Source organism: Hemibagrus wyckioides, linkage group LG17 (genome assembly GCF_019097595.1).
Source record: "Hemibagrus wyckioides isolate EC202008001 linkage group LG17, SWU_Hwy_1.0, whole genome shotgun sequence".
Lineage (NCBI taxonomy): Eukaryota > Metazoa > Chordata > Actinopteri > Siluriformes > Bagridae > Hemibagrus > Hemibagrus wyckioides.
In genome coordinates this window covers 18201230-18345408 of record NC_080726.1, presented here as the reverse complement: position 1 = coordinate 18345408, position 144179 = coordinate 18201230, and the positions used below count along the sequence as shown (strand labels likewise).

The window sequence follows — 144179 nt, the reverse complement described above, 5'->3', positions numbered from 1 at the left end:
TACACTAATACTACACAAAACTAGTGATATTACACTAATACTACACAGAACTAGTGATATTACACTAATACTACACAAAACTAGTGATATTACACTAATACTACACAGAACTAGTGATATTACACTAATACTACACAAAACTAGTGATATTACACTAATACTACACAGAACTAGTGATATTACACTAATACTACACAGAACTAGTGATATTACACTAATACTACACAGAACTAGTGATATTACACTAATACTACACAAAACTAGTGATATTACACTAATACTACACAAAATGCTAGTTACGCATGTAACTGTGGTTCTGTGAATTTCGGATGACCGCCAGAGGCAGTATGAATACTTTGGATTATCGCAGCGCCAGCCAGATAGGTCGAGAGACTATACCAACAAAGTCACGTGGTGATGTATGCTGAGCTTATAAGCCACAGTAGCTTAGCATTCCGCCTCGGTACGCCTTTATCGTGCATTCCGAGTGAAAAAGAATTCTGGCGGTCATCCGGAATTCACAGAACCACAGTTACATGCGTAACTAGCGTTCTGTTTCATTCCTACTGACCGCCAGAGGCAGTATGAATACTTTGGATGACACATACCAACATAGTCATGAGGAATTCCACCCACCTGACAAAAACTTAAGGCTGCTCCTGAAGAACTGCAGAACACACGGCATGATGAGCAGCAACGTTAACCTTATAAAACCTGGCAAATGTGCAAGGAGAAACCCAGGTAGCGGCAGTGAAGATGTCTGCCAAGGAAACTCCTCTAAAGGCAGCCCAAGATGATGAGACGGCCCTAGCTGAATGGCAAGTTAAACCTGAGGACAATGGTTTCCCTGCTGCCTTGTAAGTCAGTATAATAGTCTCCACTATCCAGTTCAATAATCTCTGCTTCAACACTGGAGCAGCTTTCTTCACACCACCATAACAGACAAACAACTGGTCCGAACGTCTAAACTGAGCAGCAGCGTCTACGTAACACTTCAAGGCATGAACGGGACACAAAAGATGAGCTCTCGAACCACACCCTGAAGAAGTCTGAAAAGAGGCCAGTTCAATGTTCTGATTTATGAACTGAGGAAGGAGAACTTTTGGTAGAAAGGAAGGATTGGGTCGTAGGACCACCCCGGAGTCATCTGGCAACCAACGCAAGCATAGCTCACTGACAGACAGTGCATGCAACTCGCCCACTCGTTTCGTAGAGGCAACAGCCAACAGAAAAAAGGTTTTCAGGGATATCCATTTGATGTCATTGCCTTGCAAGGGCTCAAATTGGGATGAACAAATGAACGAAAGCACGAGTGGTAGATCCCATACCCAAAATTGAGGACTTCAAACAGGCTTCAGATGGCGTGCACCTTTTAGAAAACTGCAGACAAGTCTGTGAGATCCAAGAGAAGATCCCTCAACTGGGACATTATGCGCAGAAATCGCAGCAACATAGATCTTCAATGTGGAAGCGGCTTTGCCCTCTTCCAGTAAACGTTGAAGAAATCTCAAGACATTCGTTATGTCACGTTCCAGGGATGAGCGCATGCTCCTCACACCATGCAGAGAAAAATTTCCAGCGTGAAGCATAAATCTGATGAGTGGAAGAAGCCCTAGCATTGGAGATGGTGTGAATAACTGCAGGATCACAATGCTCCAGAGAAGGATTTATCCCAACGGCCATACCCAAAGCTGCAAACGAGCTGGGTCTGGGTGCAGATGCTGGCCTCCAGCTGGGAGAGGAGGTCCTTTCTGGGGGGAAGCTGCCACGGATTGTCTGTCAGAAGCCTCAGCAACAAAGGAAACCATGGTCTGGCTGACCACCGTGGTGCCACAAGTAGCACTCTGTGCTTGCGCAGAAGGATCCTGTGTAACATCTCCCACAACAGAGGAACTGGAGGGAACGCATATAGTAGGCAGCTCGGCCATTTGTGAGACAATGCATCCTGACTCAAGGGGCTGGACACCTCGGTCTTTGCAAACCATAATCGACAGTGAGTGGTCTTCTCTGAGGCAAAAAGATCCACCTCTGCCCTTCCGAACCGTAGCCAGATCTCCTGCACCACATCCGGATGAAGCCTCCATTCCCCTGGATGCAATCGATCCCTGGAAAGGGCATCCGCTGTCTGGTTGCATGCTCCTGAAATATGAGCTGCCCTCAGTGAAGTGAGTTGCGGCTGACACCATGTCAGGATCTCGTGAGTAAGTTGTAGAGACCTGCGGGATTTCGTGCCACCCTGGTGGTTTAGATGGAACACTGTTGAGGTATTGTCGAACCGAACAAGAACATGGCAGCCTGCCAGGACCATAGAGCCATGAACACCGCACGTAGTTCCAGCAGATTGATATGTTCTTTTGCCCAAGTAGCTGTCCATCGTCCACAGATTCCCCTCCGATTCCATGTTGCCCCCCAGCCTGTGAGGGAGGCGTCGGTTGTGACCATCTCTCGCCGAGAGGGAACAACACCCAGGGGCACTCCTGCCTTTAGAAAATCTACCTGTCCCCATCACCTCAACACACATATGCAACTGTGAAAAATCACAACCAGTCGATGGAGATGTCGGGAGGGATTGAGTCATAAGCTGTTGTTCCATAACTGTAGTGGTCTGAGGTGGAGCAAACCGAGGGGACTCACCATTATAGCAGCCGTTAACATCCCTAACAGTTGTAGAACAATCCGGTAACGCAAAGACACACCTGGCCGAAAACGAGCCAAGAGTTGCAGAATGTTTGTCACGCGTCCCTGCGACAGGGAGGCAGACATCAGGCAGGAGTTCAGGGTCATTCCTATGAACGTAGTGGTCTGTGCTGGAATCAGACAGCTCTTTTTCTCGTTCACAGAGAAACCCAACTTCTGCACGTGCCTTAAAAGCAGCTTGGAGTCTTGCACGGCCTGTTGTCTTGTGGGTGCACAAAGCAGCCAGTCGTCCAGATATGGTAGAACACGCATGCCTCTCATCCAGAGAGGAGACACCTTGTGAAGACGCGGGGAGCAACTGGTAGGCTTGATTTTGGAAACTGAAACGCAGAAACCTTCTGTGATGAACAGCAATTGGAACGTGAAAATATGCATCTTTCAGGTCGACACTCACAAACCAATCACCCGCTGCCACAGCCCGAGGAACGTCGGCCGTGTGTAGCATTCGAAAAGGAAGGACCTTCAGGAACAAATTCAGATGCCTCAAATCGAGAATTGGGCGGAACCCACCGTCCTTTTTCGGAACAAGAAAATATGTCGCATAAAACCCATCTTCCTGAACAAGGGGATGAACTTTTTCTATGGCTTCCTTCTCTAACAGAGAACGAATTTCCAGAGAGAGAGCCACTGAACGAATTGTGTCTCTGACAACCGTCGGAACAATTTTTGAAAATCTGGGAGGCCGGCGTCGAAACTGTAGAGTATATCCTCTGTTTAGAGTTGACAAGACCCAGGGGTCTGCTGTGTTGGTCTTCCGGTACTCTAGCTGTTCTATTGAAAAACGATCGACCACCGGCGCGGATATCTCAGGCTTTACGTATGCGGCCGTGGGGGGACGCTGACGGGGTCCTCCTGGCAACTGTCGTTGAGGTGGTCGAGAAGCCCGTACGTCATCAGTAACACGAGGCCTTTGATGGAGCTGTGACTGAGGTGCACCATGCTGGTGGAAATGGGTGTCTATTGTGGCATAGTGATGACGATTTTGAACTGCTGGCATCTTAAAGGTAGAGTTGCGCTGCACCTGCGTCAGTTGGCGAGTGGCTTCAGACAATTTTACCCTCTTTTCCAACAGTTCTGAAACATTAGGTCCAAAAAGGGCAAAATAAATAACACTGGTTACATTTGTTTGTTCCCGTAACTTAGACAACAGAAGAAAGCTTTTAATTTTATTGAAGGCACATCGCAGTACCGTATTTAAGGACCAGTGTGTCCACATTCACGTCACTGTACCTTACAGAACCTCTCGTATCATTAGTTAGAGGACAGGACGTGCAGGATGTTGTGTACCTGTGTGGTTCCCCGAGGGCAGATTTGAGTCACATGGTTACTGAACACAGGACTGGATTCAAACATCCCTGAGCCTCATTTTCATTACAAAAAAAAATTCATTAGAAAAAGCAGATATAGTGAACAACATTGTGGAACGTTTCTAATGCAATAGAATATGTTCTCCAAGAATTCTGGGATTTAGTGTTTTTAGCAGCAGGAAGTGTCAAGCGGACAAGGTTCAGAGCTCGATATAGCCTAATGACGCATAAGGGCAGAAGACAGGGTGGTGATTTGATGGGTGTGTGGGGGGGTGGGGTTTAAAGACAGCAGGGACGATTTACTGGAGCAGTGAGGCAGTTAGATCACACTCACACACACACACACACACACACACACAACAAAGCAAGTGAGTCATTAATATATAAAGGCAGTACAGGTTTGTGTGTGTGTGTGTGTGTGTGCAGTTTATTTGAGCCAACATAAAGATGATGATGGGAGTGATAATGAATCTCATGGCAGTGGAGAAGATGTTGCTCATAGTGATGGTCACGGTGATGGTGATGATATGGAACGCTATCAGAACATATACGATGGAGTTAACGGCGACGAGTCATGTCCGAAACGAAGGTGACTTTTGTAGTTATGGCACATTGGTAACCTAGCAACATGGTGAAGTGTTGGTGCTGCCTTTGTCTCAACCTGTTTTCTTACACACACATTTGTAGTCTTATGAGACCACATAGGCACCAAGTCCTTCAGTTTTGTACACAACGATGATTATTGAGGATTTATACTGATGATGATGAAGATGATGATGAAGATGATGATGATGAGGCTTCTCAGTCTCAGACCTGCCAACGAGCATGAACTCCCCAGCGAGGTTCTGACGTCTCATGGCCATGAGGATTCCGCGGACGGTCATGCCCTCGCAGAAACACACCACCACCCGCGCCTTGGGCAGACGACTGCGCAGCTTCGCAAGCAGACGGTCAAAGCTCTGTTCGCCTGCATTACTCCAGATCTTATCAGAGTGTGCGATGCAGATCCCTTCCTTTAGAGCCATCTCTTTAAACGCTGCCATTCCACTTTCACCATAGTTTCCTGGACACACACAGAGAGAGACAGAGAGAGAGAGGGAGAGAGAGAGAGAGAACGAGAGAGAGAATTCAGAGTGATTATACAGTACACAAGTGAGAGAGAGGCGGCTGAGCGTAACGAAGAATCGAGGATGTGTGAAAAAGAGAATAAGGAAGAAAAAATGTTTAAGAGAGTGATCATGAAAAAGACAGAAAGAGAACCAGAGGGATTCTAGGGAGGAAAAATGATAAAAGAATGCAAAATAATGAAGGGACAAAGAAAAAGGCTGTAAGAGACACAGAAAGTCTGGTATAACAATGGTTTATAATAATGAAGCAAAATAAAAGGAGAGACTGAGAAAAGAAAGAGAGTGAGACTGATGGAGAAAAACGATTTGATTCCCAAGGACATTTAATGGAGTGAAATAATGTGAATGTGGAGAAGAGGAGGCAAAAGAGAAAACAAGACAGATACGATGATGGAGAAAGAGAAATAATGAGAGAGGGGGAGAAAAAAAGAAGACAGAATGTTTGTAGAAGGAGAGAAAGAGAAGATGGATGGCTGCTGTGTTAGAAAAGAAAGAGAGACACAAAGCAAGTAAATAGAGTAAGACAAAAAACTAGGTGTTAAAAGTATGTGGATGTGTGTGAGGAATGAGTCTATTTATAACGAGGGGGTGGAGCCATGGCTGTGATTGACAGGTGTTATTACCTCCCCCACTCAAGGAGAAGAATTCTATATTGATGGATATGATGGATAAAAATGAATGTTAATGTAACATGGTAGTGGTGTGCAACATGTTTGTGTATGCTTGTATAAGTGTGTGTGTGTGTATGTGTGTGTAAGGTGGCTACTGGTCTCTATGGAGGCATGTAAAGTCCTGTAATTAGTCTCACAGTGAGAGCATTAGAGGGCACACACACATGCAGATGGTACACACGTACACACACACACACGCACACATTCACACAATGAAGCATATCATTAGTTGGAATAAGCCATTGTTTTTCTTCTCAGTGCTGGTTGCTAATGCCATCAGGAAGCAGACAAGCTCAGCTGCTACGTCACTTATTACCACATGACGTATGACATCAACACAACACAGCATAACCTGACATGACATAGCGCAATATAACAACATTAAGATAATGTTTTGTAATGTAGTGTATCATAGTGCAACATGACATGTAGCATGACATGGCATTATAACATAACATTATAACATCCGTCCATCCATTGTCTATACCCGCTTTATTCCTAATTAGGGTCACGGGGATCTGCTGGAGCCTATCCCAGCACACATTGGGCGAAAGGCAGGGGTACACCCTGGACAGGTCACCAGTCCATCACATATAGACAGACAACCAGACACACACACACACTCACTCACTCCTATGGGCAATTTAGAATTACCAATCAACCTAATGTACATGTTTTTGGACTGTGGGAGGAAACCGGAGTACCCGGAGTAAACCCATGCAGGCACAGGGAGAATATGCAAACTCCACACAGAAACGCCCCTGCCTGTTTGAACCCAGGACCTTCTTGCTGCGAGGCAACAGTGCTAACCACTAAGCCACCGTGCTGCCCCAACGTTATAACATATAACATAAAATTAACAAACATGACAACATACTGTAATATAACACCACTTAACCTAACATAACATAGTGTAACATAACACAATGTAATTGAACAAACTATCACATTACATCACAACGTATCATGACAACAAAACATGGTGCAACATAACACGTCTTAATGTAACACAAAATAACCTACAGTAGCATGATATGCATATAGCATGATGCTACATAACATGATGTTCCATGATGCTGTGGTACGCTAGCTTATAACAATGTAACACAACATAATGTAACCCAAAGTAGTGTAACATAATGTAGCGTAACACATCATGCCGCATCATGTTATATTAGGTTGTTACGTTATATTGTGTTAAATGGATGTTACACTAGGTTGTAACACCATGTAACAATGTAACGTAACATAACACAACCGCGACACAATGTCATGTAGCATTACGTCACATGACATGAAATAACAAAAAAGGAACTTTCTCGTTTGGTTCTAGAATCTTAGATGTTGGTTCTGGAATTACTCATGTGGTTCTAGTATCTCTGACGGGAATCTAAATTCACAGCCATGAATCTGATGTGGTTCTAGAGCGTCTGATAGAGTACAGGATGTGCTGGTGTTGCATCTGAGAACCTGTAGCTTTAGAGTTCCTGATGTGGTTCTAGAGCATCTGATAGAATACAGGATGTGCTGGTGTTGCATCTGAGAACCTGTGGCTTTAGAGTTCCTGATGTGGTTCTAGAGCATCTGATAGAATACAGGATGTGCTGGTGTTGCATCTGAGAACCTGTGGCTTTAGAGTTCCTGATGTGGTTCTAGAGCGTCTGATAGAATACAGGATGTGCTGGTGTTGCATCTGAGAACCTGTGGCTTTAGAGTTCCTGATGTGGTTCTAGAGCGTCTGATAGACTACAGCATGTGAGAACCTGCACTGTGCTTCTAAAGTATATTATATGGTTCTAAAATCTCGTTTGTGGCTTTAGAGTTCCTGATGTGGTTCTAGATTCAGTAGAATATCAAATTTATCTTCTTTGGTTGTTGTTCCTAGAGCTCATGCTAATAGCAGTGCTTTATTCTGTCTGTTTGTTTATGTGAAATGGGCTTGGGGTAATAAATACACTCATTTTATTTAATGGTGAAGCTGCACGTTAAAGCTGCACACACACACACACACACACTGAGAGAACAGGAGGACAAGTTCACTGTTTCTATTCAGGCGCTGTGTGAAAGAGGACATCCAGACATGACCATATGGTACATACATGTCCTCATCTATGACGGATATACACACACACACACACACACAGAGCAGAGTGAGAAAGAGACAAAGAGAGGATTTGATAAAAAAGCTAAATGGCTAGCTTCACAACTGCCAACACATCTGCACATGAAATAAGAAAAGGACCAAGAGGCAGACAGACAGACAGAGAGACAGACAGGCTGGAGGAATGGATGGATGAATTCTGTGTTTTTTCAGTGCTCCAGAACATATCATGCAATCACACTCTGTTACAATGCAAAGTGGCTTAGCAAAATACTTCAGATAGAGAGAGACAGTCGGAGAGTGAGACAGATAAAGAGACAGACTGGCAGAGAGTGAGACAGACAAAAAGACAGACTGGCAGAAAGTGAGACAGACAAAGAGACAGACAGAGAGTGAGAGAGACAAAAAGACAGACAGTCAGAGAGTGAGACAGATGTAATTCTATACAGAGAGTAAAACAGAGACAAAAAGACAGACAGTCAGAGAGTGAGACAGATGTAGTTCTATACAGAGAGTAAAACAGAGACAAAAAGACAGACAGTCAGAGAGTGAGACAGATGTAGTTCTATACAGAGAGTAAAATAGAGACAAAAAGACAGATAGTCAGAGAGTGAGACAGATGTAGAGACAGACAGAGAGTGAGACAGAGACAAAAAGACAAACTGGCAGAGAGTGAGACAGATAAGGAGACAGACAGAGAGTGAGAGAGACAAAAAGACCAATGGTCAAAGAGTGAGACAGACATAAAGACAGACAGAGAATAAGACTGAGACAAAGAGACAGACGGTCTGAGAGTGAGACAACTTCAGTGTTATGGCTCTTTATCAGTTATTAAATCATTATATCTCACTCAGTCATACAGTGTGTTTACTCACTCACTTCTCCTTTATTATCCTGTGTGTGTGTGTGTGTGTGTGTGTGTGCATGTGTGTGTGATGGCATACATCCATATTTACTTCTCTCTCTCTCTCATGTGTGTATGTTTTTCTTTCTGTCCGTCTCTGCATTACTGTCTTTCTCAATCTCTCCATTTTTCCCCCTCTTTCTTTTGGAATAAAATGCTCTCTCTCTCTCTCTCTCTCTCTCTCTCTCTGTAAGGTTCCGGAACATTTCAGCATTCCGTTACCCAGAGTTCCAATCGGCACTGAAACAGCCTGAGAATATTCAATTCACACCAGCTCAAGTGCAGAGCACTCACACACACCTACACACACACACACACACACACACACACACACACACACACACACACACACACACACTCATGTCTCAGCTTCAGCAGACAGGTGCAGATGAGCTCTAGAGGATTCAGTGAAGAGTCTTCTGAACCACTCAAGACTAACACAAGACTCGTCTCTCCTCTCCTCTTCATCTCTCCTCTCTTTTCATCTCCGCTCCACTCCTCTCCTCACTCATTTCCTCTCCTCTTCATCTCTCATCTCCTCTCCTTTCCTCTTTTCATCTCCTCTCCTCTCTCCTCCTCTCCTCTCCTTTCTTCTTTTCATCTCCTCTCCTCTCCTTCTCATCTTCTCTCCTCTCTCCTCTTCTTATCATCTCCTCTTCTTTTTATCTTTTCTCCTCTCTCCTCTCCTCTCCTTTCATCTCTTCTCCTCTCCTCTACTCATAATCTCCTCTCCTTTCTCTTCTTTCGCTGTCTCTCTTCTTCTGCTTTTACTTCTCTGCATCTGCATCTGCCTCTACCTGTTTATCTCCACCCCTGCCCCTCAGCTACATCACCCCTCCTCCTTCACAGCTGGATTTAAATCTTCATCCAACACCTGCATTAATCACTAAATTATTAAATAAAGGAATAAATAAACCAAATACACACTGACTCAGGACACACACACACAGTCACATACAAGGAGGTGAAAGGGCTGGGAATCAATGCAGAGAGAGAGAGAGAGAGAGAGAGAGGAGAAGAAAGAAAGAAAGAAAGAAAGAAAGAAAGAAAGAAAGAAAGAAAGAAAGAAAGAAAGAAAGAAAGAGTGGTTTAGTCTATTAGTCTCTGTCTCTCTCTGTCTCGCCCTCCGGCTGTCTGTCTGCTTCTCATTTGTCTCACTGCTTGAGTTTGCAATTCAAACTAGAATGACAGAGAAAGTAGGAGGATGCAGTGAGAGAGAGAGAGAGAGAGAGAGAGAGAGAGCGTGAGATAGATAGATAGATAGATAGATAGATAGATAGATAGATAGATAGATAGATAGATAGATAGATAGACAGGTTGCTATGGAGAAAACACTTCATCCTTCATACTTCATTACCACAAAATTACCATGTGAATCAAAGATAAGCATCAGTGTGCATGCTAGTGTTTCCAGGTGTGTGTGTGTGTGTGCTGTCTCATTCTGTCTGAAAATCTTTCTTTTTGTGAGAGAGATGCAGAAAGAGAAAATGACTAAGAGAACACAGGGAGTGTGAGATGTACACTGGTAGCACAGTACGTCTTCACCTGGCACTGTTGCACACACACACACACACACACACACACACTTCTTTCTGGCGTTTCACACGGCAGCCCACGGGAAGCGGACACGAGGGGGGTAGAAAGTGGCCGCTTTTAAAGAGCATTGTTCCTCGTCGCAGCACTTCCAGGAGTTTTCCAGAAAACCATGGCGTGACATCACATGCTCTTCTTTATCACTCGACCAATCAGCTCGCAGCTCGAGGAGCAAGCATGGAAAAACGGAATGAAGGACAGAGTGATGGAGGGCATATGAACTTTATTAACCCTGTTAATGAGAGAATACGAGAACACCACTGATCCGAAATATTTCAAACTGAACACCAAAATATTGAGAAATAAAATATTAGGAATTCTTGAATTAAACATTTTTTTTTTAAGTTTTAAAATTAATAAGTAAATTCATTTTGACTAGAGTGAGCAGTTCAGCTGTTTCCATCCCTTTCTTTCTTTCTTTCTTTCTTTCTTTCTTTCCCTTTTCTCTTCTATTCTTCGTTGTCAGATTTCTTTCTTCCCTGATTTATTTATTTATTATTTATTTATCCTTCCTCAACTTCTTTCATTTTTTTTTCTTTCTTTTTTCTTTCATTTGTTCTTTCTTTTTTTAAACTTCCCTAATTGATTGATTGATCTTTCTTACCTTCCTTCCATCACTTCAATGACTTTCTTTCTTTCTTTCTTTCTTTCTTTCTTTCTTTCCCCTTTCTCTTCCTTTATTCGTTCTCTGATTTATTTATTTATTTAATTATTCACTTGTTTGATTATTTATTTATTTATTTATTTATTTATTTATTTATTTATCCTTCCTCAACTTCTTTCATTTTTCTTTTTCTTTCTTTCTTTCTTTTTCTTTCTTTCTTATTCCTTCATTTAACTATTTATTTCTCTTTCCTTCCATCTTTTCTGCCATCCTTCCTGTATTTCACTGCTTTCTTTTTTCTTTCTTCTTTCCTTTCTTCCATCTCCTGAAGTGTGACTTTTACAGACGTGTGCACCGGACAAGTTATTTCCTGTTCCAACACGTTACAGAGAAACCGGAAAGCTCATGGAGGAAGTGCTGAAACCGGAGACTCCTTCCATAAATCTAAACTCATAACTAAACATCTCCTTACTTAAAGTGTTTGTATTTCATTCCTCTTTAGCTGAAGAACATCATGTTTTTATCTGTTTATTATTAGCCATACAAGTGGAGCCATACAAGGTCCAGTGAATGAGCTGTTACTATGGAAACGATGTTGTATTAGAACCAGGGCATTAATATCACCTGCGGTTTCAATTACAGTCAGAACAACTGTCATTATTCACACGCTGCGTAATCTGAGCTTTAGGGTGTCCTGTCTATAAAGAACAATTAAGAACGTTTCCTGTGTGTGTGTATGAGAGAGAGAGAGAGAGAGAGAGAGACTGATTGCACAGAGATGCAGAGGAAAGGAAGACCGATAGACAGACAGAAGGATGGAGGGAGAGATTAATGAAGTGTTATTAATGTACCTGATGGACATTTTTAGATGTAGCCACTCCAACAGACACACACACACACACACACACAGATTCATAGGTGTATCAGGGAGCAAGGGACTGAGGATAAAGATGAGTTCACTGCAGCCTCATTGGAGTGTTTGTGTGTGTGTGTGTGTGTGTGTGTGTATGTGTGTGTAGACAGAGGTGTGATAGCAAAGCCACAGGGAACAGAAATTGAGTTCAATCACACACACACAGAGTATACAACAATTCTCTCAATAAATGTGCTGTTCTGCAGTGTGTGTGCCTCTGTGTGTGTGCCTCTGAGTGTGTGCCTCTGTGAGTGTGTGTGTGTACATATCACTAATTGATTTATCTTTCTTAACTAGCCCTGGAACACTAAGCGTGGTGCAGGAATACACCCTGAATGAGATTCAGGGGGCCAAGCACTTGTGTGTGTATGTGTGTGTGTGTGTGTGTGTGTGTGTGGTTGTGTAGTCAGATATATGGACGGAGAGATGTAGAGATACAGACTAGAGAATATTATACAGAAACAGAGAAAAGAATGAATGAAAACACTAAGATCTGCTTGGACCAGTAAACACCCAAATATGTAAATGTGGAAAACAAAAAGGGTCAGATGGTGTGACCAGTGTGTGGATAACGAAGGCAGTCAGAATCAGGATAAACCTGATGGAATGAGTGCAGGCTGTTATTTACTCACCCTCTGTATGAATGGTGGAGACGTAACTCCAGTTGTAGCGCTTGACGATGTCCACCATGGCTCTGGCCTGCTGCGCGTCAGATGGTACGACCCTCATGAAGTATTTATACAGCGATTTGTCACTCAGGTCCATGCTGGTGGCTGAGTAAGCAATCTGAGGGATGTTAAACAGCTGCAGCAGGTTCTGCACCTGAATGGCCACCGAACTTGAGCCAGGTCCAATCAAGCCCACGATTGGCTTCTTTCCCTTTGGAGGCAGGCCTTCGGTACACTTAGCCCCGCCCCCAGTTGGCGCGTCTTCGGAAATAGGATCGAGTGGCGCGGGCGTGGGGCTCTCGGCGGCTATGAGCGAGTCACGTATGAACTCGATGCTTTGCTCGAGCGCGACAGCAGAGTGCCAGCAGGAGTCACGTATCTCGCAGCCGAGCGTAACGTTGGGCAGGATGTCCGGGTCGGCGTTTATACGATCGAGTGTCAGCATCATGGCCTCGACACGCTGGATGCCATACTGCTCACGCACGGCACCGCACTTGCGCTCATGGGCACGGTCTGCCGCCGGCTGGTGGTGGACGGAGAACAGAGCACCGATGATCAAGTCGCCAGGTATGTAGGCTACCACACGACGTTCGTTTGACTGAAGGGATGACAGGAAGAGCGGGACAGACATCAGAACCAGGAAGAGGGGAAGGAGTGCAGCAGCCATTTTGAAACGTTCTTCTTTCTCTATTTGTATTTCCTCTTTAACAAGATCGCACTCTCCCAGCCACAACAGCAAGGACACTCACAGTGGTGTCCATTCTGAGAAAAAACTGTGCACCAAAATAGATGGGGAAAAATCTGGCCTTTGTTTTGTCTTAAAGTGAGACAGTTGATAAAAAATGCTCCGTTTTCACCTCTCTGGTGCAGGGGATTAGAGAGAGGCAGGAGGAAAAACGAGACACGGGGACTGACCGAAGCAAAAAAAAAAGTTATACTCCTGCTATACTCCTGTCTTTCTGCCTCTCAGCGAGGACGAACGTGACGAGGTCGACAACATGGGTTTCCATACGCTGCAGCGTGTGTGAGCCATGTGAATTAAGAGTGTGTGTGTTTGAGGCTGAGCAGAAGACGCCATTGTATAAAGACACAATAAGGCAGGTGGTTTTAAGCAGCAGATATGTGTGTGTGTGTGTGTCACTCAGGTGCGTCACCCTTCCGGCTTGCCGCTGTTCAGGTACATTTCACACTCACTCACACACACATACAGGTGATAGTTCCAGTAGTTCCGGAAATCGCTGGAGAGACCATGGTTCCTGGGGCGGGAGTTCGTCGCTATGGAAACCTACAGGTTGGGGAAGGTGTACAACAATGATAGAGTTTATAACCTTGAATTAAAATACACACACACAGACACACACACACACACACACAGAAGCACATGTGAGTGGGAGTGACACTTTGAACAGACACTAATACTAAGGCAAAATGATGTAAGAGGAATAAAATTCTTTAAAGACAGTAAGATGGAGCTCAGGTCGCACCACATCACCATGTCGCTGCTTATTTTCCTACAGCAGCACAACCCCCGAGGTTTTACACCATCCTGAAAGGTACACACACTGTCCTGGGTGTATTACACTTATTGCCTGTCATATGAGTGACAGGACTGTTGGAATGTTGACAGTGTTAAAAGCATAGTCACACACACACATACAGTGCACACACACACACACGCATACACATACATTGCACACACACACACATTGCACACAAACACACACACACATACAGTGCACATACACTTATATACACACGCACACATACAGTGCACATACACTTATATACACACGCATACACAGACATACACTGCACACGCACACACATAAACATACACACACGGACATACAGTGCACATGCCCACACACACACATACAGTGTACATACACACACATACATGCACATTCAGTGCACACATACACCCACACACACACACATACAGTGCACATACAGTGTAGACTCGCACACACGCACATACAATGCATGCACACACACACACACACACACAGAACAAACACAGGCAGACTGAGATGATGAATCACTTCATATCTTTATTGATCTGCTTATTTCCCCATGGCTCTGATTATATCTCTGTCTCTTTCTCTGTCTGTCTGTCTGTCTCTCTCTCTGTCTGTCTCTGTCTCTCTCTCTGTCTGTCTCTCTCCCCCCCTGTCTCTCTCTCTCTCTCTAGTAGTTTCCTGGTCTGGATCTTATTCTGTTTCTTTCTGTCTTGTCTCCCTCTCTCTCAGTTCTATAATCTGTATCTCATTCTGTCTGTCTCACTCTCTCTCCATTTCTCCTTTTTCCCCTCCCTGTCTTCATCTTTCCTGCTACCACCCCCCAACCACCCCTTCTCTTCCTCTCTCTCTGCTTCCTTTTCACTGAATTGGATGTCTCATTCTCAATGCGTCTCACTTTCTCTTCCTGTCTCTCTCGCTCTCTCTCTCTCTGTATGTTCACATGTCTCTTCTTCTAAAACCCAACACCTCTCTCTATTCATCTGTTTCTCTCCATATCTCTTTTTTTTCCATCTGTCTTTTTTGTGGTGTGTCTCTTCTCCTCCTCTTTTTTCACTACCTTATGACTCTCTCTCTTTTTCTGTCTGTATCTTTCCCTTTGCTTCTATTTCATTCTGTCCAGATTATCTCTCTTTCTCTTCAATGCTCTCTTCCTTTATTTCTTCCTATTTTTGCCTTTCTTGCTATTTTCCTCTTCTTTATGCTTCACTTTTTCTCTAATTCTTATCCCCTTTATCTCTCTCTCTATCTCTCTCTCTCTGTAAATCTCAATCTCTTAATATCTATCTTCATCTTTCATGTTTTGTCGTCTATTAAACACCGTAACACTGTCTCTCTGATCTCTCATTCTCTTGTTGTTCATCCATATTTGTTTTTTTTGTCTGTCTCTGTCTATCGGTCTGAATCTGTCCATTTATTCCTCTTTGCACCCCAATATCACCCAATCTTTCTCTCTCCTCCAGTGTCTATTTCTTTACCTCTCTCAGTCACACTCTCCCTCCATCTCGCTTTATCTTCATCCTTCTCTATCTCACTGGCTTGCTCTCATTCCATCATTCACATTTCCACTTGTTCCTCACTCTTTTTTCCCCCATGGAATCTCTTCCAATAGATAGATAGATAGATAGATAGATAGATAGATAGATAGATAGATAGATAGATAGATAGATAGATAGATAGATCATGATGATGACTCTTGAAATAAACTGAAATGGTGGAGAGCAGGTTGGAAAAAAGCTGCATGGTGGCATTATCAATCCCTGAACACACACACACACACACACACACACACACACTACAGTAAGGCATTAAACCCCCTCGACCTTGGGCTGCGTCCTAAACCGCATAGTATCCTATTATCGGGACTAAATATTACCCCATAGGGCATTTCTACTTCCGGTTTTGGCATTAAACAGGTGATCTGAAAAAGGTTGTTTGAAGGAAATCACAGGATGTGTTTGATATCTATCAGTAATTTACAGTATGATCGGAAACGCATATATGCTGAGCGCGCGTGCTGTTTGGATCCTTCACGGTTCCTTCATGGATATTTTGAATCATGCAATAATTTTAAACAAAAACATAGCTAAATATCGCGATAAAACGACTTAGGCATTTTGTTTATAACGCTAAGTATACAGGACTCGATCCTGCAGCCGCTGTGTCATGTGTCCGCGCGCAGATGCTTAAGCCGGTGGCGGGAAATAAAAGGCACGAGACCACAAAGTTAAGCTCGTGATGCACCGTGAAGACTTCAAAGGCTGTAGGTTTATGTGATGGAAACACACATACACACACAAACACGGAGCAGCGCGAGCTTTCACACATACACACACGCACGCACACACACACACAGCACAATGAACTCGCTCGATGTATTAATGTAAAAAAAATTCTCGCGCGACCTTTTAGCAACCTTTTTGCGACTTACCTTTGGCAAGCGCTCAATTTCTCCCCATGATCCGTTAAAGGTCGCGCGCTGTCCAGTCACAGTTCTATGTACACGGCATATATCCACACACACATACAGACGCACACAGGCGCGCGAGTTGTGCTCAGTATTTTCGGTATGTGGACCCAGGAGCTGCTGCTACTGCTGCTGCGATGAAACGGTGAGAGCACCGCGAGCTTGTCCTTTAGGCATTAACGTCTCGCGCAAACACACACGCGCGCGCATACACCGACACTGTCCGATCCGTTGCTGGTCTCTACACTCTCCCTATCTCACTCCTTCGCGCCAGCAGCCAGTCAGTCAGTCCTCGAGACAATCCTCCCACTCCTACTCCCACGCGGGTAACCGCGAAGTGTGAAACACACCGCGCGTGTCTGAGCATTCACACACACACACACACACACTGCAACGTGGATCATGTATGCGGGGAAACAGTCTTATAGATGAAATCATTTAATCGTTATCTGTGTGTGTGTGTGTGTGTATAAAACGAACGGGGATAAATCCCAAACAGGTCCCTATACCCCATATAAGTGCACTGGCAGTGTGGCAGTGGAAGAATATTACATTATCGCTTGTAGACCTTCATGGTGTACTTTTTGTCCAGTTTGGGTTTCAGCTGCACGTGCACTACATAGGGTATAAAACAATGCCTACATCTTATGTAGTGCACTATATTTTCTGGTTCTGTGAACCAGGTTACCTCGGGTTACCTCGAATAGAGGATCAGGGACACTATGTAGTGCACAGGGCTCTGTAGTGTAAACGCAGTGTGTTTTTTAAAGCTTCTTAAAACTTGTAAAGCTTGCACTTGACGCATGCACGTGCAGAAGCAGCAGCATTGTTCCCATACTCACCTGCGAGCTTTCCCGTACATTTAGAGGATGTCTATCCGTCTGGATTTTAAGTCAAACTCTAAAATCGTACCTGTTAGGCATGCACACTCGTGCACACTGTTCCTTCTTTAAAAAGTACCACTTTTATCGTGAAGGACGAATCAGACATCTCTGATTCGTAAACCTCTGATTCCACGTTCAAATCGAACACTGCCTCAAAACTGAAAACCTGTAAGTGTCAGAACTGGTGTTATAGGAAATGAATCAACCTTCAACCTACATCATTTGTACGTTCCATGTTTAAGGATTATGCAGATAGCAACCCAAAACCCAAAAGTCATGTTTGATTCACTTCCTGCAGCTGAGTCGATTCAGAATTGAATCACTTTCTCGCTACAGCTAACCAGAGAACCAGAGTCGCTCTTTGAACTGATTCTCACATGCTTCAAGAGCGAAAACACATCCAAAACATTGTTTTAAATCACTTACCTGCTATAAAATGCGTTGTAACATCGCTTTAACGTCATAATTATCACCATGGCAACCTTCCACAGAACGAAACATAAAACCAACATTAAAACAAATGCGTTAGCCATTAGCTGGCTAATCCAAAAAAGGTGCATAAACACGATTGTTGCTCAGTAACCTGTTATGGCACCTGTTGGAAAACAAATGTAACTATATAAAATATTGCTAGTTTGTTTGCTAGCTCTCAAATTTGTGTATATACAGCTAGGCCTGTTACAATAAATCTGTTTACAATAAATTAACTTATCACCATGTAGCTAGCTACAAACATATTGTGTATGCTACAAACTTACCAAGCTGGTGCAATCAAGTTTTAGAGTTTTAGCTAGACATGCTAATATCAGTAAATAAAAAATGTATAAAATGTTTTTTATTTAAAGCTTATCAACCAATCCACAGCAACCAATTCAGAATTTAAGAGCCATGTGGTAAAAATAGTAGCAACAAATGAGCTGAATGAAAATGGTCATAAACGTGGCATCTAGCATGTAGCTGTGGTTAATACAAACATTTTCTTACACTGAATAATAAAACAGTTTAGCAGGATGTGTTTTTTCAGCCACGGTTTCTTTCATGTCCCGTGCAAAATGAGCACACAGCTAACACAGCTAGCATAACGATCCCGAGCGTGTGCAGCAGGTTTTATTTTTTCCTTTTGATCATGAGTATGACGGGAAGTTGAGCCAGTAAAACAGTTTATAATTTCCTTCAAATTGTATCTAATGGTGCTAGCGTTCTAACGGCTAGTGATCTAAGTTTTAGGATATAAATACTCAGACTGGCACGCTGCCGTTGTTCATTATTTGGTTTCTCACCCTTGTTTGTCCCTTTGCGTGTGTGTGTCCGTGTGTGTGTGTGTGGGTGGAAAAGCGATGGGACCTTTTAACTGAATTGGCTTTCGGCTTTTTCCTCAAATGTGGCTTGGATTAACGAGCGCAGGATTAAATCGCCATTAAACAGCACAAAATCTCTCAAACTGCTCCATTTGCCCTCCTTCTCTTGCTTGCACACACACACGCACACACACAGAGATGCAGCTAAGCCAGCATGATTCAGCCTTGAGACTGTTTTGATCCCAGGGTGAATGGTGTTCAGCGAGGCCTCGTTTCGATTAACTCTCTGACGCGTGGGAAATGGCTCTGTCTTTATAGCCGAGACTCGCATCATTATTGGAGCTCAACAGCTCCGGCAGACTCCAGAGAGGGAAAGAGTTCTTGAGTTTAGCATCATTTAGGAAAACAAAATAGAGCTGAGGTTTAATCTTTGAACGTCATTATAGCAATAAGCTAACGAGAACTAACACGTAATCGGCATGAAATAGCTGATATTAAACCCTGTTGCTTAACAGTTTCGCAATCTCTAGAACTTTCTAGAACAGCGTGCGTGGGCTCGCAGTGTTGAAACGCTGGCTAAAACGAAAAAGTCCGACCTGTGGCTAGATCCATTCAGGTGTTGGGCTTCAGTGTGGTTCGCTGATAAACCCATGTATTAGTGACGGATTACAGAGCGGGTCTCCTGGGCACGTGTGCAGGGGCACCGGCTAAGTAAATGACTATTATTCAAACCGATCAGATTCGGATAAAAGTCACATGGATCTGAAATAAATATGGAAATGTAATTGTTGTGTGTCACGTTTCAGATTTTTTTAACATTTGAGGTCATTCTGATGCATTTAGATGTAAAATATCAGTTTTACATTTCAGTGCAAAAAATACATAAAAATAATAATAATAATAATAATAATATAAAATATTAGATTAAAATATCACACATCTCAATATCAATGTTACATGTAAAAGTGTAAAATAATAAATAATAATAATATATGTAAAAATAAATAGAAATAATATAATGGATATAAATAAATAAATAAATAAATAAATAAATAAATAAATAAATGTTGAATAAATATCTAAAGATTAAATCTACATGTTAACAACATTTCAGAACGAGTGTAAGTGTTAATTGTTAATGTTACATCTACTGTAACTATAACAAGTGTAAATGTTTTATCGAAATTTACGTCTCAGTGCATCAGAATAAACTCAAACTCAATAAAAAGGAATTGTATAGAGTGTAAATGCTTTAGATTTGGTGCTGCATTGATCTGTGGGACCGAACGTGTAGGCAGCGAGCGGTCAGTTAGAAAGAATCAGGTCAGTTTTTAACCTAAAAGGACGGACGAATCAGGGATAACCTTTAAACCTGCACTAAGTGTATCTGTGAAAAGAAAACTTGAAAAGGAGCGAGAGGCTAGAGAACATTTCCATTTTCCCAAACAGGTAGGAGTAAAAATGCACTCAGGACTAAAGAGGGGGGGAAAAACTCAGAAATCTCAGCACTGAGTCATGGCTGGCGAGAGTCGAGAAGAAAACCAAGAAATGTTCGTCTGAAGGTAAGAAGTCCGAGATTCGTAGGAGCTCTACTCAGATACTCATTATACACGTGGGATGCGGTGTATAGATATAAAAACATGAGAAAAGAAAAGAGTGTGACAAGAAGAGAGATGAGAGAATGTATGATCTTAGTCTCCAAGCTCATGTGAGTTCTTCTTAAAGCTTTTTAAAAATGTTGTTATTTGATATCTGGATGTTACACTAAGCCCCGCCCACTTTACATGCAAAGTCTGGTGTTGGGTCATGAAGCGCACGTTGAAACCAGGATCAGAACATGGCCTTGATCTCTTATTAAAAACTGTGTGGGTTTATATATATATATATATATATATATATGTGTGTGTGTGTGTGTGTGTGTGTGTCAGAGATAAGCCTAACGACTCCGGTTGCCATGGCATCCATTTAAGAGACATACTGACAAGCCATGAGTGAGAGTGGAGGGTGTAATTGAGCTTTCACATACCAGTAGTTAAACTCACATATACACACACACACACACACACGTACAGCTGTGTGGGCATGAAAAGAGAAAGGCTTAGAGGAGATACTTCCTGACAAATCATTCATTCATACACACACACACACACACACATACACACACAGTGACACATTCTGACATACAGAATATTTATTCATGTGCATATTCGAGTCCAAGCTTCAGTTTATCTTTAACGTGTTTTGATTTTAATCAGGTAAACAATAATAATTTTCTGATAAATATCTATTTATCCATAAATACAGAATGTTTAACTACCTCTTGTGTTTCTGTCAGTCTCTCCTCACAGGTATGTTATCTGTAACAAACCCAGACGTAGTTAATTAAAACTTTGCTCACGCTGCCCCCTTGTGGTTAGTCTACGCAAATAAAAGTATATTTAATATTTATTTATATAATTTGATCTTTAGGCAATTTGCTGTATTTTTATAGCAACGTTCAAACATTACATTTTAATTCGTTATGTTATGTGTATTTAATTTATATTGATATACTTTTTATATCATTAACACTCACTCCGGCCACTTTATTAGGAACACCCGGACATCCATGTGGTATCGGTGCAGGGTTGTTGGTGCCAGATGTGGGCTGGTTTGAGTGTCTAATGAACTGTTTTTGCACACAGTCTAAAGAGACTGGTGTAAAAAAAAAAAAAAAAAAAGCATCCAGTGAGCATCAGGTCTGTAGGTGGAAACGCTTTGTTGATGAAATGAAAATGAAACACTTGCTCAAGATGAAAATAAAGCACTCTTTACAACCAGTGAAAATCTGAGAAGAAAAGCAGATCAGAAATACACAACACTGAGGTGGATGAGAAATTTGTAGCTGTATGAACGCATGGTATCTTAATGGTTTGTATGTTTGTCACACACCTTGTGGTTGAGGTTTGATTCCTGCCTCCATCCTGTGTGTGTGGAGTCTGTGTGTATTCCCTGTGCTGCCTTGGTGTTCCTCGGGGTATTCCGCTTTCCTCCCCCAGTCTGAAGGAAATAAACGAAATCCAACGTTTCCAACATGTCACTAATGAACTGTATTTTAAGTGTTCTATCACATGATTTATTCTGTTCTTTTACACCACAGTGATTGTGTAAAACAACCTAGTGAAAGAGTTATATTTCTGGTATTCCTGGTTAAACATAGCTACACACCAGCTTACTCCCACAGTCATATTCTTCCTTTACAGTTTTACTTCAACCACTTTATCTATTGAGGCTAATCTTCCTACATTCTTACATTTCACGAGTTCTAGCGTAGTCATGTCATCCGGCAGCATTACATCACTGAGGTTCAATAGAGCCAGTTTGTGGACCAACAGACTGATACGTAAAAACTAACACTGGCCTCTCTGTCTGTCTGTCTGTTAGAGTGAGCGGTTAGTCTACCGCTCACTCTAACTTTCTATTTTGTAGTGGGATTAGCCGGTCCTCAGGAGCCACCCCTGTAACGTGACCATCTTATGATTCAACCGAAACACACGTAGGGCAGCACATGACACACACACACGCACACACAGAGTCTTTATACAGCACCAATTCTTTCATTTTTGCTATACACTGAACACACTTGAGGCAACAGATCCAAATTTTATATCTTAAATGTGGCACATTTGCTGCCAGACCACCCAGTCTTGGGTGAGCAAACGTATTGGAACACATACTCTTAATTTATATAGCAGTATATAACATTGCGAAGACTGCATTTGTTAAAAAGTATAAACAACATTTATATACTGTTTTGAAGCCGAGAAAAGACAGGAGGTAAATCAGAGGTATTACGCGTACACTGGGTGTAGCCAGTATAATAATCTGGAATGTCCTGGAAAAATGAAAGAAATAACCAGACAAGGAACATTGAGAGGTGTGAAGAAAAACCACTGGCATCACCAACAACCTCCAGAGAGCAGGAGTACAGGTCTCACACACAGTCCACAGAAGTTCTGAAACCAAGTGAAGTGATGGAAAGTGTGGAGGAGGAAAGGATCTGCTCATGATCCAAAACATACAAGCTGATCTGGGAAACATGGTGGTGGTGTCATGGCTTGGACTTGCATGACTGCTTCTGGAACACTCTTACTAATCTTTATTGATGATGGAGCTCATGATGGTGACAGAAGAAGGAGAACAGGAACATCCTGTCTGCTAATTTAGACAGAAATGCATCCAAATTAAGAGTTGAGATAACCATCCAAATTATTAATCAATAACAAGTTGCTCTCAGTGAATACAGTTGAATAAAAAGATTCTCTTCTCATAGATTTTCCCAGGTGTGTGTGTGTGTGTGTGTGTGTGTGTGGTGCACTGAGATAGACTGGTGTCCCATCTGGGGTGAATTCTACCAATTTGCTCCCAGTGTTTCTGGGACTGACTCCATGAACCGGACCAGGAGAAAGTGTTTACTATTTGGATGGATGAATTATTATATTTAAGTATAACATTAATATTTTTTTCTTTACTGTTTAATTTATTTAGTACAGTCCTCTAGAATGACATGAGGTGTTATATTTTGTTATATTTTAACTTTTTTTCTCTTCATTGCATTGACTTGCTTTGCACTGACTTTTTTATACTCTCTAATAGACACACACACACACACACACACACAGCGTGGGATCACTCGAGCGCGTGAATTCCAAAGGCTGAGCCCCGAGGTACTACAGGGTCTGATCCTAAACATGTGACTGTGTGTGTGTGTGTGTGTTTTATGGTTAGTTATGAATGAGAACAAAGCACAATCCCTTGCACTCTTTCACTCTTTTACGCACTCCGGAGAGTTTGATGCTCTCGTGCTTTGATCATGCAGCCGGTGACTCTCTCGGTGCTCTTCTTACTGCAGCTCGTGTGTGTGTCGCGCGCGCAGTTCCCGCGACCATGCGCGACCGCCGAGGCGCTCCAGACTAAAACGTGCTGTCCCGTGTGGCCCGGTGATGGCTCCGTGTGCGGCGTGAGCTCCGGCCGAGGCTTCTGCCAAGACGTGTCGGTGCCCGATCTGCCGAATGGACCTCAGTTCCCGCACAGCGACGTAGACGACCGCGAACGGTGGCCGCTCGTTTTTTACAACCGCACGTGCCAATGCGCGGGCAACTTCATGGGATACAACTGCGGCGAGTGCAAATTCGGCTACTTCGGTGCCAACTGCGCGGAAAGGCGCGAGAGCGTTCGGCGGAACATCTTCCAGTTGTCAGTGACGGACCGGCAGCGCTTCATTTCGTACCTCAACTTGGCCAAAAACACCATCAGCCCCGACTACGTGATCGTGACCGGCACGCGCGCGCAGATGATCGACAGCGCGAATCCGATGTTCGCCGACATCAGTGTGTACGACCTGTTCGTGTGGATGCACTACTACGTGTCGCGCGACGCGCTCCTCGGCGGTCCCGGCAACGTGTGGTCAGACGTTGACTTTGCGCACGAGGCTGCCGCCTTCCTGCCGTGGCACCGCGTCTTCCTGCTCTTCTGGGAGCACGAGATCCGCAAACTCACCGGTGACTTCAACTTCACCATCCCGTACTGGGACTGGAGGGACGCGAGCGACTGCCAGGTGTGCACGGACGAGCTGATGGGCGCGCGCAGCCCGCTGGACCCGAACCTCATCAGCCCCGCCTCGGTCTTCTCCTCCTGGAAGGTCTGAAACTCTGTGTTAGTCAGTGCCAGTGCGTGCGTGTGTGTGTGTGTGTGTGTAAATGGTTCCATCAAGTTCATATTCTTAATATTTTGAACATATAGAAGATAAAAAAGATTATCTACATGTCTCCACTACACAATACTGGTATGGGCTGTGTTCCAAATTGCATTCCACAAGTTAAAAATAGGATGCAAAAAGAGGTACATCACCAGCAGAAAGCTACGCAAACTACTGCTACACAAAGAATCTTAGTGAAGTGTTAGCAGTTACATAGTCACTCTGAGAGGCTGCACCCCAAACATTATACCTATGTGCACTACAAAACTGGGTGTGAAAGCAGTAAACCAATTGCAGTAGGCTACATGGGCTACATTTTAGTAAGGAACGTTAGTGAAGCTGTTGTTCTGGAAGGTAAATACATCATAATGGTTAAGGGTCACTCATATCACAAACATGCCCTGGCTAATTTGTTGCTAGTTTTTAGGCAAGCTTTAATTGAGCCATCCATCTTCCTCCCAGTTTGAAGCTCAAATGTGTTGAGAATGAAAATTCTCCAGCTTTACACTTCATTGTGAAGTCACTAGCTTCAACTTTGGAATGTGTATTTTCTAGACAAACGTTATGTAAGCTAGTGGATAGTTGGCTGAAGAAAAACAAATTTGTGATGTAAAGTGTAATCCTGGAAGTTTTTGGATGACCATACAATTCTAAAAACTCATTTATGATATGAGCTTTAGCTAGTTATCTAAGTGATTATGATCGTGTAGGTGTGTTGTGGTGTTTATTAAATACCTTTTATCCTGTACTTTATTTTGTATTTCATATGAAATAGGGATGAAAACTAAATCCCAAGTAAGTGTTGAACTATTAAACTAGGTGTAATGCTAACTAGCCTATGATTAATATCTTACTCTGTAGATAGATTTGTGGGAAGGTAGATGTCTATTTGTTAGATAGAATTATGTTTACTTTTACTCCAATGACACATTTAGTATTAATACTCTGTGTACTATTTAGTATGCAAGTATTCATGCTCTGTGGTAGTCACTGTAGTACTCTGTAGGTGCTGTAATGATGTACTGTGATACTATACAGTATACAACAGCCATATTTGTTGTTCTTTTTTTTTCTAGGTGGTGTACAAAATATTTTGTATAGTAGTACTTATACAGTACATAGTACTGTACATATTACATAGTAGTGTGTGTGCTCGACTTTTATTGCATACTGTTGAGTGGGCTAGTGTAGAGAGGAAAGTAGAGACCTTACAAGATCTACACACACAGATTTCAGATTGTGACAAGTAGCCTCGAGCACATTGTAGGTTTTCACACACTCACATGTGACTCACACGAGGGATTCTAGCACCTCATGTTCACGCACACGTACACACACACACACACACACACACACACACACACACACACACACGGTTTTGTAGACAGAAGCCAAAGCCGCTTTATTCTCAGTTCAGAGGTTCACCTACCATTGCCAGAAAGAAAAAACTTTCCCCTCGTTTTCCTGAAAAGGCTACAAGCCAGACTTGGAAGAAATATAAAGCCTGTATTTGTGTTTGTAGGTGATCTGCACTCATCCAGAGGAGTACAACGCACGTGAGGTGCTGTGTGACGGTGCGCCAGAGGGTCCACTGCTCCGAAACCCTGGCAACCATGACCCTAGCCGCGTTCCCCGGCTGCCTAGCAACACAGATGTGGAGTTCGTCCTCTCGCTCACACAGTACGAGAGTGAGACGCTCGACAGGCGTGCCAACATGAGCTTCAGGAACGTGCTGGAAGGTAAACAGAAAAACAGACAACGCACCTTGTAATATTCTTGTTAGCTGGACTTGATGGGTTTTGCTCCTTCATTGATCTAAACCCAGAAAGTGGGATACCCAAGGTAAGGAAAAGTTAACAAAGGTGGAATCGCATCAGTAAAGAAACCAGGAACTTCTGCCTAAATGGGAAGATGGGTGTGAGTGTAGAGGAGAGAAGTGATAAGTCACCTATTTAATCCTCTGGAAGACTTTGAATAATCCCTTGAGTGAGGGTCTGAGTTTATAGCATGGAAGTTCAGATCCTTGTTGTAAAGCCATAGGCGTTCCCCAGGTTGGAATTCAGGATTATTGTCTCAACAGAGGGTAACACTGCCACCTCACAGCTCCAGGGTTGATCCACTTCGATCCTGTGCTCAGGTTACAATCTGTGTGGAGTATTCTCTGTACTGCCACATGGAGTGGGTTTCTTCCAGGTTCTCTTATTTCTTCTGTCCTCCCAAACCATCCCAGGGGACTGACTACTCCTTGGGGTGTGAATGAGCATGATAGTGTATGTGTGGTGCCTTGAGATGGACTGGCATCAGCCTCTAGGGTGTTTTCCTTGACCAGGATACAATGATTACTGAACATGAATAAATGAATGAATGTCGCAGTCCTCTGTCTGTTGTATGGGTTTCCTTTTAAACCCATTCACCTTTGCAGAACCACAGCTGGAGTGTCAATTCATAAGGGGTTCCTGTCTGCACCTGGTTTTGAAGGTGATGGCTGGGATTCCATCGAAACATCCCGGGCATAATAGATTTTAGCTTCTGCACAAATTCTGTAGGTTAGCAGCTGTGGCCAGGCTAAAGACCTTAGCTGGAGGGCTAAATTGAAAAGACCCTTAGCAACTTGAAAAACAGTGGGTAATCTTGTGAGTTGGGTCTAGAACAACTAGGATGGTGGTAGAACCTGTGGAGGACAGTAGCAGGTAAATCTACTGAGATATATACCTACAGTCAGTGAGTTAGGGGTACCATTTTTCTAGAAGATCATCTGTTTGATGCTAGCATAGATGCCTCATAGTATGGCTGAATGTATCTGGATTCATCCTGAGCAGAATAAATTAACAGATCAAATCTGTGTGGTACAACAGGATGTCCTATAGCCACAGCAGTTTGTGACCAACTTGTGAAGTCATAGAAGATTCTGTTCCAATCTAAACTCAGTAGCTTGTTTCCGTACTTTGGAGGGAGCAATCACACCAGGGGGATCAAATTGAGATCACCTTCACCGTCAGACCATGATAGGCAACTCTTCACAGTTAGTGGCTACTTGGTGTTGAGATGGTGGTAGAAAACCTGGGCTCCTAATTGGCACAAATGAAAAAAAAATTGTGATTAGGAGATCTCACGTTTGAATCCTGAGGAAGTCAAACTGGTCTTGTTGTCTGAGTGAGAAGGATGGTGTTCCACATTATCCAATTATGAATGAATCATCATTAAAATGCGGATTGAGGTAGTGATAAAGATGGAGAAACCAAGGATCCATTGGAAATCTCTCCATGATACTGCTGCAGCTACGTTTTTGTCCGTCAGGTTAGATGCTAGTTGGGTAACAAAGACATTCATAGCTGGACCTACCTACACTTTTCCTTAAAAGTGTACTACATAAGGCCTGTTCCTGCATTGTGCTGTCAGATAATTGGATAACTGAATGATCAGGAAAATCCTAAAGATCAATTGACTCTTTAATGTTAAAAAGTATTATGTAAAGTGCTCAAGGTTTTAGCTGATAAGCTATTAAGGCTCCTAACCAACAACTGGAGGCAGTCCTTCATCAACGTGTGCCCAGATAATGTCCAAACACACATGCACTGAACCTCAACGTGCTCTTTCGTGTCTGCCAATCTGATCCAAAAGAAATTAGGCAATCATGTGTAAGTGTGCAGAGCCTTTCCAAAAGAAACCAAACCATACAACAAGTCACAAAACCCTGCTTCAGCAGATTTGCATGCTTAAAACCTTTAATGAGTGTGCATGAAGTCACACGTGTCTGTCACGTAAAACACTGACTATGGCATTCCATCAATCCAGTGGGACTGATTTCTTTCACCAATCTTAGAAAGGCTGTTGTGTTGCTATTCAGCACAAGCTTCACTTTCCTAACTCGAGTGGAAGTTTACCTCAGACTAGCCGGTTAGCTTGTTCTGCTAAACAACGTATGAAGCAACAGTTTTGTAGAAAAAGTGTAATGCGTTCTTTACTGCCACATCCCCATCATCGTCTTGAAAGTTACTCAGTCATTAGCCTTAGTTTTCCGCTAGTAATAATATTTACATTTACATTTCCAGCATTTGGCAGATGCTCTTATCCAGAGCAACATACAAAAGTGCTTTAAGTCTCTATCATTGAAAACATTAACACTGGTTCAATAGGAAACAGACTTAGGATACCATTAGCCTAAAACTGGATTTTTTTTATGTTTATTAAACAGATAACACTGCATAAACAAGGAAAGATAAGGGCTAGTTTAAGTGCTTCAGGAAAAGGTAGGTCTCAAGACGTCATTTGAAGACAGTCAGAAACTCTGCTGTACGGACATCTAGGAGAAGTTCATTCCACCACCTCGGTGCCAGAACAGAGAAGAGTCTAGATGAATCGGAGGGAGCGAGATGCAGTAAAGGAGGAGTAAAAAGATCTTTGAGGTAAGATGGTGCTGGTCCATTCTTGGCTTTGTAGGCAAGCATCAGTGTTTTGAATCTGATGCATGCAGCTGCCAGAAGCCAGTGGAGGGAACGCAGCAGTGGGGTGGTGTGGGAGAACTTAGGCAGGTTGAAAACAAGCCATGCAGCTGCCTTTTGGATCATTTGCAGTGGACGAATTGCATTCAGAGGAAGACCTGCCAGTAAAGAGTTGCAGTAGTCCAGTCTCGAAATAACCAGAGACTGAACAAGCACTTGAGTAGCCTGTGTGGATAGGAATGGTCGAATCCTTCTAATGTTGTACAGAAGAAACCGATATGAGTGTGTAATAAGCATGTTAGCATCTATTAGTGTCTCAAATTTGCCAAGAGTTACTGGTGTAATGACTCAAAACATCATCATCTGTCAAAGAAGTTCTTTGACAAAATAATTTAATCACATGTTAATAGTACATGTTTGTTTAAATTTCTACCTCAGCCAACCTCCTAGCAAACTTCTTGTGAAACAGATGTCCTCAAAAGGATAGGAATAACTGACAGTTTTAACATTTACTAAAGAGAGAAATGTTTCCTTTTGGGTACCGAAGTTAGCTTTAGGTGTAGCATAGCATCTGTTAGGATCTAGGTGTAGCATAGCACCCATGTCCTTACAAGGAGAGTAATATCAGTGTGTGTGTGTGTGTGTGTGTAGGTTTTGCGAGTCCAGAGACAGGTATGGCAGTGTCAGGTCAGAGCACGATGCACAACGCACTACACATCTTCATGAACGGCTCAATGTCATCAGTGCCCGCATCAGCCAATGACCCAATATTCCTTCTGCACCATGCTTTTATAGACAGGTGAGATGAATACACACACACACACACACTGGTATTGTTAAAAGTTCATCTTTTAAAGTGTCTCTTTGTATGTGTGTGTGTGTTAGCATCTTTGAGCGATGGCTACGCCTTCACCGCCCTCCGCGCAGCATCTACCCAGAATCCAATGCTCCAGTCGGCCATAATGGAGCCTACAACATGGTGCCATTTATCCCTCTGTACAGAAACATGGACTACTTCATCTCCACAAAAGACCTGGGATACGAGTACACATACCTACTGGATCCGAGTGAGACACATATACACACACACACACACACATACACAGAACACACACACACACAAACTGAGTCTCTCTCTCTCTCTTTCTCTCCAGCTCAGCGGCTTCTGCAGGAGTTTATCACTCCTTATTGGGAGCATGTGCAGCAGATTTGGCCCTGGCTGCTCGGGGCCGCAGTGTTCGGAGCCCTGTTTGCCGCGGTCATCGCTGCGATCATCAGAAGGGTTGTGAAGGAGACACGTGGCCGGAGGAACAGGAAGAATGGATACGGAGAGAAACAACCACTACTGAATAGCAGCGAGGAGGAGGACACCGCCTCGTATCAGACCACACTCTGAACACACACACACACATCATTAGAATAAAAACATCATGATCTATATATCTATACATTTATATATATATACACACTGTACTTGTACTGTATGAACACACATGAACATTTACACACACACACACACACACACACACATCATGGTACACATACTGAAGTACTGTATGAACACACACAACCATTCACACAGACACACACACACACGGATAACTCAACACACATGAAAAAACACACAACACACACATATAACCAACAGACACACATGGAAAAGTGAACACACACAAACACATATTTGGATAACTCAACACCACACACACACACACATGACTCAACACTCACACATGGACAACTGAACATACTCACAGACAAAAAATAAAACACACACACACACACAACTCAACACTCACACATGGAAAAGTGATACAATATTCACAGACACAAAAAGTGAAATAAGTGAAAACACACACACACACACACAGATGAATAAATGAACACACAAAAACTAAACACACACACATGGATAAATGAACACACAGATGAATAAATGAACACAAAAAAACTAAACACACACACATGGATAAATGAACACACAAAAACTAAACACATACACACACAGATGAATAAATGAACACACAAAAACTAAACACACACAGATGAATAAATGAACACACAAAAACTAAACAAATGAACACACAAAAACTAAACACACACAGATGAATAAATGAACACACAAAAACACACACAACACTCACATCTGGAAAGGTGACACAATATTCAGACACAAAAAGTAAAATAACTGAAAACACACAAAGTCAGATGAACACACACAAATAAGTAAACACAACACACACTGTCAGACCCAAAGACTGCACTGTACATGAATCTAAATGCTTATTATGTGAATAAAATAAACATGTTCTTTGTTAATAAAACACCAAAACTGTTTATATACTGATTAAATAAAATGCTCATAAAATTCACACACTGCAGTTCTGTATCCACACACACACACACACACACACACACAACAAATGTGGATAAATATCCATATAATATAGCATTACAATGTCATTATGCAAAATCAGCAATATCTCACACAGTATCTCTCTTTTAAAAACCTTCATTTTTAATTTGTTTAAAAACAAATAATAAAAACAATTCTCAGACTGAACGTCTGATGCTGACAATTGCAAAAAAAAAAAAAATCCACAAGAATTTGTAATTAGTGTAAAAGTGTAACAATAAAAAACAGAATAATAAAGAAGAAAACAAAAATAAAATTCTTAAATTATCACAATTTACAGCAGATGTATATAAAAAATTGAAACTAAATTTTATATTTCTATCAGCATTTAAATACATAATGGTATCAATACACATCAAAATTAAAATGGGGAAAAATCCCTTTGTTCCTAAAATTTTCCTCCTTCCTTAATATCTTGAAATTTTTTATTTATTTATTTATGCATTTATTTTTTGGTTCTTATTTGATGAAGTTCATTTTAAAGTCATTTTCAGCGTGTGTTAGCTGAAGGACTCCTTGTTGTACTCGAAGATGGTTGTTGAAGATGAGAAGGAGTTACAAAGTTTGTGTAACTCTCTGGAGATACTTTTAGGGCCACAGCAGAACACGCCCACTTTCTTACTGAAAAAAATAACAATAAATGAAATAAAATGACAGTGGTCAGTTTCTCACGAATATCCTAAATCTAATTTCCTGACTAGTTCTTGTTTTTCCTCCTTCGTTTTAAAAAAAAATCTCGTCCACATGAAAATGCAAAAACGTGGTCTGAAGCGCTGTCAAGAGCATGAACAACCAACAGGTGGCGATATAATCTCAACCGTAAAGCCATGTTGACCAATCAGAAGCCTGAGATGCCGACTTCACAAGCAGTGTTGCCAGATTGGGCGTGTTTCCGCCCATTTGGGCTTCTTTTGGTCACGTCTCACCAGGAAAAAGTGCATTGGGTGGGTTGATAAAATCTGGGATGTTTTTTGATGCCGGGTTTTTATTTTTGACTATAAACATATTTTATTAATTTTCTATTCAAACGATTAAATAAAGTGTAATATGTAATGTTGGCGTTTTAATTATATGGTTCAGTTTAGCCAATAAGGTTCAGGAGAGTCCTGTCCAGTCAGACTTCAGTCTTGATTAGCGGGTTGTTGTAATTGTTCTACTCGTTAAGCCGGTATCACTAAGTTATTAATTGTTGTAACTGTTTGTTATTGTATTAGTTATAACGGTATGCATTTTGGGCTCGCTTTTTTTTTTTTTAATGGGCGGGTTTTAAGCTGTAGTTGTTCTTGTGGACAGGGCCTCAGTTCCTTGAGCTAGTAAACTAGTCCTTCTAATCCCTATCTTTAGTTGCCTAGAATTGTCCGAGTTCCTAGCTCCAGTACCCTAGTCCTCATAGTTATTAATAATGGAGGCCTTCTTCTAGTTCCTTAGTCATTTCAACCATAACTTTACATAACTAGTCCTCCTAGTATCCAGCTCTAGTTCTTTAGTTCCATATTCCTCCTAGTCTTTCTAATACCTAGCTCTCATTACCTATTTATTCTTTTTTTATCCAGATTGCTAACTACCTCTAGATCGCTAGTCCTCAAAGTTCCTTGCTCTAGTTCCTAGTGCTCTTATTTACCAGGTTTAATTTCTAGGTCTGGTTCTCCAGGTGTATAACTCAGTTTAAGTTAAGTTGTCTTTATTTGTCACTGATACATTAATGCACAGTGAAATTCTTTCTTCGCATATCCCATCCTTAGGGGTTTGGGGTCAGAGCACAGGGTCAGCCATGATGCAGCACCCCTGGAGCAGGGTGGGTTCAGGGGCCTTGTTCCAGGGCCCAACAGTGGTAGCTTGGTGGTACCAGGGCATGAATCCTGATCTTCCGGTCAATGACCCAGAGCCTTAACCACTTGAGTTACCACTGTTATCAGATCTACTTCATTTATCCTTCAGGTTCCTGTAGTAGTTGTCTGTTGGGTTCCTGACAAGTTCCTAATTTCTTCTAGCCCAGAGATTAATTCCTTTAGGTTTTATATTTCTAGTGTAATTGTTTAACCTAGTTCCAAGGTCCAAATTACTGAGTTCTTCTAGTTCCTATCCCTAGTACCCGAGTAATTTCTAGCTCTGGTAGCCTAGACTTCCTACTTCTAGTTCCTTCTAGCTTTATAATTATAGCTAGCTAGTAACCTCTAGCTCTTCACTCCTCATTAGTACTTAGCTCTAGTTCTTTAGTTTTGTATTCCCTAGTTTTAGTTCCCTAGTCATCCTAATACTACACTAGTTCTCTAGTTCCCTAGCTATTCTACTTCCTACCTCTGGAAGTTCCTTGCTCTAGTTCCAAGGTCTAGTTTTTAATTCCTAGGTTCCTGTAGTAGGTTGTTGAGTTCCTATCTATTTTTTTAATTAATTCACTTTTGCTAGAAGGACTAGGTAACTGGGAGATGGATGTTCCACAAGAACAATCCATCCCAGTTCCTGGTTACCTAGTCCTTGTAGCTCCTAGCTCTAGTTCTCTAGCCCTGTAGTCCTGACAGTAATGTGAACTAAAATATAAAGAGCTTTTATATAGAGATTTATTCCGTTAGTAAATTAAAAAAATTCTCTGCGTTTCAGTACTTACTGCCGATTGGCTTTCCCTATCTCCTGAAAAAGATGCTTCCAATTGGGTCGACCAATCAGCAGCCTGGAACTCAGGGGGCGGTACTTTTCTTCTCTGAGGTTCTGGTAAAATAATATCATGCTAATTATAAATCATTAATAATATTTAAACATTAATAAAATTATAATTAGAGAATAATTGTAAAGAGTTAAAGCAATTCTAGATAAATGTGTAATGATCTGATGTGTGTGTGTATGTGTGTGTGTGTTACCTGTAGCTTATGTGTACTTGTGAGATAGAGACGAATATTCAGGAAGTCAGGGCGATTCTCCTCCCACAACTACAGAGAAAAGAGAGACAGCGAGAAAAGACACACACACACAGAAAGATAAAGAGAAAGGAGTGCAGTTATTGCTCTAAACAGCAGATGGCAATACAGACCATATATGTGTGTGTGTTACCTTGCGATATAAACTACACAGCAGTTCAGCAAACCAGTAGAAGCACTGCAACTCTCGACACACCCACACAAAGTAGAGTCTCTGTAGCTTATAGTGACGCCAGTCATCACTGTCACAACCACACACACACACACAGGTCAATAGATAAAGGGTTCTCTATGTATCTATGCATATTAAGGTTACAATTAACATCAATTCACTTAAACACACACACACACACTTAGGTAGACACACACTCACTCACACACACACACACACACACGTAGGGGGTATTACACAAATCAGGTTAACTCAGTAACCCAAACACTTCAAAAATCCCAGAGCATTTGTTCACATGAAGGAAGTTCATCCTAAATCCTGTTCGGTTACTAAGGCAACAACCTGCTCAGCGTCAGGCTGATGTTTAGCCTTATCTTAGCTCGGGCAGGTCATGTGATCTTATTAACATCTGTTAACACGTTATACAATAGACCATGAAGCATTCTAGATTCTGATCGGTCAATAGGTGTTGATTAATTATCTTTAGGGTCCGCTCTAAGAATGGTTCCTGCTGTAATTCAAATCACCTGATGTGCTTGTTATCATTTCCATAGTAACAGCTGTTTCACAAGGACTTGTACGATAAACAATGAGTGAGTTTTAAAAGCATATAAGCTTTCTGAGAGAAGATCTTTCTCTCACGTGTGGAAGGAGTCTCCAATGTCAGTGTTTTCTTGGTAACGTGACGAGTTGTGTGTTTAGTGTCCAGCTGAAGGTGTTTTTTTGACGTGTTCCAACATTGTGTGTTTGCGTCTGAACGTAAGGTTCTACAATGCTGTGTGACTCAGTGGGAACAGGACACATCTGGATTGTGTTAGTGGAACATGCTGTTTCTAAAGGATGTTATAAATTAGTCTGGATTTTATTACATTACTCTGAAATAACCACCAGGAACACACACACACACAGGTAAACAAACACAGATACACATGGGTACAGCCACAGACACACACAGATAAAGACATACAGGTAAACATACACACAAACGCAACAAGTAAACACACAGTTACACACACATACTTTAGGTAAATACACACACAACTAGTTAAACATACACATACAAAGATAAACACAATGACACACACACAGCTACACACATACTGTACATAGAGTTCAACACACACATACACAAAGACATAGAGGTAACACACACAGTATGTACACACAGGTAAATACACACACACACACACACACAACAGATAAACATACTCAGGTAAACAGATACTCAAACACTTGCTGACACACACAGGTCAACACACTCCGCTTGTGTGTGTGTGATACTCACAGCAGTGTGTGTAGAATGCAAGCGAAGGGTGTAACACCAATCCCTCCAGCTACACACACACTCACTTCATAATTAAACACTTCCTCAGACGGACTTCCAAACGGACCATCCACATACAGCCTAGGGGGCGGAGTCACAAAGTACAGCAACCAATCAGATCAAAGCACCACACATGCCACTGTGTCTCAAGCAACCGGATATGACATCACACTGAGACCGGCTTCTTATAAAAACAACAGGAGATGAAGTAGCGCAAGTATCTACACACACACACACACACACATTTCCTGAACACGATAGCATTCCCAAAGCGTGCACACACACACACACACACACAGTATACACACGTGAACATAAAAACATACAGACACACATACACAACAGTATAGACATATACATAAATACACACATGAATACACAAACGGTGTACACACAATCACATACAGACACACACACATATACACACACACACATATGTAACATATTTGAGTGCTTGGGAATGGATAAGTTAGACACACACACAAAATTTGGAAGCAGATGAGTTTCCATGACTCATTCTCATTGTTCAGTGCATTGTAAAAACAACACATATACACACACACGTGCACACACGTGCACACACACACAAAAATCCAAAAGTTTACATACTCTAATCCCAAAGTACTGAAGAGGTCAGTAGGTCATAGCTTTTCACCACTCAGGGAGATAAAACGAACATTTCACACACACACACACACACACACACACACACACACGTACTTGGGGTATCTGTGCTGATGCATCATGGGAAGGATCTCGGAGTGTTCTGACTCGGGAAGCAACAGCTGTGAAAAACATTCTATAGAGAAAGAGAGAGAAAAAGTGTGTGTGTGTGTTTGTTATAATCTCGCCATTATTAGTTTGTGTGTGTGTGTGTGCGTGTGTGTTTGTGTGTGTGTCTCACTCGTCCAGTCCCCAAGCACTCGAATATGAATTCCAAATGTTTCTTTGTTCTGGGTTGGACACTGAAGAGTAAAAATATAGAATGAGTCACACACATACACACACATATATACAAAGACACACACACACAGACTCTTCCAGGAAAGTCCCTGGTGTGTATCTGCAGAACCATTACATCATCAACACAAGCAATCACAGGCACATATAAACAATAACATAAAAGCTATACACACAAACACACACACAAATACACACACATGCACACACACATACACAAACACACACACATACTCACTGCAGTCAGAGTGAATGCATGGTTTTCAAATGATGAAACACTTGGGCAGTTCAGCAGAATGTACTAAGGAACACACACACACATAAGAAATGAATGCTTTATAGTTTTATAATAACAGTATATGCATATATGGGGCGGAGCTTACTTGTCCTGGGCGGGGCTTAAAGCCACTCTTCAGCATGCGCACCTCAATTACATCACAGGGGTGCCTGGAGACAGATACCACGGTAACAGGGGTGCTGCCCCTCACATAGCGATACACTCTCTCGGCACAGTACAGACAGAGAGGAGCCGAGACCCACAGCCACGTCTACAACACACACACACACACACACACACAATTAAATCAATTATACATATAATCAGCAGGACAGCATGTTGTCTTAATCAGTTGGGGAATGTATTGTTTCTGATTATACCAAACACACACACACCTGGGGAAAATGAGGATGAAACTTGGCCTCTTCACTACACACTGTAGGTGTGCCTTTGACTGACTCCACTCTCTTTCCTTCTCTTGCCGTCGGATCAGTTGGACGCGTCTGATTGGCTAAGACGCAGCCTGGTGGGTGGGCTTCCACATTCGTCTGGTACTTTAAAACCCCTCTGTATAACAAGGAGGCTAGATGTGATTCTGGTTGGTTGGGTGTGTGTGTGTGTGTGTGTGTGTGTGTATGAGCGAGAGAGAGAGAGAGAGAGAGAGAGAGAGAGAGAGAGGTCTTACCCCAGCACATGCAGCATCAGTATGATGTAGAAGATTATGAAAAGATTGTGAGTGTACCAGAAGATCTCATAGCTGCACACACTGTGGAGACACATACACACACAAATGAATGAAAAAGAAAATAGACATAGACATATGAAATGAGAAAAAAATATAAATAAATAAATAAATAAAAATACAAAGAAAGAAAGAAAGAAAGAAAGAAAGAAAGAAAGAAAGAAAGAAAGAAAGAAAGACTTTGACTTGACTTTAAACTCTTTATTTACCAAAAGTTAAAAAAAAACATTAGTGCAAGTTAAAAAATGAAAATAGAATAAAAAATGAACAATGACAAGACGCAAGTGGATGAATACATAAATACAAAGGAAGAAAGAAAGAAAGAAGCAGGAAAGTAAGGAAGAAAGGAAGGAAGGAAGGAAGAAAGAAAGAAAGAAAGAAAGAAAGAAAGAAAGAAAGAAAGAAAGAAAGAAAGAAAGAAAGAAAGAATACATGAGAGTATCTGCTTGTGAAGTGGTTAGGGGAAGTGGGCGAGTATGCATTGAGAACAGAGCTGAAGTGGATCAGAAATGGAATGAAAGAGCCTTCAGTCCTCTTCAGGGCAGCAAGTGTTAAGTGCCCTTCAGAGAGCCCTGGGGTTGGGGGCGTGTCTTATTGAGGACGAGAGCGGGTCATTGAGTCTGCTGAAACACTCATCATACTGCAATCTGAACACAGCCACAGGCCAGAAAGCACACTTCAATCAGAGAAGGGTGCAGTCAGAGACACTGTAATCACTGAAGTGTGTGTGTGTGTGTGTGTGTGTGTGAGGTTAGACGTGGGTCAGCTGACAATTTACAAGTGCCCACTTGTTACGAGGGTAAAAGACAGGAAGTAAAGACAGGAGAGGGGGGAAAAGGGTAGAAGAACAGAGAGGAGTGGGGGAAAGTTAAGCGAAAAGGAGGATAAAGGCAAGATAGGTGTGAAAAACATAAATAAATGAGGAGGAAGAAATAAAGGAAAAAGATAAAAATAGGAAATGAGAGTAGAAAGGACAAGAACAAAAAAGAGGGTTAAAATTCAACAATGAAGAGAAGAGAAGAGTAAAAGGAAGAAATGAGTGAAAGGTAAAGAGGACAAGAAAAGTAAGGAGAAACTGAGGGGACAAGAGAAAAAGAAGACTGCAAAAGAAAGCTGAAAAAAGAAAATGAATATAAATAAAAAGAAAAGAAAAGGAGTATAAAGATGAAGAAAATAGAAAAGAAGACATTAAATGAGAAAAGAAAAGATGAAATTAAAGAGAGGAGTGAAAAAGAGAGAGAGAGACAGATTTACCGTATACTGTGCGAAGACGCTGTAAACATCAGGAATAAAATGAGCACCAATAGGATGCCTGTAATCCCAGGAACTGACCAATCAGAGTGAAGGAAACGATCATAAATCACTGGATCCGCCCCAAACACTACAACTCAGGTCTGCTTTAATGTTCTTACTAGATATCTGATCCGTCTTACTCACCTGTGGTCAGAATGAGGACACGGGGATCCTGCACCAACACACACACACACAGGGTCATTAAACCTTAATATAAAAGATGCAGCTTTGTGTGATCGTAGTCATAGTAGTGTGTGTGTGTGTGTGTGTGTGTGATTTTGAGTGTGTGTGATTTTGAGTCTGTGTAATTTTGAGTGTGTGTTTTCGTGTGATTTTGTGTGTGTGTGTGTGTGCGCGTGTTACCTGGCCCCGGAAATGTGCGACATTGAGGTCAGGAAAATCATCTGAGAATCGGACAGAGAAGCTGACGGCATTCACCAGATGAGCGCTCACATGTACCACTGTGAACACACACACACACAAACACATTATCTAGATAAACGTAGGACCACATATATCTTTTTCCACAGAATAAACTACATAAAAAACACAATAAAACTGGACAGATTCTCAAAGCAATACTTAAACATGATGTCCAGACATCAGCGATGACGTCATTACCGGAACATTCACACAAGCAGATACACACTTCACCTGAAAGCCACCAAACTTCCCAACACATGCTTTCAATTTCCAGCACTCGGATAATAACGCTAACACAATGTTAAACAGCTAAGTACTAGCAACTAAACTAGTTACTTTCACAAACGCAACCTAGCTTCTAAGCTTAGCATTATTGTTTCTGATATTTTGTTGGTGTGTTTCAACTTATGTGAAGTTCACGTTCAGATTTGTTTGATTCGTTCCCTGAAGTAAAAATAGCTAACAACGGTCGCTATTCTGTATTACTATTCTGTAATATAATATGCACACGATATAACAATAATAATAATAGTAATAGTAAGAAGAAGAATCTTCGCACTGGTTCTGTCAATTTGTATTAAAAAAAAGTATAATTTGTATAGAAATTTGTGTAACAATTTTTTAAAACTCACTCAAACTTTTGTTTGTCAGTGTAAAAATTACACTGATTACATCTGTCAGAGAAACGTTTGAGAGACGGAGAAGGCTGTCAGCAGCAGCTGAATGGAAGGAAATCCAAGTGCTTGATCCTGACCGAGATTGGTGCGTAAAGTAACGTATTCGCTCACTGACACGTTTCACAGCTGCCTAGCTCCTGTGTGCTTTGTATCCATCCATCCATTGTCCATACCCGCTTTATTCCTAATTAGGGTCACAGGGATCTATCCCAGCACACATTGGGCGAAAGGCAGGGGTACACCCTGGACAGGTCGCCAGTCCATCACAGGGCCACACATATAGACAGACAACCACACACACTCACACTCACTCCTATGGGCAATTTAGAATTACCAATCAACCTAATGTACATGTTTTTGGAATGTGGGAGGAAACTGGAGTACCCAGAGTAAACCCACGCAGGCACGGGGAGAACATGCAAACTCTACACAGAAAGGCCCCTGTTCGAATCCAGGATTCCAACCCAGGACCTTCTTTCTGTGAGGCAACAGTGTTTTGGCAACAGTTTTGTTGGAATGTCCTAGCTAGACTTCAACCTACAGATTAACACTGTTACAAAGTGCTGGCACTGGATACCCCTTCCAATAGTCTTCAGTCATCATCCTTTTTATTGTAGCTGTTACCATAGAAAGATGACATGATAAAACAAGCATGTTACAACATGTAACCACGGATTTGCGTTATCTAATCACAAAGCTGTGCTCTTAAAAACTAGCTAGCTAAAGTTACTTAGGAAACAGGATTTCAGTATGATAATGAGCAGAAAATTAGCCTGTGCTAGTTTAAAACACACACACACACCTCCTGCTACAATGAAAAACTAGCGAGAAATACAGTAAACTAACTCATGTTTATTGAAATGATTGAAAACAACTGAGTGGAAAATGAAAAGGACAGTAAGTCTTGTGTCGATGTCTGCAAAATTTTACTAGAAACTGACTTGTGGTAATGTTAGCATCAAACAAATTAGCCTCTTGCAAGTTAGCTGCTATATTTACTTAACGTTGCTGTGTGGTAAAAGAAAAAAAGCTCTGAAATCCAAACTGTGGGTCTGTTAGTTTTTGTTTCCTTAGCAGTATAGAATGTCCTAGAGCGCGCACACACACACACACACACACAGTACCCCCTGAGGAGGAGTCTGACAGCATGCTTTAAGTATGCAGGACCGAGGATCTGTTCAACAGCTGATAATCTCTCTCTCTTTCTCTCTCTACCTCTTTCCTCCTCCCTCTATCCATCTCTCTCTCTCTCGACTCTCATAAACCACTTTATGGCACTGTATGTCACCTTGTTGCCATGGCGATAGGCTGCCTCAGAACTTAAAAACTCTGTAATTAGAACAACAGCAAAAATCCTGAGGGAAGACATACAGTAAAGATTCTAGAAGTTTCTATCAGTCTCTCTCTCTCTCTCTCTCTCTCACTCACACACACACACACACACACCTGTTTACCAAGCAGCTGGTCCACTTAGATTTCAGCACCAGTCTAAAATAATTAGCTGTGTTTTCTTTAAACGATTGATGCTAACTGGGGTAATTAGCTGTTAGTAGCTATGATAATGGGTGGATCTTGTGGATCATCAAATATACACACAAAAAAATCAATAAAAACAACTACAAATATATTTCTATTATATAATTGCTGATGCTAATTAGCTAATTAGTTTGTGGTAAATGTTTAGAATTAGCTCTTTAGCTGCTGATTTCATTCCCATATATAGAGTTAGCTAGTTGTGGTTAGATATTTTAGCCAGTGTTTCACTAGATGCTAGTGGCTTGATTAGCCCTGAATGTCCAGCTCTAGTGTGTGCTATAAGGATTCATGAATAAAAAAACGAAATATAGCTAGTAACATGCTATTGTAACTTGAAGAGAAACGGAAGATTCTAAGATGCTAACTGTGGTCATTAGTCATTAGCAAGGATACTTGAGGCTAGAATGTTGTATTTGGTTAGTTATAGCTAGTTTTTTTTTTTTTCAGTATGATTTTATCAGTGTTAGCAACCTAGCGACGGCTCACCTGAGAAGACGCAAATAGCAACACCACACGCCACGTGGAAGGTTTTACTTTTATCCAACAACCTACGCACTTTTCTACTGTTTACCTGAAACAGATGATAAACATTGAGTTTACATTTCAGTCTCAGTTTCAGTTTTAGCAAGGAGTTTATCTCATGCAACACTGAACATCTCTCTCTCTCCCTGTCTCTTTCTGTCTGTCTCTCTTTCTCTCTCTCTCCCTGTCTCTCTCTTTCTGTCTTTTTATGTCTGGCTGTCTCTCTTTCTGTCTTTTCTGTTTGTCTGTCTGTCTCTGTTTCTCTGTCTCTGTCTTTTTATGTCTGCCTGTCTCTCTCTGTCTGTCTTGCTCTCTTTCTGACTCTCTCTCTTTCTGTCTGTCTCTATTTTTGTCTTTTTCTGTTTGTCTGTCTCTCTCACCCTCTCTGTCTGTCTTGCTCTCTTTCTGACTTTCTCTCTTTCTGTCTTTTTATGTCTGTCTGTCTGTCTCTCTTTCTGTCTTTTTCTGTTTGTCTGTCTGTCTCTCTCCCTCTCTCTGTCTGTCTCTTTTTCTGGCAGTCTCACTCTCTTTTTGTCTCATTCTGTATGTCTGTTTCTATCTCCCTCTCTCTGTCTCTCTTTCTGTCTTTTTCTGTTTGTCTGTCTGTCTCTCTCCCTCTCTCTGTCTGTCTCTTTTTCTGGCAGTCTCACTCTCTTTTTGTCTCATTCTGTATGTCTGTTTCTATCTCCCTCTCTCTGTCTGTCTCACCGTCTTACCTGTGTTTGTCCCCTCAGTACAGTGAGGATGGATCTGCACATTGGCAGAAGGACCAGGCTGCAGTTCAGGTTCAGGACAGATGCTGATGCTCGGCTTACACACAATCCTAGCTGCACACACACACACACACACACACACACAAATGAGTTAAGTTGTTTATTAAAATGGTAACAACTTCATAGTTACTGGCTAGTGTGTGTGTGTGTGTGTGTAGATTGTGTATACATGTAGTCAAATATCATATACACACACACATACTTAATATATATTGTTTCCTTAACTGTAGAGAGAACAGACTTTGTAGTGTGTGTTTGTGTGTGTCTGAGCCCCGCTAATATGCTATATGTGATCTTCCTGTTCTCTTTGTAGAAGCTGACATGCTGCCACATGCTCCCCTCTGCTGTAAGGAAATACTCTCTCTCTCTCTCTCTCTCTCACACACACACACACACACACACAGTGTGACATCTGTTCACTTTTCTACAGGTAGAACATAGTGTGTGTGTGTATGTGTGTGTGTATAATATTTGACTACCTCACCACATCTACACACAGACTGGACACCACACAAACACACACACATGAACATTATGTTCACTGTATAGTTAAAGAAAACACATATTATTTAACTACATGTACATTAACCACACACTATACACTCCCCACACTCAGTTGACATGGATCATACCATCATGTGTGTGTGCGTGTGTGTGTGTGTCTCACCCCCAGCATGTTGTGTAAGTAGTAATATTGTGCTCCACTGCAGTACAGCATGAACGTCCTCCAGAAGAGCCACACACTCACACCTACCCATATCACCTAAAAACACACACACACACTTCTGAAAACAGTTCATTCTTGGAGCGTTCAAAACATTCAGACATTTCCAGATTAAGAGCTGTGATTGAATGTTGATGTTTATCAACATGGCAGAACTGAGGGCAAATCAGTTAGCGGTTGATGCTAAGTGGAATTACAGTCATAGTAAGTGTATTTTTCTGTAAATTTCCAGCACTTCTGAGAAAAATGTTGATATTCTTTATCAATCTGATTTGTTTCCTATGTCACCGTGTCTTTACGTTTTCTATAATAAATGAATTGAACCAGAAAATTCCCAAATCTGATTGGTCAGAAGGAGGCGCTACTGCTCACTGAACAGAACCATTCAATTATTTATAACAATTAAATGTTGAGTTAGTGTATAGTGCTGCATTAACACATTCAGTGTTTTGAGTAGAATTAGCAACTTCGTTGTTTTGAGTAGAATTAACACCTTCAGTGTTCTGAGTAGAATTAACACCTTCAGTGATGTTTGTGCATAGAATTAACACCTTCAGTGTTCTGAGTAGAATTAACACCTTCAGTGTTCTGAGTAGAATTAACACCTTCAGTGATTGTGCATAGAATTAACACCTTCAGTGTTTTGAGTAAAATTAACACCTTCAGTGTTCTGAGTAGAATTAACACCTTCAGTGTTCTGAGTAGAATTAACACCTTCAGTGATGATTGTGCATAGAATTAACACATTCAGTGTATGGAGTAGAGTTAACACTAAGTGTTTTGAGTAGAATTAACAACTTCAGAGTTGATTGTCAGCGAAATTGATTTATTCTGAGCAGAATTAACACTGTCAGTGTTCTGAGTAGAATTAACACCCTCAGTATTTTGAGTAGAATTAACACTATCAGTGTTTTGAGTAGAATTAACATATTCAGTATTTTGAGTAGAATTAACAGTGAGTGTTTTGAGCAGAATTAACACCTTCAGGGTTGACTGTGAGTAGAATTAACATCTTCAGTGTTGATTGTGAGTAGAATTAACACCAGCAGTGTTTTGGGTAGAATTAACACCCTCAGTGATGATTGTGAACAGAATTAACACCTTCAGTGTTTTGAGTAGAATTAACACCTTCAGTGATAATTGTGAGTAGAATTAACTGTCAGTGTTTTGAGTAGAATTAACACGATCAGTGTTTTAAGTAGAATTAACATCAATGTTTTGAGTAGAATTAACATCTTCAGTGTATGATTGTGAGTAGAATTAACACCTTCAGTGATGATTGTAAGTAGAATTAACTGTCAGTGTTTTGAGTAAAATTAACACCTTCAGTGCTGTGGGTAGAATTAACACTGTCAGTGATAATTGTGAGTAGAATTAACTGTCAGTGTTTTGAGTAGAATTAACACTGTCAGTGTTTTAAGTAGAATTACCATCATCAATGTTTTGAGTAGAATTAACACCTTCAGTGTATGATTGTGAGAATGTAGAGTTAACACCGGCAGTGTTACATACACCACAAGTTTACAATTAACCCTTAAAGTGTTGAATTAAAAAGGAATTTACGATGAATTCAACATACTGTGTTGAGTGAAACAAAGTTAAAGTGTTAATTCTGCACCACAAGAGTAAAGATTCAACAGAAGTCAACACTGCAAACGATCGCTAGCTAATTAGCATTTTTCGCTACTCAAGGGTAGACAGATTACTTAAAACCAGTCAGAAATGATCGAATAACTAATTTAGCTAGTTAGCTATTGTTGTTCAGGAAAATGATTATTAACCAGACATGCGGAATTATAGAAGTATTTATCTGAAGAAGCCATTTCACAAGCAATCTTTTGAGTTTTATGCTAACATGCTAACATTCTGTTACTTCTGTCAGCCATTTTAGACATTTTACACAAAACACAGCGTTTGTCTTGTTTAACTGTGTAATTGTGCTCACATATTTACACACTCATATTTCCATAAACTTTTACAAAAAAAAAATCATGACATTATTAACAAGTTGTTTAAGTTAAACAATATGTTTCATTGACTGTCAATTTGCTATGCTAACCAATCTGCTATCTGCTAGGCAAATCAATTTGCTATGCTAATATGCTAAGTTTACGATACTTTTGTCACATTTTGCCCTAAAGATTAAAAGTATTTGTTCAACTTCTACGCTAATGAGATCATTCTGAGGTAGATTCAGCTGAAAGTTCGATTAAGTTATTATTATTATTATTATTATTATTATTATTATTATGTTCGATTTTATTTAACTTTCTTAGGCAACACAACAGAGCAGCTTGTTCAGCAAAGCAGGATTTATCCACGAGCGGAAAAACTAAGAATAAACTAAGAGCTGCTGTTCTAATCAGTGCAGAATTTAATAGAAAAGACTCTTCATGTAACACTGCAATTAAATTAACACCCACTACACATACCGCACAAACTGGGATTAATTAATTACACACACACACATACACAATGTAATTCAACACATTTGAGTCAGTGGTGTGTGTGTGTGTGTGTGTGTGTGTGTGTGTTCAGTACCAGCACGCAGTGTTTTCCTCCCTCGTTTGTCAACCAGTTCTTCAGAGACAGACCCATATCCACAGTGCGCGAGCTCCCGGCGTTCAGTCGGTGCTCAGTCCGCCTTCAACACCGGACCGGGTTCACTCCACTCGCCCTCTACTCCCTTCTTTTTCTCTCTCTCTCTCTCTCTCTCTCTCTCGCACCGGCCGGTTGCACTCGGGTTTGGACTCGTCGGGAGCGATTTTCTCCCACCACTATAGGGGGGTGGGGGGTGGGGGGGAGAGGAGGGGGAGCTTTGAGTTGCGGAAATGGGAATGAATACCGCTTTCTTTAAAGCTGTGTGAAAGCTGACAGAAAAATAAAACTTATTATTATTATTATTATTATTATTATTATTATTATCATTATTATTATTGTTGTTGTTGTTGTTGTAAAAAAAATTACATTACCAAAAAAGTGATACAGAATTCATAATATGAATTTAAAAAAAAAAAAAAAAAATCAATAAGTACAACAAATAAAATATAGAAATGTATCGTGTTGGCAGCTGCATCGTACACACTGTATGACAGTGTTTATTAAATGTTTTGTAATAAAAAATAAATGAAAATATATGAATGACATAAAAGTTTCATTATTAATCATTAAGGTTTCTGATTTAAAAAAGGTGATTAAAAATATTAAGTCAAAAGTTGCATCAGTTAAATGACTATTTAGTGGCAAAAATCATGCAGTATATTCGTTTTTTTTAATTAATTGTAATAAAAGTAATGAAAATAATAAAGCCTTACAATCCTATATCTTTTTTTCTTACATTAAAAATAACAATATTTCCGAAATGAACATAAGATTCTCAGTTGAACTCTGTTTAAAAATGTTCCTATTAAATCCAAACTAAATAAAACTTACCAACTGTTAGGGAGCTTTACAATCTCAAAACAAAACGAAAAAAAAAAAAATTAAAGTTCGTCTTCAAAAAGTAGATCTTGAAGTTTAACTTGCTGATAGAGCGCTGATGTTAAAAGCTTGTAAAGCACTGGACTGAGTAAGAGTTGGTCATTAGCGCCATCTGGTGGAGAAGAACAGGCTGCACATTAACGGGTGTGTCCTTGCATATTAAGCCACGCCCTTTAAAAGCCGGTAACTCGGATCTTTGTAACTTAATTGTAGCAAGCCACGCCCTGCAAGGCTACTGGGCTTGAAAAGTGGGTTTACGGAATGCTGTTTCTTTACTTTTCATTCATGTGTTAGCCTTCGTAGGACAAGGAAGAGCTGGCTTGTGGGTAGGAATCAATTACGGATATCTATTTATCTATCTAAAACAGAGGTGGACAGTAAAGAAGTACATTTACTTGAGTACTCTACTTAAGTACACTTTTTGAGTATCTGTACTTTACTTGAGTATTATTTTTTCTGGATACTTTTTACTTTAACTTCACTACGTTTGAAAGACAAAGACTCTACTTTTACTCCACTACATTTCTGTTAAGGTCATTGAGTAGAAAGTAGTTACATTAATCATAGGATGATTTTTTTTCACTCTTGTAGCGTCACATGTTGTAAAGTTCAGTGGTTTTCCATAATTTTTTGAACTCAATTGATCAATTGCTGACAAAATGGACGAAGATATGCTTTGTATATTATACACCACCAACGCATTGGTAATGATGTTAGTTAACACACAAAAACGTATGCTGTGTCCAAATTCTCATACTATGTGTCCTAAATAGTATTCAGAAATAGAATTAATATGCCCCAAATCGTAGTATACTGAAAAGAGTATTCCAAAAATTCCTGGATGGTCTACTACTTCCGGTAGAAATTCAAAGTGCAGAACAATGCACACTCTAAGGGGTAATATTACCCACAACGCATTGCACACAGGAGGGAGGAGCCTGGACAATGGTGTAAATGCATATTAAAACGATGTAAATGAATTGTGGAAATATATATAACTCTTTGTTAAAGCAGTGTTGCTGTTGGGTGATTGTACAGCTACAGTTGTGTAGCTGGGTTTTAAAGCAGGCTAGTTTTTTTTTTCTGACCAGTCTTGATTTACAGACCATTTGATTGAAATGTGCATGAGTGGATACACATAGATGTGTACAGGTACATCTCAAAATTTAGAATATAATGAAAAAGGTCAATATTTTTTGTCGCTCAGTTCAGAAAGTGAAACCCATATATCATATAGATTCATTACCCATAGAGTGAAACATTGCAAGCCTTTATTTCTTGAAATTGTGATGATTATGGCTTACAGATAAGGAAAACCCCAACATTCTGTGTCTCAGAGAATTAGAATATTGTGAAAAAGTTCAATATTGGAAAGTCATGGTGTCAAACCCTAATCAGCTAATTACCTCAAAACACCTGCAAAGGTTTCCTGAGCTTTTAAATGGTCTCTCAGTCTGGGTCAGTAGGCTACACAATCATGGGGAAGACTGCTGACTTGACAGTTGTCCAGAAGACAGTCATTGACACCCTCCACAAGGAGGGGAAGCCACAAAAGGTCATTGCTAAAGAAGCTGGTTGTTCACAGAGTGCTGTATCCAAGCTTATTCATAGAAAGTTGAGTGGAAGGAAAAAGTGTGGTAGGAAAAGGTGCACCAGCAAAAGGGATAACCACAGCCTTGAGAGGATTGTCAGGCAAAATCCATTCAAGAATTTGGGGGAGCTTCAGACGAATCCTAGACATGGCCTACAAATGTCGCATTCCTCGTGTCAAGCCACTCCTGAACCAGAGACAACGTCAGAAGTGTCTTACCTGGGCTGTGGAGAAAAAAAACTGGACTGTTGCTCAGTGGTCCAAAGTCCTCTTTACAGATGAAAGTAAGTTTTGCATTTCATTTGCAAATCAATGTCCCAGAGTCTAGAGTAAGAGTGGAGAGGCACAGAATCCATGTTGCTTGAAGTCCAGTGTGAAGTGTCCACAGTCAGTGATGATTTGGGCTGCCATGTCATCTACTGGTGTTGGTCCACAGTCAATGCAGCCATCTACCAGGAAATCTTAGAGCACTTCATGCTTCCTTCTGCTGACAAGCTTTATGGAGATGCTGATTTCATTTTCCAGCAGGTACCATAAGCTGGTTCAATGACCATGGTGTTACTGTGCTTGATTGGCCAGCAAACTCGCCTGACCTGAACCCCACAGAGAATCTATGGGGTCTGTCAAGAGGAAGATGAGAGACACCAGACCCAACAATGCAGATGACCTGAAGTCCGCTATCAAAGCAACCTGGGCTTCCATTACACCTGAGCAGTGCTACAGGCTGATTGCCTCCATGCCATGCTGCATTGATGCAGTAATTCATGCAAAAGGCCCAACCAAGTATTGAGTGCATAGAAATGAACATACTTTTCAGAAGTCTGACATTTCTGTTTCTGTTTTGAAATGTCCTTTTTTATTGATCTTATGTAATATTCTAATTTTCTGAGACACAGAATTTTGGGTTTTCCTTATCTGTAAGCCATAATCATCACAATTTCAAGAAATAAAGGCTTGAAATATTTCACTGTGTGATGAATCTATATAATATATGGGTTTCACTTTCTGAACTGAGTGACAAAAAATATTGACCTTTTTCATGATATTCTAATTTTTTGAGATGTACCTGTACTTTTTTGTTGGGGTGGTAAGAGTGTTAAATTAAAAATGAAAATGATTATACCTGTCTTTTTTGTCAATTCAGTTGTTTAATTTCTATAGGTTTTGTAACATTCTAAAAGCTCTTAATTCCACAGATACTACAAACTGGTCAGTATATTCACTAGGTTGCTACAAAAGGTACCGTAAGTATTGCATACAACAATGCAACAATAATAAAGCAATGCGTTGACATTTACTTTTGATACTTAAGTACTTTTAAAAACAAGTACTTCTGTACTTTTACTTAAGTAAAAATCTGTCTTTACAACTTTTACTTGTAATGGAGTAATGTTTGACCAGTAGTATTTGTACTTTCACTCAAGTAAGGAAGTTGTGTACTTCGTCCACCTCTGATCTAAAATAAGCAAGTTATTTGATTACTAGGGCGGTCAAAATTAACGCGTTAATAAAGCGTAAACGCAAATTCATTTTCACGGCACTAATTTTATTAATGCAGCGCGCATTTTCTGTTCAACCCTTGGCCTTGCCTATATAAAACGATGTCTGATGGTTCTGTCGACAAGACAAGTTATCTGTATTTATTGTTGATGTGAATTAAGTTATCACCACAGCACAAGTTTAAAATATCACTTGAGCTCTCCTGCCCCTCGCCAAAGGGAGATAACACTAGATTGTTTTCAGTGGAGACGGATGGACAACTCCACAAGGATGGGAAGTAATGGGAACCTTTTTCAAATCAAATCTTTTTTTCATGTGTAATAGTCATGAACAAGTTTTTTTTTTTTTTTTATTCTTTATTTCTGAAAACTATTTACAACAGAGCCCAGGATCTGCCCATGTTACATATATAGATACAGATACACATGTACATACATATACATACACCCCATACATCATATATACATACACACACATAGTATAAACATAAACACATCCAGATACATACATAATTAGAGGGATAAGTATATCTCAAGATTTCACTAGGTCTGATAGTATCTCAATAAGGTCCAACCTTATAATATGTACCTTGGCTTGCACTGCTATATAAATGACAAAAAGGGGTCAGACTTTCCTTTCATTTTATATAATAGGTAGGGAGTGGAATATGCCTTACAAATTAGCTTATAATGAGTCATTTGGTGAGCTGGGTTTTTTGAGGTAGCAAAACAGTTCCCCCAGACTGTATCCCAATTGATCACAATGTTAAGTTCCCTCTCCCAAAAGCCCTCAGTAGGAATGTTTGAGTATTGTTGTACCACAAGTGATTTATAAATTCTGCTCACAGTGCCTCTAGAATCCATATTATAGTCTGTCCAGTTTATCATAGGATGAGAAGATATTTTAGTCGACCATGGTACGCCATAAGTTTTCAATGCAGATCTTAATCTCGGGTATAAGAAAAAGGAGAATCCTGGCAAGGAAAATTCATCTTTTAAGATTTAACATGATTTGAGTCCGTATAGATCTTTTAACGTGTAAATGCCACATTCAACCCAGGATTTGGAAACGAACGGGTTATTACCAGTACAAATATTATTATTGTGCCAGATGGGGGTAGAATCACTATAGGGATCTGAAACTCCCATCATTTTTTCTGCCATTTTCCAAATTTTAATAGAGTGGCTTATGATTGGACCAAACTTTTCCAGAATTTTCTTGGATATTCCTGTAAAGAGTAGATCTTGCAGACGTATTGGATAAATAATATTCCTTTCCAAAGCTTCCCATGGCACAGGGGAGTCAACATCCATCCAAATCCTACGTGCTCTCATTTGGTACGCTAAATAAAAGGACCAAAAATCTGGCAGAGATAAGCCACCATGAGGCAAATTTTTTTGCTGTTGTGTTGAGCGCTTTAAAGTAGCCCATAGGTGGTCCTAGAGGTAACACTGAAAATAAAAAAACCCAACCTTGGGAGTATATTCATCTTAATAGTGGCTATCCTGCCATGAAACGCCAAGCAGAGTGGAGACCAACAGAGAAGGTTACTTGTAATCTTATCAAGAAGAAACTGATATTTCCATTTGGAGATGCGGGGTCATGAAGCAGCTAAATTAAGGGGCATAAGTGTGGATTTGCTCCAATTAATTTTATAACCGGAGAGTTTACCAAATGTATTGAATAGTTTTAAGCATTCATTGACCAACTCTGTGATTTTGGATATATATAACAAAACATCATCGGCATAGAGTGATGAACAAGTTATTTGAAAAACATGTCTATGTTCTTTATGCTCTATATTTAAGGTGGTTTCAGTAATAAATGTACACTTTGCATCTTTAGGAGAAGTGATCTGCCCTGTTGTGTGAATGTAAACAGGCTTGTGTAAGTAAATAGCTCAGTGCAAAGAAAGAAGTAATGGGACCTGGGGGTTTTTCTGTGTTCTTTTTTTTTCCATGTTTAAGAGAACAAGTTCTTTGAAAAATATCTATGACCTTTGCAAAATGTCTAGTCTTCATGATCTATGTTGAGTACGGTTTCACTAATAATAAACAACATACATTTCAATATTTGTCCGTGCCCATGTTGTTTAGGGTATTAAAAACATTTCGAACGGACAAAAATGTGCAATTAAGTTGCGATTAATCACGAGTTAACTCATGACACTCGTGCGATTAATCGCGATTGACAGCCCAATTGATTACATATAGTCTTTTTTTTAATACATACATCTTCCTTTTTTTTTTCTTTGTCCCCTATGTCTGCCTTTGGATTCTCACTTCGTCCAGCGAAATCCTCTAATCACCCTGCATATCCTCCAATCACATATCAGTATGCAAATGAAGATGCTAATTAGGTCCCTCTCTCTCGCGGTCTCATATATGCCGCGCGCAAACTTACGCGGGAGCGCGCGCTGCGTCGTCTTCGGAGCAAACTCTCTCTCGTGCACTTCAATGGGAGCGAAAAGGAAGCTCGTGTGCTGGCTGCAGTGGCTCACCGTCTGCACGCTCTTGTTCCTCGTGGGATTTATCATAGGTAAGGGTATGCAAGTTGTTTGTCTGAGGTGAGAGAGAGACATTTTTCTCTCACTTCCAGAGGCTTCTGAAGCGCGAGGCAAAAATAACGGTGTCGGATTCGGTGGGCTCAGCTGGGTGGGCTCACGAGCCCCGGTGTAGAAGGCGCGTGAACCGGAGGTTTTTATATGTTTACAATAATGTTGCAGTGTGTCTGTGTACGCGTGGTCCTTTAACCTCAATTAGATCGTTATCTGATCATTTAAATGCAGAAAAATTAATCGAATTACGAAAGTTTTATTTATTTGTTTATTTTTATTTATAGGCTGCCACTTAAACATGATGAAACAGTTATATATTTTCTATGTTTAGGCTAGCAGTAAAATGTTTGAAACAAGTTTAGTTTCATTTATTAGATTACACTTTTTGCTAGATAATAATTTATACTAATATTCATCATGTTATTAGATGAAAGAGAGAGAAATCATGAGAGAGAGAGAGAGAGAGAGAGAGAGGATGACTGAAAAAGTGTAGAGACATCCCAGTGTAGAGAAGACCCAGACATCCTAAGGGACTAAAGCGCCGCTGCACTTCCTACATGCTGGGTTCCTATATTCCAGCATGCTGTGTATATATACAGGATAGAGAAGGATGGAATATTTCAGAATGCTGTAATAAATTATGCAGTGTCTATTATACTTGTTCAGCTGAAATGAAACAGCAGTCACAGCAGATGGACTCTGATCTTTTGACCCTTGAACTCGGGTGCTGTGATGCACATCTATGTGAAAGTTGCAACATCAGGAGTAAAGACGTCTTCAGAAGACGGTCCAGCGATTTTAAACTGTCTTTTCGTCTTAGGCTGGTTTGCGAGACCTGCTGATAAACCCGCTGAAAAGAAAAATGAATTCCTGCAGGAGTTCTTGGACGAAATCCATGCAGGAAACATCAAACAGCATCTCAGGTACACACACACGCACATCCACACACACTTTAAGTAACTTGGATAAAGTAGATCAGCCAATCAGCTGCCTTCTTTTTGCCAAAAACAGGAAGTTCACCCGTTTGCCCCACTTGGCAGGAACGGAGCAGAACCTGCGATTGGCCGAGCAGATTCAGGAGGAGTGGCTAAAGTTCGGGCTGGACTCGGCCAAGCTGGTGTGGTACGATGTCCTGCTCTCGTACCCCAACGTGACCAGGCCGAACTTTATCTCTGTAGTGGACCAGCATGGAAACGAGGTACAGTCTGCACTGTAGATCACCAAGTCCCTGACATCTCTCCTAATACACTCAGGCTTCCGGTTCTGATCCTTTCATGTTGTTATGATGGAATTGAGAGAATTCTGCTCTACATACAAGTCTTTTTATTTAGTGATGTAACATCGGAGGTCTGAGTTCTGCATCACATGTCCTCTAGAGGTGTACATTAGCTTTGAGGTTAGAACTGCAGCAAACTACAGAACGGTAATTATTGTAATTATGAAGCAGCAGACGTGGATACACATGACTTCATGATGATGATGATGCTGAAAGTTCAAGTGTGTAATTGGTGTAGTTCATGTAAAAAAACAGCTTTTCTCCTGGAACCTTTTGTCTTGGGTTTCTACTGTGAATTCAAAAAACATGCACACACATGCATATACACACGCATACGTATACATGCACACATACGCATACATACACACACGCATGCATACATGCACACACATGCGCGCATACACACACACATACACACACGCATGCATACATGCATACACACACATGCATACATACACACACACACGCATACACACACACAAAAACAGGAAGTTACTTTGCACTGGTTTTCCTTTTCCTCACAGATCGGTCAGCAGAACTGCAGTGAGCATGTTCACTCAGCGTTTTGTTTTTTTTTTGTTTTTGTTTTTTTAACACAGCACCGCCTGATCAGGTGTGTGTTTGTGTGTGTGTGTGTGCTGTGAGTTTATCATTAATGATGTCACGAGGCAGTGTGCACTCCACTGCATGACCTCAGTGCCCCTTAATCTGTGCCATAAATGCGTTAAACCACAGAGCTGTTGAATTCTCGAATCTGATTGGTCAGGGGGTGTTGAGTAATTCTCCACAACAGCAGTTACTCAGCATTAACGATGTGTTTACACACACACACAGGTCATTAAGTTGTCTCTGGCTGAACCGGTACCTGAGGGTTACGAGAACGTGAGTGACCTCGTTCCTCCATACAACGCCTTCTCTGCACAGGGACAACCAGAGGTAATGATACACACTCGGCTGGTCCGGTCTCACATCATGGGCAGTGGTGGATATGTGGCTCTTTTACCCACGCGTCGTAAAACATATTCACAAAATAGAGTACATCTGTCTAGCTGTTACTGGAATATATTAGCTAACAAATGTAACACTAGCAAAAAGTGCCCTAAAAACTAACATGCAACAAACTATTCAGGAGGATAAAAAGATAGATGATTCTCTGAACCTCGTGATTGCTATTTTGTTTGCTCGCTAGCTGGTTAGCTAAAATTACACTGAAGTAGGTTTATCTAAACCAGTTATTGTAAAGTAAGTAACAAACTATTAAATAAAACCAAGTACATTATAAGCTAGCATTAAACAATGTGGTGATTAGTGCAGTGGCTAGCTCAACGCTGCCTCCAGTGAAGTCTTTTTGTCAGAAAAGCTGACAGTTTGGAAATGTGACATTGTACTGTTAGCTAAAGGTGTTGCCTTGATACTTTTCCTCCACTCATTTCTGTTCACACGAGTGAGATACACTATATTGGTTTTGGGACACTTCTCTGAATCATTGGATTCAGGTCTTGTGTTTCAGGGGTTGGGCTCGGCCCCTTAGTTCCAGTGAAAGGAACTCTTAATGCGTCAGCATACCAACACATCTTGGACAATTTCATGATCCTGACTTTGTGGGAATAGTTTGGGGATGACCCCTTCCTGTTCCAACATGACTGCACACCAGTGCACAAAGCAAGGTCCATAAAGACATGGATGAGTGAGTTTGGTGTGGAGGAACTGGATCTCAACCTGATAGAACACCTTTGGGATAATTTAGAGCGGAGACTGTGAGCCAGACCTAAATTGGAAAGTCTGTCTTTAAATGCACATGCACACTCTTCTGGGAAGGCAGACATCAGTGCCTGACCTCACAAATGCGCTTCTAGGGACTTCCAGTTAGGCGTGATATGGAGTAGCATTTACGGAGGGTCCTGCAGAATTCCACTAAATATCAGTGTTTATGCACATTAGTGCCTATTATCGAGAATCTATATTAAAACTTATTTGGTCGGGTTGACTTTTCCTTGCTCTGGATAAGTAAAATGAAAACTAGAGACAATAAACTCGGTAACGAACAGACAATGCAACAGCGGCCTGCTACCGTTAGCCCATCCATGGCAGAGAGTGATTCAGCTACCCCCGAGGAGCGGACCGTGCTCGAGATGACCTCGGACGACACTCGGCGTCTTAAAGTTGAAATTCTGTCATCGCTGCGTAACGAACTGGCAGAAATATTTCGTTTGGAGCTACGGTCCATGCTGGGTGACGACTTATCGACCATTAAGAGTGAACTTCAGGCCGTGAAAGCGGAGTTTTCTAATAGTATTGTTTCAGTGCAAATGGACAACTGAAAAGTACGGTGAAGGATATGGAACAGTCAATTTCTACTTGTTCTGATGATATCACCATGCTGGAGGACAAGGTGGACTCTCTCTTGGCCACTGTGGCAAAATTGGAAGATAAGTGTGAAGTCCTGGAAGCCAGATCTCGACGAACATAAGGATTATAGGAATTCCGGAAGACAATCCCTGTACTAGCTGTCTGTCAATATTAAGGACTTTCTTGAGTAATTCAAAGACATTATAGTTGACAGATCACATCACGCGCTGCAGCCCAAGCCCAAGCCGGGGGAGCGTCCACGAGCTGTTGTGGCAAGATTGCATTATCACTCAGACTATACTGTGGTTCTGCATCGTGTGTGGGAGGTGAGGCAGTTTTAAAGTTGGCGATATGAAAATAACCATCTTTCCCAATCTCACTGCAAAAACTGTTCGAACTCGATCTGCCTTCAATGATGTCCGTCAGCAACTGCGGAGGATTCCGGGGGTGAAATTTGGATTTCTTCATCCAGCCAAGCTGCGTGTTACTTAAGATGGAGTGGAGAAATAGTTTAGCTCGCCAGACTTGGCTAAAGAATATGTCAGTTCTTTACTGTCTCACCAGACAGAAGCAAATGTTTCTTGAATATTTGAGCATGTAAGTAGGGTGAAATAGCTTCTTGACACTACGCTCTAAGTTTTGTATGATAGGTTATTATGGCCCAGACTCTGTTCGTGTTGTTTAAAGGGTGTTAGTGTGTTACAAAAGACATTTTAAATATGCTCAGTGTCTGGACATAAGTCAGTCTTTGTCATGGTTTCTTGATTGGGCCTACTGTTGTAATGTTTGAGATATTGTGCATTTTTGTTATTGCTAATGATTGGGACATTCTGCAGGTTTCCATCCTTTCTTGGTTTTCTAATCGTGAGAGTGAGGTGTATGGGTTGGCTCCAATTGGAGTTTGCACATAGTATCACATTGTTTGTGGATGTGGATATTGGATGAGCTTGTTTGTTTGCTTGTTTGTTTTTGTTTTTTTGTTTTGTTTTTATTTTGCTTTGTTTTGCAGGTATGCTTACATGTTTGTATATTTTTTCCAGTGGATTAGTAGAGTAAATGGCTAACTTTTCTGGTTCTTTGCCTAATCCAGTCTATTCCACAATTAGATTTTTAACTTGGAACGTTAAAGGCGTGGGTAATCCCATTAAAATGTTTTTTCTCAAACTAGAAAAGATTAGATGTTCTGGGAAGAGTAGCTTCTTGAAGAAATGGCAATCTTTTATCTCATATTATAAGAATATCTCAAATCTCTGCCTTCTGTTTAGTTTAGTTTAGTTTGTTTGTTTATTTATTTATTTTTTACTTATTCCACCCGATTTAATTATTTAGTTCGTTTATTTCTTTTTGTTTTAATGATTGGGGTGTAATTGTTAATTCTTAATTGATTGTATGTGATGCTTTTTTGTTGTTGTTTTCAAGTCTGTATTGTTAAAAATGGATATTTGCTTAAAACTTATTTCAGTAATAATGATTGATTACACAATAAAAAAGTTTGAATCTACAAACGTGCTTCTAGAGGAATGGTCAAAAATTCCCATAAACACACTCCTAAACCTTGAGGAAAGCCTTCTCAGAAGAGTTGAAGCTGTTATAGCTGTAAAGGGCGGGCCAACTCCATATTACATTCATGTGCATGTAAAGGCAGACGTCCCAGTTTTAGACTGGCTCACAATCTCTGATCTAATTCTGTTCTATCAGGTTGAGATCAAGTTCCTCCACACCAGACTTGCTCATCCATGTCTTTATCCACGTCGGGAGTTGTTTTTTTGTTTTGTTTTTATTTTGCTTTGTTTTGCAGGTATGCTTACATGTTTGTATATTTTTTCCAGTGGATTAGTAGAGTAAATGGCTAACTTTTCTGGTTCTTTGCCTAATCCAGTCTATTCCACAATTAGATTTTTAACTTGGAACGTTAAAGGCGTGGGTAATCCCATTAAAATATCAAAGATTTTTTCACATTTGAAGAGGCTAAATGCTGATATTGTTTTTTTGCAGGAGACACATTTAAGAAGTGTTAAGCTGAAATGCCCCTGGGTCAGTGAAGTCTTTCACTCAAATTTCAATTCGAGAGCTAGAGGGGTTGCAATATTTAGTTAACAAGAGGGTTCAGTTTACTTATACTAAGGTAATAGCAGATAAAAATGGAAGATACTTGATTGTTGTTGGCTCGCTGTTACAAAAACCTGTGCTTCTTGTTAATGTCTATGCACCGAACTTTGATGATCCTGGGAATGATGAATAGATTATTTGGGATTCTACCCTCACTGAATAGCCACTCATTGATATTCGCTGGGGATCTTAACTGTGTAATGGATCCGGTTATGGATCGCTCTAGCTCTCAGTTAAGGGCTTTGTCATCAATGTCGAGGTCAATTGCAGAGTTTGTCCTGCAATGGTTGTGTTGACCCTTGGAGATTCTATAACTCTCAAGCTAAGGTATTTTCCTTTTTTTCCTCAAGTTCATCAGTCGTATTCCCGCATTGATTATTTTTTTATAGATAGCTTATTACTTCCTAAAGTAACATCGGCTTCATACCACACTATTGTTGTTTCTGATCATGCCCCTCTCAACGGTGATATGCAGTTGTCTGTACAACCTCCATATTCTTCATCGTGGAGGTTTAATTCTCTGCTTTAGTCTGATGATAAATTTATAGATTTTATTTCAACATCAATTGATGACTTTATGGCTACAAACCAGGATGGTGCGGTTTCTTATTCCTTACTGTGGGAGACACTTACCTCCGGGGGCAGATTATTTCTTATTCTGCAAACTTAAATAGACATCGCACTGCAATAGTACGTGAGCTTACTTCTGCTATTTTCCACCTTGACCAACAGCTGGCCAACTCCCTTTCACAAGTCCAGTTTAAACAGCGTATGGATCTGCAGGCTGAACTTGATATCATTCTGACAACTGATGCTGAACGGCTCCTGTTGCATACTCGTAGTTCTTACTATGAATATGGTGATAAAGCTAGTCGGCTCTTGGCACATCAGTTAAGACGCCAGGCAGGTAGTCGCTTGATTCTGCAGATTCAAGGTTCATCAGGTAATTTGTTTATTCTTATATCTTCATCTGAATCTCCATCGGACTCCTATGACTTGACTTGCTTCTTGAAGGTTTTAAATGTCACCGCAATAGATACGACTGCTGCTGCAGATCTTGAAGCCCCTTTAGATATAGAAGAAATTAAACAAGCAATTAAAATGATGCAATGTAATAAAGCACCCGGGCCTGATGGCTTTCCAGTTGTTTTTTAAGAAGTATCAAAGTAAATTGTCCCCTTTACTTTTGGATGTGTACATTGAATCCTACCAGAGACACTCAAACAAGCATCTGTAATTCTGCTCTTAAAGAAGGATAAGGATCCCAAGTCTTGTAGCTCTTACAGACCTCTGTATTTACAGAATGTAGATGCCAAGATTTTGGCCAAAGTGTTGGCTTTTCGCCTGGAAAACATACTTCCAAAGATCATATCTGAGGAGCAAACAGGTTTTATTAGGGGGAGACAGTTATATTTTAATGTTCGGAGTCTTCTAAATGTAATTCATTCCAAACACTCTGCTGTAACACCTGAGGTTGTGATTACATTCGATGCTGAGAAAGCATTTGACCGAGTGGAGTCGGAATATCTTTTCGCAGTGCTTCAAAAAATTTGGGTTTAGGAACAATTTTATCTCTTGGATGTGCCTTTTATATGCTTCTCCCCAGGCAAGCATACACACCAATAACATAAGATCCAGCTACTTTAATCTGGGACGGGGAACACGGCAGGGGTGTCCACTTTTCCCATTGCTGTTTGCAGTGGCCATTGAACCATTGTCGATCGCTTTGAGGTAGTCATCTCGGTTCCGTGGTTCGAGCAGGCATTGAAATTAAATTGTAACTCAGAAGAGTGAGTGCTTCCCTGTTAATGCATTGGCTTTGGGACTTTTACAGACAGACATTCCAGTTAAAATAAGTAAAACAGGATTTAGGTACCTTGGCATTAATATTACTAGATCCCTGCCCTCTCTGTTATCTGCAAATTTTTCTCCTTTGTCGGAGCAAACTAAGTCCGACTTTCAGAGATGGAGCAATCTATTTTTATCATTGACTGGTCAAATTAATGCAGTAAAAATTAATATCCTACCTAAATTTCCCTTTGTTTTTCAGTGCATTCCTTTATTTCTTCCTAAGCTTTTCTTTAAATCTATTGACCAGATTGTTACCCACTTTCTGTTGGGGGGTAAAGTACCCAGAATTCGGAAATCATTACTTCATAGATGTCGGCTTAGTGGTGGGCTAGCGCTTCCCAATTTTATGTTCTACTATTGGTAAGCAAATGTTCATAAATTAACATTTTGGCTCAGTTCATCCACTGCACTATGGTGCAGATTGGAGGCAAGTTCATGTATATCTACCTCTTTATTGGCATTGCTTACTTCACCCCTATCTTGTAAAGTTACTTCCTTAACGCATAACCCAGTAGTCATATCCACCCTTCGGATCTGGGTGCAATTCAGGCGACACTTCAAATTTATCTCTGCCTCATTATTAATGCCGCTACAGGAGAATCACATGTTTCCACCATCTATTACTGATCCTGTTTTTAAGAAATGGCATGGAAAAGGCATCAGATGCTTTCAAGACCTATATAAAGAAGGTACCTTTTGCAGTTATGTACAGTTGTCTTCTGAACTGGGGCTGCCTGATTCCCACCTGTTCTGGTTTTTACAAGTTAGACATTGTGCTGCCACTGTTTCCTAACTACCCCTCTTCACCTCCTATACAAGAATGGGAAGAATGTTTGAAGTTTAACCCCCATCACAAGTCACAGATTTCAAGAATTTATGGTCGGCTATTATCTTTAGATGGGAGTGCTATTGATAAAATTAAGAGCCTGGAAGGGTGAGCTTGGAAAGAATTTTGAAGAGGAATGGTGGGCTGCTGCATTGGATAGAATACGTTCTAGTACAATACGTGCTCGTGTGAGCCTTATACAATTTAAAATACTACATAGAATCCATTTCCGGTTCAAGGCCCGGTTATCTGAACTATATTCTACTATAGAGGACAGATGTGACAGATGTCAAGCATCTCGGTGCAATTTGAGTCATATGTTCTTTACTTGTTCTAAACTGCAAACTTACTGGGTTAATTACTTTACAGTGATGTCCGAGGTGCTCAGGGTCAGTATCGATGTTTGCCCTGCTATCGCAATTTTTGGGGTTCCAAGGGTCTGGTCTCAGTTTAGTTCCAAACAATTGGATGTTTTGGCTTTTACGTCTTTAATAGCTAGGCATCGTATTCTAATCCACTGGAAATCTGATAAGCCTCCTCCTAGATACCATGTTTTTTCTCAAACTAGAAAAGATTAGATGTTCTGGGAAGAGTAGCTTCTTGAAGAAATGGCAATCTTTTATCTCATATTATAAGAATATCTCAAATCTCTGCCTTCTGTTTAGTTTAGTTTGTTTGTTTATTTATTTATTTATTTTTTACTTATTCCACCCGATTTAATTATTTAGTTCGTTTATTTCTTTTTGTTTTAATGATTGGGGTGTAATTGTTAATTCTTAATTGATTGTATGTGATGCTTTTTTGTTGTTGTTTTCAAGTCTGTATTGTTAAAAATGGATATTTGCTTAAAACTTATTTCAGTAATAATGATTGATTACACAATAAAAAAGTTTGAATCTACAAACGTGCTTCTAGAGGAATGGTCAAAAATTCCCATAAACACACTCCTAAACCTTGAGGAAAGCCTTCTCAGAAGAGTTGAAGCTGTTATAGCTGTAAAGGGCGGGCCAACTCCATATTACATTCATGTGCATGTAAAGGCAGACGTCCCAGTTTTAGACTGGCTCACAATCTCTGATCTAATTCTGTTCTATCAGGTTGAGATCAAGTTCCTCCACACCAGACTTGCTCATCCATGTCTTTATCCACGTCGGGAGCATGAAATTGTCCAAAATGTCTTGGTATGCTGAAGCATTAAGAGTTCCTTTCACTGGAACTAGGGGGCCCTGAGCCCAACCCCTGAAACATAACACCTGAATTCATTGATTTGGAGAGATGTCTCAAAGTAGATTAGCATACATTCTAAACCTGTATACTCGTGTGTGTGTGTGTGTGTGTGTGTGTGTGTGTGTGTGTGTGTGTGTGTGTGTGTGTGTGTGTGTGTGCGCGCGTGCGTGTGTCCTCAGGGCGAGTTGGTGTACGTGAACTATGGCAGGACAGAGGATTTCTTCAAGCTGCAGCGGGAGATGGGCATCAACTGCACGGGCAAAATCGTCATCGCCCGATATGGCAAAATCTTCAGAGGAAACAAGGTGAGAGAATCAGGTTGTGTTCCAATCCGTGCTGCCTCTGACTTCCTTCATTCCCTTGTTCACTTCGCTCGGTTACTTTACTGTAGCGTAATTACTGTCTGTCATGACTAGACTGTTATTAAGGGCTAATGTGTGCTGTATATACAGTAGTCTGCATCTCTAAGTGTACTGACAAGTGTGTATTTGTGTGTGTTAGGTAAAAAATGCCATGTTAGCCGGTGCCAAAGGTATCATATTATACTCGGACCCGGCGGATTACTGCGCCGACGGTGTGGAGCCTTACCCCGAGGGATGGAACCTCCCGGGAGGCGGCGCACAACGGGGCAATGTCCTGAACCTGAATGGAGCCGGAGACCCCTTAACCCCCGGCTACCCTGCTAAAGGTGCACTAATTCATCTTTCATGCTCTTTAAGACTCTTATTTTTATTAATTTATATACAGTATTTGGAGTTTGTTCCTGATTTAATTTGTAAATATGAACGTTTTTTTCCTCTATAGAGTACACTTACAGGTTGAGTCTAGGAAAGGGGGTGGGGCTTCCCAAAATTCCAGTACATCCTATTGGCTACAGTGATGCTGTTCATCTGCTGAAGTGAGTCAAACTCGATCAGATTCAGCTAATCAGGGCTGTAGGAGTAAGTTATGATGTCGCTTCCTCACTTCTTTTAGGAATATGGGCGGAGCCTTTCCGCCCCCTGATTGGAAAGGAGCTCTGAATGTGTCGTATCGCATCGGACCCGGATTTGATGGTGACTTCACACAGAAGTAAGACCGAGGAATCGCTGGGTCCCATATACAACAATCATCTTCCTCTTCCTCTTCACAGCCACTAATGATAACACTCGTGTTTGTTTTCAGTAAAGTACGCATGAACGTGCACAGCTATAATCAGGTGACCCGCATCTATAATGTGATTGGCCGAATCAGAGGAGCTGAGGAGCCAGGTTTACGCACATACACACACACAACACACAGCTACAGTTATCATCATACAAACACACACACAGCTACAGTTATCATCATACACACACACACACACAGCTACAGTTATCATCATACACAAACACACACACAGCTACAGTTATCATCATACACACACACACACAGCTACAGTTATCATCATACACACACACACACAGCTACAGTTATCATACACAAGCACACACACACAGCTACAGTTATCATCATACACAAGCACACACACACACACACAGCTATAGTTATCATCATACACAAACAAACACACACAGCTACAGTTATCATCATACACAAACAAACACACACAGCTACAGTTATCATCATACAAACACACACACAGCTACAGTTATCATCATACAAACACACACACAGCTACAGTCATCATACACAAACACACACAGCTACAGTCATCATCACACAAACACACACAGAGCTACAGTCGTCATCATACACAAACACACACAGCTACAGTCGTCATCATACAAACGCACACACACAGCTACAGTCGTCATCATACAAACGCACACACACAGCTACAGTCGTCATCATACAAACGCACACACACAGCTACAGTCGTCATCATACAAACGCACACACACACAGCTACAGTCGTCATCATACAAACACACACACAGCTACAGTCGTCATCATACAAACACACACACAGCTACAGTCGTCATCATACAAGCGCGCACACACAGCTACAGTCGTCATCATACAAGCGCGCACACACAGCTACAGTCGTCATCATACAAGCGCGCACACACAGCTACAGTCGTCATCATACAAGCGCGCACACACAGCTACAGTCGTCATCATACAAGCGCGCACACACAGCTACAGTCGTCATCATACAAACACACACACACAGCTACAGTCGTCATCATACAAACACACACACACAGCTACAGTCGTCATCATACAAACACACACACACACAGCTACAGTCGTCATCATACAAACACACACACACACAGCTACAGTCGTCATCATACAAACACACAGCTACAGTCGTCATCATACAAACACACAGCTACAGTCGTCATCATACAAACACACAGCTACAGTCGTCATCATACAAACACACAGCTACAGTCGTCATCATACAAACACACAGCTACAGTCGTCATCATACAAACACACAGCTACAGTCGTCATCATACACACACACAGCTACAGTCGTCATCATACACACACACAGCTACAGTCGTCATCATACACACACACAGCTACAGTCGTCATCATACACACACACAGCTACAGTCGTCATCATACACACACACAGCTACAGTCGTCATCATACACACACACAGCTACAGTCGTCATCATACACACACACAGCTACAGTCGTCATCATACACACACACAGCTACAGTCGTCATCATACACACACACAGCTACAGTCGTCATCATACACACACACAGCTACAGTCGTCATCATACACACACACAGCTACAGTCGTCATCATACACACACATAATAATAATAATTTTTATTGCCACACATCACAAATTACACTAACATGCTGTCATATACTGATAACTGACTGATTTGTCTGTGTGTGTGTGTGTAGATCGGTATGTTATTTTAGGTGGTCATCGTGATGCCTGGGTGTTCGGGGGAATTGATCCTGTGAGTGGAGCTGCAGCAACACACGAGACTGTCAGAGCAGCTGGAAAACTCCTGCAGAAAGGTAACACATACACACACACTCTCTAACACACTATATTTCCACTATAGGCCCATGAACTTATATTGCATTTCCGCTCCAGATATTACAAGGTGTGTGTGTGTGTGTGTGTGTGTGTGTGTCAGGCTGGCGGCCCAGACGCACTTTGATCTTTGCTAGTTGGGATGCTGAAGAGTTCGGCCTGCTGGGATCCACAGAGTGGGCAGAGGTGAGAGAGAGAGAGAGCAAGAGAGACAAATGATGGTGGGTGCTGATTAGTGTATGAGTGTGTAACTCTGTGTGTGTGTCTAGGAAAATGCTAAAATGCTCCAGCAGAGAGCTGTAGCATATATCAACGCAGACTCCGCTATTGAGGGTGAGACCCACACACACACACACACACACACACACACACAGAAACTGCAGAAATGTTTAGAACTGACTGTGTGTGTGTGTGTCTAGGCATGTACACACTGAGAATAGACTGCACTCCATCTCTCCATACACTGGTGTATGACATCACAAAACAGGTAGGTATTTCATTTTCTTCCAGCAATTATAAGGCCAGAAACCATAGCTAGTAAAGTTATGCAAAAGTTTTAGCACCTCTTCTCTGTGGCTCAGTGTCTGTGGCCTAAATCAAACCTGGTTTTAAGCTTTCCCCAAGTGGGGATCAGTTTGTTCTGGGACACGGGTTTAGTAGGCTAATGCTAGGCAGCGTTGTTTGTGCAGGTGATGAGTCCAGAGGCAGGGGAAGAGGGAATGACTCTGTATGACAGCTGGCACAAACGAGACAACTGGACTGATAATCGGGACGCACCCCGGTGAGAGCTAAGCCCCGCCCCTTCTGCTCTTGTTCACATACAGATACACAAAACATCAGCATGGGGAGGGGTTAACACACAATAATGAGTAACTGAAGGCTTGTGTCTGTGTGTGTGTGTGTGTGTGTGTGTGTGTGTGTGTGTGTGTGTGTGTGCGCAGGATCAGTAAGCTCGGCTCAGGCAGCGATTTTGAAGCGTACTTTATCAGACTGGGAATTGCATCTGGGCGAGCAAGATACACCAAAAACAGAGTAAGAGAGAGTGTGTATGTGTGTTTCTTGCATACACATATTGTGTTTGTGTGTGTGTGTATGTACCGTGCATACACTTATTGTGTGTGTGTCTTGCATACACTTATGGTGTGTGTGTGTGTGTGTGTGTGTGTGTGTGTATGTGTCTTGCATATACTTATATTGTGTGTGTGTGTGTGTGTGTCTTGCATATACTTATATTGTGTGTGTGTGTATGTGTCTTGCATATACTTATAGTGTGTGTGTGTCTAGCATCCACTTATTGTGTTTGTGTCTTGCATATACTTATATTGTGTGTGTGTGTGTGTGTGTGTCTAGCATCCACTTATTGTGTGTGTGTGTGTGTGTGTATGTGTCTTGCATATACTTATATTGTGTGTGTGTGTGTCTAGCATCCACTTATTGTGTGTGTGTGTGTATGTGTCTTGCATATACTTATATTGTGTGTGTGTGTGTGTGTGTGTCTAGCATCCACTTATTGTGTGTGTGTGTGTGTATGTGTCTTGCATATACTTATATTGTGTGTGTGTGTGTGTGTGTGTCTAGCATCCACTTATTGTGTGTGTGTGTGTGTATGTGTCTTGCATATACTTATATTGTGTGTGTGTGTGTGTGTGTGTCTAGCATCCACTTATTGTGTTTGTGTGTGTGTGTGGTACCACAGAAGACAGAGCGGTACAGCAGTTATCCTGTCTACCACAGCGTGTATGAGACATTCGAGCTGGTTGAACGTTTCTATGACCCCACCTTCCGGCGTATGGAGGCGGTGACACGTGTACGAGGGGGTTTGGCTTTCCGCTTAGCTGACGCCCCTTTACTACCTCTGGACTGTAAGGAGTATGCGCTCGCTCTCTCTCAGTATGCACACGCCATCCTCCAGCTCGCACAGAAACACCCACAGGAGATGGAGCGCTACGCTGTGACGTTCGGTGAGACGCACACACACACACACACACAGACTAAAAGCGTTGAAGATCATTCCTGCTCTTCACTCTTATTCCCAGTTTTAAGCTCACCTCCTCGTTTGTCCTTGCTTTCTAAAAGCATCCCTTCTCCTCTCGCTCGTCCAGGGTGAGTAAGTGAAGAGACGGGGATGTTGCATGGAAATAGTTGCTCCCTTTTTGTCTGCCTCTGAATGAGACACACCCACTTGGAATCTCTTCCAAACACATGAACTGTTTGATGCAGCTAAAAGCCAGGCTTAAGCAGAATCCCAAACTTTCTTTTTACGGGAATCCCAAAAAGCTGAATAGGAAACTCTGGTGTGTGTGTGTGTGTGTGTTTTTTGCAGATGCTCTGTTTTCAGCAGTGGACAATTTCACTTACGCAGCCCAGGAGTTTCATCAGCGCCTGAACACACTTGACACAACCAAGTAAAATAAACACACACACACACACACACACACACACACACACACACAAAGGTCAGTCACATTCCAACACATTCTCCATCTGTCTCTGTATCTCTCTTTTTCTCCATCTGTCTGTCACATGCTTTTTATATTTCTCTATTTTTCTCTCTCTCAGTTCTCTGTCAGTACGGATGGTCAATGATCAGCTGATGTATCTGGAGCGGGCTTTTATTGATCCTCTCGGCCTCCCTGGTCGACCCTTCTACAGGTAAACACGTCTCACTTTGTGATGTCATCAACACGAGCACAAGGCTTGAGGAATGAAGCCTTTACTTCACAGAAAAGGGGTCATGACAGACATCAGTGGAAAGGACGTGAACCCGGGCGGTGTTTCAGCTCGCTGTAGTGTACAGATAGAAGGGAGGGAACATAAAATGAGATGAAGACAGGTTTTGTTTTTTCTATGTTCGTTATGTGTATTTTATTTAATTCTGCCTCAGAAAGAGCTCCCTCTAGTGGATGAGGATGAAAGATAATCAGAGTAGCGGTCAGGTGTTTACACTCCACTGTTTTCTGTTGCATTTTTTTTTTTAACACAAAGAATGAAGGAGAAGGAAGGCAACATGGATCTGATCGAAACAGAGCCGCAACCTGATGTGGAAAAGTGAAGGTGTGAAAGTTTGTATCGTCGTGTTTTCTCTCCTGTTCTCTGCAGGCACGTGGTGTTCGCTCCCAGCAGCCACAACAAGTATGCGGGGGAGTCATTCCCGGGGATTTATGACGCTCTGTTTGACATCGGGAATGCCGGCGAGCCTGAGCCAGCCTGGAGTGAGGTGAAGAGACAGATCAGCGTCGCAGCTTTCACAGTCAATGCCGCCGCCGATACACTCCGCCCCGTCGCCTGAGCTAAACATGATCTTAGCTTACACTAGATTTTCTCCCAGGAATATGACCGGAGATGCTGTCTGCCCTCTTCTACCCTCACACATACACACAGGATAGAGATAACACCAGGACACATAATCACAACCACACCCACTCCAGTTCTGTTCTTTGGAGGAAAAAAGACATAACAGGATATAATTCACACAGTAATAAAAGACCTTTGGGGTATTTTAAAGAGAATAGTAGAGCAATACAAACCAAATCCTCTCAACAATTATTCATCCAGAAATCTGAGAGACACCAGGATCCTTCATACCTAGGAGTCATCAGAAATAAAGGAGGACTTTATTACCTAAAAAAAATATATATGATTAATAAGATTTGAATCCCAGTAATGAACAGTGTACTAACTTTGTAGTAGAGTTTCTGATATCGTTTCTATCCACAGGAACGCCACTGAATCGAGATGTTGCTTGAATATACACTTCACTATGCATAACATTATGGCCACCTAATATTGTGTGGGTCCCCCTTTTGCTGCCAAAACACAACAAACTGTGATGCTCTGTGTATTCTGACACCTTTCTATCAGAACCAGCATTAACTTCTTCAGCATAACATTATGACCACCTGCCTAATATTGTATTGGTCCCCCTTTTGCTGCCTTAACAGTCCTGACCCGTCATGCACTGTGTATTCTGACACCTTTCTATCAGAACCAGCATTAACTACTTTGAGCAACAGTAGCTCGTCTGTTGGATCAGATCACACGGGCCAGCCTTCACTCCACACGTGCATCAATGAGCCTTGGCCCCCCATGACCCTGTCACTGGTTCACCACTGTTCCTTCCTTGCACCACTTGTGATAGATAGTGACCACTGCAGACCGGGAACACCCCACAAGAGCTGCAGTTTTGGAGGTGTACTGATCCAGTCGTCTGGCCATCACAATTTGGCCCTTGTCAAACTCACTCAAATCCTTACGCTTGTCCATTTTTCCTGCTTCTAACCCATCAACTTTGAGGACAAAATGTTCACTTGCTGCCTAATATATCCCACCCACTAACAGGTGCCATGATGAGGAGATCATCAGTCTTATTCACTTCACCCATCAGTGGTTATAATGTTATGTCTGATCGGTGTATGTATATAAACACCAACATAGTGAAGCTTTCTTTAAGATCAGCATCATTTATTTAACATTTATGGAATGAGTCTTTAGGACAGAAGTGTGTAAAATGATCTAAGGTGTCTCACAGATGTACTCCAACAGGAATTATACAATAAAATGATATTGATAGATAGATTACTGAGAAAAGAAAGAAATACAAAGGAATTGAGAAAATTGTTGTGGTACATGAGGGAGGAAACATTTCACATAAACAGCTATAGGAAAAGACTACACAAGTTTATGAAACTCGTTATCATGCTGCTTCTTTGTGACGGTTCATTCAGGGGGATTGTGTCCTATTTGGCATTTCTGGAATTCAGGAATGCTTCATGCGCACTGAAACCTCTTACATACTGAGACGTGGCTGATTCTTATATGTGACTAAATTAAAATCACTGTTTACATCAAAAGCTGTGTCCCTGATGGCGTACTACACATTGAAATGAATCCCTATGTACTCTGTCTGCTATCATCTCAAATTCCCTCGCTCTGTCCATCATTTGTGTCCACTACCATCAAGGGTGCATCATTGAGTGCAGTGTCTGCTGGGATTTCCTGACAATACTTTGTCTACACTTTATTTTTGACAAAGATTTGAAATAGAAAAGCTCCTAAAATAGTAAACAGATGTGCACCAGTGTTGTTCATACCTTAAAGCTTTCGTCTAAAGAGACTTCGATCAAGATGGTTAAGGAATCAGCTTCAAAATGGCATCCTAAAGAAGTTCAGTGAGGCAGAGTGCACGAGGGAGAGTCGGTGAGGGCATGTGGAAATGCAACAGGGTCCAGAAACAGAGCTTTTTAGACGTCGTTACAATTCACAACTCGTTATATTACCCATCATGCTTCTGTGAATATGGATATTCAAAAGCCATCTTGTCTAATTACAATACAAACATTCATTCGGGACAGTTTTCACTTTTATCTGAGATTAAACCAGACACGACTAAGAAATGAGACCCAGCCGAAGCCAAGTGTCATACGATTAAAGGCACAAAGTGGGGAGAGTGGGTGTGTGTGTATGCACATGCGCACATTACTGAGAGACTTGGATACCACAGACACTTTGTAACAAGAAAGACAAAGGACATGTTGTGGAGGAATGAAATGGAAGCAGGCAATGTGTGTGTGTGTGTGTGTGTGTGTGTTGAGGTCTTAAGGTTTGGTGCAATCTGTGCTATATGCCCTAAACAGTGTACATTTATTTGGCTGAGGTTTGTGTGTGTGTGTGTGTGTGTGTGTGCTACAGTACAGAAATACAATGTGTGTTGTTCTGAGTTAACTCCCTAACAGTCGGTACACTCTCAATCTCTTTCCTCTACACGTTCTCCTTTATCTTTCTTCCCATCGGTTGCCGTAGGTGCGGGCGGCAGCAGGTCGAGCCGTGCCCACGACATCGGCTCCGCCTTCTTCATGATGATCTCAATTTTGGCAGCCATCATGTTCATGACACTCTTGCTGACATCAATGACCTGCCAGAAAACAACATCAACTTCACTGAAACAGTCGATCATTTGGTGCACAATGATGGCTTCATGTGATGTTATGTTGTTTAGATTTCTCCAACTGGTCATCCTTTCCCTTTTCTGCGCTCTGATTGGTTAACAGTTAGCATTCTCTGTGTTGTGATTGGTTGTCGTTTAGTTTCCTCTGTGTTCTATGTGATCATGGTTTCATTTTCATTGGTGCTGGAATAGGTGTAAGGCAGTTAATGTACATAAGCTGAGATTTGGCACACTCACCCCCCAGAGACTGATATTCTCTTCAAACTTCTTCTCACCCTCAAAGATCACTCTGATACACACCTGCCATGGAGAACACACACACACACACACACAGTTTAATGGTTTAATAGCAACAAGAAAGGGTAAACCAGAGACATTGTATAAAACTGTACACATAGAAAGACTGTAGGTGTTAACATCTGTACACACAAACTCACCATGGTGCTGTTGGCCTGTACTGAACACAGCTCAGGGATGGAATGTCTGGCATAGATGGAGACGGTCACATGACTAGCAGTCTGATGCCAGTCAAACCGACACGGTACCAGCTTCCTTCCCTACACACACACACAGACACAGACAAACAGTCAAAATAATGCATTTTTTGATGACTATCAGTGACTTGTCACGTGCGTGTGTGCGTGTGTGTGTGTTTCCATTACGTCAGCTTTCTTCCATGCATGAGCTCCTGTACTGCATCCCTCCTGTGAAAGAAATATGTTGAAATCTGAAGTTTTCCTCTGACAGCAGCTCCAGTATTTCATCCTGCAAACAAACATACACGTGTACACAACATCACTTAATAGAGGTTCCATAAAAAGTGTGTGTATGTGTGTGTTTCTATCTCACCCCTCATGGAAGATGGGAACTCCTGGGTGAAACAAACACATGTCCTCATCACTTGCTGGTCCAGAGAATGTCTGCAACACACACACACAATATTTCAAAATCCTTAATAATTGTTAGGCCATAAATGTAAGATGATGGTGTGTGTGTGTGATACCTTAGTGCAACCTCCATTTTTACATGCTGTTCCGAATTTCACCTCATTCCCCTCATTCTCTGCAAAACACACACAAACACACACACCATGACCTGACTGTGGTGGTTGTGCCTCTCAGTATTACTGAAGTGTTCTAATTTTTTGAGCTTTTACCGTTCTCTGAAATCTGTTTGGTTTCTGCTAGTCTGAGGTTTTCGAGTGCTTGTTTCAGGGACGGAGACACTTTCTGCTGCAGGTCCACCAGTGGTTCATCAGCACTGAAACACACACACACACAGGATTAGTGATGTCTATTTTATACAATGTAATATACTCTTCCTCTGCACTGTGTGCATGTTGCTCTGTGTGTGTGTGTGTAATTCTAGCTCTGTACCTGGGTCTCTGAATGAACTCCACAGAAACATGCACACACACACACACACACACAGGATTAGTGGTGTCTATTTTATACAATGTAACATTATACTCTTCCTCTGCACTGTGTGCATGTTGCTGTGTGTGTGTGTGTTTTGTTAGTTCTAGATCTGTACCTGGGTCTCTGAATGAACTCCACAGGTTTAGGAGCCTGAATGACGTATTTGTCAAACCGTGGTTTCAGATCCTCCAGCTCTTTCTTCCCTCCTGAACTCTTCACCTCAGGCTTTACCGGCCCGGGCGGTTTCTCCTTGTTATGGTGACCTTTAGTGCAGCCCTGTAACACCAATACAAACAACAACCAAGTTCTAGAGCAGGACCCTATGACAAATCGGTTCTATCGACACAATCACTTTTGCTCTAGATCACAATTCTCAAACCAAACAACACACTCTGAAGTTCAGAAAAGAACCATTATCCCTTACAGCAATGCTCAGGAAATCGGAGAAGTCCGTAGTGCGTGTCTTGCAACATGACCAGCCCTAACACACACACACAGACACACACATGTTAAGGCAACCATTTTTGTAGCTAAACATTCAAAGACATTAAGGGTGTTGGGTGACTTACTTTCAGGGCATCATGGAAAACAGGAACCCCAGGATGGTAAGTGCACGCATCTGGAATGAGACACGACCAGTAAAGACAATGCTTCTTCTCAAGGCAGCTAAAGATAGATTTCTGGATTGGTATGTAGCTTGGTAGTAAGCTACTATCAGTTTTATTAAGTAAGGAATAAAACTCTAGAGTGGTATAGCACAACAATTAACACTAGTTGAGTTATGGTTCCCATCCAGGAAGCTTTTTATCCATTTCATGTTGTGGAACGTCCTCAAAACTTTGTTTTTTATGCTTTCTCAAAGTTAGGACAAGCTGCATAGCTTGTCATGATCCCAAGAAAACAAGAAGCGTAACATTTTCTCTTAAAGATGTGTGAAAACGTACAGTTTTACCTCTGACTGTTAACAAACCAGCACCGAAACTGGAGACTCCTTCCATAAAATGTTACCCAGACAACTTTCAGCATCACATTGCCCGAGGTTTGTTTTTTTATAATTGATGGTTTCTCTAACAAGACAAACAAGCTGCATTTCTATTGTTTGTTTTTCTCAAGTGATTACTAACTAGTCGTTAACAGATTAGAAATTGTAATTATTAGCAAATAGCTAAGACTCGCTGCATCATGCAGTTGTTGGGAAATGATCGATTTCAGGGACGTAACTCTAATTCTTTTGTTTCATCAATTCAATTCAATTTATGTGCATAGTGCCTTTTACAATGGACATTGTCTCAAAGCAGCTTTACAAAAGTAGAGAAACAGAGGAAGGGGAAAAAAATAATTATTAAATTAAACTATTAAACTATTTTATCCCTATATCATCCCTAATGAGCAAGCCTGTGGTGACAGTGGCAAGGAAAAGCTCCCTGTGATGATATGAGGAAGAAACCATGAGAGGAACCAGGCTCAGAAGGGAACCTCATCCTCATTTGGACAGTAAATAATGTAACTGTAACTAATTAATGTCCAGCAATCAAGGGCCCATGAGGAACTATTAGGTCAATGTAGTTTCTAACATTATAGACACTAATTCCTTGCTGTCACAAGCTGACAGATCTAATGGCAGATCTGTGATGGTGTTATAGTCCCCAAGTGGCTCTATCCACGGCTGTCCACACAGATCCATCCACAGCGTCAGTGAGCACCACCAAGGGACGAGACTCTGACCAGGGGTAGAGCCAGTGGTCACACTGGAAACTCAGAACACTGGGAGCTCACACCGACCCAATTGACAATTTTTCAATAAAAGCACATCCCCAATAATTTTATTCATTTTTTTTTCACTCAGTATTTAGTGGAGAAATTATGACGACACAATATGCAGAGGATATGCAGAGGCAGTTCATATTTCTTAACAAATAGATGTAACATCAATATCAGACCTTTTTAAAGTATCATCACAGACACTTTATTACACACAGATGTTTATTGCTCACATAACGCGAGCCTAATGCTTGTGTCCATCAGTCACTATAACCTTCCCAGATTTTTAGCTTTAGCTGACCGCCAGACCGGACAGTCAAAAAAAATGAAATCTATTTTTAAAAACTTATCTTACCTTCCGGATTATTGTCCTGGTCAAAACGCTGCCCACAGCCTTTGTTATAACAGAGCAAAGACATGACAAATCCACTAAAACAACAATCCCGAGCTAAACAGAAAGTACGTATAATTGTTCTGAATGAGGTCCAGATAAGCACGCGGAGCGACACTGCGCTACTACTGTGAACCGGCTCGGGCACTCATTGACAGGTTTCCGGTAAAACTCGGAATATTCCGGAATCTTCGCGAACTTTCGCCGATGCGGCTTCGGGTACTCTCGGTTAACATCGGACGGCGAGTATTCAAAACGCTCGGGTGTATTCGGCCATCTTGGTACAGCGTTTAAACTGTCACTCGGGAATAATCGGCTAAAATCGGCAAATCTTAAAACAAACAGCCTGTAATCCGGAAATGATGTCACTTGCAGGTTAAAGACAGTATTTTACTGCAAAGCTTGCACTCATATTTGCCATGTAAGAACAGTTATAGTATAAATTAGCCTAATTTAGATTTCAAACATCTTGCCATCTTACCAAGCTTGATTACTCATAAATAATGCATGGTTCTGTCCACTGTTGTCTCCTGGTCACAGGCTGTCCACACAGATCCATCCACAGCATCAGCGAGCACCACCAAGCAACGAGACTCCAACCAGGAGTGGAGCCAGTGGTCACACTGGAATCTCAGAACACTGGGAGCTCACACTGACCCATTTTTTCACCATCTAATTAATGAAGAATTGTATTCATAGCCCAACTGAGGAGCTAATTATTATTAATCAAATTACTAATGACTAATAATTGAGTTTCTGTTGGCAAATGCTAGGCTTTAAGGTCACTAAATACAAGAAGAAAAACAAATAATTAAAAACTTCATGAAAGTATTAGAGTAAAGGAATATACAGTATAGGACGTGATGGATTAAGATAAGATATGACAAGATTGGAAAGGAATCTGTTTCAGTGTTGTTGGTACTGGAATATATTATCATGAATCCAGATATAAATATACAGAGGTGGACGAAGTACACAACTTCCTTACTTGAGTGAAAGTACAAATACTACTGGTCAAACATTACTCCATTACAAGTAAAAGTTGTAAAGACAGATTTTTACTTAAGTAAAAGTACAGAAGTACTTGTTTTTAAAAGTACTTAAGTATCAAAAGTAAATGTCAACGCATTGCTTTATTATTGTTGCATTGTTCTATGCAATACTTACAGTACCTTTTGTAGCAACCTAGTGAATATACTGACCAGTTTGTAGTATCTGTGGAATTAAGAGCTTTTAGAATGTTACAAAACCTATAGAAATTAAACAACTGAATTGACAAAAAAGACAGGTATAATCATTTTCATTTTTAATTTAACACTCTTACCACCCCAACAAAAAAGTACAGGTACATCTCAAAAAATTAGAATATCATGAAAAAGGTCATGATATTTTTGTCACTCAGTTCAGAAAGTGAAACCCATATATTATATAGATTCATCACATAGTGAAATATTTCAAGCCTTTATTTCTTGAAATTGTGATGATTATGGCTTACAGATAAGGAAAACCCAAAATTCTGTGTCTCAGAAAATTAGAATATTACATAAGATCAATAAAAAAAGGATCTTTCAAACAGAAATGTCAGACTTCTGAAAAGTATGTTCATTTCTATGCACTCAATACTTGGTTGGGCCTTTTGCATGAATTACTGCATCAATGCAGCGTGGCATGGAGGCAATCAGCCTGTAGCACTGCTCAGGTGTAATGGAAGCCCAGGTTGCTTTGATAGCGGACTTCAGGTCATCTGCATTGTTGGGTCTGGTGTCTCTCATCTTCCTCTTGACAGTACCCCATAGATTCTCTGTGGGGTTCAGGTCAAGCAAGTTTGCTGGCCAATCAAGCACAGTAACACCATGGTCATTGAACCAGCTTATGGTACCTTTAGCAGTGTGGGCAGGTGCCAAGTCCTGCTGGAAAATGAAATCAGCATCTCTATAAAGCTTGTCAGCAGAAGGAAGCATGAAGTGCTCTAAGATTTCCTGGTAGATGGCTGTGTTGACTGTGGACCAACACCAGTAGATGACATGGCAGCCCAAATCATCACTGACTGTGGACACTTCACACTGAACTTCAAGCAACATGGATTCTGTGCCTCTCCACTCTTACTCTAGACTCTGGGACATTGACTTCCAAATGAAATGCAAAACTTACTTTCATCTGAAAAGAGGACTTTGGACCACTGAGCAACAGTCCAGTTCTTTTTCTCCACAGCCCAGGTAAGACACTTCTGATGTTGTCTCTGGTTCAGGAGTGGCTTGACACGAGGAATGCGACATTTGTAGGCCATGTCTAGGATTCGTCTGAAGCTCCCCCAAATTCTTGAATGGATTTTGCCTGACAATCCTCTCAAGGCTGCGGTTATCCCTTTTGCTGGTGCACCTTTTCCTACCACACTTTTTCCTTCCACTCAACTTTCTATGAATAAGCTTGGATACAGCACTCTGTGAACAACCAGCTTCTTTAGCAATGACCTTTTGTGGCTTACCCTCCTTGTGGAGGGTGTCAATGACTGTCTTCTGGACAACTGTCAAGTCAGCAGTCTTCCCCATGATTGTGTAGCCTACTGACCCAGACTGAGAGACCATTTAAAAGCTCAGGAAACCTTTGCAGGTGTTTTGAGGTAATTAGCTGATTAGGGTTTGACACCATGACTTTCCAATATTGAACTTTTTCACAATATTCTAATTGTCTGAGACACAGAATGTTGGGGTTTTCCTTATCTGTAAGCCATAATCATCACAATTTCAAGAAATAAAGGCTTGAAATATTTCACTCTATGTGCAAATGGGTTTCACTTTCTGAACTGAGCGACAAAAAATATTGACCTTTTTCATTATATTCTAAATTTTGAGATGTACCTGTACACATCTATGTGTATCCACTCATGCACATTTCAATCAAATGGTCTGTAAATCAAGACTGGTCAGAAAAAAAAAATCTAACCTGCTTTAAAACCCAGCTACACAACTGTAGCTGTACAATCACCCAACAGCAACACTGCTTTAACAAAGAGTTATATATATTTCCACAATTCATTTACATCGTTTTAATATGCATTTACACCATTGTCCAGGCTCCTCCCTCCTGTGTGCAATGCGTTGTGGGTAATATTACCCCTTAGAGTGTGCATTGTTCTGCACTTTGAATTTCTACCGGAAGTAGTAGACCATCCAGGAATTTTTGGAATACTCTTTTCAGTATACTACGATTTGGGGCATATTAATTCTATTTCTGAATACTATTTAGGACACATAGTATGAGAATTTGGACACAGCATACGTTTTTGTGTGTTAACTAACATCATTACCAATGCGTTGGTGGTGTATAATATACAAAGCATATCTTCGTCCATTTTGTCAGCAATTGATCAATTGAGTTCAAAAAATTATGGAAAACCACTGAACTTTACAACATGTGACGCTACAAGAGTGAAAAAAAAATCATCCTATGATTAATGTAACTACTTTCTACTCAATGACCTTAACAGAAATGTAGTGGAGTAAAAGTAGAGTCTTTGTCTTTCAAACGTAGTGAAGTTAAAGTAAAAAGTATCCAGAAAAAATAATACTCAAGTAAAGTACAGATACTCAAAAAGTGTACTTAAGTAGAGTACTCAAGTAAATGTACTTCTTTACTGTCCACCTCTGTAAATATATAATAAATGTATATTACATCAATTTCATTTTCTTTTTCAAATTCATTGCCATTTCAGATTCAAAAATCTGAAAAATGCAAAATGACATTTATTATGGCATGCAGACAAGATCAGATAAGCCTTTTCCCCAGCAAACAAACAAACAAACAAAAAAACATGCAATAAGACTCCATTCCACACAAGCACCACATTATTAGAACATATAAATACACATTTGTCATTTTCTCTCTGTTTAGTGTCCTTAGTATCTGCTTTATGGCTATTTTATATGGTCAAGGAGCCAAAAAGTTGCAAATACGATATATATATTTCATGAGTCATTCCCAGTGTAACGATCTAGTGAGGAAATGCCCAGAGTCAGTCGAAGAAAGGAGGAGTGTTACTTCTAACCTGCCATTCTGTTCTGAAGCAGTATAAGTTTTGTAGCCAGGAGTCAATACACTACACAAGAAAATTCAAATGATTTTTGGTTTTCCCAAATACCAAGGATTCCATGTAGATCCTACAGACATTACGCAGAATGAGAGGCAACTGGAAAAAATGAGAGCTGACTTCACGTGTCAGCTTAAGAGAATCTCTGACAAAACATTGTTATCGTTGTTGCCACATTTTGTGCTGCTGCATGAATTCCTGCTCTTTCAATCAACTCCATAATTTAAAAATCTATCTAAGAAGGAATAACAGGCTACATGTCTCATACTATGCATATAAAGTTTTCATATGGTCTCATCCATCTCCGCTGAAAGTCGAAGCTTTTTGCCGTTTGTGTTGGCAAAGATCAAGCGGAAAACATGATGCGGTTAAAGCCTAGTAAGAGCCTTTAGCAGCTTCCACAATTGCATTACAGAACCCACTATGAAATTTCATGTAAACACACCAGGCAGTTCTATAAACACACCCCACTCTATGATCTATGATCACACTAAAACATGTACTGTTAAAATGTACATGTAATGTAAAATGTCTATCAAACATTACATCAGAGCTAAGGACTCATCTACCATCACTCCCTCAGATGAGGTAATAAGAGGCAGAGGGGATTTTCTCATTTTGTCCTCATCTCATCGCACATTCCTTCTCTCTTCCAGCTCAGAGAGACACAGTTCCAAATTTCTACACCGCTCGGGAATGGCGTTTTCCTTTATCTTCTTCCTCACATGTCTGAGCACGTCCTCCACACCCCGTGGCTTGGGGTGATGCTGAGGCAGCAGGCGGCCACGCAGCTGTATCTCTGTCGCTTCAGCCACCAGTCCCAACAGGAAGCGCAGGAAGAGGTCCATGTATGCATCCCGGCTGGCGAGAACTGTGTCGATGATGGGTTTGTAAAGCTCATTGACAGGTCGCTCCGTTCGCGTTCTGCCTCTGGACTCAAAAACGTTTTCGCCTGTCATCCGAAACCTCACGTAGACGTACACGGCAGCCATGAACTTCTGAATGCTGTGGTGGACAAACATAAAGCTCCGTCTATTTTCTCTGCTGGATTCGGCAGTTTCGAACGAGATCCCGCCTCGATGAGTGACGTCCTGGATGTCCAGTGCCAAACGGGCCACGCTGTCTTCATAAAAGATGTTCTTTTTTTCATTCAACATCCGCAGTGCCAGCTCGCCCATTTTCATCAGAAAGTTTTTATCTGCGTCTGTCCAGCGTGACGCCTCGATCCCTGTACCAACATAGCGCTCGATTTTCCGGTTCGTCAGCACAATGACATACTGCGCATAGAAAGTGGTGAGCGTTGGCATTTCCTGGACAGACCCTTGATTCGGTAAATACTGCTCATACACGACCGAGACGATCCAGGAGAAGAGAGGAAAATAGCAGGCATCGTACAGACCTGGACAACCTCTGACCTGATCTAGAACGCTTCTGCCAAGCGTTGGATTTCGAGTCCGTTTTGTGAAATACTCATCCTTCTGGGCGTCCCCAAATCCTTTCAGCTCTGTAAACCTGCTAATGCAATTTTTCGGGATTCTCTGACATGTAGGCTGATGGGCTGTGATCCAAATGCTCGCGTGAGGCAACAAGTCTCCTTTGATTAAACTAGTGAGAAGGGCGTCCACAGGAGCCCGAGTCGTGATCTCGGTGATGCTTGGATTGTTCTCAAAGTTGAGAGGATGCCTACAAAGCTCGAGTGCATCGAAGACAAACAGCACAGGGCAGTCTTGGCAGGCCAGGAATTCCGCTTGCTTCGTTTCAGGATAAAACGCGGCAAGAAACTCCAGGAAAGTCTGATCCGAGTTTCTGACCAGGTGAAGGTCACGACCCGGAAGAGCGAACACAAACTGGAAGTCCTGACATGTCTGCTCCTCCGTCCAGTCCATGAGGAACATCTGTATTGCCACTGAAAGCCCGACGGCCGGAACCCCTGTTGTCAAGACAACGCGGACGCGACCTTCGTCCTCGAGCGGAGAGAAGAGGTCGCTGGTGCGTACTGACCTTCCCTCGTTTCTCGGAATTTCGAGTACAATGGGCGACTCGACGTAGACTTGCCTGATGTAGCGCTGTTGACCAGGACGACAAATTCCTTCGTAGAGACTGTAATAACGACGCTTGTGACTGGCTCTCAGTCCGAACTGCACCCAAGCTGGAAACAGAGAAAGAAAGCGAGAAAGAGAGAGAGTGAGAGTGAGAGAGAGAGACAGAGACAGAGATGTTGATTATCACATACGTTTCAGCAGCTAGAACAGTCATTACTCTGCTTCGCCTGATCCCTACCTCTCCTGCACACGCTCTCCAGAGCAGCAGCATGGGCGCGCTTGTTGATGTCGTACAGCGTGCGTATGGTGATGTACAGCGACTCTGCTTTGTCCCATTTCTCCATCATTCGGTCCACTACGCCGAGGACGTCAATCTCACCCTCCTGCTCCAGCTGCTGGAACTTGAGCTGACCATCACACTGTGAGCACAGAGTGTGCACGAAACACTGCAGCTCCAAATTGTTCAGATTCCTCAGAGTGTTCACCATGGCCTGCACACACACACACACACAGGTCAGGAATTAATCTTGTGTTTGCTCTGAATTATCTTCTTTATATCCAGGTGAAAGATTAAGAATTAAATTTGGCTGCACACACGCACACACCGTGAAAATATAGGGTAGGGCAAGTTCATCTGTCGAACATGCTGCAGGAGTAGGTTCAGGATCGTTTAGCTCCATTTGAATATTCATCCTCTCACTGTCTTGGGGTTCAATGGGGGGCACAGAACTCTCATTATCTTCCATCTCAAAATTCACTTCTCCTGGGTTCGGCTGCCTCCTGAAACACACAGACACACACTTTGTTGCACAATTTTGCAGAGTCTGTGAACTAACAAAGGAGAGATATAAGGAATTTTGGATGGAAAAACGTAGGTACATAAGAACATAGTGAGAAAGCTAACGACGAGGAATTTGGATAGTAAGACGGGAGGGACGGAGAAAAGAAAGCAGTAAGTATGTAAGAATGTATTTAAGAATCTGAAATAAGGAAGAAAGTGCGAAAGAATATCATTAAGAAAGGGGAAAAGGTATAAAAAAGGAAATAAGTAAATATGTAATAAGCAAGTACAGATGTAATGAAGGAAAGATGAGAGAAAGGACATTAGTAGCAGTCATTAGGGATGCAACAATACAGTTAACCCACGGTTCAATATGTACCGTGGTTTTTACCCACGGTTTTCGGTTTGGTTCGGTTCAGATGGCTTGGCAAATTAAAGTTTTTTTTTCCCCATTATTCTTTGCTTAGGTGACAGGAACAGTAAGTATGTTAAGAAGAAAAAAAAACTGGTTTTAGTTGCAATTTATTTTACTTAAATGCAAAAATCAACTTGTACACATTCATAGTGTACTGAAAATAGTGAGATGTAAAATTAGCGCTTGTATGACTTTATTACAGGGGACAGGTTTGGAGTATGTCGCTCTTTTTTCCCCCAATCAGCTATGTAATGAACAGTCATGGGGAGATAACTCTCTGTTACCTGCGAGGTCCAACTATCTGTTATCAGATTTTTTTGCGAGTCTTTTCGCGGTTTGAGCACTTTTATAAGTTGCCGAAAGCCCACATCACCGATCACAGAAAACGGCTGCAAATCTTTTTATAATTATTTTTTGTGTCTCTCAGAACCAATTGTGTATGAATGCTGGAAGGAATCAGATAAGGGACTGTTGTTTTTTGGATGCCTGTGTTACGTGCTCTGCCATCCTGCTTCCACACAGTGATATCTCTGGGTGATGGAGCTGCAGATGTGCGGTCATATTGGAAGTATTTCCATTTGAGTAGTTCGTAACTCGTGTGTAACTGCTTAAACACTGTCATTTTTTTTGTTTAGCATTTTTGTTTCATCGGCATCATAGTCCACAACAAATCCGAAATGTTCCCACACCACAGATCTGAAAGACAGCACTGCTTCCTCATATTTGTCTCGCTTCACCGCTCTCCAGGGTTAGAGTGAAATCTGACACCAGCATCGCAAGCATGGTTACCGCGGGGAGGCGTGTCTGTCTCAGCGCATAGACATACAGTACAGGCAAACACAAACAGGCAGTTCAGAGAGTAATAAAAAGCATGGTTACTACTATTTTAAGGAAAAACCGAAAAAACGCGGTTCGCATACGCGTATTGAACCGTGGAGGTCGTACCGAACGGTTCAATATTATATTCAGTATTGTGGCATCCCTAGTAGTCATGTATCACTAACCTAAAACCTGATGCTGTAGAGTAACTGCTTGCTATGAAACCATATCATGGTGTATGTGCAAAAAGATCCCAAAGGGGTGTATGTGTGTGTGTGTGTGTGTGTGTGTGTGTGTGTAGCTACCTTTGAGCAGTAATGTAGACCCCCTCATTATGGACACTGGTTCGTTGGTCTTGTGTGATTGAGGTGACACCGGTTTCTGGTGAGTCTGGACGATGAAGCTTGATCCTGTCACACACACACATACATACAGAGAGAGAGACAGAGAGAGAGAGAGAGAGAGAGAGAGACAGAGAGAGAGAGAGAGAGAGAGAGAGAGAGAGAGAGAGAGAGAGAGAGAGAGAGAGAAAGACACACACACAGAGAGAGGGAAAGATTCATATATTTCCCATATTTTTTTCCAAATATTTTTTAAAAACATAACTCAACTTGAAGCACTGATTATGTTCTACATGATGGAAATAACTTGTGAAAATAAAAGGTATGTGTGCGAGATTGCGTGTATATACCTGGTCGGTAAATTGACTTTAATAACAGGTTGAGAAGCAGCATCCTGAACCTCTTCAAAATCATCATCATCATCTTCTGGCTCATCACTACACATGGAGCCGTAGCTGCTGGGCGGACGCCCCATCATGGTCCTAAATAATACACACACACATTAAGACAAGTGATCAAGGAATTAAACACAAGGGTGAATTTTTCTTACAGGAAAGAAATTAACGATGACGTGCTACAATGTGGCCTAGTACAAAACCGAGTTACTGTCACATGACCAAATTCAACAGTGTCCATCCATCCATCCATTTTCTATACCCGCTTTATTCCTAATTAGAGTCACAGGGATCTGCTGGAGCCTATCCCAGCACACATTGGGCGAAAGGCAGGGGTACACCCTGGACAGGTCACCAGTCCATCACAGGGCCACACATATAGACAGACAACCACACACACTCACACCTATGGGCAATTTAGAAATTCCAATCAACCTAATGTACGTTTTTGGACTGTGGGAGGAAACCGGAGTACCCGGAGTAAACCCACACAGGCACGGGGAGAACATGCAAACTCCACACTGAAAGGCCCCTGCCTGTTCGAACCCGGGATTCGGACCAAGGACCTTCTTGTTAAGCACTAAGCCACCGTGCTGCTCTTTACTGGGGCCATGACCGCTAAAAATTATTATTATCTATTATTTAAAGCTTTAGCTTTTCTGTGACGTCATCCGGGGAGTTCTAGACACTTTTGCTACTTTCTCCTGAACAACACGGCGTTATTCTGCTGTTGTCACACTGATTACAAGCGTATAAACAACAACAACAACAACAACAACAACACACACACACACACACACACACACACACACACACACAAAGCTATTCGAGTGAGTTTAGGTTTCTAAACGTTACCTTTCCACCTCCGAGTCGTTGTCGCTCATGGTGTACCACTGTTTAATCCTCACAGTGTACAAACTCAGGTGAGAATACTGTTACACACATTTCAGGGCAGAAAACAGCAGTTTCTTCTCCACAGAGCAAAAAACAAATACCACACAACTTGGCAAACTGTCAAACAGGCTGCTAGCAAAACAACCTAAACGTCACATTTGAGTGAAAGCCGTATTTCTACGACCAGATTTAACACAGTATTCGTGTTTCGAACACAAATACATCATGTAATATGTATATATTTAAATGTAATTAAAAAAAAAACACAATTTAAACAGATCTGAATGATTAATCCGGTTCGGGTGCTAACTACCCGAAACTAGGTTAACGAGTTTTCTTCCGGGAGCGTTTCCCGTCGCAGTTTGATGGCGTCACGGGATCTCAAGTTCGCGTCGGGACAGAAGGTCGTGTCTCTGTGATATATATTTGGACGTTGTTCGTGTGATATTACAAAAAGATTACACAAGCGTCTATATTTTAAGTTTTACATTCATAAATGTCCCTTTCTTAAAATCACTTCCTAAAATATCACCTTTCCTCTGTAAAATACAAAACGCTTTTGGACTTTTTAAGTCTAATAGAAAAGCACAAATCTGCTCTACTCTTGTCTATTTTCTATTTTATTTTATTTTTTGTTATTTATTTGTCAGTTTACCCTGTCTATTGTTATTTATTTATTATTATTTTCGATTTTATTTTTTCATTTATTTATTTATTTGTTAGCTTACTCTGTCTCGTTATTATTTATTAAGTTATTATTCATTTATTTATTTTTTCTTTTTATTTTTTTTAGTTATTTGTCACTTTACTCTGTCTATTATTATTTTTCTTCCTTTTTTTAGTTATTTCTTTATTTTTTAGTTATTTGTCCATTTACTGTCTATCATTATTTATTTTGTTATTTTTCTATTTTATTTTTTAGTTACTTATTTGTCAGCATACTCTGTCTATTTTGTTATTTATTTTTTCTTTTTTTTAGTTTTTTGTTAGCTTACTCTGTCATTATTTATTTATTTTTTATTATTTCTTTTTTAGTTATTTGTCAGTTTACTCTATCATTATTTATTTACATATTTTTGTACAGTTTACACTGTACATCTTATTTAACTGTGAATAGTTAATATTGTAATTATTTTTTTTATACCTGAATCTTGTACTTTTATTCTTTCAATATGGAAAAAATAGAAAATTAAACTTTTAAATTAAATTAAACATTTAATTAAATTTAAATTAAAATGTTTCTTTTTTTACATAAAATTTCATCAGAAACACCTTCAACAGGACCATACAAATCAATAATATAAAGTGAATGTAGCTTCTTTGTGGTCTACAGAGCAAAAAGAAACAGAACATTGATCCACGCTGCGTCCAAAATGTCATTTTTTCCAATAAATATTAAATAAACATCTCTTTAAAGCACGGCACCATAACAATTACGGAAGTCAGGATTAGAAGGGGGGGAAAGGTTTCAGGTAGTCATTTTAAGTTTTAGAAATCAGTGCCTTTTCCTCTGCATGTCTTTCATGAACAGTTTTTATTCATTTTGACATTCACGTGACACCACAGATACTTAGTATAATTATAATTAATAATAAATGAAGTGTACAGGCTACAATTTGAGACAGATCTGTTTGCAAAACATCGTGTACGTGATCCTTATAGTAAAAAAAAAAAAAAAAAAAATCGTATAGCAGTGAAATGGAAAACGAACAGACGCAACACACAAACCGAGTCAAGTGGCTGAGAGTTTATTTTCTGCACATGAAAAACTTCAAAAGTGAAACTGAATCAAACAATAGAAAAAGCACGAGGACAAACATTTAAAAACAATAGATGAAAAAGGAAAAAGTACAATTTATACAAATACAGGTTAAGTGAGAAGTCAGTGGTGCGAGTTTCAACTCAGCTCCACTTTTTTCAGCCAAACGGACAAAACAGAAGCATTTAAAAATGCACAAAGGGAACGAAAGAAAGCAAAAAACCCAGAAAATCAATGAAAATACAACAATATTCTACACATTCTGAATATATACAGCTCTGTGGTAATAACTGTACTGGAATAATCAAAATAGTGTGAGCCTGTTCACCAAACATGGCATTATTCATTACCTAATAAAAAAATCATCTCATAATTTAAAGCTGCTATAAATGTAGAGATGTGCCCATAATCAGGTTTACGATGTACCACGAGACAACACGGAGAATATGCTGGAAGACACGATGGTCAAAGAGCTGCATATGTAAGCAGCGAGGTCAGTTCCTTCCTTTGGACACAGGATAAAAACAGCAGTGGATAAGGCATTAGACTGTAATGACAGAAAGAAAGGAAAGTAAAAAAAAAAAAAATAAATGTAGTGAAGACATCACTTTGGTCTCTGCAAAACACACTCAACACACAGAGTAAAAAATCCAGGTAATGAGATGAGAGCAGTAAGTGCCATGAAGTTCCTCTGATTCAATATAAAGAAAATTATACAAGAAGTATTTTAAAAAAAAATCCACAACCAAACATTCAGGATTTAAACAAACAAACAAAAAAATCCTGTCATTGCTTCTATTGCACAATGTTTAGAGGACGAGGAAGAGCACAGTCTCACATCTTCATCCTGAACTTCATCAACTGTGAGAGAGAGAGAGAGAGATATTAAGAAAGTGTTTTACAGGACTAAAATGAATCCAGCTCCCCGTGTGAATCTGGTACACACACCATTTGTTCTCTCTAGCAAGAGACTGTTTGCTTGTGGGCATGGCCTGGAAAGCTTTTTTTTTTATTTATCAGAATGTCTCTTGCTAGTGAGAGTGTTAAGTCAGACACCGTCATGTGGAGTTCTTGATTAAGACACCAAGTAGTTCCAGTGCTTTCCATTTCACCGTCCCCGTGACGACAACATACAAGAAACTAACAGCATGAACACAGCATTACCTGTTTAATCAGAGCAAACCGCCAAAGCCTGGGTTCTGTTCAGGACACAGACAGCTCAGATTTAGTGTGAAAAAAAAAATCACACTAATAGTGCTGTAAGAACACACACACACACTCACGCCTGCGCGCACCTGCACGCCTGCTCCTGCACGCACGCGCGCGCGCACACTCCTGCACGCACACTCCTGCACGCACACTCCTGCACGCACGCGCGCGCACACTCCTGCACGCACGCGCGCGCACACTCCTGCACGCACGCGCGCGCACACTCCTGCACGCGCACACTCCTGCACGCGCACACTCCTGCACGCGCACACTCCTGCACGCGCACACTCCTGCACGCGCACACTCCTGCACGCGCACACTCCTGCACGCGCACACTCCTGCACGCGCACACTCCTGCACGCGCACACTCCTGCACGCGCACACTCCTGCACGCGCACACTCCTGCACGCGCACACTCCTGCACGCACACTCCTGCACGCACACTCCTGCACGCGCACACTCCTGCACGCGCACACTCCTGCACGCGCACACTCCTGCACGCACACTCCTGCACGCACACTCCTGCACGCACACACTCCTGCACGCACGCGCGCACACACTCCTGCACGCACGCGCGCACACACTCCTGCACGCACGCGCGCACACACTCCTGCACGCACGCGCGCACACACTCCTGCACGCACGCACACACACACACTCCTGCACGCACGCACACACACACACTCCTGCACGCACGCACACACACACACTCCTGCACGCATGCACACACACTCCTGCACGCATGCACACACACTCCTGCACGCATGCACACACACACTCCTGCACGCATGCACACACACACACTCCTGCACGCACGCGCACACACACTCCTGCACGCACACACTCCTGCACGCATGCACACACACACTCCTGCACGCATGCGCACACACACTCCTGCACGCATGCACACACACACATGCTCCCGCACCTTACGACGAACACCAACACTCCTTTCCTCTTCATGAATGAATGAGTTAACAAGCAGAATCCTTGAAGTCGGACTTCAAAGTAAAGATCATCAATAAGGTCCACACTCTAAAAGCTGTGATGTTTGACCCACCACACGTACCTTCTTTGCACTGCTGGGGATCTTCGGTGACTTTGTGCTGGCCGTGCGTGGGGATTTGCGGAGTTTGTTGATGCCACGCTGCAGCCTGCTGTCACCACGACCGGCTTTTTTAGGAGTATTATCGATCACGAACGCCATGGACTGCCTCCGATCAGCCTACACACACACAAAATAAAAGTGAGTGTCTGAAAATGCTCAAAATGTGTTCCAGAGTATGAAAACGGTGCTGCGTGAATAAAAGCACACAGGAAGACGGAGGACAGGGACATGCATGGACAGGAAGTTGTACCGGAGAGGGTGCAATGTTCTGCGAGTTGGCAGATCGAAGGTTCCTCCCTTTAGGAGTTCGAGGGAAGCAGCTGACTAACTTCTTCGCCTGAAGAGAAAAAAATGTTAATAATTAAAATGAATTAATAATTTTATATACATTTATATTTATAATTTAACGCATCTATTGAACTGTGGAGAGGATGTAATGTCGTGAGTGGCCTCACCTCGGGTGTGTCCGAGTCTTGAATTTGCCCTGCGGGCCGTTTAGCAGCCAGTGGGCTGCGTGTGGATCGAACTTCCCGAGCTTTGGAGACCTGGGGTGCACGCTGTGAGGGGGCATGGCTTTGAGTGGGCGGAGCAGGTGGAGCTAGGGAGAGACGGTGAGTACCGACAGAGTCCTTGAGCTGGGATGGAATCATGGAAGCACGGCGAATGGTCTCATTAGGGTCACCGGTACGAACATCCTCATCAGTCACAGGCAGGTGCGAGAAACCCAGACTGGCCTGCGGGACAGAACCACACAACATTAATGACATTTATTGTTAGCTAGCATAAGTGATCCAGCTAACTATTGCTTTCACAGCTCACTCGTTTCTGTATAAAGCTTCTTTTTTTTTTTTATATATAAAGCTAGTTGTGTTTGTACCCTGGCCTCCAGCGGGTAGCTGCTCTTCAGGTGAGGTAAACAGTATTTATTCCGTGACTGCAGCTCCGCAATTCTCATCCAGTCATCAGATAAGTGGTCTGGCTCGTACTCGGATCCTACACAGAATGCGCTTGTGGCTACAGACAGATGGAGAACAAGTTTGTATGAATTATATAAGGAATCATTCAAAGATGGATCATTAAGACAGAGAGAAGGAAAGAAAGCTAGTCAGACACAAAGAAACAGATAGAAACACAACAGAAGGAGACAAGAGAGACAGACAAATATCTGTACAGGCAAACAAAAATAGAGACAAACAGAAAAACAGAAAGAATAGACACGATGAGAGAAATTAAAAGAAAGACAGACAGACAGACTAATAGAAGGGTACAAAGACAGAAAGACAGAATGAGAGCAATAAAGATAAACAGATGAACAATTAGAAAATGAGACAAATAGAAAGAACGATTGACATAAATATGGTTGTGTTTTACTCACCTCGTGGAGGAACGCTGACGTGTGCATTGCTACGGCGATACCCAGGAAGGCTGAGAAGTTTACTGGGATCCTCGAAGATCTCTGCAGACACGGGGCGAGATTTGTGTGAGGCCAGATTGGGCTGTGACTGGGCAGAGTGCAGGCTGAAGAAAGACTCGTCTGCGTCTGCCGCACCACTGAGAGGAGTTTTCTACACAGAGCAAAAAAAAAAAAAAAATCATCCAAACAATGTAGCTTCGTAGCTGTTATGATATAAATGGCACTAATCTGTTCTATGATGGAGACAAAAATCACCAAACAAAGCCGGTATCAGCATTCTATGCAGTGAGGAAGACATTAAACACACTGTATTATTGCTATAAAATTTCCTTGAGCCGCACCTTGGTCATAGTGATGTTGATGACCTGTGTGGTGCGTCGCCTCCGGGCTGAGGCGCTCAGCTTCCTCGCTGAATCCAGAGTTAGCTCTCCGAGTGACGTGATGCTGCTTTCTAGCTTGTGATCCTGGGATGCACCTTCACGTTTCTTGACCCTTGGCATCATGGGAGTGAAGTACAGGGTCTCTAGTGAGCCTTCACCTTGAGCGCGCCGTTTTGCTGCTAATCGCTCGGAACTTCGGACCAAAGGAGTACTGGACTCACCAGGTACTGACTGTTTACTGCTTAGAGAAAGGAGGTGAGAATGAGATTCCAGAAGTCATGTTGACTTCATCATTACATCCATTTATTTGTGCCCTCCCAACCCCCCACATCCGAGTCAAAAGTCTTTGGGGCCATCGGGAAATGTTGGCTGGACGAGCTAACCATGTACACAATTTCACCTGGAATTACTTAGAGATAAACCATCTTCATGAAAGAAATGAGGAAGTTACCCATCAGCATTCAGAGAATCATCCAGGTCGAGGTCCAGACTGTCTGAGCTGCCACTCTGAGGATTTCTGTGATTTTCACTGGGAATTACTCTGTGTTTCACCTGGACACTTTGACCTCCCTGCTTCCTCTGTTCTCTTAACTGACGATCTGCATAATTCAACTACAACACATACAAAAAAAAAAAAACACATGGCCTCTTTGATGACATGACATGATGAAACCATTTCTTGCAATGTACTCCACTAGTCTTCATTACTGAGATGGTTAAAGTTAAAACTTTGCTAAATGCAAATTACAATGGCTAGAAAACCTTTGGCAATCCCAAAACAGCTGGAATGAATTTACCAACCTGAGTCTCCAGGCTCTTTATTTGTACCATCAAACTCTTCTCTGATGCCTTGATATTCTCCAGTTCCATGGAGACCAGCTTGAGCTCAGCCTTCAAGGCCTTTGCCTCACTCTCGCTGCTTTCCAAAGCAGACTGAAGGCTCTGACGTGCTTCCTGTTCCTCCAGAAGTTGCTGCTTTTTACCGTTGTAATGAGTTTTCGCCTTTTCAACCTGTAGGGAACAGGAAAAGCAAAGAAAGGGGTGATCCTCTGAACTTCAAGAACTTCACCTGGTACAACTTTGTCATACAAGAAAAAGAAAGATGATACCAACCTGTACTTTGTAGTGCTCCACCGTTTCAGTCTTCACCTTGAGTTGCTCCTGTAGTTCCTGGTTTTGCTTCTCTTTCTTTTGAAGAGACTCTTTCAAAGCCCGGAACGATTCAGTCCGTCCTTTCAGCTTCGCCTCCAACTCTGCTCCGAGTCTCTGGGAGGCGTCACACTCCCTCTGAAGTGACTGGTAAACTGAAGACAAGTGCTCCTTTTCTTTTGTCAATGTCTTCACTTCTTGCTGCAAGCCACTATGTAAGTCATCCAGAGCCTCCTGTTGTGCCTTTCTCTCAGCCTGGAGGGTGGTAGTAAGGACATCTTTCTCCTTTGCCAAGGCTTCCAGCTGCTGAAGGTATTCCTCAATCTCTTGTTTTTGCTTGAGGCGCAGCTCAGAAACTGTGTCCTCCAAGACTTTGTTAGCCTGACAGACATCTTGCTTCTGCTTCTCAGACTCCTGATACTGATCTTGAAGCAGACTCAGCTCAGACTCTCTCCCAGATGCAAGCTTACAGGCTTCTTCAACCTGGACTTGAAGGTGAGCAACCTTTGCCTCCAATTCAGCTCTTAGAGCCTTCTCAGATTCTTCAGCACTGAGCCTTGAAGCTTCTTGCTGCTTTACTTCCAAGTGAAGATTTTGTATCTCAATCTCTTTTTCATCAGTAAGTGATGAAAATTCTTTAATCTTTACCTGCAGTTCTTTGACTTGATTTTCAAGCTCGATTTCTCGCTGTTGAGCGACTTCTTTGACAGAGACAAGTTCTGCTCCCACCTTCTGGGCTGCTTCAAGGTCTTCAAGAAGGGTCTGGTTCACTGAGGCAAGATGAATCTTCTCATTCTTTAAAGTCTCCAAATCTTTTTGGAATTTGTCTTGGCTCTCTTGCAGTTCAGTCCTGAGGGTATTTAACTTCTCCTGTTGTCCTGTTTTCTCAGCATGGAGGTTCTGGTTGACTACGGCAAGCTGTTCCTTCTCATTCCTCAAAGTTTCCAGATCTTTTTCGTATTTATTTTTGCCTTCTTGCAGATCAGCCTTGAGGGCATTCAGCTCTTGCCCTTGCCCAGTTTTCACTGCCTGCAAGTTCTGGCACTCACTCTGGAGGTTCTGGTTCACTAGGGCAAGCTGTTCCTTCTCGTTCCTCAAGGTTTCCAGCTTATTTTCATATTTATATTTGCTTTCTTGCAGGTCAGCCTTGAGGGCATTCAACTCCTGCTGTTGCCTTGTTTTTTCTACCTGTAGGTTCTCACACTCACTCTGGAGGGTCTGGTTCACAGAACAGAGATGTTCCTGTTCTTTCTTCAAAGTTTCTAGCTCTTGACTGTACCTATCTTGGACATTCTGCAGGTCTACTTTGAGAGCATTTAGTGTCTCCTGCTGTTCCTTGTTGTCTAGTTTCAAGGCTTGGCACTCAGTTTGGAGGGACTGGTTCACTGAAGAGAACTGATCTTTCTCGTTCGTTAAGATCTCCAGATCTTTTTCGTATTTATCTTTGTTTTCTTGCAAGTCAACCTTGAGGGCATTTAACTCCTCCTCTTGCCTAGTTTTCTCTGCCTGCAAGGTTTGGCACTCATTCTGGAGGGACTGGGTCACTGAAGAGAGATGTTCCTTCTCGTTCTTTACTGATTCTATTTCCTGCTGATACTCCTTTTGTGTGTTCTGGAGGTCAGCCTTTAGGACATTTAATTCCTCCAGCTTTATCTTATTCTCTGTCTGTAAGTCCTGACACTCAGCCTCAAGGGACTGATTCACTGAGGTGAGATGGTCCTTCTCTTTCTTCAAGGTTCCTAACTCTTGCTGGTATCCCTCTTGGGCATTTTGTAGATCCACCTTTAGTGCATTTAGTATCTCCTGTTGTTTTTGGTTCTCTGCCTGCAAGGTCTGACACTCAGTCTGAAGGGACTGGTTCACTGTGGAAAGATGTTCCTGTTCCTTCTTCAGTGTTTGTACCTCTTGCTGAAACCCATTTTGTGTGTTCTGGAGGTCAGCCTTTAGAGTGTCCATGGCCTTATGTTGATTGTTGTTCTCTGCCTGCAAGTTCTGACAGTCAATCTGGAGAGACTGCTTTACTGAGGAGAGATGTTCATTCTCTTTTTTCATGATGTCTAAATCTTTCTGATATTCCTCTTGGGTTTTCTGAAGATCAGCCTTCAGAGTATTCAGAGCCTCCTGCTGTCCCTTGTTCTCAGTCTGCAAGCTCTGACATTTATCCTGGAGATGCTCCTTCTCCTTCTTCAGAGCTTCTAGAGATCTCTCAAATCCATCTTGTGTGCTTTGCAGGTCAGCCTTAAATGCATTTAATGTCTCCTGTTGCTCCTTGCTCTCTGCCTGCAAGGCCTGGCATTTACTCTGGAGAGATTCGTTCATCAAACACAGGTGTTCCTTCTCCTTTTTCAAGGTCTCCAAATCTTGCTGGTACCTATCCACATCTTGCTTCTGCTTACAGCTAAGCTCATTCACTGTTCTCTCTAAAGCTTCCTTGGCTTGACAAGCTTCACTAGCAAGGGTATCTTTCTGTTGGTACCTGAGCTCCATTTGTTTCAGCTTTTCTTCTGTTGACTCCAAAAGTTCATTTTTAGCTGCAGTCTGATTCTTGGCAGATTCAAGCTGCCCCTTCAAGTCTACAACGTTCTCGAGTTCTTTCTGAAGAGCTTCCTCAGATTTTTGAAGGAGTTTCTGGTTGTAGTCTTCCTGTTCTTTCATCTTTTCACAAAGAGAACCAAGCTGTATTTCTCTCTCAGAAGCAAGACTGGCAAGTTCCTGAACTCTAGCTTGAAGTTCAGTTACCTCTCTTTGAAGCTCTTTACGTTGAGTCTCCTCAAGTTCCTGAGCTTTTGCTCTGAGGTTCTCTTGATGCTGAACCTCCTCTTGAAGCCTGAGTAATTCAATTTGCCTTTCTGTAGCTAGTGTTGTGGCCTCTGCTAGTTTATTCTGAAGCTGAGCAAAGTCTTCCTCCAGAGATTTGTTTTGTGCTGCTAAAACAGAAACCTCCCGTTCTTTTTGGAGTGCAACATCCTGTTGGCGAGACATTTCTTCTTTGAGGGAATTAATCTCATTGAATGACTCCTCCAACTTCTTCAAATGTCCATCAATCTCCTGCTGTAGCTGTGTAACCTCCAGCCTTAAAGTCTGTTCCTGGACTTCATGGGCCTCTTTTGAAGTCTTGAAACTAACTTCCAAGGTAGCAGCTCTCTGCCTTTCGATGGAAAGCTCTTCCTTTAAATCCTTTAACTGCTGGGCAAGATCTTCCAGAGATTTTACTTTCTCTGAGATAAGTTTCTCAGCTTCGGCAAGTTGCAACTTCAGTTCTGCGATAGCAAGCCTCTGCTTTTCAACTTCCTTCTGGTGAAGGTCACGCATTTCACTGGACTTTTCCTCCAGAGACTGAAGGCTGACCTTAAGGGACTGGATCTCTCCTTCCCTGTGTTCAAGCTCCACCTTGAAGTGTTGAACTTCCCTGTCTTTGAAGGCTACATCCTGACTCAGTTGTTGTGAAAGTCCTTCTACCTCCAAGAGCTGCCTTTGCAGATTGTCTGCCTTATTTTTAAGGTGGTCTAGTTCCTGTTGTTGTGTGCAGAGTTCTCCATCTTTAGAAATGATTTTTTCTTTCAGCACTGACAGATCAGATTCACTTTGCTTCAACGACTCAACAGTTCCCTCAATCTTACACTGCAAGTCTGATATTTTGCTTTGATTATCTGTAATAATTTGCTGCAGTTCTATCTCCCTCTCCTCTTTGGCCTTGTTTACTAGAGCCAGTTGTGACTGGCCTCGATCCCGCTCCTCTACTAAACTTGCTTTAAGGTCTACTCCTTCTTGGGTTAACCTCTCAATACAGGATTCGGCTTCAAGTTTCTGATGCTTCATTTTGCGAAGTTCTTGGCTCAGAGTCTCTAGCTCAGCAAACATCTCATGAGCTTTTTGCTCCTGTTTTTGAAACTTTTCCTCCATCATAGCTTTCTGCTGCTCATTTGCTATAAAAAGTTCATCACCTCTTTTTCTCTCTGCATCGATCTCAGTTTGTAGATTTGCAATGGTATCATCCAAAGCAGAGATTCTGGCTCGGAGAGAGGTGTTCTCCTCTACCACTTTTTGATGGTCTGCCAATTTTTTTTCGTATTCCACAAGCGAAATTTGGGCATTTTGCAAATCAGCCCTGACAGCATTAAGAACTTCCTGCTGTGTTGCATTTTCTGCCTCCATATTTTGGCACTTGGATTGCAGCATATTAACCATATCCTCCAAGGAGGTGACCTTAGCCTCCAGCATTCCACGTTGCTGGCGCAGTTCGGCAGATGTAGCAATCTCTTCCGTTAGTTGAACTTCTAGCCGTTGAAGATGAGCCAGATCAGTTTCCAAAGCTGCTATCTGGGAGGTGAGAGCTTCTTGTGTGGTCCTTGAGGCTTGTTCCTGAGCATCCTTCTCTGCTTGTATATTGTTTATTGACTGCTGAAGATCTGAAATGCGTCCCTCCAAGCGCAGGGTTTCCTTTTCAAAAGAGCGTCTCTCTTCCACTAAAAGTGTTTCGACTGACATTTTCTCCTTCTCAAGAAGGGAAATGGTTTCTTCGAGTTGGGAAAGCTTTAGAGTCAAGTCTGTGAGTTCCTGCTTCAGTTTCTCCCGCTGAACAGGTAAGGATTTTAAAAGAAAGAAAGGAAGACAATAAGGAAAACATGTCTTACAGAAAGAACATGAAAGATATTACTGTTTGGTGATGTCTTGAGGAGTGAAGCCAACACTGGGTCATCAGAAGCAGGGAGAATAAAAATCTCTTAAATTCAACATAGTGCTGGCTGATATATTTAAAAATACTACATTAAACAAGTCTTGCAGATCTTATGGAGTTTGGGTTAAAAATTATACCTTGTATAGGGTATAATGAAAATGTAAAGTTCACCTACTTCTACAATCGGTCCCAGGACTTCACCTTTCTCTTGGGGTTGCTGGGAGAGTTTGGCGAGTTCATCCTCCAAAACAGAGATCTTTCCTTGTAAAATCTGAATTTGCTCAGAAAGACATTCCTGAGCGACGAGACGAAAACAGCCAGAAGACGACATCAGGATGGACAGAGGAGAAAGGTAAGAACATAATTATGTTAGTCAGAAATAAACAACTGATGTTTAGTCAGTTTATTATAAAGTACCAATATTCACTTGCACCATATACTCCAATATTCTACATGTTCATTAAAAATACGCCAATACTTAGTTGGCATGTTGCATAATTTGAACACTATTTCAATAAGATATGACCAATACGTTGTTGTTGTTTTTTTTTTACCACCACAGTACTGTATTCTGATAAACGGCTTTAAATCTCCCATTTTCACACTTTGCTCTATTTTCTTATGGCAGCATCATGAAAACTAAGGAAGGAACCTCATGAATATAAAACAAATAAAAAGCAGGCACCCTGTCGGTGATGGCCTGGCTTAGCTCTCTCTGCAGCAAGTCCCTCCTGTTCCCCCACTCCATCTGGGAGGACTTGTGGGCTTCTGTTAGTTTAGCGACTTCCTCCTCTGCCCTTGCAAGCTGGGAGAAGGCGTTCCTCACCTGGGGAGAGTAATAAAGGAGAAAGGATCAGTGTTATAAAGACTCATCACAAAGCTTTTGGGAAGAAAATGAGAAGCAGTATTACATGGGGAAGGGTGGGGAAACCATACCTGTGCGGCAAGAGAGCCGTTCTCCTCCATCAGCTCGTCAATCCGTCTCTCTTTCTGGCTGTTGTCTGTTTTAAGGTCTCGACACTGCTTCAAGACCTCGTGTACCCGTGTCAGGAGTCTGAAACGGAGATGAATAAACACAAACATGCCTAAATGTGATATTTGCAGCATGGCCAGGAAGTAAAATAACCATGATGAGCTCCTCTCTGAAATGCCTCCCTTTTTTATTCAGACAAGTTCAGATGGCTAGAATAAGAGTTATACAGTACTTACCCTTCATTCTTCTGCTGCAGCTCAGTCATTGTAGCTTTGTGCTCCTTGTCCATCTCCTCCTGATCCCTCTGCAAGCGCTGTAGCCTGTGCTGAAGCTGACTGATCTGCCCCTCTGTAGAAGAGAGAGACTGAAGATGAACATTTCTAGACAGTAGTCATTTTGCTGGTTCAGCTTTCTCAACTTCCTCATAGCAGATACCTTTCTCTGAGAGGAGAGTGATGCGCTCAGACAGCTCTCGTTCTAGCTCGTCTCGCACGTCTCCTTCGCGCGCCAACTCTTTACGCAACTGCTTCACCTGCACCTGAGGTGTGCTCATCAACTCCTGGAGAGGAGAGCTAACACATACACAGAACAATAAACGTGGATGAACACATCCTGGGCTGATATCAGTAAAGAATTACTGTAGACACACAAGCTGAAAGATGCATTACTTAAGATCTGTCGGGCAATACGATAAAGTTATAGATGGGCAGAGTGAGCGGCTAGCACAGCTGTCTCAACACACAGTTACACACATGTTCGAGGCTGAACATTACCTGACAAATGAGCTGGAGGCCACTGTGTCCAGCTCCACAAAGTTGACGAGCAGAGGGCGTGCCCGGGGAAAAATGGGTGAGCCGTCCTCGCTGATAGAGGACATACTGCTCACAGAAGAGGTCTGGATCAGCGCTGAAAGAGACGACCAGACATGTCACTATGACCTGGTAGACCTACAGTACAGTCACACTAAGATATTTAAACTTGGACCATTCTACATCTTTTAATTCTTTAGGAAAACTTACAGCTTGTGGAGAGAAGTTTGTCCAGGCCTGCGCGCAGAGACAGACCGCTGGTTCCTTGCTCAACATAACGCAACATGGTCGCCATCTGCAGCTGAGAGAAAGAGAGATTTGCTGATTAAAGTGAAACATGATGTTCTATCATGAAAAGACTTGAACACACGCTCACTGGGTCATCATTTCTTCCAAACACAAACCCGGATTCCAGTTTCTGTTCTTCTGCATCACATTCTTTTGATTCCCCTCAGCACAAAAAACACACACTTTATGACCACTGCTGCTTTTTAACTAGATTCTATTAGTTGTTTGGTTTGAATTACAGAATTTGAGATTGGAGTCTCTCTCCCCGCTATCAAGGACATTTACACCACACGCTGGATCCGCAAAGCCAACAGCATTGTGGATGACCCCACACACCCCTCACACACACACTCCACCCTCTTGCCATCTGGAAAGAGGTACTGAAGCATTCGGGCCCTCACAAACGGACTGTGTAGCAGTTTCTTTCCTCAAGCCATCAGGCTCCTCAACACCCAGGACTGAACTGTACTGAACTCACACACACACACAGAGACGCACTCAACTGTCACTCATTGTGTCCTGTACTGTTTTGTTCTGTATTGTCTGTTTGCACTGTCTTTTGTTTTGCACTAAGTTGTACTTCATACGACTAGGACAACTTGCTTTTAGTTCTTAGCTCTTATGTTTTGTAGCTCTATGATGTTTTATGTAGCACCAGGGTCCTGGAGAAACGTTTACCGCGTCAGCTATATATGGTTGAAACGACAATAAAAGCTTCTTGATGTGACTAATGCTAACACACACAGACATCTTTTAATCGTTACCTCAGTTTCATAGTCCACTTTGGGCACGAGACTGTTGTTAACGAGTCCGTAGTAGCACAGGAGCAGCACAACCTAGAAAAACACACACAAAATATTAGTTATCCTCATTTAAGTATATACACTATACAAAAACTGCAAGCTTTATATTCTAAAGAGAAACGAAATTTCTTAAAACATTGAGGCTATCTCAGTCTGAACATGTTTCTCAATCAGTTTATCTGCTCATATGATGGTTTAATCCTCCCACAGCAATGAGAAGATGCTGATGTCACTGAAACCAGCTGCTTATAAAGGGATCTTGAGCTTGCCACTGAACTGTCCTGATACTCTTAAGCGCACGCCCACCTTGATGAGCTCCATCTCCAGCATCCTTCCCTTGGCCAGCGTGAGAATGACACACTCTTCCACATGACACACATCTGCGGGAGGAGAAGACGACATGAACATGCGTCAGCTCAGAACTCTGTATGAATACAATGCTGGAAGCTGGAATGCAGAACTTACTGTGGAGGAAGTCAGAGACGATTGACAGCCTTTCTGCTTGAGGCAAATGCACAGGAGTCTGACTGGGCTCCTCCCCTTTCCTACAACAACCAATCAGTGAACAGGAGCTCATAGAAATGTACCATGAATAGCAAATATATACAGCAAATCTATTGATGCACTTCCGGCAAGGCTTAATTATACTAATATACTTAAATTGTAAATACTGCTGTTTCTTTTTAAGAGAACTCACAGTTTATAGACGAGTTTGAGCAGCAGGATTCCGTCCTGCAGGTGTGTGATTCGCTGCAACGGTTCATCCAGCTGCAGGCCGTTGATCTGAAATAAACATTTCACCGTATCACACTGCGTATTAGGAACGAGGTATGATGATAGAAATAGTAGGGAAAATGATAAAGCAAACCTACCCACACCAGAAGCGCCTCTTCCTTGGCTGGATGCAGTGCCATCACTGTCTGGAATGATGAGACAATTAAATAATTAACACACCTGCCTCACAAAAGCTCCGCCCACTGCTGCCTCCACACTTCTTGTTGCAATGGCACTAAACTGGCTCCTGATGTCTAAAATGTCTCTCAAGAGAGTTGAAAATCATACAGAGTAAACCTGGCTACAGATCTCTGCAACAAAATTGATCCTTATCTCTCTCTGGACAATCAAACAAAGCTGTCACTGAAATAAAAGTTGTAAAAACATTGTGGCCATTTTGAATTCGACATTCCACTCAAGCTTCAGTAAACCAAATGTTAAACAAACAAGCCGATTTTCTTGATTACGTTCAGCATTTAAATGGTTTTAGAATACCATTGATTATCTAACTTTACCTAAGGAAGGGGTGATATATTTTTATACATGTGTTTGAATGGATTTTGAGTGAATCTTTGTGATTACTGAAGCACATAGTATTAGGCTACTGTGGTGTAAGCAATGCTTAAAAACTATAAATACACCAATAACACATTTTTCAGAAAAAAAAAAGCATGAGTACCATCCATTTTCTATACCTGCTTTATTCCTAATTAGTCAAGGGGATCTGCTGGAGTCTATCCCAGTACACATTGGGTGAAAGGCAGGGGTACACACTGGACAGGTCACCAGTCCATCACAGGGCCACACATATAGACAGACAACCACACACACACTCCTATGGGCAATTTAGAATTACCAGTCAACCTAATGTACCGGGAGGAAACCCATGCAGGCTAGGGGAGAACATGAAAACTACACACAGAAAGGCCCCTGAACCCGGGATTCGAACCCAAGACCTTCTTGCTGTGAGGCAACCGTGCTGCCCAGCATGAGTACCAATACACTTTTTTTTTCCTTTTTTTTTTTTTAAGTACTCACTGGTACAGATATTGATACCAAAATTAAATGAACTGTCTAGCATTAACCTGGGGAATTGCCAGAGTTGGTCCCAAAATACAGGCCAATATAACAAGGCCAATAGCAGACAGCCATGTTATTATAATAAGTACATATACACAATAATATCAGTCTTTTACTCACTAAAGCTGTTCTTGTGATACAGCTAAGAGTGTAAACTATCATATAATAGTATATTATAGTATGGATATAAACAGTAGTTAATTCTTTGAACTCTGAGGGCTGAAATGTTTGTAACACAGAGGAAGAAACCTTAGTGCGCATTTACACACAGCTTTACGGTTTATTTAGTTCTCATTAATAGACGTTAAGCTTTTAAATCATATGACATAGGCATTTTTTACAGAGCATGTTGTATATTCTACTTTGCACCTAACCCAATGTGCCAAATAATATACAACAATGCGTTAGCGACAATAATTAATAAAATGTGACCTTAAACTTTTTTGAACTTAAAAAAAACAAACACGTTAGGCTTTTCCTCCATGCGCTTGCTGATTACCTTAAAACACAGTATATAGGCACAAAGTTTTTTTAACCTCGATATTTCTCGCTATCGAGTTAGATTTTTAATACTTATTAGTCAAAACTGTTCTTTTTTTGCCTGAACAAACGTTACAGTTGCCGATTTTATCGAGTCGCCTACTACTAACATGAACTACTCAGTTAGTTTACCTCGTAAACAAACTAGTTTGCAAAATAGCCTTAACAAACGTTCAGTTTCACCCTGGTACTTTTAAAACAATCCCACATACACATACAAAGTTGTACTAATACATAATACAATAGCATTTCAAATAAACCATCCATAACTCACCTTCTTACTCCAGAAAGCTTTACAAACTGGACATTAGTTCTTATTGTTTGAATGTAATTTAGCCTGTTTCCCCTGATAACTGTTCTCATACACGAATTTTCAAACCGTGGCGCTCGCCTAGCTGGAGTTTTTTGAGCTGCGACCGACTGATCTGATTGGATGTCTCGAAGTGTGACGTCACTGAACAGTTGGTGGTTCATTTGTTTGGTTAAAGACAAAAAGAGCCAATGAGGACTCGAGGTCGCGTTGATGCCGGAAGTGAATTCACGAACATTCATTAATTAATTTATTTATTTTTCCGATTATACTTTATATGTATAATATTTTTATAAATAATTTCGAGCAATTTATTCTACATTCAGGATTCTTCTACTACATCCTGAAAACTACCGGTTCTACGAACTTGTCGTGTTGCCATGACCGTAGAATTTCACCCTTTTTTGTTTTTAAGGATTCAATTTTAGTCCGTTGTCTGACTTTCTAGATCTCCATGAAGACATGTTGTGTTATATATATATATATACATACATAACTGAATAACTGGCAACGAAAATGAGTACACCCTAAGTGAACATGTCAAAACAGAACAAAGTGTGAATATTTTGTGTGAGGACCATTGTTATCTAGCACGGCCTTAATCCTCCATGGCATTGAATTCACCAGAGCTGCACGTTGTTGCTCGGATCCTCTTCCACTCCTCCATAATATTACGGAGCTGCTGGATATTAGACACATGGCGCTTCTCCACCTTCCGCTTGAGGATGCCCCACAGATGCTCAATAGGGTTCAGGTCTGGAGACATACTTGGCCACTCCATTACTTTCACCTTCAGCTTCCTCAGCAAGGCAGTTGTCATCTTGGTGGTGTGTTTGGGGTCATTATCATGTTGGAAAACTGCCATTTGGCCCAGTTTTTGAAGGGAGGGCATCATGTTCTGCTTCAGAATGTCACATTACATGCTGGAATCCATGTTTCCCTCAATGAACTGCAGCCCCCCAGTACCAGCAGCACTCATGCAGTCCCAGACCATGATGCTACCACCACCATGCTTAAATGTAGGCAAGAGACAATTTTCTTGGTACTCCTCACCACACATGCTAGACACCATCTGACCCAAACAAGTTTATATTAGTCTCATCAGACCACAGGACGTGGTTCTAGTAATTCATGCTCTTGGACGGGTTGTCTTCAGCAAATTGCTTGCAGGCTTTCTTGAAAGCCAGCTTCAGAAAAGGCTTCCTTCTGGGATGATGACCATGCAAACCAACTTGTTGCAGTGTGCGGTGTATGGTCTGAGCACTGACAAGCTGACCTCCTGATTCTGAAACCTCTAAAGCAATGCTGGCAGCACTCATGCATCTGTTTTTAAAGCCAGTTTCTGCACCTTCTTTGATCGACTCTTGCGAGGCCTGTTCCGAGTGGAACCTGTCTTGGAAAACCTCTGTATGACCCTGGCCGCTGTACTGTAACACAGTTTCAGGGTGTTACCGATCTTCTTGTAGCCTAACCCATCTTTGTGGAGAGTAACAATGCTAATTCTGAAATCCTCTGAGACTTTGCCATGAGGTGCCATGTTGATCATCCAGTGGTCAGTATGCATGAATTGTACTCAAAGCTTTTAAATTTTAAATGCTCTAATATAAGATACACACATTTGTATGGTCCTATCAAGCTGACAAACACATGAACATGATGAATAGGACATGTGACTTTGCATGGTTAAACAATGTACAGCTGTTATCACTTAGGGTGTACTCACTTTTGTTGCCAGCGCTTTTGACATTAATGGCTGTATGTTGAGTTATTTTTAGAGGACAGTAAATCTATACTGCTATACAAGCTGCACATGGACTACTCTAAAATATGTCCAAGTTTCATTTCTATAGTATTGTCCTTTGAGAAGATATACTAAAATGTTTGCTGAAATTAGAGGGGTGTACTCACTTTTGTGAGATACTGTATATATACTGTATATATATGTGTGTATATATATATATATTATATATATACACATATACAGTATCTCACAAAAGTGAGTACACCCCTCACATTTTTGTAAATATTTTATTATATCTTTTCATGTGACAACACTGAAGAAATGACACTCTGCTACAATGTAAAGTAGTGAGTGTACAGCCTGTATAACAGTGTAAATTTGCTATCCCCTCAAAATAACTCAATACACAGCCATTAATGTCTAAACCATTTGCAACAAAGGTGACTACACCCCTAAGTGGAAATGTCCAAATTGGGCCCAAAGTGTCAATATTTACCACAACAAAAATGTCAATGTCTTAATAATTTGTCATGTGCCCTTGACCATCAATTACAGCTTGACAACGACGTCTCTTGCTGTTCACGAGTCAATTTATTGTCTGCTGAGGCATTGCATTCCACTCTTCTTGAAGGGCGGCCCTCAGGTCATTGAGGTTCTGGGGTGCAGGGTTATGAGCCTCTACACGGTGACTCAGCTGATCCCATAGGTTTTCTATGGGATTCAGGTCTGGAGAAAGTGCAGGCCACTTCATTTGAGGTACCCCAGCCTCCAGCAGTCATTCCCTAATGATGTGATCTCGATGTGCTGGAGCATTGTCGTCCATGAAGATGAAATTAGGCCTGTGTTGTTAGGGCTATCTTGTCACAAGATGTAGGGCAGTTCTGTATTGAGTAGACACACCTGCCCAGACTGTAACACCACCACAACAGTGGCTGATGCATAGCGCTCTCCTTGACGTCTCCAACATTGTTGGCGGCCATCATTTCTGCTCAACGTGAATTGACTTTCATCAGAGAACAGCACTGAGGCCCACTGGTCCCTCGTCCAGCGTAAATGTTCCCTGGCCCGACGCCTCTGCCTGGTGGTGTGGTCAGGTACCCTTGCAGGTCGTCTAGCACACAGACCACATTGATGTAAACGGTTTTGAATGGTCTGACGTGACACTTGGGTGCCTCTCACCTCCCTTAAATGTGCCTGGAGTTGAGTGGCATTCATCATCCGGTTCCGCAGGGCACTGTTCACAATGAAGCAGTCATCAACGTGGGATGTGGCCAAAGGACGTCCACTTCTATGCCTTTCTGTGACTCTTCCAGTCTCTCTGTATCTCTGTCGCAACCTGCTGATGACACTCTGTGACACTCTAAGCTCAGTGGCCACTTTCCTCTGAGAACATCCTGTTTGAAGCCTCGCAATGGCGAGGTACTGTTGATCAATTGTTAGGTGTCGTTGTTAGGTCTCATGATGTCAAAATGTATCTAATAACATATGGTAGCATATATGTTATTAGATACCTGGTTTTTACAGTTTCTCAAGTTTGCACATCATTCCATTTTGTTTCATTTCACATGTTCTTCTTCGGCGCTATGTGTCCTGTCTTGTGTTGTTTTTTGTACTTTCTGTTTTTGCACTGTCTTATCTTTGCACTGTTTGCACCTGGTTGCACACATTCCACTTTATGTAGGTAGGACAAACTTCTGTCCTAGCTCTGTGTTGTTTCTGTTTTGTAATTATATGTTGTATGTTTATGTAACACCAGGTCCTGGAGAAATGTTGTACTGCGTCAGCTATATGTGGTTGAAATGACAATAAAAGCTTCTTGACTTGACTTGACTTGACTTGAGTGGAGCTGGAGTGGAAGAACTCGAGTGTCCTGCACAGAGCCTTGACTCTGACTCAACCCGACTTTGGGATGAACTGGTACACTGACTGAACCCCAGAACTCCTCTGTCTTACAACACCAGTGTCAGATCTCACTAATGCTTCTGTAGCTGAATGATCACAAATCCCCACAGCCATAATCCAACATCTAGTGCAAAGTTTCCCAGAAGAGAGGAGTAATTATAACAGCAAAGGAGAATAAATCTGCAATGTGATATGCAGGGGTTTTTGTTTGTCTCCCTTAACTGAAAAGCAACCCCACACAAGAATGGTCTCAGGATGCTTTACTGTTGGCAGGACACAGGTAGCATTCACCTTTTCTTCTTCAGACAAGCTTTTTTTCTGGATGCCCCGAACAATCAGAAAGGTGATTCATCAGAGAAAATCTACCCCAGTCCTCAGCAGTCCAATCCCTGTACCTTTTGCAGAATATCAGTCTGTCCCTGATTCCTTGAAGCTATTGATGATCCGATAAATAGTTGATTTAGGTGAAATCTTACTAGCAGCAATGTCCTTGCCTGTGAATCCCTTTTTGTACAAACCAATAATGACTGCACGTGTTTCCTTGCAGGTAACCATGGTTAACAGAGGAAGAACAATGATTTCAAGCACCACCCTCCTTTTAAAGCTGTTATTCTAACTCAATCAGCATGCCAGAGTGATCTCCAGCCTTGTCATCATCAACACTCTCACCTGTGTTAATGCAAGAAACACTGACATGATGTCAGCTGGTCTTTTTGTGGCAGGGCTGAATTGCGTTGGAAATGTGTTTTTTTGAGATTAAGTTCATTTTCATGGCAATGTGGGACTTTGCAATTTATTGCAATTCATCGGATCACTCTTCATACCAGTCTGGAGTATATGCAACTTGCCATCTTAAAAACTGAGGCAGCAGACTTTGTGAAAATTTAGGCTACAGCTGTAGATTTAGAGATGCGTATCCAGACATTAGTGAGGGTTAGCAAGAGTGTGAACAGCCTGTAGGGAAAAGTTTGGATGCTTTAGGCGGAGTTAGCAATTCCCCAACTCTGGCATTAGAGCCCAGACAGCGAGGTGAACAGGTGATGATTCAGCAGCATAAACACAAAGCCAAAGATAATGATAAAGGGAGCATATCTGTACCACATGTTTGTTTTTTTCTGACCGTCCATCAGCATGTTTGCCACTGTGTATGTCCAAGCCTGGCTGGTCCTAGCATCGCATGAAACAACTGAAAAGTTAACTTTTTTTAAAATTGGGTTTTATAAAACAGTTGCAAACCAATAATAAAAAAACACATAATATATTATTAACATAGAATAATAAGAATTAACAGTAAAAAGAGGAAAGAAAAATATAACAAACAAAAAGACAAATAAATAAAAAGAAATTTAATTCAATTTTATTTGTGGTCAAATATTTTAGAATTTTATTTGTATTAATTTCTAATGCCTAGTGAGCAAGCCTGAGACGACTGTGGCAAGGAAATTACCATCAACACCGGAGAGTGTGATTATGAATAATGTCCTTTCTACACTCATATACAGACAGTTGGAGATGTGTAACCAGGAGCTCTTGCACAGCTCATAAATTAGATCCATAGTTCCTGTCAGCTCAACCAGACCATCACCACCGCTACACCAAACATGATATTAACACCCAGACAAACCATGAGAGTCATGTTAGTCCAAGGAGTGTGAGAAGTTTAGCCAGCTGAAAAAAGGGCCCCATATTTTCCCAAATGCATTAGAAGAATCCCTTAAGGAAAGTTTAGTCCAATTTAACAAAAAATTGTATCTCTAATCCATTGAGAATGAGAGGGAATGTTATTTCCAATTGATCAGTATTAGATCATCCCTACATCCTCTATCCTCCTATATCATCATCCCTATATCCTTTATCCTCCGATATCATCCCTACATCCTCTATCATCCTAAATCATCATCCCTACATTCTCTATCCTCCTACATCATCCCTACATCCTTTAATCTCCTATATCATCATCCCTACATTCTCTATCCTCTTACATCATCCCTACATCCTTTAATCTCCTATATCATCATCCCTACATCCTCTATCATCCTACATCATCCCTACATCCTCTATCATCCTAAATCATCCCTACATTCTCTATCATCCTACATCATCCCTACATCCTTTAATCTCCTATATCATCATCCCTACATCCTCTATCATCCTACATCATCCCTACATCCTCTATCATCCTAAATCATCATCCCTACATTCTCTATCATCCTACATCATCCCTACATCCTCTATCATCCTATATCATCATCCCTACATCCTCTATCATCCTACATCATCCCTACATCCTCTATCATCCTAAATCATCATCCCTACATTCTCTATCCTCCTACATCATCCCTACATCCTCTATCATCCTAAATCATCATCCCTACATTCTCTATCCTCCTACATCATCCCTACATCCTTTAATCTCCTATATCATCATCCCTACATTCTCTATCATCCTACATCATCCCTACATTCTCTATCCTCTTACATCATCCCTACATCCTTTAATCTCCTATATCATCATCCCTACATTCTCTATCCTCTTACATCATCCCTACATCCTTTAATCTCCTATATCATCATCCCTACATTCTCTATCCTCTTACATCATCCCTACATCCTTTAATCTCCTATATCATCATCCCTACATCCTCTATCATCCTACATCATCCCTACATCCTCTATCATCCTAAATCATCATCCCTACATTCTCTATCCTCCTACATCATCCCTACATCCTTTAATCTCCTATATCATCATCCCTACATTCTCTATCCTCTTACATCATCCCTACATCCTTTAATCTCCTATATCATCATCCCTACATCCTCTATCATCCTACATCATCCCTACATCCTCTATCCTCCTACATCATCTCTACATCCTTTAATCTCCTATATCATCATCCCTACATCCTCTATCATCCTACATCATCCCTACATCCTCTATCCTCTTACATCATCCCTACATCCTTTAATCTCCTATATCATCATCCCTACATCCTCTATCATCCTACATCATCCCTACATCCTCTATCCTCCTACATCATCCCTACATCCTCTATCCTCCTACATCATCCCTACATCCTTTAATCTCCTATATCATCATCTCTACATCCTCTGTCCTCTTACATCATCCCTACATCCTTTAATCTCCTATATCATCATCCCTACATCCTCTATCATCCTACATCATCCCTACATCCTCTATCCTCCTACATCATCTCTACATCCTTTAATCTCCTATATCATCATCCCTACATCCTCTATCCTCCTACATCATCTCTACATCCTTTAATCTCCTATATCATCATCCCTACATTCTCTATCCTCTTACATCATCCCTACATCCTTTAATCTCCTATATCATCATCCCTACATTCTCTATCCTCTTACATCATCCCTACATCCTTTAATCTCCTATATCATCATCCCTACATCCTCTATCATCCTACATCATCCCTACATCCTTTAATCTCCTATATCATCATCCCTACATCCTCTATCATCCTACATCATCCCTACATCCTTTAATCTCCTATATCATCATCCCTACATCCTCTATCCTCCTACATCATCCCTACATCCTTTAATCTCCTATATCATCATCCCTACATTCTCTATCCTCCTACATCATCCCTACATCCTTTAATCTCGTATAACATCATCCCTACATTCTCTATCCTCCTACATCATCCCTACATCCTTTAATCTCCTATATCATCATCCCTACATTCTCTATCCTCTTACATCATCCCTACATCCTTTAATCTCCTATATCATCATCCCTACATCCTCTATCATCCTACATCATCCCTACATCCTCTATCATCCTAAATCATCATCCCTACATTCTCTATCCTCCTACATCATCCCTACATCCTTTAATCTCCTATATCATCATCCCTACATTCTCTATCCTCTTACATCATCCCTACATCCTTTAATCTCCTATATCATCATCTCTACATCCTCTGTCCTCTTACATCATCCCTACATCCTTTAATCTCCTATATCATCATCCCTACATCCTCTATCCTCCTACATCATCCCTACATCCTTTAATCTCCTATATCATCATCCCTACATCCTCTATCATCCTACATCATCCCTACATCCTCTATCCTCCTACATCATCTCTAAATCCTTTAATCTCCTATATCATCATCCCTACATTCTCTATCCTCTTACATCATCCCTACATCCTTTAATCTCCTATATCATCATCCCTACATTCTCTATCCTCCTACATCATCCCTACATCCTTTAATCTCCTATATCATCATCCCTACATCCTCTGTCATCCTACAACATCCCTACATCCTCTATCCTCCTATAACATCACCCTTACATCCTCTATCCTCCTACATCATCCCTACATCCTCTGTCTTTCTACCCTATACCCTATGCTTCTGCATCAGGTCCCTCCATAAAGCATCTGTGGCTCAGGATGTCCTCAAATGTTAGCAGGTTGGCAGGATTCTGGTCCAGACATGAGAGTATAAGCTGTTGGCAATCTGTGTTAGAAATAATATATTGTTTATTATCTATGAGGTATAAGTTGAGACATAAAACTTATTTAAACAATGATCATACTATAGTTAAACCCATTTCACTATGTTAAGTTTTACAGCTTATTTCACAAGACTGAATGTGATGTTACTGCATTTTCTCACCCTTAGAGAGATCAGGGGGGAAATGTGGATCACTGTGAACAGGTGGCTTCTGTCCACACACCAATATATACAGAAGTTGACCCAAACTCTGGATAGTTTTAATTCCTGAGTGAAACATGAGAGAAAGAGCATCCACATAAAAAAATGTCCATTACATTCTCTTTAATTAATTAATTAATTAAAATAATTTCCTATCTATTCTGAACTGACTTGCAAAGGGAAAAGTCTCCAGCTTCTTGCCAAGGCCGAAATCGATCAGCTTGATATGAAATGTTTCTGTATTTATTAGAACATTATCAGGCTTGATGTCGTTATGACATACTCCCCGACTGAAGCAAAACTGACAACCTTCAACCACTTGCTGCATGATCTTCAATGCCAGTGATAGGCACAATCATCCATTTTTACTTTCACAGTACTTTTGAAGATCCATGCAGGGGATGGGTCGCTCCTGCACCATGATGGTAACACTGGATAGGGTCTTCCACTTCAGTGTGTCCACCACTTTATCTCTTGCTCCTAGGAGTCAAGCACACGTGGTTAGCATGGTAAGCTATATCTGTTATACAGCATGACTGTTATTTGCTTCTTATCACTTCTCTGTGGAATCTTAAAACAAAAGTCTTATTACTTACTTTATTGATGTCTTCTTTGAATCTATTGTCCAACACTTTGATGGCAACCTGTTCCCATAGACAAACCAAAAATACTCAGTTCTTTCATAACAGTTTAACCGTTACAATACTATATTAATCAGGTGATTCCTTATTAATTCAGCTCATTCCTTATTAGTATGGATTATCGATCTTTATTGATGGGTTTAAACAGTTGCATGTAACTCGACAGTGCCTGTATAAAGATGTGAGAGACTGTTTTTGTTCACTGTAGTTTCCTATTCAGTGGTGTATTTGAATCAGTTACTAACAGTGGTCCATGTTTTAGATCATATCAAGTACAATATTGTCTTAATTCTCAAGCATCTTTTTGTACATTTCGTATGTAATTGCATATTTCATTTGTAATTTTTCTCTTGTGTCTCTGGCAAAAAAAATTCCTTCAAGATTAATAAAGTTCTACCTTACCTTACCGTACCTTACCATACTTTATCTTACCTTACCTTACCTGGCCTTACCGTAACTTACCTTGCCTTGCCTTACCTTACCATACCTTACGTAGATGAAAGAAAAACATTATGGGAAACTATTAATCCGCTAAGCATCCTGGTGGTGGTGTCTCGAGTAAAGTGTGTCACTTCAAATTACTTTTATTTATTTTCCTGAATTTATTTGATTTGTGCTAATAAACACTCAGGGGTCCTGCACTCAGGTGGAGAAATAAATGGAGAAAAATATAGCAATGTCCTCACTACATCACTACAGGAGGAAGTGAAGGCAGGGTGAGTCTTATGAATATTAATGAGACGGTTCACTTTATATACCTGAGCTCAGATAACAGCTCCGCCCATCTCCATCCAGCTCCCACAACCGAGCGAATAAAGAATCCACCATTATGCAATCAATACAAGCAACAACAGTTATGAATTAATTATAGAAATTAAATCAGTAACATACTTACTGAAGAAAAAATAGAAAGAAAGCCTAGACGAATCACATGGTCCAGCAGACGCCTCCAGGACATTTTAGTGAATGAGATGAAAGCTGGAACGAGATGAAGTTATTCTTAATCTGTGAGAAATGTACAGAGACATCACAACGTTTTCTCAAATGGCTGTGTTAATAAAAGTCACGATTCTGAGGTCAGAGGGCTAATTTCCATAACATCTACATCATTATTTACATGCAGGTGTTTGGCAGGTTCCTGAAAAACAGCTGAAGAAAGTCGTGGTGATGCGTAAACTGGAAAATGATGTTGGCCGGAGTCTGTAATTAGTCAGAAAATATGAATAACTAATATTTAGATCTAAGCAGGACCCTAAGAGTATTGAATGGAATATTTTGTTTTTAAAAAAGGAATCAATGCATATTTTAAATGTTGTCATTCTTGATGTCATTGTGACAAACTCCGTGGTCAAAGCAGAAGTGACAGGCCTGAAGCACTTGTATTATATGAAACACGAGTGATTTTGTCAATAAACTATTGTTAATTTCATAGTAATTCCTGAGGTCCATCCTGGGGATGGGTCGCTCTTGAACTCCTCCCATTCCAGCATCTCCACCACTTTTTTTTAGAGCAAGTTAAAGTGGACAACATTTTGTTTACTGCCACCTCCAAAGGAATCTTTACAAACACACATAGTTAGCATTGTAAGCTGAGACCTATAATGTAACTGTTATTTGCACTTCTGTGGAATCTTAAAAGTAAAGTAAAATAATTTTACTTACTATAGTGATGCATTCTGTTGTCCAACACCTTAATGTCAACCTGTCAGCATGCAACAATCAATGCAATGATCAGTGCAACCATCAGCAAAGAGAATAAAAAAATAAAAAAAAAAAACAGCTGGTAGAACATACTGGAAGCATGAAATCAGGGTTGTTTGGAGAGTACAGCTGAGAAACCACGCACCAGGTCCCACTGACCCGTGCTCTTCTTTTTGCTTTGTGAGTATTTCAATTTAAATACCTGTTTTTTAGGCACAGAAACATGCTCCAGATAGATAAATTCTGAGTCAAGCATTTAAGATAAGATAAGATAAGATAAGATAAGATAAGATAAGATAAGATAAGATAAGATAAGATAAGATAAGATAAGACAAGACAAGACAAGACAAGAGAAGGTAAAAACTTTAGTAAGCCTGAAGGAAATTCAGATTACACAAGAGATATAAATATAAATGAAATATTCTATATATACAAAATGTATACAAAATGTACAAAAAAGGTGCTAGAAAATTAAGACCATAGTCAAAGTCAAAGAAGCTTTATTGTCACTTCAACCATATATATCTGATGCAGTACACAGTGAAGTGAAACAACGTTCCTCCTAGACCAAAGGTGCTACACATAACACAAAGTACAGTGACGCAGACAAACATAGAGCTATAACATAGAGATAAAAAAAAATTAAACTATAATTTAAAAATTAAAATTAAACTAAAAAATCAAACAATACTTAAGGTGCAGTCTTTAAGAACTAGACATACAACAGAAGTGCACAGGAAGACAAGACAAGACAAGACAAGACAGTGCAGACAAACAACATATAGGCCGACTCTGTGCAATGAACAAGACAATGTGCAAAGAACAGTGTATACAGTGATTGCAGATATTAAAGTGACACATGTAAACAGGATTAATATAAATATATATAAATGTAAAGTGGCATGTGCGTGCAAACAGGACAATTTAGTGTGTGTGTGTGACTATGTCCTATGTTCAGTTCTTTTTTTCTTTTTTTTTGTGCGTGTGTGTTATGTATGTGTGTGTGTCCGTGTCCAGCACAGTTCAGTTCTCCTCTGAGATCAGCTCTTGGTTGTATGTGTGTGTGCGCGTGTGTCCAGTTCAGCTCAGTTCTCTGTTGAGATGCCTGATTGCCTGAGGGAAGAAACTGTTTAACAGTCTGGTTGTGCGGGTCCGAATGCTCCGGTACCTCTTACCGGATGGCAGAAGGGTGAAGAGTGTGTGTGAGGGGTGTGTGAGATCATCCACAATGCTGTTAGCTTTGCGGATGCAGCGTGTGGAGTAAATGTCTGTGATAGAGGGAAGAGAGACTCCGATGATCTTCTCAGCTGTCCTTACTATACGCTGAAGGGTCTTGCGGTCCGAGACGGTGCAATTCCCAATGCAGGCAGTGATGCAGCTGCTCAGGATGCTCTTGATGGTCCCTCTGTAGAAGGTGGTCAGGATGGGAGGTGGAAAATGAGCCTAACTCAGCCTTCGCAGGAAGTAGAGACGCTGTTGGGCTTTCCTGGTGATGGAGCTGGTGTTGAGTGACCAGGTGAGGTCCTCAGCCAGGTGAACACCAAAGAATTTGGACCCATCGATGTTCAGTGGAGAATGGTCACTCTTTGCTCTCCTGAAGTCAACAACCATCTCTTTAGTCTTGTCAACGTTCAGAGACAGGTTATTGACTTTACACCAGGCTGCTAGTTGTTGCACCTCCTCTCTTTACGCTGACTCGTCGTTCTTGCTGATGAGACCCACCACGGTCGTGTCATCGGTGAACTTGATGATATCATTAGAGCTGTGCATTGCTACATAGTCATGAGTCAGCAGAGTGAATATTGGACATGGTATGATATTAATGTACATAAAACACTCTCAGCATGGTAGTTGAGGTACAGCTGACTTAAGAGTAGATAAAGTATTTTTAGCATTCATTTGAAAGCCTTCCAATTTGATAACCCTAACATACAAGAAACACCCTAAAGTTCATTTGTTCTGTCTATCAGACCTTCCTCTTCCTCTGGGTCCTGCTCAACTAGAGTGGAAAAAATTCAACCTTTTTTCTGGAGAGAAAAATGTCACTGGAAGTCTGAAGTCACAGCACAAAGTGTAAATTTACAGTCGCAGCTATCCTAATGTCATCTACTAAGTCATTCACCTCCATCGATCACAAGCTACACTGCGTATAAAAACCACACATGCCACATATATCCAACATCATCAGTAATTTCACTGACATTGTTAGCACTGTGCTTATATTTAGCTAACATTCAGTACAACAGCAATATTTATACACAATATTGAATATCTTCTGGGAACAAATCTGTCTGGTTCCCCAACTCTGCCTGGGATGTGAGGATAAGTGAGAAACGATCACTAATATAAAAGACCTGCTTTAAAGCTTTGTCTCATCACTTTAAGAACAGAAAAATGAGAAACAGCACAACAAAGTTGTCTTTATTTGTCACATACAGTACTGCACAGTGAAATTCTGTCTTCACATATCCCATCCATGGAGGGTTGGGGTCAGTGCACAGGGTCATCCATGACACAGTGCCCCTGGAGCAGGGTGTGTGTGTGTGAAGGGCGTTGCTTAGAGGCCAGTGGCAGCTTGGCGGTGCTGGGGCTTGAACCCCCATTCCGGGCAATGACCCAAAGCCTTAATCACTTTAGCTACCACCACCCGTGGCGAGTTTTGCAGTGTTTAAAGCTGATCCGACTTCTGAACAGCATCAAAACTGTTCTTTAATCTGTTCAGGTTTGTAACTAGACCACTGTAATGGTCCCAGAGCAATAATGTATTTTGTTCAATAAGCTTTAAAGGAATGTATGGTTCAATAATTTGTACACATCAGAATGAGAATCAGGCTTTAATAACCGAGTACACTTAAACGTACGAGGAATTTGTTGAACTTTGGTTTCAGTGTAGCTGACAGTAAACCTGTAAACCGTGCACATTCATAATGTAATGAGAATTGTTTAAGGTGGAGGTGGTGCAGTAAGATGACTTAAAATCAACTTAAGGAAATACAATAAAAATAAGGACTGAGTGGATTCTCATTTGTTTGCTGTATCTGCCTCAGGAAAGCAGATAGCTGGGTCGTTGTCAGGTGATGGCTAGGGGGTGATTTTCCAAGCATATATCCTAATTCTGGCCCTGTGATAGACTGGCAACCTGTCCAGGGTTTACCCCTGCCTTTTGCCCAATGTGCGCCGAGATAGGCTCCAGCAGACCCCCGTGACCCTAATTAGGAATAAAGTGGGTATAGAAAATGGATGGATGGAGGTCCTAATTCTGCAGATGTGCAGGCCCAGTAGAGTGGGCAAATTTACACCACTGTTTTTCTGCAGATGTGATGATGCACTGCACTTTGTGAAGGTCGGGTATGGTGGCTAAGCTCATTCATTTATTCATGGCATTTGGTAGACACCCTTATCCAGAGTGACTAAACCCATTTTTTATACAACTGAAGGTTAAGAGCCTTGCTCAAGGGCCCAGCAGCAGTAGCTTGGTAGACATTCAAGCTCACAACTTTTCCATCATATTTACTATCAAGTTACCACATCCCCCTGAGCCGTGATGGCAGACTCTATGATGAACTGAACACAGAGTCATTTGGTTTTCAAAATGTTCGAGATGTTTGGGGACAGGATTCCTGGAGTGTGAAGGATACCAGGTGATGATCGGAGATGTGAAGTGGAATAGCAATGATGTCTGTAGCTGTTCAGGAAACTTGAAGAAACAAGATCTCACCTTATGAGAAGCTCAGAACTCAGAGCTCAGAATCACCTTATGAGAAGCTCAGGAATCTCTGTGACTTTCATCCTAGTGATGGTACAGGAATTAAAAACATCCAGAAAGCATCACTTCTTGGGGGTCCACATCAGCGAGGACCTCACACGGGCATTCAACACCACCCAGCTGGTTAAGAAGGCACAACAGCGGCTGTACTTCCAGAGGAGACTGAGGAAGTTTGGCATGCCACTTAAGATCCTCAACAATAGCTGTTACTGAGAGTGTCTTGACCAACTGCGTCACCGTGTAGTATGGCAGCACTACTATGAGGGACCGCAAACATCTGCAGAGAGTGGTGAAGACTGCTGAAAAGATCATCAGGACTCCACTGCACTCTCTGCAGACCATTTATCACCGCAAAGTCCACAGGAGAGCTGCCTCCATCCTTACAGACCACCACCCATCCCCAACATGGACTGTTCACACTCCTACCCTCAGGACGGAGGTACAGGAGTGTGAAATGCAGGAGCTCCAGACTTTCCCTCAGTCATTAGACTTTAAAACAGGTAGCCAGAGGACATAGTCTAGTTTCATCTCAGCTGAACTAAACTGCTCACTGCAATTGTTAATGTTAATGCTACCTCTATTAAATGTCCACAGGTGCATTCAATTCGCATATTTTTAATGTTACTGCTGCTGCTATTACCATCTACAATTGTATTAAATTTTTGCACATTCTACAGTAATATTGTTTTGCACATACAGATAACAATCAATATATCTGAATCTTTGAATCTTCTGTGAAGTATGGAATAAAGTATAGGTCATGAAATTATGGTCATTAAAAGAAAAATTTAAATGCTTTATAGTTCTGAATTATTTAGAGAACAAAAATTAATTAAAAAAAAAAAAAAGCAACTACAGCATGGCTTGATATGAGACCATAAACACTTCAGGTATAAAATAGCACCAATAATAAAACAATAATAATAATTATAAATTATTCCGTATTAACATTAGCCTGATGAAATAAATGGATTTAATTGGAGGTTTGAGGAATAAAATTGTCAGCTTGAACTTTGTGTTTTTTCCAGTTGAAATAATTAACGCAGAATAATTTGAATCTAGATTTTAATCCATTTAACTCCAGGTTTTTAGATAATACAACATCTGAGTGTGTTTAAACGATCAAACATCAGTGCTGGAGTTTTATTCTTTATAAAAATCTGTAGTAATGACGACATGTACAACTTCACATATTTCAATCATTTTATTGTAGAACCTTCACATATATAAAAAATTCATAAGCACACATTTATATAAGTACTTTAATAGAAGGATTGTGTCAGAAAGTTTACATCATTTTACTGGGATTTCATTACACACAGATGTTAGAGAATGAGACGTACCAGTAGCACCATTAACACCAGACAGACATGCTGAAAAAATCCATCAGAATAATCCTGCGTCTGAGCTTCTCAACCCTCACTGGGAAACTTTATCCTGTTTTGTAATGAACACACACACACATACACACACAGAAACCCACACACACACAGAAACACATGCAGAGAAACACACAGCAACACACTCCTCCTCCTCAGGGTCATTACCATGTAATTAATATGTAAAGAGCAGGAGGAGACGACATTTCACTTCACTTTCAGTTCTCTCCAGTACAATAGTGACAAACTAGACTTTTCTACAACTTCAGATATTTTTACTTTGGTTCATATTCACTTCACTACACTACACCACATGTGAAGTTTAGAAGCAGAGGCTCAGAATCTCAGTGTGTTTTAGTCAGGCATATATAGTAAAATTTCTTCACATGATGAAGTAAACACGACTGTGCTGGAGTTCGCCGGCGAATCTCACGTCCCCAGAGAGTTAACACACCAGGTAGGTCTACGTGTGTGTGTGTGTGTGTGTGTGTACACCTAAATAAATAAATAGCAAACAAAGTTAATTCTGAATTTCATTATCAATTCTGAAGAGCTTAATTTACATTTCCAACCTTTTTTTTGTTTTGAGAGCAATTTTTAACTCTTTTTTTTAACAATTAACTGGCTTGAATTAGTTTGTGTACATTAAGATTTTTCATTATTACATAAAATATTTCACATTTCTTTTCTCTAAAGCAGGTAGCCTTCAGTGCTAATCAGTAAGAGGGCACAGATTTAACATTTAAACTTAAACTGCTTTGTTTCTTTCTATATTTTTCCCCTGATTAGTGTTAGCTGTCAGTGCCCTAAGAAGAGATGATGTTCCTATTACTGCCATCTACTGTGTCTGGGGTAGAATTACAAGAACTGAAAATCAAGTGTCCTTTGTGCAGGACCATAATTTTTCTTTTTTATTTGGGCCCAAGCACTAGCAGTGCGGAGGGCAGCTCTTGTTCTTCTAAGGATTTTTTTTTTTTTTATCATCCGGGCACTTTTGGGGGTCTTAACATGGTCAAATACTCATGAAATTTAGCAGACAGGTTGGAGTCTGCAGCCATTAGGAGGTCACTGTGGCTCGGCCCTGGGCGTGGCGCACACCCATTACAGTGCCCCCTGGAAAATCTTGATGCACAGCTGATACACACTTGCACATATCCATGTAAAACTTGGTACACACTTAGATCTTAATGAGCTGAACAACTTTCTCATTGCATGTCATTAAGTCTAATCCACAGGAAGTCAGTTATTTTGAGTTGTTTGCAAAACGCACCCAAAGGAATTTGAAATACTCCTCCTAGGGAATTGATACAACCCCCACCAAACCCAGGCTAAAATGATCTCAAGACATTGATACAACCACCACCAAACCCAGGCTAAAATGATCTCAAGACATTGATACAACCGCCACCAAACCCAGGCTAAAATGATCTCAAGACATTGATACAACCGCCACCAAACCCAGGCTAAAATGATCTCAAGACATTGATACAACCGCCACCAAACCCAGGCTAAAATGATCTCAAGACATTGATACAACCGCCACCAAACCCAGGCTAAAATGATCTCAGAACATTGATACAACCCCCACCAAACCCAGGCTAAAATGATCTCAAGACATTGATACAACCGCCACCAAACCCAGGCTAAAATGATCTCAAGACATTGATACAACCGCCACCAAACCCAGGCTAAAATGATCTCAAGACATTGATACAACCGTCACCAAACCCAGGCTAATATGATCTCAAGACATTGATACAACCGCCACCAAACCCAGGCTAAAATGATCTCAAGACATTGATACAACCGCCACCAAACCCAGGCTAAAATGATCTCAAGACATTGATACAACCGTCACCAAACCCAGGCTAATATGATCTCAAGACATTGATACAACCGCCACCAAACCCAGGCTAAAATGATCTCAAGACATTGATACAACCGCCACCAAACCCAGGCTAAAATGATCTCAAGACATTGATACAACCGCCACCAAACCCAGGCTAAAATGATCTCAAGACATTGATACAACCGCCACCAAACCCAGGCTAAAATGATCTCAAGACATTGATACAACCGCCACCAAACCCAGGCTAATATGATCTCAAGACATTGATACAACCGCCACCAAACCCAGGCTAATATGATCTCAAGACATTGATACAACCGCCACCAAACCCAGGCTAAAATGATCTCAAGACATTGATACAACCGCCACCAAACCCAGGCTAATATGATCTCAAGACATTGATACAACCGCCACCAAACCCAGGCTAAAATGATCTCAAGACATTGATACAACCGCCACCAAACCCAGGCTAAAATGATCTCAAGACATTGATACAACCGCCACCAAACCCAGGCTAAAATGATCTCAAGACATTGATACAACCCCCACCAAACCCAGGCTAAAATGATCTCAAGACATTGATACAACCGCCACCAAACCCAGGCTAAAATGATCTCAAGACATTGATACAACCGCCACCAAACCCAGGCTAAAATGATCTCAGGACATTGATACAACCGCCACCAAACCCAGGCTAAAATGATCTCAAGACATTGATACAACCGCCACCAAACCCAGGCTAAAATGATCTCAGAACATTGATACAACCCCCACCAAACCCAGGCTAAAATGATCTCAAGACATTGATACAACCACCACCAAACCCAGGCTAAAATGATCTCAAGACATTGATACAACCGCCACCAAACCCAGGCTAAAATGATCTCAAGACATTGATACAACCGTCACCAAACCCAGGCTAATATGATCTCAAGACATTGATACAACCGCCACCAAACCCAGGCTAAAATGATCTCAAGACATTGATACAACCGCCACCAAACCCAGGCTAAAATGATCTCAAGACATTGATACAACCGTCACCAAACCCAGGCTAATATGATCTCAAGACATTGATACAACCGCCACCAAACCCAGGCTAAAATGATCTCAAGACATTGATACAACCGCCACCAAACCCAGGCTAAAATGATCTCAAGACATTGATACAACCGCCACCAAACCCAGGCTAAAATGATCTCAAGACATTGATACAACCGCCACCAAACCCAGGCTAAAATGATCTCAAGACATTGATACAACCGCCACCAAACCCAGGCTAATATGATCTCAAGACATTGATACAACCGCCACCAAACCCAGGCTAATATGATCTCAAGACATTGATACAACCGCCACCAAACCCAGGCTAAAATGATCTCAAGACATTGATACAACCGCCACCAAACCCAGGCTAATATGATCTCAAGACATTGATACAACCGCCACCAAACCCAGGCTAAAATGATCTCAAGACATTGATACAACCGTCACCAAACCCAGGCTAAAATGATCTCAAGACATTGATACAACCGCCACCAAACCCAGGCTAAAATGATCTCAAGACATTGATACAACCGCCACCAAAACCCAGGCTAATATGATCTCAAGACATTGATAATGCAAAATTGATGAGGGATTTTTGATATCTCAAACGGTTCAGCCGTGAGGAGCCCTTATACTTATGGCAAATAAAATGGAACAGGATGTGGCTAATAACTTCTGTGTACATTAAGTGATCTATATGAAACCTTAGGATTATGTTAAGAGTAGAAAGCTGATCACAGAAATATGACAACTGTGAGTCTCAGTCATAGCGCCACCAACTGGCAGCAGGAATGTATGTATTTGTCGTGACTGTTTTTGTTGTATTAAATTCTAAATTTTCAGTAGCGGTAAAAAGGATACTCACTAGCTGAGAACTTTATTAGGAACACTGTACTAATATAATTTTGCTCTCAAAACAGCATATGACCTGCATCTTAATTCTTGAATGTGTTACCACTATTAACTTTTATTATTAAAGTTTGTAGTTACCTTCAGGTTCCACAACTCTGCCTGGGATGGCTGAGGAGAAATGAGAAACAATTACTAATATAAAAGATATATGCTATAAAGCTTTTACTTACATTGCTTTAGGAACAGATAAATGAGAAACAGCACCACAGAAGAATAAAATCCTACCTTTGTGGTGAGAGTGGTAATGTCCTCCTGAAGGTTGTGGTCTGGGGTTGTCCTGGTGGTGGTAAAGTGAGAGATTTATACATGATTAAAGGGATCTTTCACAATGAAGCTCATCACCTAAAACAAGACAATGACCAAAAGGAGAACTGCTCCAAACTATCCAAGGACTATTTAGAGTATTTAGAGTAGAAGCAGTCAGTACCGGTCAAAAGTTTAACACCACCTCCATTTTTTCAGTTTTACTGAAATTTACACAGTTTAATACACTCTAAAATAAAAGCAAATAAAACAATTGGATATATTAAAAAAAAGAAATCATGAAATCGTATTCTTTAACAAAAATTTATCTAATTTTTACATTTTGATAATTTTTTATAACAGCTGAACGCACTCGCGACATTATTTCTAAAATAAAAATCAACTACATTTACATTTCTGGCATTTAGCAGATGTCCTTATCCAGAGCCACTTACATTTATCTCATTTATACAACTAAGCAATTGAGGGTTAAGGGCCTTTGTGGACCTGGGATTCAAACTCACAACCTTCCTGTCAGTAGTCCAACACCTAGTCCAACTACTGAGCTACCACTTCCAAATATTAGTCTGAAAGTTCTTCTTAACACTGTTCCAGAAGATCTACTGATCTACTTCTGTCCAGCTCAGCCCAAACCAGCTCCATGGGGTTTCAGTCTGGAGACTCTGCTGGCCAGTCCATGATTTGAAGCCTACTGTCTTGTTCTTTTCTTCTTCTGTAGTTTTGACAGACTGGTCATTATCTAGCTGTCAGATGAACCCTTAGGCATCTCTCAAAGAATACTGTGTGGTTTAGATTCAGGCTGCCATTCACTCTGTGGAAGTTCCTACATGTGTGCCTCGGTCCCAAACCGAGGAACCATCCTTTCACCTACTCTGAAGATTTCACTGATTGAACTGAAGATTTCGAATGTTGATTTATCGGTCAATAAGACCTTCTTTCATTCTTCAGTAGTCTACTGCTGGTGCTCCATGGCCCAAGCCTCTTTATCTAATTTTATCATCTTAGCAATGGCCTTTCTACTGCCATTCGACCCATCAAACCTGCAGCTCGATGTCTTCTCTTCACAGCTGAAACCGAGACTCACTTCGATCAACGTTAAGCTGTGGTTGAAGCTGTTGTCCTGCGAGCTGCCAATCAGGCAAGCTGTTGACTTTCAGGAACTTGTCTTCTGATTCAGGACTGCCAGACCTCTTCCTGTCAGACTTTCCTCTGGTAAACTCTTCTGACACCTTGGCTTTCTTTGCAATCTCTCTAAAAGTAAGACCTACGTTTTCAAGAGTTATGATAGTCTGTCTGTCTTCATTTGTTAATTTCATTTTTCCCACCATTATGAGAGCAATATACTCCTTCCTACAGTACAAAACTCTCCAAATATTGCTTAAGAGTGTGTAGTAACACAGGCTGTGTTGGGACACCTGTAGGAAATGTTAACAACTTTCAACTAAATGTTTCAAATGTTTCAACTAACTAAATGTTCTTCCATTACTGCAGAACAGCTGTACTCAAACCCAAAGTTGTTAAAGCTTTTTTTGTATAACTGAAATCTCAATTTTTTTCCTTTTTGATAACCGATATTAAACTTTATTTTCTCAACTTTTTTTTAAATCACTTACATTTGTACCCTTTCAAGCTATGCACTGGACTTGAACTGTTTAAATGTCTATAAAATCTGGAAAAAAATAAAAACAAAAAAAAATGAGGGTGTTCTAAAACTTTTGACCCTGTCGTGCAGTGGTTCTCAACTGGTTTGGCCATGGGACCCATATTTTTATATGGTCATCAAGCCGCGACCCAAATTTTTAGGAACTTTATTTATTTAGCAAATTTATTTTTTATTTATTTGTTAACATATACACAAGTAGTGTCTCTATTTACTTAACTTAAGCCAGATAAATTGTAAGAAAATCACCAAGACTTGAATGATGAACAATATTTTGTGGCTGCCATTTAACAAAATTTATCAAATTATAGAAATATCACAAAGTAAAAACAACAAACAAACAGTGGTTAGGGTAACAAAAAGTACAGTTACCATGGTAAATAAACAATGAACTGAACTGTTAATAAGACATATTAATACTGGTCCTGTTGAACAGAACAAACCAGCAAATACTTAACAGTGGAATGGTGAAAATAATCATAACCGTTTTTACATCTAATATGACAGCTATTATAAACACCTGTTTAACTTAACAGTAATTTGGGAAGCTAATGAGATAACTGAAGATGTGTTTTACTCCTGATAAGAGTTTCAAAGTCTGGGGTGATGGTAGACAGTGCTACCCTAAGATCGTGCTCAATGTTCAGCCTGTTCCTTTTCTTTGACTTAAGCTGCACCAAAGAAGAGAAGCCACTTTCGCTCAGATACGTAGTGCTGAATGGTAGGATGGTTCTGATCGCATGAGTGGCAACGGACGGATACTCAGAAAGTGCTTCACGGCACCAAAACTGGGAAAGGCTTACTTCACTGAATTTCTTTTTCAGCGTCTTATCACATGACAGCTCCACTAGCCGATTCTCTTCGTTGCTCGGCAACGTGACCCTTTCCATGACGATTCCAAAGGGATCGCGTATCCAGGGATTATCTTCATGTTTCTCAGGGAAGTAGTCATTAAACCGAACTTGCAGTTTAATAAGATGTTCCAGGGAGAGGTCGAATATTTCAGTGAACACAGGAGCAAGCTGGTTGGCACAGGCCTTCAGGACCCGACCCGTGATGCCATCTGGTCCTGCTGCTTTCCTGGTATTCACTTTCCCGAATGCCTTTCTCACGTCGTGCTCTGAGATGATGAACGCGCTTTCCTCTCCGGCATGCAACGCCGTTAGCGCTGTGAGCTGCAGCCTTGAAGCGAGCATAAAAGGTGTTTAGCTCGTCTGCCAGAGAAGCATCCGCATTCACCGATCTGGAAGATGATGTTTTGTAGTCCGTCATAGTTCTTAGTCCCTGCCACAGACTCCTAGAGCCACTTGGGTGAAATTGTAAATTGTAGTTTCTGTCCATAGTGCCGCTTTGCCTCCTTCACCACTCTGCGCACGCTGTAGGATGCAGCGTTATACTCGTCCATGTTTTACATTGGTGAGCCCCATGCTGTATGCAGCAGAGCGGGATCTCAGAGCATCGCGGACAGATTTATCCACCCAGGGCTTCTGATTGGGAAACATTGTGATGATAGTTTTGTGAACTGTGTCATCCGCTAGTTTCCCGATGAATCCTATAACCACCCTCTCAGTTTTTGGCTCTGCATGTTTCCACTATTTACAAGGTATCACAATTGACAATAGACAAATTAGCCAGCTGGCTGACGACATGACCTTATTTCTGAATGACGCCTCCCAAATCCCTTTGGCTTTGCAACTGATTGAATCCGTTTCCAGTGCTTCGGGTCTGTGTCTAAATATCAACAAATGTGAGTCAATGTCAGTCAAATGCTGCGATGTTCCCTCTATATGCAACATTCCTGTAAAAAATCAAGTTACATACTTGGGAATTGTAATTAATAAAGATCAAAATACAAGATGTAAATTAAATTTTGACCCTCTCATAATGAAAACACAAAGGAAACTGTCAGGAACAGCTCGACAGTTCCCTGCCAGGCCCAGAGAGGGCGCTGGCAGGTGAACCTTGGAAGCCTGCTTCTTTGTGTGTCTTTTGTTATGCCCTTCCTATTGTTCCTATCCTGATTGTGTCACCTGTATCCCATTAGCCCTAATGTCTACCCCTATAAATAGGGATCCTTGTGTTTGTGTCCTTGTCCATGATTGTTATCTGTACCGTGGTTTCTGTTGGGGTTTTGTTTGCTAAGTTCCATGTCCAAGCTAAGGTCTAGGTTTGGTTTTCGTTTTGTTTTGTTTAGTTAACCATGCAATGTCTTGTTACGTTTGTTTCCCTATATCGCGTCTTAAATGTAATAAAAGCAGTGCTTCGCTGAATCCTGCGCATGGGTCTCATTACACCGTGTGCTGGCATGTGCACACACACCACGGGCGTCTGGGGTCGAGCCCCGCATAGGGTGGGGGTCCCAGACATTACAGAATCATGGACCATCTGTGAGACCCAGCGGGATTCCCAGCTAGTTCCTGTCTTTGGTAAGGATTTGCAGTCTGCTGGCTAGAGCCCTGGACAACCGGTGGATGGCATCCGGCGGATCCTTTTCCCCGTTTCCCCCGGGAGGTGTCCCCATCTTCGATATGGTCGAGGACGTCGCTCCCCCAGGGAATTTACAAGGAGGACGTCATTCGACTTCAGGCCATGGGGGACACCCCCTTTTTATCGGTCCCACTGGAGGCGGGGTTCCTTGTCAGCCGGGGACGCCGCTCCGCGATGGAGTTTCCGTGTAGGACGTCGCTCGGCACCACGGGTGGAAGACGCTTCCCTCCCGTTTCTTTCCAGGGCCGGATGTCAACTTACCCCTGGGACCGGGGGCATTGCCGTAGACTGCATTTATGAACTACATCAGGCCTTGCATCTCCCCTCTATGAACTACATCTTCTGCCTACTCCTGAGGCATCCCCTAGGCGGAGGTTGGGCGCTTCGGGAGCTGCGCCTTAGAGGAGGGGGTTATGTCAGGAACAGTGCTTCGCTGAATCCTGCGCATGGGTCTCATTACACCGTGTGTTGGCATGCGCACACACACCACGGGCGTCTGGGGTTGAGCCCCGCATAGGGCAGGGGTCCCAGACGTTACAGAAACTCAACTTGTGGTTGAAGAGAGAATGATTAATAAGAGGAAGAATTTTACTTTCTAAAGCTGAAGGATTGTCTCAACTGACTTGTGCTGCTCTTTCCTTGGATATTGATAAAGGAATATTGAAAAAAGTTGATAGCATGTTAAACAATTTTGTTTGGAAAAAAAACCCCACTATATTAGAAAACCAGTAATGAATACAACAAAACAATACTTTTAAAATTGGCTTAAGAATTTTCTTAAAAACCCCACTTCACTCTGGAATATTATCCCTAATTTTATTTTCTCTAAAGTTGGTGGCTGGAATTTTCTCTTACTCTGTAATTATAATGTTTCAAAGATCCCTGTCAAACTTTCTAATTTCCATAAGCAGATGCTCTTGGCCTGGTCCTTAATTTACAAACACAACTTTTCTCTGCACAAATATTATTTATGGAATAATAAGGATGTTCTTTCAAAGAATAAATCACTTTTCTTAAACAACTGGTTTGAAAACAACCTTTTAGTTGGTCATCTTTTTCAGTCTCATGGCAGACTTTACAACAATTCAGATTTCTTACAGATGTATAATAATCCTTCATCTGCTGATGAATTTGCTGTTTTCAATGCCATTCCCTCTGGTGTGTCTCTTCTGTTGCAAGGTGCTACATATCCATGGCCACGTACTTACTTTTTGGACTTAACTGATACAGTGATCAGAAATGTGTGCTTATCTGCAGACCAACATAAAAATAACTATAAAATCAGAGCTCTCTTCCAGAGAGAGATAACAATTCCCTATATAATACCATATTGGAATAATATTGTGGAGAATATACCTTGGGAGAAAGTATGGACCTTGCCTCATAAGTATCTGCTTACAAATAAAGTAAAAGGAATAACATTTAAATTGTTTCACAAATGTTACCCAGCTAAAGTTTTTTTTTTGAGAAAATACAAGTCAGATATTGAGGTGAATTGTTGTTTTTGTCATTCCTCTGAAGAAGACCTCGGTCATTTGTTTTGGCAATGCACCTTCACAGAAAAATTTTGGTCAGATTTTTTAACATTTATTCAAACTTACTTTGTAAGTGACTTTTCTTTTTGTTTTAAAGATGCCTTCTTTGGATTATTTGAATACTCAAAAGAGAATATATGGAAGTATTACATCATTAATTTGTGTTTGCTGTTAGATAAATTTCACATTCACAGACAAAAGTTTACTGGCTCTAAACCTCTCTTTTCGTTATTCAAAGTGGACTTAGACATGTATATGGAAACTATCCAAAGTTCTGTTAATTTGAAAGCAATGAAAACTATCTTTATATTCGTCCTTTGTGTCTCCTTGAGATTTAATTATATGTTAAGTGCTCCTTATCCTGGCAATAAGTCTGTATGTATATTCTTGTATACTTTTTTTCCTCTTTCTTTTTTATCTTGTTTATAATTGTATTGTCCTATTGTCTTACTTGTTCGATGTCTGTACTGTTAAATAAATTAAAAAATTTTTTTTTAAAAATCCCATAACCACTTCCGTAAACATGTTGATGTCATCAGAGCTGCGCCGAAACATGTCCCAGTCTGCGTCATCTAGTGCATCCTGTAGAGTGGCCACCGATTGGTCTGACCAGCGTGCAACCTCCCTCTGTGCCGGAACTTCCTGCTTGAGCCTTTGTTTATATTTTGGCATGAGGAAGATGGCGGCATGGTTGGATTTCCCAAACGGAGGGCGAGATTGTGCCTTGTAGCCGTCTTTGAATGTTGTATAGCAGTGGTCCAGTGTCCTTTTACCCCTGGTGGGGCAGGTGATGTGCTGATAAAAGTTTGGCGCTGCGCGTTTGAGGCCCTGAGGTCATCGAGCTTGTTCTCCAGCGACTGGACGTTGGCGAGCAGGATGCTAGGTGTGCAGTGTGCACGGGCTCTCAGTGTGTTCCTGACGCTGGCTTGTTTTCCCCCAGGGACACAGCTTTGGGTCAGGTCCTTTGTTCTCCCTCAGGGTCTCATATTATATTTTATTTATATATATATTTCAGGTGAAATTTCAGGATGCACCTAAAATGCACTATAACTTTTACAGGTGAACTTTATTTGACCTTCTCTACAATTTTGAATGCACATGTCCAACTGTTCAGTGTTTCAGTACTTTTTGCATAACTTGCTGTTCTCTAACAAGGTGCTTAACGGCAAAATTCACAACTGGTGTTTGATCCATGAATTGACCATTAAATTTTCTGGTTCAATTAGAATTGGTATTTAAACAGTCCTCTTCATCATGCTGTTCACATTTTGACATCATGAGACCAAGACGACACCTAACAACTGATCAACAGTACCTCACCATTGTGAGGTTTCAAACAGGATGTTCTCAGAGGGAAGTGGCCACTGAGCTTAGAGTGTCAGAGTGTCATCAGCAGGTTGCGACAGAGATACAGAGAGCCTGGAAGAGTCACAGAAAGGCATAGAAGCTCGAGCCCCGAATGATTTTAATCTAGCCCCGAATGTTTATCGCAAATTTTGTAGAGGAAGTAAGCAAATGTTGATCAGTTTAGTTGAGCACTACTGCCGTTACTGTATGCGATTTTGACTGACATCTCTCTCCGCACGTGCGTGCACCAAAATACAACAAGAGTGTGCGCTCCAATATGCTCTCACCGCATCGGTCTGCACAGCGGCGTTTTAAGTCGATCACACCTATACACACTCACACACCACGTGACTAAAACACCTTACAGCCTTTACAAACACTGTAATCTTATTATTGAGATAACATAGCCTAACTTTTAATTTTTAATGTTAACACAGTTGATAAAAGTATGTATGTTGTGTAAAAAAGGAGGCCCACTGTCTTTGACTCTGAAAACCCCTGACATATAGGACCTTTTTGAATATTATTCCATACCCAATATGTACAAAAGCCTTGAATTAAATAAGCCTAAAGATAGATCTAAATAAAATATAAACTGTTAAAGCACTAAGACATTACAGTCTGAACATCTTGACTTTCTATTATTTAGCTAATGCAGTATTTAAGTTAAAATACATACATGGCTTAGGTGAACAATGGACCAGAACAGACTCCATCATTCGGCTGTTCTGTCAATTGAAAAAGGAATTCTCAAAACTGTACACAAATACTAGTATGGTAATTGACCGTTTTGCTCAAGTCCAGTCTCTGAGATACTCTGTGATGATTCCACCCTCAAAAAATAGGATAGAAAAGTCACCAAGAGCATGAAGTAGACAAGATACAAACAGCAAGACAGATGAGAGTTGAGAGAACTAGAAGAGAAGAGAAGAGAAGAGAAGAGAAGAGAAGAGAAGAGAAGAGAAGAGAAGAGAAGAGAAGAGAAGAGAAGAGAAGAGAAGAGAAGAGAAGAGAAGAGAAGAGAGGCTGTAAAAAATAAACAAGCAAACAAAGAATAATACATACATTAGTGCCAGCATAAATGAGGAATGATATAAGAGGTGCATATAGATATATCTATAGAATATAGATTATTGTAAAATGATAATAATAAAAAATGATCTACACAGCACTGCCCCACACACAAGCTGTAAAAGAGATAATAATGCATGGCATACCTGTGTGAGAGAGAATATGAAATGAATTTAATGAACTCCTTTTTTAGTAGCAAGACTCCGAAATGATGAGAGGAGTCAGAAAAAAGATTGAATTAATTTTTTAAAGTTGCATAGTGTTTGTGTCAATTTGTGTTTATTATTAAATAATATTACATAAAAAAAAGCTCTTACAAAATGTGTTCTTGCTTACGTCTTCTCCCTAATTAGCCCCTGATGTTTCGGGCTCAGCCCCTGATGTTTTCAAATCCTAGAAACGAAGTGTCACGTCAGACCATTCGAAACCGTTTACATCAGCGTGGTCTGCGTGCTAGACGACCTGCAAGGGTACCTGACCACACCACCAGGCACAGGGGTCATTGTCTTGCATGGGCCAGCTGGATGAGGGACCAGTGGGCCTCAGTGCTGTTCTCTAATGAAAGTCGATTCACGTTGAGCAGAAATGATGGCCACCAACGATGTTGGAGACGTCAAGGAGAACACTATGCATCAGCCACTGTTGGTGGTGGTGGTGGTGACTGACTGGGCAGGTGTGTCTACTCAATACAGAACTGCCCTACATCTTGTGAATGGTACAGTGATAAGCCAATACTACCTGAATAACATCATTAATCCAGTCATTGTGCCCCTGCATGAACAACACAGGCCTAATTTCATCTTCATGGACGACAATGCTCCAGCTCATCGAGATCACATCATTAGGGAACGGCTGCTGGAGGCTGGGGTACCTCAAATGGAGTGGCCTGCACTTTCTCCAGACCGGAATCCCATAGAAAACCTATTGGATCAGCTGAGTCACCGTGTAGAGGCTCGTAACCCTGCACCCCGAACCTCAATGACCTGAGGGCCGCCCTTCAAGAAGAGTGGAATGCCATGCCTCAGCAGACAATAAGTCGTGAACAGCAAGAGACGTCATTGTCAAGCTGTAATTGATGGTCAAGGGCACGTGACAAATTATTGAGACATTGACATTTTTTGTTGTGGTATACCCACCACTGTTGTTGGCTTTTGTTACAATAAATTGTTTGAGATGAGGAAATCACCATTGCATGCTTCTACTTAAATGCCCTACTTTCATTATATAATATCACTGTAGTGTGAACTTTTTACATTTTCCATAAATTTCACCCAAAAGCCAAATATCATTAACTTTTTGTGAGTAGTGTGTGGGTGTGTGTATATATATATATATATATATATACACACTATATTGCCAAAAGTATTCGCTCACCTGCCTTGACTCGCATATGAACTTAAGTGACATCCCATTCCTAATCCATAGGGTTCAATATGACGTCGGTCCACCCTTTGCAGCTATAACAGCTTCAACTCTTCTGGGAAGGCTGTCCACAAGGTTTAGGAGTGTGTTTATGGGAATTTTTGACCATTCTTCCAGAAGCGCATTTGTGAGGTCACACACTGATGTTGGACGAGAAGGCCTGGCTCTCAGTCTCCGCTCTAATTCATCCCAAAGGTGTTCTATCGGGTTGAGGTCAGGACTCTGTGCAGGCCAGTCAAGTTCATCCACACCAGACTCTGTCATCCATGTCTTTATGGACCTTGCTTTGTGCACTGGTGCACAGTCATGTTGGAAGAGGAAGGGGCCAGCTCCAAACTGTTCCCACAAAGTTGGGAGCATGGAATTGTCCAAAATGTCTTGGTATGCTGAAGCATTCAGAGTTCCTTTCACTGGAACTAAGGGGCCAAGCCCAGCTCCTGAAAAATAACCCCACACCATAATCCCCCTCCACCAAACTTTACACTTGGCACAATGCAGTCAGACAAGTACTGTTCTCCTGGCAACCGCCAAACCCAGACTCGTCCATCAGATTGCCAGATGGAGAAGCACGATTCGTCACTCCAGAGAACGCGTCTCCACTGCTCTAGAGTCCAGTGGCGGCGTGCTTTACACCACTGCATCCGACGCTTCGCATTGCACTTGGTGATGTATGGCTTGGATGCAGCTGCTCGGCCATGGAAACCCATTCCATGAAGCTCTCTGCGCACTGTTCTTGAGCTAATCTGAAGGCCACATGAAGTTTGGAGGTCTGTAGCGATTGACTCTGCAGAAAGTTGGCGACCTCTTCGCACTATGCGCCTCAGCATCCGCTGACCCCGCTCCGTCAGTTTACGTGGCCTACCACTTCGTGGCTGAGTTGCTGTCATTCCCAAACACTTCCACGTTCTTATAATACAGCTGACAGTTGACTGTGGAATATTTAGGAGCGAGGAAGTTTCACGACTGGATTTGTTGCACAGGTGGCATCCTATCACAGTTCCACGCTGGAATTCACTGAGCTCCTGAGAGCGACCCATTCTTTCACAAATGTTTGTAAAAACAGTCTGCATGCCTAGGTGCTTGATTTTATACACCTGTAGCCATGGAAGTGATTGGAACACCTGATTCTGATTATTTGGATGGGTGAGCGAATACTTTTGGCAATATATATATATATATATAATATAAAATAATAATTAATTCATTTGGCCTTTCTCTGCCTTTGACTGTCTGTAAACAAATATTACTTAATAAAATAAACTGAGCCTACAAACACAAAGTACCTATTGTTTATTTCTGTCCCTAGTTTGCTTTTCCTGGTATCATATTTTCCAATGCAGACTGGACATATTGGTATAAATAACATTTGTATAAAAAGATTTGTCATAAAGGACACAGTGGCATAACATAAAAGCAAATAACAGTATGGATTTAAATCACTAGATTACATTCCACTCTAAACAAGTATCAAATTCATATTTTCCATCATATGGATAAGGTTTAAAGCATTAACCAACATTTTATTACCACATTCAGAATGAAAGACTTGGAACGGGAGGTGAGGGAAACTAACAGACTGCATAGCTTAAAGACCCTGCTAAGCGGAGAACTAGTCATTTCTGTTTCCTACACTTTGGCTTTGGTTGGTTTATAGTTTTGTTATTCTAAATGTGATCCACGTTTGCGTAAGTAGATGTGCCGAGGTAATTGGCTATTAACAAAACATTGCAATTATATTCTGCTCAAATGAACGAAATGATAAAAAATATTAGTTTATTTCGCTGAAAGAGATTCAAAGATCCAAGTCAGTAAAATGATCTGAAATTCCGCCCCTTCTCCCCTAGCAAAGTATCCAGTAGCTATATTGCCATCCAGGTATTTTAACAACCACCAAAGTTTATGTGGTGACCTTCATTTCATTTCATTTCATTTCATTTTATGTCCGAGAGAACATTGCCATTTATGATAGATTGGTGACATTGTGACTGGTGACATTGTTGCTGCAGCTGCCTCTCCTGCTATGGTGTAATCTGTTGTTTTTTTGAGGTTCAGAAGGTGTTAGGATGATGTGAGCCAAATTTGGTGAAGACTGGACAGCATTTGGAGGAGAAGAAGCGATAATGGCAGTTAGATTTAAGTATTTTGAGCATGTTATTGTTCCAGGTTTTGTGTCAGTGTTCAAGGTTGCTGAGATACAGCATCACTTCCTGTTTGCTGTCAGATTCATCCTTGGTGTGTTTTGTCCAGACTGGTCTGAAGATGGTGTCTGCCACATGTGGTGTTATTTGGACATTGGTAGAATTTGATATGTCACTTCACTTCACTTTTGGTATGTTCACTTCAGCCTATTCCAGGGAACTGCAGGGAAAAAAAGAACCATGAATTTGTCGCAGAACTTCTTGGGAATATTCAGTGTGTGGTCCTGAAGATACTTAGCAAGTTTTATGATAATATATAGATGCATCGCTGTGGTACATACTTACATGCCGTTTTATTGCATTTGCCTGAACGTTTCAGGAGAATGGTTTTGAATATTTGGAGGAGGAGTAGAGAAAATTGCAGATAGATGTAAGAATTTTTAGCATGTTTTATTGTAACCTTTGGCCAGTAATGGTGTTGTCACAAAAAGTCGATGCTAAGATCCTCAAATTTTGGTTTGGTGGCTTCACAATCCACTTTGCTGGCACATTACAGGAAAACCATTTATGAGGTAATCTTTTGTCAGATAATTCTATGCTGAAAATGAAATGTTCCAAATTTGGTGTAGATTGGAGAAAGTTTGTAGGAGGAGGTGCTTGATGTGTTAGAAGCAGGACCCAAGGGCCAAATTGTGATGGCTAGATGACTGGATCAGAGCATCTCCAAAACTGCAGCTCTTGTGGGGTGTTCCCGGTCTGCAGTGGTCAGTATCTATCAAAAGTGGTCCAAGGAAGGAACAGTGGTGAACCGGTGACAGGGTCATGGGTGGTCAAGGCTCATTGATGCACGTGGGGAGTGAAGACTGGCCCGTGTGATCCGATCCTACAGATGAGCTACTGTTGCTCAAACTGCTGAAGAGGTTAATGCTGGTTCTGATAGAAAGGTGTTAGAATACACAGTGCATGATGGGTCAGGCATCAAAGGGGGGTATTAGGCATTAGACAGATGTTATGCCAGTGGTCAATGTATATTTCATTTACCGCTTATCCGATCTATACTCAGGTCACGGGTATATATAATATATCCCACCCACTAACAGGTGCCATGATGAGGAGATCATCAGTGTTATTCACGTCATCTCTCACTGGTCATAATGTTATGACTGATCGGTGTATATTTATTTGTATTTGAAATGAAACTGTGTAAGATCATATGGGTGTGATGCTCAGGGGTGCATAAATGCATAATTCTACTCTACAGTCTAACAGTTTAATTCTACTCTACAGCCAAACAGTTTAATTCTACAGTCAAACAGTTTAATTCTACAGTGTAACAGTTTAATTCTACAGTCTAACAGTTTAATTCTACAGTCGAACAGTTTAATTCTACAGTGTAACAGTTTAATTCTACAGTCTAACAGTTTAATTCTACTCTACAGCCAAACAGTTTAATTCCACAGTCGAACAGTTTAATTCTACAGTCTAACAGTTTAATTCTACAGTCGAACAGTTTAATTCTACAGTGTAACAGTTTAATTCTACAGTCTAACAGTTTAATTCTACTCTACAGCCAAACAGTTTAATTCCACAGTCGAACAGTTTAATTCTACAGTCTAACAGTTTAATTCTACAGTCTAACAGTTTAATTCTACTCTACAGTCTAATTCTACAGATCATACCGTGATTTTATTTATCATACTTCCTCACCCTCCCCTGAAACCCTCCTTCCTGCCTTGGCCACTTCCTGAACCACCAGCCACAAAGCAGACATGCCTGTGTTGCTGTGTATGAAGTTTCATTTTTGAAGTTTGCCTTTGGTTTCCTCTAAACCACAACACAACATGACAACACAACACAACACAACACAAGCGCTTCTAATGATACGTTATTTTGTGTAATTCAGGAACTTTCTTTCATATTCTTTCTTGCAACACAGCTTGTTATGAAAAAACAAAGCACGTTGCGCATAACGGCTGATTTTGAAACCAAACAATGCAATTGTGAACGTTTTCATGTGTAAAACCTGTGCTTAATAGTACTCTTATACCAGCGTGTGCATTAGATCCATAGACCTGCTCCTTCTGTTTTGTGAAAAACTTCCCCAATGACAAACAAACAAAACAAAAAACAAACAAGAAAAACAGAAATGAAAATAACATTTATTATTCCTTAAAAATAAGAAAATACTTACAAAAAATACAAAAAAAAAACAAACAATCCCAGATAATAGTTTCTCATACTGAATGAGCAAATAGTGTGAATTATTTTGTATAATATTTGTTTGATTCAATCCTTACTTGCTTTGTTTTACGGGATTTTAAGGGTTTTTTTAAATCAGATTTTTGTTACAATTTTTAAAAAATTCAAATTTTTTAAATTATTGTATATTGCTATTGTAAAAATGTTATGACATATTTGGCATTTGTTTTTCATTATAATTATTATTTATAATAATAATAATAATTTAAAAATATTTTTTATTAATATAATGTATTTATTTAGATTAATATAAGCTGTTTTTAAAGGAAAATTATTTCTTACTTTTATATCTCTTTACTGTTAATTTATTCTTTTTTCCAAATCCAGATTTGATTTATTTCTCATGACCTAGTGTGTTTTTAATAGATTTGCAGTCAGACTGTAGTAATGATTGTAGATGCTCAATTTATTCCTATAAACCGTCTAATCCTCTGCTATGGGATACATAAAGACTGTTTTTTCCATCTGCTTCTTCGTGCTCTTGCTTTCAGAGATGCGAACACACCGCGGCCCGGTTTTATCAGCGTTCTACAGGCTGATCAAGTTTCTCTGAACGATTTAAAACCTTCAGTGGGACTGGATCTCGATGTGTTTGTGGCTTTCCAGCTTCAACAGGTGCTGAGCAGAAACTCTAAGGATCCTGTTACAAACCTTACACTAACTCTGCATGGCAACAGCCTCCAGATATACTTCTCTCTCTCTCACACACACACACACTCACCTGTGGGTGCCAGCCTTCAGTACCAAGACCTGAGGAGTCACAGACTGATAAAATCCATATCATGGCAATGGGAAGAGATTTGGATTTTCTCACCTGTATAATGTAGATTTGTGCCTGAAAGCTGCTGCTGTAATCATACAGACTGTCCTGTTACTCATCCTTAACATACAGCGCACACACACACTACCTGCATCACCTGGAAGATTCCCATCTGAGTCTGGTTCCTCTCAAAGTTCCTCTTCACACACACACACACACACACACACACATCCTCACACTACCTGCATCACCAATAAGATTCCCATCGGAATCTGGTTCCTCTCAAGGTTCCTCTTCACACACACACACACACACACATCCTCACACTACCTGCATCACCCGGAAGATTCCCATCTGAGTCTGGTTCCTCTCAAAGTTCCTCTTCACACACACATCCTCACAATACCTGCATCACCAATAAGATTCCCATCTGAGTCTGGTTCATCTCAAGGTTCCTCTTCACACACACACATCCTCACACTACCTGCATCACCCAGAAGATTCCCATCTGAGTCTGGTTCCTCTCAAGCTTCCTCTTCACACACACACATCCTCACACTACCTGCATCACCCATAAGATTCCCATCTGAGTCTGGTTCCTCTCAAGCTTCCTCAACACACACACACTACCTGCATCACCCATAAGATTCCCATCTGAGTCTGGTTCCTCTCAAGCTTCCTCAACACACACACACACACACTACCTGCATCACCCAGAAGATTCCCATCTGAGTCTGGTTCCTCTCAAGGTTCCTCTTCACACACACACACACACACACACACATCCTCACACTACCTGCATCACCCATAAGATTCTTATCTGAGTCTGGTTCCTATCAAGATTCCTCTTCACACACACACACACACAACCTGCATCACCCATAAGATTCCTATCCGAGTCTGGTTCCACTCAAGGTTCCTCTTCACACACACATACACATCTCTCCTGAATGTCTCATTAAGGATGTAAATCATGTAACAGCAGCACAGTCTAGAATATCATCCAACTTAAAGAACTTCAGATGATCTTCAGAGGCTTCCTGTTCCTGTGTGCGATGCTTTTTTTCCTCACTCCATGTTTGCATAGAGTGATTATTTTAGCTCAGAGCAGTCTGGTTGTTCTCCTTCGATGTCCCTCATCAGCAAGGTGCTTGCAGAAACACGGCTCACAGGATGCGTTTTCTTGTTCGGACAATTCTGAAACACTCAGTCCAGCCCATCTAGCACCAAGTCGCTGCAATCACACTTATCTTTCATTTTCTATCTGTATGATTTTACGCACTGTTCTGCTGCCACATGATTGGCTGATTAGTGATTTGCATACATGAATAAACATACACTTGTTCCTAATAAAGTGCACACTGAGTGAGTAGCGGGATTCCTGCAATGCTGGAATCAGGACAAAAGCTGGAGTCTCGAGGAGTGTTTTAATCGGGCTAATCTGAATCAAAACAAAAGGATTAGGACACAGATTTGGTGGACATGCTGCAGGACAGAACATATTTCCAAAGGATCGAAGCAACTGACACAGTGGATAATTCTTTATACAAGTCTTTAATGCTTCATTTCAACAACAAAAAAAAAAAACATAGGCAAGTATTAACAGTATTGAAATCAAACAATTTGGTTCTAGGCTATGAAAACCAATGCTGTGAGTTGCATGAACAGAACAAAAGAAAGCCGAGAGCAACAAAGCTAAATAAACAAAAACACAACCGCTACAGTGTGTTCAGTCCCTTTTGTGACATGGTGAAAGTGTATATACACACACACACTCACGCACACGTGTGCGTCAGCCCACATAAATACATTAAAAGGAAAAAAAAAAATAAATAATTACAATCAGGTTCTGATTATGGAAAGGAAGTCCAACAGTCTGTGATGTCCTTCATGGGGATTACGCATGTGCCAGTAACCTTTAATAAAAAGCCATTAAATGATACGTAATTTCCCATCATCAGTGATTCTATCAGTATTTCCATATGATTATATGAGTACAGCCCAGTGATATTAGGAATTGATAAATTGAATAAAATGTTATCGCAATATTAGATCGGATTATTGGCACGTGCATAATAATGTCGTCTGATCAGGCAGCATAAAAGTGCATGCGCTAATCTGAATAAAAACATCGGCTACTGATGTGTAAAGCACGCTTCTCCTCGCGCACTGCATCTTAATTTTCTCCCTCACACACACACACACACACTGCATGTTAAAGGCATATACATGCCGAAAATCATATACATCAAATAGCCAGTTTCAGCCCCGCCCCCTCTCTCTGTAAACGACCGCCCACCTCCTCTCTGCTGTTCAACAGTTTTAATATAATTTATTACGAATAAACCCATAAACATTTCAGGAACGCTTGTAAGAATATTAAAAAAAAAAATAAAAAAATAAATCATTGCAGCAAATCATCCATCAGAGAAAAGGCTCCTTCCTCCATCTACTACCTGGTTCTTCGTGAGTAGGCTAATGAAGGCATGACCCTTAAGCAATATCCAAATCAGCTTCCCCCTCTCTGTCCGTACTAATTAACATTCGCTAAAAAAAAAGACTCCGCCCTCTCTCTTTGTGCACCGTCTTCTTCCTTTCCGTTTGTGTGAAATCCAAAATATTTGTGGCAAAGCATGAAGCAAGCATAATGTATGCATAATGATTTCGTCTCATGAATATTCATTAGTAAACCCCGCCCTCCTCGTGTTGTCACATCACCCAAATTCACAGCCTCTGCTTCACCTAACTTTATGACAATGTTCATCAGTTCTGACTCTGAGGAATATTCAAAAATGCATATTGCTTGTCCTGCCCCCTATGCTAATGAAGATGGAGTGATAAGAACATTCTCATGGACTATAAAGAGTTTCTGAGAGGCAAAAGAAAAATGTTTGTCCTATTGTCAGAAGCTTGCAAGTTCAAACCCCAACCCAGTCCTCTCGCCTGTCAATCACAGTGACACCAGCCAATCACGGGTATCTGTGAGCTCATGCACGGGGAAGAGGGCGGACTGCGCTTTTGTGCGTTATGCTTGTGTTAGTCTTCGCCTTCTCTGGTTGGTGGCTGTTGTATGACGGGGTATGTGAGTGGGAACTGGGAGGTGAACAAAAAATTGTAATAATGGCAAAATAGAGTCTGACTTTTCAGGAAGAAAATATGCTCAAACACCAACTGTCACAACATACACACGAACAAACAAACCGTCAGTGCTTGAGACCTGGTGGGTTTATTGGAAAAGTTAATGGAGAAGCAGCTGTGGGTCCCAGTGACTGAAAAGACAGCAGGGGTATTAGACTAGATTAATCTTTTTGCTTTAGCACGAGGAATCTTGAGGAGGAAAACCGATGCATCTGATTGGACGAGGCAACACAGATGAAGATTAAGTTTATAGCATCAGCCTTTTACATACAAAGTGTCAAAGAACTGGAACGAAATGACAGCACGGCTTTGCTCTCCAACTTTCAGCTAACTGCACTGAACCCTGACACGCTGCAATGCAAAGGTCTCCCTGTTTACCTTTAGCATTAGTTGAAGAAGTTAATAAAGAAGAAGAAAAAAACACCTCTGATTGGATGAGGGACAACCGAACTAGCTTTTTGAGTTCAAAGGAGTTGGGTCAGATCGGATGAGGGACAAGCAAGAGGCAGAGCTTATCGTCTCTGATCAATTAGTTAGCTAAAAAAAGAGGGTGAGGAAAGAGAGAGGGGGGTGGAGAGAGCAAGACAGAGGAGAATCATGGGATAGCAAACTGCACCACCAGCTCTTCTTTGGCGTCCACCTTGATCTGTGAGATGGCACTGTAGGCGTACGCTGCCACTTTAGACACCTGCCAGAGAGAGAGAGACGCAGAATAACACGCTGCATCTTCAACATACACTTGTGTGTGTGTGTGTGTGTGTGTGTATATGTATGTATATATATGTGTGTGTGTGTACCTGCTGGATGTCGGAGTAGGGCACTAGGTCACTAGCGAGTACTTGGTGAGGTTGGGAGGTGAGGGAGGGCAGAGGAGGCGGCTTCTTCTGACTCAGAGTACTGCTTAACACTGCCAGCTTCGTGCTGCCACGGAGAGAGAGAGAGAGGGAGAGAAAATGAGAAAGAGAAAGAGGGAGAGAGGAAGAGGGAGAGAGAGAGAGAGAGAGAGAGAGAGAGAGAGAGAGAGAGAGAGAGAGAGAGAGAGATGTTAACACAGAGCAATGCTGTCAGGGGCAGGGCTTGACTAGAACTAGCAGTCAGGTGGTCTAAAATCCATCCAATTAGAATAAGCACAATTCCTTAAAAAATATATAGCTGCATATCATTTTTCTGAGTGAGTTTTCAACTCCGCATTAAGGCTTCTTTATTCTTTTACTTTCTCATTCTCGTTTGTTTCCCTTTTTTGGCTGTTTCAGTTGACTGGATCAATTTTCATTTTACACTCAGATATATGCCTAATAACACACAAACACACACACACACCTGTATTGCCTGGCTTTGTCCATGTACTCATGTTGCTCCATTCCCTGTGAGTCTGCAGCTGATACATCGATAATGTTTCTGACAGAAAGGAAAAGACAAATCAGTTTATGTTTCCCGTGACACTGAAAACTTGACAGCTCTGTGTGTGCGCGAGTATGTGAGTCTCACTGTGCAGTCTTGTTGATGATTGACAGCAGAGCCTGCTCGTCTGTGCGGGTGGACGAGATGTTGGCCGGGTTCCGCTCTGTCCCGTTTGGCGGTTTGCTGTCCGGGTTCGGGTGCGGGATCAGCGGCTTGCGCTCGTCTCCATCCTGTCATGCGGAGCAAAAAAAAAGTTGTTATTTCACCGTTCACTGAAACTGGATAGTGGCACAGCGTAAAGGAGGCACATGATTCCCATAATGCACTGTGCTGCCGTTCACTACACACTAACACAGGGAACAGGGATTTATGATTCAATCTGTAAACAACGTGGTTGTAAAGATCGGCTCTGTCCCAAATGCTGGACTTGTATTAGTGTCCCTGCTATTAAATCAGCCTTTTTTAAATAAAACAAACAAAAGTTTACAAAGCATTTGGAACACAAACATACATCCTTACTTGACTCCAGTTGGAAAAAAAAAAAAAAAGAATAATAAAGAGTGCCTTATCCTAAACCTTCCCCTAATAGGTGACAACCATCCAGAGAAACAAAGTTGGGTCTGTTAGACTCGGCTCTGTCCCAAACGCTGCCTTTTCTTCTTAGAAGGTCAGCTACATCTTTAACTTTCTTGTTAAAGCCTACTGTTTGGGACACAGCCTTAAACATACCCCAGCCCCACACCCACTACACACACACAAACTAATTGTACATACAGCCTGAAAAATAATCGCTGTGTCTTAAAAGCCTCAGAGCTCCCTACAAAATGCACTAATTTTGGGAATGGGATGAGGTTCTGTTTGTTGACAGCACGGTTTAACATGAGTCACGTTCCTGTGACTGTCCCTAATGTTTAAATAGGAACAGATGCCAGCTTACTCACAATTCCCTACACTGGCAAATGCAGCGCACTCCGAGACTCAATTGCCCTTTCTGACCAAATCATCTTAAACCCACTAATTTGACTTATTGCCCAACTACAGTCAGATTTGGATCAGGGGCAGTGAGATGGTCTGATGTTCCTATCTTTAGCCTAACTTTGACCTAGTGAACGATAAGTCGACGATGGATTAGGGATCTTACCTGCAAGCATTTGGGACACTAAACCTAGCTGGGGCACTTAAACAAGTGCACTAGAGTGAATCCTCTCAGTCCATGTATTTAACGGAGTCCTTATACTTCGCACATGCGCACATATGCACTCCACTTAAACGGCACTGTTTGCACAGATAGGGTTAAAAACCTGGAAGCATGTACAGATATTATGAACCTCTCTACGAATTTTCTCACCAAAAAAAGGTGCAAACATGAACTGTCTCACATGTAGCTTTGACTTTTTAATCGTATTCAAACTGGTGAGAAACTTGCACCCAAAAAGCTAACCGAACACCATAGTTAGAGAATGACAGCTGTAGAAATCAGCTAATATAGTCGCATATATTTCTACAACTGGGTAGTTTATTATATAAGTACTTTAGAAGCAAACTCTTCTTTAAAATAGGCGATGATCATGCTAATATGCTAACACAGAGAGAGTTACCTGTTCGGGTGTTTCGCTCTCGCTGCTGTAACAGCACCCCATCGCAGCTCGAGCTCACTCAGACTTCCGCTTTCTCCCTCTTCGCTTTTATATACGAGGGAATTGAAACCCTCTGAAATATAGATATTTTTATTTCTTTAAAAAACCCTAACTCTTCTGTCTGGTGTTTCTGCTCGCGTTAAGGAGTGTCACATGACACCTTTCTGTGAACACAAGGCAACAACGTGACGACTTCCGCCATTGTAGAACCGAACGACTTCCGGAATTCGGTTAAATCGGTTTAAAAATTCCTTGCTAAATGTAAGAGTTAGCCGTTTTGTCTTAAATAAGAGTATAAAATATAAAATAAAAATATAAACACATGCATAAAAAAAATCATAATTTTTTTAGACAACATTAAAATTTTAAAAAGTCTGAGAAAACTTTTGATAATAATTTTTAAAAAACTATTTTATTTTACTTTTTGAAAACATTTTTAAAGTCAGCACACGTTATTCTTTTGTACATTTCTGAAGTCTTATTTTTGCTGTAAATGTTGCACATTTGGATTTATTGTCATTTATTAGCCTTGCTTTGTTAAAAAAAAAAAATCACAAATCTGGACACATTTTGTGGTTTGAACCAAAAAAATAAATAAATAAAAGCCTTCCTGTGATCGTAAAGGCATTCCAGAGCTTTCTCCATCCATGATGCTCTTACACTACATTCATCATACAGCCAAAAGATTACAGACACCTGATCCTCACACCCATCTCGTTCCAGATTTATTCTCCTTTGCTGTTATAATAAGCTTCTGGAAGGTTTTCTGCTAGATGTTGGATGGAGGCTGTGTGGATTTGTGTTCATTCAGCTACAAGTGAGATCAGATGCTGATGTCGGGATGTTGAGGAGACTCCAGACTTCCTGTTCATCCCAAAGGTGTTCAGTGGGGTTGAGTCAGAGTCAGGGCTCTGCGCAGGACACTCCAGTTCTTCCATTACAACCTTAACCTGAGCACCATGTCTTCATGGAGCTCAAGGGCACAGGGTCATCGTCATGCTGTACAAAGACATGCTATACAATTGTATGCTTTGAACATTATGACAACAGTTTGAGGAAGAACCCCACATGGGTGTAATGGTGTCCACAAACGTTTGGCCATATAGTGTGCTATCAAATTATCTACTTTCTTCTTAATCCAAATGATTTCTGCTAAATGTTTTTTGTGGTGTGATTGCTGGCTTTGTAGCTCCTCCTGGGCTTGAGCCAGAGGGAGGCTGTGACTCGCTCCTGCTTGGTGACGGCACTGAAGTCCATCATCTTCAGATGAGGAAGGGTAGCGATCACGTAGTTTCTAATAACACAGAAATAAAAGTAAAAAATTTAAATATCCTAATGGTTTCATCTTGTTGTCCCAACTGCTAGTCCAGTAAAAGCTTATGCTGCATGAACTTCAATCTTTACCTATAGC

General features: G+C 41.2%; 9 protein-coding genes across 18 annotated transcripts in view; 2 read left to right on the top strand and 7 right to left on the bottom strand.

Moving 5' to 3' along the window:
- The window catches only part of grm5b (glutamate receptor, metabotropic 5b), a 41549-nt gene extending 23994 nt beyond the window's left edge, over positions 1–17555 (bottom strand). The window contains exons 1-3 of the mRNA XM_058414135.1: positions 16534–17555; positions 12550–13870; positions 4818–5067 (exon numbers count right to left, since the gene is read on the bottom strand). Of these exons, the coding sequence (XP_058270118.1) occupies positions 4818–5067; positions 12550–13252 (953 nt within the window). The 5' untranslated portion in view covers positions 13253–13870; positions 16534–17555. The remainder of the gene's footprint in view (positions 1–4817; positions 5068–12549; positions 13871–16533) is intronic.
- Positions 17556–23583: 6028 nt separating this feature from the next.
- On the top strand, positions 23584–31425 carry tyr (tyrosinase). The gene is made up of 5 exons (XM_058414486.1): positions 23584–24431; positions 26011–26227; positions 29582–29729; positions 29816–29997; positions 30085–31425. The coding sequence occupies exons 1-5, from the start codon at positions 23604–23606 to the stop codon at positions 30324–30326; spliced, it is 1617 nt and encodes a 538-aa protein (XP_058270469.1). The 5' UTR covers positions 23584–23603; the 3' UTR covers positions 30327–31425.
- Positions 31426–31790: 365 nt separating this feature from the next.
- LOC131368384 (NADPH oxidase 4) lies at positions 31791–46458 on the bottom strand. Of its 5 annotated transcripts, none has more exons than XM_058414481.1 (18): positions 46223–46458; positions 43625–43720; positions 42901–43011; positions 42149–42233; positions 39390–39487; positions 39171–39198; positions 38988–39060; positions 37677–37757; positions 37387–37558; positions 37098–37262; positions 36953–37015; positions 36659–36719; positions 36475–36553; positions 35716–35835; positions 34392–34500; positions 34202–34270; positions 33952–34052; positions 31791–31967 (listed from the first exon to the last, which is right to left on the bottom strand). In XM_058414481.1, exons 1-18 carry the CDS (start codon positions 46277–46279, stop codon positions 31847–31849), a joined length of 1689 nt encoding a protein of 562 aa, XP_058270464.1. In that variant the 5' UTR covers positions 46280–46458; the 3' UTR covers positions 31791–31846. The 5 variants fall into 5 exon arrangements, with proteins under 5 accessions (XP_058270464.1, XP_058270465.1, XP_058270466.1 ...); XM_058414482.1 differs by having other exon boundaries at positions 42901–43007; XM_058414483.1 differs by lacking the exon at positions 35716–35835.
- Positions 46459–47391: 933 nt separating this feature from the next.
- Positions 47392–69112, top strand: naalad2 (N-acetylated alpha-linked acidic dipeptidase 2). Of its 2 annotated transcripts, XM_058413173.1 has the most exons (20): positions 47392–47487; positions 52544–52790; positions 53630–53732; positions 53821–54007; positions 54920–55021; positions 62627–62752; positions 62949–63135; positions 63252–63345; positions 63423–63518; positions 63612–63697; positions 65306–65425; positions 65548–65630; positions 65714–65777; positions 65864–65931; positions 66134–66225; positions 66386–66476; positions 67141–67405; positions 67768–67849; positions 68004–68096; positions 68544–69112. In XM_058413173.1, the coding sequence occupies exons 2-20, from the start codon at positions 52589–52591 to the stop codon at positions 68731–68733; spliced, it is 2331 nt and encodes a 776-aa protein (XP_058269156.1). In that variant the 5' UTR covers positions 47392–47487; positions 52544–52588; the 3' UTR covers positions 68734–69112. The 2 variants fall into 2 exon arrangements, with proteins under 2 accessions (XP_058269156.1, XP_058269157.1); XM_058413174.1 differs by lacking the exon at positions 54920–55021.
- Positions 69113–69902: 790 nt separating this feature from the next.
- Positions 69903–75413, bottom strand: chordc1a (cysteine and histidine-rich domain (CHORD) containing 1a). The gene is made up of 11 exons (XM_058413176.1): positions 74923–75413; positions 73376–73425; positions 73231–73287; positions 72922–73082; positions 72545–72648; positions 72392–72450; positions 72238–72308; positions 72051–72153; positions 71826–71945; positions 71626–71688; positions 69903–71355 (listed from the first exon to the last, which is right to left on the bottom strand). Exons 1-11 carry the CDS (start codon positions 74984–74986, stop codon positions 71188–71190), a joined length of 1020 nt encoding a protein of 339 aa, XP_058269159.1. The 5' UTR covers positions 74987–75413; the 3' UTR covers positions 69903–71187.
- A 3158-nt stretch (positions 75414–78571) lies between these two features.
- Positions 78572–85083, bottom strand: nlrc3l (NLR family, CARD domain containing 3-like). Its single transcript, XM_058413175.1, has 6 exons — positions 84694–85083; positions 83794–83925; positions 83408–83512; positions 81693–81867; positions 81326–81578; positions 78572–81194 (listed from the first exon to the last, which is right to left on the bottom strand). Exons 1-6 carry the CDS (start codon positions 84720–84722, stop codon positions 79675–79677), a joined length of 2214 nt encoding a protein of 737 aa, XP_058269158.1. The 5' UTR covers positions 84723–85083; the 3' UTR covers positions 78572–79674.
- Positions 85084–86464: 1381 nt separating this feature from the next.
- Positions 86465–102125, bottom strand: numa1 (nuclear mitotic apparatus protein 1). Of its 3 annotated transcripts, none has more exons than XM_058413861.1 (23): positions 101971–102125; positions 100175–100222; positions 100000–100085; positions 99768–99847; positions 99609–99682; positions 99264–99335; positions 98422–98512; positions 98176–98308; positions 97838–97974; positions 97639–97750; positions 97366–97483; positions 97115–97255; positions 96605–96724; positions 91716–96326; positions 91404–91613; positions 91054–91214; positions 90564–90843; positions 90184–90373; positions 89686–89822; positions 89264–89542; positions 89059–89145; positions 88770–88925; positions 86465–87352 (listed from the first exon to the last, which is right to left on the bottom strand). In XM_058413861.1, the coding sequence occupies exons 2-23, from the start codon at positions 100214–100216 to the stop codon at positions 87326–87328; spliced, it is 7344 nt and encodes a 2447-aa protein (XP_058269844.1). In that variant the 5' UTR covers positions 100217–100222; positions 101971–102125; the 3' UTR covers positions 86465–87325. The 3 variants fall into 3 exon arrangements, with proteins under 3 accessions (XP_058269844.1, XP_058269846.1, XP_058269845.1); XM_058413863.1 differs by having other exon boundaries at positions 90564–90840; XM_058413862.1 differs by lacking the exon at positions 86465–87352 and adding an exon at positions 87360–87690.
- Positions 102126–138127: 36002 nt separating this feature from the next.
- Positions 138128–142960, bottom strand: lamtor1 (late endosomal/lysosomal adaptor, MAPK and MTOR activator 1). Its single transcript, XM_058414206.1, has 5 exons — positions 142730–142960; positions 141219–141361; positions 141051–141128; positions 140528–140651; positions 138128–140418 (listed from the first exon to the last, which is right to left on the bottom strand). The coding sequence occupies exons 1-5, from the start codon at positions 142769–142771 to the stop codon at positions 140326–140328; spliced, it is 480 nt and encodes a 159-aa protein (XP_058270189.1). The 5' UTR covers positions 142772–142960; the 3' UTR covers positions 138128–140325.
- Positions 142961–143215: 255 nt separating this feature from the next.
- Positions 143216–144179, bottom strand: part of lrrc51 (leucine rich repeat containing 51) — a 2586-nt gene continuing 1622 nt past the window's right edge. For all 3 annotated transcript variants that reach the window (XM_058413971.1, XM_058413970.1, XM_058413969.1), the window contains exons 4-5: positions 144173–144179; positions 143216–144062 (exon numbers count right to left, since the gene is read on the bottom strand). The exon at positions 144173–144179 is cut by the window's right edge and continues 142 nt beyond it. In XM_058413971.1, the coding sequence (XP_058269954.1) occupies positions 143921–144062; positions 144173–144179 (149 nt within the window). In that variant the 3' untranslated portion in view covers positions 143216–143920. The remainder of the gene's footprint in view (positions 144063–144172) is intronic.

Bases quoted from the DNA above. Each gene is read 5' to 3' on its own strand.
- tyr (XM_058414486.1), top strand. From the start codon at position 23,604: ATGCAGCCGGTGACTCTCTCGGTGCTCTTCTTACTGCAGCTCGTGTGT. The intron at 24,432-26,010 runs GTCTGAAACTCT...TTGTGTTTGTAG, and splicing joins CGGTCTTCTCCTCCTGGAAG to GTGATCTGCACTCATCCAGA. The intron at 29,998-30,084 runs GTGAGACACATA...CTTTCTCTCCAG, and splicing joins CACATACCTACTGGATCCGA to CTCAGCGGCTTCTGCAGGAG.
- LOC131368384 (XM_058414481.1), bottom strand. From the start codon at position 46,279: ATGGGTCTGTCTCTGAAGAACTGGTTGACAAACGAGGGAGGAAAACAC. The intron at 39,061-39,170 runs GTGAGTAAGACG...CTGATTGGTCAG, and splicing joins TGTCCTCATTCTGACCACAG to TTCCTGGGATTACAGGCATC. The intron at 37,559-37,676 runs GTAAGACCTCTC...CTTGTTATACAG, and splicing joins CTGATGCTGCATGTGCTGGG to AGGGGTTTTAAAGTACCAGA.
- naalad2 (XM_058413173.1), top strand. From the start codon at position 52,589: ATGCAAATGAAGATGCTAATTAGGTCCCTCTCTCTCGCGGTCTCATAT. The intron at 62,753-62,948 runs GTGAGAGAATCA...TGTGTGTGTTAG, and splicing joins AAATCTTCAGAGGAAACAAG to GTAAAAAATGCCATGTTAGC. The intron at 68,097-68,543 runs GTAAACACGTCT...TGTTCTCTGCAG, and splicing joins CCTGGTCGACCCTTCTACAG to GCACGTGGTGTTCGCTCCCA.
- chordc1a (XM_058413176.1), bottom strand. From the start codon at position 74,986: ATGTCTTTGCTCTGTTATAACAAAGGCTGTGGGCAGCGTTTTGACCAG. The intron at 72,649-72,921 runs GTACAGATCTAG...TGTGTGTTTCAG, and splicing joins GAGTTCATTCAGAGACCCAG to TGCTGATGAACCACTGGTGG. The intron at 71,946-72,050 runs GTAATGGAAACA...GTGTGTGTGTAG, and splicing joins ATGCATGGAAGAAAGCTGAC to GGAAGGAAGCTGGTACCGTG.
- nlrc3l (XM_058413175.1), bottom strand. From the start codon at position 84,722: ATGAGCGACAACGACTCGGAGGTGGAAAG. The intron at 83,926-84,693 runs GTAACGTTTAGA...TGTATTATTTAG, and splicing joins AACGACTCGGAGGTGGAAAG to GACCATGATGGGGCGTCCGC. The intron at 81,868-83,407 runs GTAGCTACACAC...TGTGTGTTTCAG, and splicing joins GTCTACATTACTGCTCAAAG to GAGGCAGCCGAACCCAGGAG.
- numa1 (XM_058413861.1), bottom strand. From the start codon at position 100,216: ATGGCACTGCATCCAGCCAAGGAAGAGGCGCTTCTGGTGTGG. The intron at 99,848-99,999 runs GTGAGTTCTCTT...TGGTTGTTGTAG, and splicing joins CTCAAACTCGTCTATAAACT to GAAAGGGGAGGAGCCCAGTC. The intron at 97,751-97,837 runs GTATCTGCTATG...TCTCTTCTACAG, and splicing joins CACTCTCCTCTCAGAGAAAG to AGGGGCAGATCAGTCAGCTT.
- lamtor1 (XM_058414206.1), bottom strand. From the start codon at position 142,771: ATGGGGTGCTGTTACAGCAGCGAGAGCGAAACACCCGAACAG. The intron at 141,362-142,729 runs GTAACTCTCTCT...TCCGCATGACAG, and splicing joins AGAGCGAAACACCCGAACAG to GATGGAGACGAGCGCAAGCC. The intron at 140,652-141,050 runs GTGTGTGTGTGT...TCTCCGTGGCAG, and splicing joins GACAAAGCCAGGCAATACAG to CACGAAGCTGGCAGTGTTAA.